The following is a 132,873-nucleotide window of genomic DNA, read 5'->3' as shown; positions in this document are numbered from 1 at the left end:
AAAGAAAGAGTGTTAATTTTAACGAGGTTTTCTCACCTATTATAAAGATGTCATCAATCAGAACCGTGTTGAGTTTAGCTGCTACTCTTGATTTAGAGGTGGAGCAAATGAATGCGAAAATGCCTTTCTTTCATGGTGATTTAGAAGAAGAGGTCTACATGAAATAACCTAATAGTTTTCAAGTTAAAGGTAAAGAAAAGATCATGTGTGTAGATTGAAAAAAAAATTATATAGGTTGAAGCAAGTTCCAAGGAAGTGGTATTAGAAATTTGAGTATGGTATATGTAATCAAGGATACCAGAAGATTACTTCAGATCATTGTATCTTTTAGAAAATTTTCTAATGATGACTTCAGTATCTTGTTGTTATATGTTTATGATATGCTTATTATAGGAAAAAAATATTTCTAACATTGACATGTTAAAGAAACAGTTAGGCGAGTTATTTTTCATGAAAGACATGAGAAGCAGTTAAAGAAATTCTTGGCATTAAAATCGTGCATTCCAGAAAGGAGAAGAAATATTGGATGTCACAAGAACATTATATTGGTACTATTTGTGTGAGGCTTTGTTTTGGAGGAGCTACACCTACTCTAGAGGGGTACTTTAACTCTGATCTGGCTGGAGACATTGATTTCAGAAAGTCCACTTCTTGCTACATGATTAAATTTGCAAGGGAAGTTGTGGCTTGGCAGTCCATATAGCAAAAGTATGTAGCATTGTCTACTACAAAAGTAGAGTTCATTGTCATTACTGAAGCATACAAAGAGTTGCTATGGTAGAAAAAAATTGTTTAAGACAAATATGTGTTATTTATTGATAGTCAAAGCGGTATTCATCTTGGTAAGAATCTAACTTTTTATAATAGGTCCAAACACATTGATGTGAGGTATCACAGAATACATGATGTTTTAGATGTTAAGTTGTTGGAGTTAGCTAAAGTTCATGGAGATGATAATGGTTCATATATGATGACTAAAGTGTTACTAAGAGGAAAGTTTGAAGCTTGTTGTGATATCTCCGATTTGACGATTACCTTCACATAGTTGTGGGGGAAGATTTGTTGGGCTTGGGCTCCCTTCCTATGTGAAGAAAAGCCCAAATATATTAACTCATTTGTGTCTCACTTATTTTAAGTGGAGAGAGTCAATTTATGGTTGAGAGAGAGAGAGAAGAAGACACAAAGAACAACTTCAAGAGAGAGAGAGAGAGAGAGAAAGAAGACAAAAAAATCAATTTTGTTGTTGTTAACACTAGTTTGTGAATCACTTTGAGACTCTTTTGTACCTTTATTTGATTACAGTGGAGTTATTTTTTTTGTTTGGACGATCCGTGATTTTTTACTTTGACATTGATGATTTTTCACGTTAAAATATCAGTGTTCTCTAGTGTCTTTATTTTTTGTATTTGTTGTCAAATATTTGTTGTTGATTCTCATATGTTTTTATAATTTTGAGGAATTTTATATATATATTGCGTATTAGTTTATTATTGTGTGTTAATTTCACATAACTATATAAAATTAACAGTTTTAAATTCATAGTAATAGGCGCTTTTAAAGTAAAATAAGAGAGAGGGGGATTTGGAGGGGAGGAAAGATATTCCATTTTAATCATAATTATAATTATATATGCCCTTATTTATTTAGTTAAATATAAATTTAACTTATTAAAATGTTAAAAATTCTATTTTGAATAAATTTTATCTTTTTTTAATATTTCTAGTATTTTTATATCTTCCATTTTTTATATTTCTGATATTCCATTTTTTATATTTTAATGTTACTTTGTAATATCTATCAAAAAAAAAATGTTACTTTGTAATAATCGTAATGTTTTTCTTTTTAATAATTTTTGTTAGATTTTATTGCATTCGATAATTGATAATTTTTTTAAAACTATATATTATATATAACCGTTACGTTTGTATAAATCTTTCATGATGTTCTTTGATTGAATACTTATATTTCGTTAATGAATTTGTATTTGAATTATAAATGGTAAATATCGTAAAATTTATGGTAAAATTATAAGAATAAAAAATTTAATTATTTTTAAAATACCTCATCTCCCATGTGAACCAAATATATTTGTAAATAAAATTCCTCATCTCCTCTCCCCTCTCCTTGGTATTTTTGTAATTAGAATCTCTCTGGTGTCTTCCTCACACATCCCTTTTCTTTGATAAAATCTCTCTCCTCTCCTTCCTTCGATTGAACCAAACGGACCCAAATTGATAGATTAAATCCGATTCATTAATTAACACTTTGTATAATTGATGAATTTAGAAATTATTTAATCCATAGATTGGATTCATAATTGTTTAATCCATCCAATTTTTACCCCTACATAAAATAAAACTATATATATTCCGTGCAACTGAAAAATTCGTAATCAATCAATCTTAATCATATTATGAGCATACAACTCATATTGTATGAACGGGTAGCGTGTGTTCATATCAATTATATGGTCTAGAATGATCAGCCAAATGAACCATGCATCGATCAATCTAGAAAGAAACAAAAAACCACACATATATATGATCACAAGACACTGAAAATAAGCTGTGCTTATCCATTGCTGCCAACACCACTACGCTAAATCTAAACATCAAATCTTCCTAACTCCCACATTCAGTGGTTCCTGTTTCCTTTCACACATGTAACACAAATCTTCAATCATTAACACTTTGAAGTTTGAACTTCAGCTAGCCATTTGCTCTTCTGTTGATCATTCACTTTACTCAAAAAGCATAGAAAAGGAAACCCCAATGCGGTGTTTTATTCTCACAATTTTGCTTTAGTTATCAACAAGATACATATCAAAGAAGGAGCAAGAGGAATTGATTCCTAAATCATACACACAATAATACAATAATATAAAATAATTTACAGATAAAGAGTCCCTTTTCAAGTGGAAAACAAACTATCAACTATTTATTACAATCAAATTTACTTTAACTTTTCTTAACAATCTTTTTAGTCCAAAGAATCACTTAATGTTACCGACGATTAATCTCATAATCTAGAACCAGACCAATCACATGTTACATGAATTATGCAAACAGAATCTCTGAATTCAAATGTTCCAAATTTGTTCCATGCTTAATGAGATGCTACAAAACTAGAATATGGCCCATATTTGGACCATATTTCTTACAAGATTCGTCTATACCATTCAATTGTGCCAAACTAGACCAAACCATAGTTCTCCAGTACATAACTGACACAACAGCTTTCATAGTAAAATTCAACCACAGAATAACTTTGAACAATTTCAACTTGATATAATTCAGTTTATAAATAAATACTTCATTTGATGAGTACTTAATATATGTTCTATAACAAAAAACAAATTAACTCATTTTTTAGTATATTTTGTTTTCAGTTGTGGAATAAAAGTATTAATACTTTTAACCTTTTTCTTTTCTTTTTTTTCACATTTCAATCACTTTCATCTTTATGATCTTATTTCTTTTATTCCTAGACTGTATAAGCTTCACTTTTTCAAAACAAAATCCACTATAAATACCTTCAATTCTCTTCCTAAATGATATGTACCAATAACAACATCTCTTAGCTTACTCGGTGTTAAAACTATCTTTTCATCAAAAATGCCTGGAAACACAACAAAAACTAGCCTAACTCACCATCAATCTTTCGACATCGAATGTTCCATAGATGACGTAGTTTCTCAACCAGATAGTGCCTCTAAATGCTACGATGATGATGGTCGTCTCAAACGAACTGGTATTAGATTCATTCGAGCTAGTTTCACTTTTACATAATCAATGTATTTGTTTTTATGTGACATGATGAGTTGAAATGATGTATATGCAGGAAGTGTTTGGACTGCAAGTTCACATATAATAACAGCTGTGATAGGCTCTGGAGTGTTGTCTTTAGCTTGGGCCGTAGCTCAGCTAGGTTGGATTGCTGGTCCTGCTGTTATGATACTATTCTCTTTGGTTACTGTCTATACTTCTTCGTTTCTCGCTGATTGCTATCGCGCTGGTGACCTCAACTCCGGCAAGAGAAACTATACTTACATGGACGCGGTTCGGTCCATTCTGGGTGGAGTAAACGTTACGTTTTGTGGGATTTTTCAGTACCTGAATCTATTTGGAATTGTAATAGGATACACCATTGCTGCTTCTATTAGCATGACGTGAGTTCAAATTTAGATCTTCATGATTTTTATTATTTTATCTTTTCTGGTGTGAACTATAATTTTGAGCATCAACTTTTAACAGCGCAATCAAAAGGTCGAACTGTTTCCATCAATCCGATGATAAAAATCCATGTCACATGTCAAGCAACAACTTCATGATCATTTTCGGAGTAATGGAAATTTTCCTATCTCAAATTCCAGATTTTGATCAAATATGGTGGCTCTCATCGGTTGCTGCTGTCATGTCTTTTACATATTCCATAATTGGTCTTGCTCTTGGAATTGTCAAAGTTGCAGGTAATATATTAGATGAGATCCTTTGTTTCATAGTATATGATTTTCCTTCTTGTTATATAGATTGATAACAGTATATGTTGATTCATGAACAGAAAATGGTACTATCATGGGTAGCCTCACAGGAATCAGCATTGGAGTTGTTTCAGAAACTGAAAAGATATGGAAGACTTCTCAAGCTCTTGGTGACATAGCTTTTGCATATTCATACGCTGTGGTTCTCATCGAAATTCAGGTACAATTTAAGAAATGAATTAGAACAAGAAAGTTCAACCTGTTAAACCTTGAATTGGCCTTTATGGCGGTTCAGTTGTTCGGTTATTTTGACAGTTCTATTGCGGTTTAAGAAGATTTAACCATGACTTATATCAATCTAATATTCTTAATGCAGGACACATTGAAATCTCCACCATCCGAGGCAAAATCAATGAAGAAAGCAACAAAGATAAGTATTGCAGTGACCACAACATTTTACATGCTTTGTGGCTGCATGGGATATGCTGCGTTTGGAGATGCAGCACCGGGGAATCTTCTAACTGGTTTTGGTTTCTACAATCCCTTTTGGCTAGTAGACATAGCAAATGCAGCTATAGTAGTTCATCTAGTTGGAGCATACCAAGTTTTTTCCCAACCAATCTTTGCTTTTGTGGAGAAATCCGCAACACAAAGATGGTCCAACATTAACAAAGAATTCAGAATTGCAATTCCTGGTCTTCCATCTTACAACTTGAACTTATTTAGATTGGTTTGGAGGACAATGTTTGTTATCTTAACTACGGTCATATCAATGTTGCTTCCATTTTTCAATGACATGGTTGGAGTTATAGGTGCATTGGGATTTTGGCCTCTAACTGTTTATTTTCCTGTGGAGATGTATATCTCACAGAAGAAAATACCAAAATGGAGTAACAGATGGATTTGCTTACAAATATTTAGTGTGGCTTGCCTAGTAATATCAGTTGTTGCTGCTGTTGGATCAATCGCTGGTGTCTTGAATGATCTAAAGAAATACAAACCATTTCAATCAAACTATTAAGCTTCAATTTCGTGAGGTGTATGTAAGAAACTACTGCATTGGCAGTGATGTATTGAATATGATGCCTATGGTTTTGGTTTGTGTATGATGCCTATTGAATATGATGCCTATCTTTTTACTCAATTGAATTGTTATGATCCATTATCTTGTTCAATCATTTATTTGAACGAATGGAGTACCAATTTACTATATATGCAGTCCTAGTTCGTTATGTAGAGAATAACTTCGGTCAGAGTTACACGAACTAGCCTCCCTAATGTTGTTATTTTTTTAACTATCTCCCTAGTGTTCTTAAATACTGGATAATACATTTTTTTTATTTAACAAAACAAATAAATACTCCAGTTCAGTTCCAACTCAATTATGTAAACAAGTCAAATAAAAACGATAAATTTTTTAATCTATAAAATTGACAATTTGATTTTAATCCTTTACAGAGAGGAAGACATTCTGTTATATAATTTTGTAAATATTTTTTTAGGGGCTAAACTTTAATAATTAAAAGTAGGGTTAATATTTATTTTCACCCCTGTCATATGGGGTTGGTTTGAAAAACCCCCTCTGCCAAAAAAAAAAAAAGAAATAAAAGAATTCCCCTAACATTTGAAGATTTTCTCGTTTTAAACCTGGTAAAATATTTGTTTTTAAAATCAACCTTGCCATTTGAAGATTCGTTCATTTTGAACCCTATAATCTTGTAGATTATGCCATTTTAAACCCTCTGGAATATGACGGGCAAGGTTGGTTTTATAAAAAAAAAATTTACAGGGTTCAAAATGATAGAGTCCTTCAAGTGGCAAGGTTGGTTTCAAAAATAAAAATTTTAGAAAGTTTAAAACGAGAGAATCTTCAAATGTTAGGAAAATTCTTGCAACTTTTTTTTTGGCAGAGGTTTTTCGAACCTCCATATGGCAGAGATGAAAATAAGTATTAACCCTTAAAAGTATATTTAATCCAAAAAGGCCTGAAGATAACATGTTAAACTTAAAATATAGTTCACCACTAAATTTGTCTTACTTTTTTTTAGAGGTTTTGACCTCTAATTATAATAGATTTTAACCAACAGATTTGACCTTCCTCTGGCTTATACTAGATTTAGTAACAAATAGTAACAATTACAAATTCCATTAGTGGCAGAAAAAATTTACAATCAAAGTTAAAGATTATTTTTTAAATTCTTTTGTATTATGATAGTGATATATGTATATTATCAGTGTTAAATATCCCAAAATAGTGCACCACTCAATGACAAACAATTTTTGTACAGGCACCATACCAAAATAGTGGAACAAAAACCACTGAATATTTTAGCAGTATTGTCAATCACGGATCTAGGAAAAGGAGGTTAGCTAAAACTCAAAAATGCTATAGTGCACCACAATTTTAAGCAGTATTTGACAACAATTGGTAGTATATATCAATAACAGTTTGTTCAAATCCCTCTATTTGACAGCACTAACTTTAATAATTAAAATACAGAAACTTGAGAACAAATATTCATGTATAATTCTCAGTTTTTGATGTAAATCCACAAGATGGTATATATTCAGGACATCGTGCTATATATCACGAGTACAAGAGATGGGCATCCCAGTACCACATCATGGCGGGCCCTCTCTTGAACCAAAATTAAGAGAATAAAAAGAAAAGGGATCGCTTGTCGGCTTGTGAGCCCTCTCACTAGACAAGGATAATGAATAATAAAATTGATAGCACAAAAAGATATTTTACATCAACAAAACATGCTACATTCATAAAACATGTATAGAAACACAACAGCCCCTGGGAAGAACATCAATGACAACCAAGAAAACCAGGCAGAGAAGCAATATGTTGCCAACAACGCATCATAACTTCAATCAAAACAATTATGCAATTTTGGGAGGCAGCAGAAATAGGGTTGTGGTCTCCTCTGAACAGAACTTCCAACGAATTAATTACCTTGAAGTATATAAATTCATCGACAATTAGAAGAGCTCCTCAGAATTGAATTTGTTCCACGCTTCCTGTTATGAATTATCAAGCTTTCAGAAAATAATGAAAGGAGAGTATTGGCAATATATTATATTATACTAGAGTCTCAACAAAAATTCACCCGGGAAATTACATTAAATATTTTAGCTGGTTGGTTTAGTCCTTTAGTGCACAAACTGATTTGTGTGATTAACAAGAACTACAATCTTATTTTTCAACCAGCATTACTCAATTAAACCATGTCCCGTGAAAATTAAATCCAGATACTCCATCTTAGAATATGTTTGGTTTTGATTTAATTTTCTAGACCTCAATTTCTCTTTTCATGTCTTCAAAGTTAAAGTATAAAAACAGTGAAAACAAATTTTCATTGTTTCCTAAGCAAAGCTTTGAGAAAAAGGAATTAAAGCGCCAAACAAGGCTGCATTATTGTAATTTTTATAATTAAAAATGAAAAGAGAAAATGTTTTCTAAAACCAAACAAGTGGGAAGATTCTAAGCTGTAAGAAAAAGATGGATGAAGATAAAGAAACATGTGAATCCTAACAAATAGAGTGTAAATGCCCCTAATTTTAAGAATCAAAGTGAAACCAAGCAACAAATAAACTGATAATCTGCAAAGGCAGCAGCACATCATAGTAAACCCCACCCAACCCAACTACTAATTTGGGATAAAACTGTACAGTAAACAAAATAGTTAATGAAAACCCTGCCTTGACAAGTAGAGAATTTGGCCATCAAATACTATATAGAAAGAAACAACATAGAATAATAATGGTAGCATAATCTAGATTCAGAAACCCATTGATTCCCACTACCATAAGAAAATTATAAATTTCTTAATTAAGCAGATAAGATGGACAGAAATACCTTGAGTAGGTCAAACACCTTCTCCGCAATATATTTCTGCTGAAGAGTGGCACCTTTCTGCTGCACTTTATCAGGATGAATGCACAAAGTAGCTTTCCTATAAGCTTTTTTAACAGCAGCGGCTGTAATCAAATCAGTTAAACCAACCGGCTGCCAACCACATTCAGGCCACAGCACCTGATCATCATTCATGAAGGAAACAAATTAATATAATTGACATATTCTCCAATCAAAAAAATAGTTCACACAAATTCTGTAACAATAACAGTAACACCTATATTACACAAAACTAAGGAGCTGATGTGGCTCAATCAAACACCAATGCATGAACCTTTCAGAGTGCATAAAGACGACTATCTGCATGGTCCATGAAGATTACTGTCCACCAGTGTTATCAAATTGCGGCCCCATGGCAGCTATGGCGGATTTTTCCGCTATAACTATGCCGCAAAGCGGTCGGTATCGCGGGATTTTGGCTCTCCGCCATGGACCTCCATCCGCCATCGACAACACCACTGTCCACCACTGGACCACTTGTAATATGTTTCGGATATATTTCTATTTGATCCAAAGGTTAAGATCTGTCTGGTAGCATGGATGTTGAGAATTTATGTTAATTGTGCCTTTGGTCCTTTTGTTTCCCCTAAAACCTTCATCCTAAGGATTGAAACCCTGAACAGAGAGTGTGTCAAAAGGTCGCCAGTGGTGGAGCATGAGGAACCAATTGAAGCATGCAAAAAGGGAACCTTGACCGGGGGCAGCTAGATCTTCCTCAGGCAACATGAAGGTCCCGACATTGGTTCCAGGTACAACAGAGATTCTGACACCGGTTCCAGGTACAACAGAGATTCTGACACCTCCAAAACCAATGTGGGTGTGAGCACACCAGCTAGGGCCCACCAAAAGAATCCCCTCAATACTACTGTCTTCAATTCCCATTCAACAATGAAAAGTGAAAACTCTCCGGATGAAAATTCTCAATTCGGCAATCCAAACAAAAAATGGAAATCTTTCTAGCAATTACTAATTATTCTTTTACTTTTTTCTTTTCCGGCTGGCAAATGACAAAAAACTCCAGGATGATGGGACTTCCATTATCGCTTTTCTACCTCTCACAGGTTGGCATGATGAGGGAAAAGGAGATATGATAGATTCACCCTTCACACACCAATTCAATTTAGGGAGTGCACCTCGTTGTCTACTTGCAGTATTTAACTCTTAAATACCATACCAAGCAAATGTAAGTATATTATATAAGGACCGAACAGAATTTCCTATATTGAGAAACCTATTCAAGGCATTAAACTCGGTTGTCCATCAGTGGACCATATGTTTTATGGCCCACAATAGAATCCACGGTATTAAAATTGGGGAAACAAGTTGCTTTGGCTCTCGCCTTCCCCTGAAGTGACTGTGACTGAATTATATCATAAGGATGTGGTCTTCTGCTAACTAACATCTGATCAGAAATTGCAGCAATGGATGATATCCTTAGAGTAGGATATAGAAATATTAGTTGCATCTTTACTAAACAGAGCGACTCAAAGTTCCAAATCTATACCAGTAGAGCAGTTTTAAAGTGAGCACAGCCACTCATTTCTAGCCCTAGAAGGTGAATTATTGATGGCCAGACAAGACACGTGAAAAAATATGTCCAATAATTCAAGAACACCAATGATTCATGCCTACATACTGCCATGCATGCACTATACAGATCTGGAATAGAAAACATTAAGATATTATTCAGTTCTCTTACTAAATACATACATATTGTAAGGTGGAGAGCAAAGCTCGTAAGTTCCCATCTTTTCCTGCAGACCACCGCTTAATTTCAAAATCCAGGGTTTCACCAATCCTCTGAAATCAATGCATAGATAAAATTAGATAAAAAGAACAAAACCATATTACAATAAAAACTGATTTTTTATTGGACGCTTCCCCAAAACAGTTTTTGGCTAGATCAAGGATGAATGAAGGGATAGGTACTGTAAATTTAGTTATTGCAGGTATACAAACAGAAACCCCTCACCCATAAATATAAAAGAAAAACAACACTACTTACACTTCTCTCAGCTTGCTCTCTTTGACTTTGCAAGTCCCGCTGATTCTTCTCAGCCAATGCTTTTGCCTGGTACACAATATCATGGTCATAACATAAAAAGTTGGTTCAAAAAATTGTATTTTTCACCCGTTCTTTATATCAACTATCAAGAAACATACCACACGCTCCTGAGACCTCTGGTGGCGTTCCAACCTAGCTCTTCGTCTTTCTTCAGTTTCCCCTTCAACTTCTTGAAACTCTCCAGATGACGGAGCAGCTTAAACCATAAAACAGAAGGAAAAACGAGCCACAGGTTAGTGATTGGAATTGAATTGAACTTAGGAAACTGTAGTACAATATAGTATTCCACTCCTACGCTCAGTTTTTCCTCCCAAGAATTGCTAACCTTCTCATGCCCTCCACAGTTACCTATTTCCCCAATATACTATCCATTTAAATATTTCTCCCCTCCACCTTAATAATGGGGGCCTATTATTAAGAGTAGGCCTAACAGTAAGCAACAATAAAAACATAGATGTTAGAAATGTATATATTTGTTGTGTGTTTATTTTCCTTTACTCTTTCTGTAATACTAACATTCAGCTCTCCGCTCTTTAGATTTTTCTTCTCCTTCTCTAATTTAGCATTGAGAGTCTTAATAAAAGCAAACCATTATTGCATCAATAAGTAACACATTGAAAATGCAAACCTACCTCCAAAAATTGATGTTAGATCATCAACAATATTAGTCGACGATGATGCTTTCTTCATATTTGAAGATACACTTGTAGATTTCCTTGTTGCATCGGACTGAAATTGGGTTTCAAATACCGACTCCTGAAAACACACAGCTTTAGAAACTTAACAACCAAGTTTTGAACAGAATCATAGAGCAAATGTGGTTGTCAACCTTCCTTTGATTTTAGTTTAATTTAAATAAAATAAATAATTTTAAATTTTTAAATAACGACATAATACTTGGTTGCCATTTTATCAAAATAAGTTTTGCTTTATTTTGAGTAGTAAAGGTACCTATAAGTATAACCACCCTCTAACTATAATTTCTAGCTTTTCAAGATTATTGTTCAAATGGGAAGACACCAAATGCCAAAGCCAAGTTAGGCCATTATATTTGAATATAGAACTACACATTTAAAGAAGAAAAAGAAAAGGAAAGAAGAGATCCTCACTGTAGAATTAGTCCTAGGAGGCCTTGGAGCACTGTTGGGTCTTGCACCCATACCAAAGAAGGATTCAAGATCATTTTCATTCTTCTGTTGGTTCATCCTTGCAGAAGCTGCAGCCCTCTCTCTGGCCTCGGCAGCAGCCCTTTCTGCAGCACGTTCAGCTTTAACTCGTGCTTCAGCTTCAGCCCTTGCAGCTGTAGCTCTTTCCCGTGCTTCTCTCTCCTTTGCCTCTGCAGCAGCCTTTTCAGCTCTTAACTTGGCTTCTGCAGCAGCCCTTTCACGGGCTTCAGCATGTGCCCTTTGCACAGCAGCTCTTTCAGCACGCTCTCGAGCTTCAGCATTAGCTTTCCCAACAGCAGCCCTCTCAGCTCTCTGGCGTGCTTCAGTGGCCGCTCTTTCACGAGCTTCTCTTGTAGCTCTTTCTACGGCCTGTCTAGCCTTATCTCTCTCCTCCCTTTCCTTCATTAATCTTCTTTGCTCCTTTTCCTCTCTCTCCTTTTGCTGCCGCTCACGTTCTAACCTTTCTTGTTTTTCTCTCTCCTCTAGTACAGCTCTGTCATCTTTTTCCGATTGCACAGTTTCTTTGCTTTTAGCAGCCTTTGTATACTCTCTCTCCCTGACTTCCTTCGCGTGCCTAAATTTAGCCTCAGCCTTATCCATTGCTTCCTTCATGGCTGCAGCAGCCGTGTTCCTCTCCCACTCATCGTCAGGAAGACCATTTCCACTCTCAACATCATTACTATGACTACTGCCCATGGCAAAATCATCAAGTTCATCAAACTGAGATGTTGGTGATACTGCTGCAGCAGCTGGAGCAGACTTAGGACCATGGGAGGATCGGGTGGAACCCGGGAAAGAAGAAAATTCATCAGCCTTCTTTCTAGTATTAGTAGAAGCCGGGGACCCTGTTCCTGACTTGCGAATATGCACTGGTCGTGGAGGAGGAGGTCTTGAAGGTGGCGGAGCAGCGGTTGGTTGCGTAAAAAGAGGAATCTCTGACACTGTCAGCCACACGTCCTCATAAGATTCCAAGTTTTCTTCATACTTTGGAGACATGTTATTTGGAGGGGAAGTAGACCTTTGGCCAGCTGGTTTATTAGAATCAGATGAAAATGTAGGCATGTAAAATGGGGGCTGCAGAAAATCCGGATCACTTTCAACGGGAGTGTCTTTTGGTGAGTGCCTATCCGGACTCGTCTCAGACAACTTATCAGTAGGCTCTTTATCTCTAGTCCAACTTGTGTTTGTGTTCAACCCTTGAGAACTGTTAGTCTTACTGCTATTTTTCTCAGATGAGAATGCTGGAACAGATCTTCCGAGCCCATCAAAAGGGTCAATATCTTCATATACTCTTCCATTTGAAGTTGATGAACTACTATTTTTTGTGCTTCTAGAACTACTAAATTTACCAATTTCTTCCAAAGGGTCGGTATAGTTGCCAGTGGATGAATGCATTGGAGGTGAAGTTGATTCAAATACTTTGAAAGGGTCTTCTGTTGCAGTGGATGTCGTTTTAGATACGCTTGCAGTTGGTTCCGAGGACAAACCAATATCAGGAGCATGCCTGTTATTAACAACATGTAAAAATGATTATGACACATCAAACAATGACGAAATTAACAATACTTGTGAATCGCTCATCAAAGATAACACGGAAAGTATCAAGATATTTATTTGATTCATCTACGGGTGAGTGAGTGTGTACTATAGCGGGAAAATAGTGTTGTTGTTTAATCATGTGGGGTTGGGCTTGGATTCCTCCTCTCTGTATTCATATTCTCCTGTTTCCTGACTACCCAAATGAATAATGAGGCATCCCCAAACGTAAGAGTTTAAATCTCTAGCTCTTAATGGATGAAGCATCCATAACCACAAGACAAAAAATATATTTATTTCTTCACGGTAACCCTTATATACATCAGGAACCAATACAAATGAAGATTCATCATAGAAAGGGAAACACACAAGAAATGAAAGATAGACAAATGATAGTAGATGACAGAATAAATATGAAGCAATAAAACATGGCAGGAGGGGGTCCTTTCTGAAAGCATTTGGTTAGGGGGAAAGTCCAAGTCCCAATACCTGAATTGCCATACAGGTTTTCATTCAATAAACATTATTTGTCTTTATATTCATAGTAACTAGAACCTACTCCTTGAACTTTGTTCAATTGTCAACACTACAGAAATATATAACCAAAGTTAATAAACCTTATCTTTCAACTCTGCTATGGCCACTTAAAAATCTAACGTTAGATTATCTCAGGCTGATATCACACGAACAATAACTTATAGCTTATGATTGTAATTACAAAACGCAAGGATATCCAAATGTGTTTCAAAGACTCAATCAATGCAAGATTTATAGACATATTCCAAACCAACAAAACACCACCACCTCCAAGTCAGCCCTATAGACATATTCCATAATAGCTCCATTAATATCCAAAAAAAGTAAGATCAATTTTAGACAAGCAAAATTGACAATGGTATATTGGGGGAAAATGCATATACTAGAAAGATGCTGCGACTACCGAGTAATGGCATTATATCAAAAGAATTTCAGTTACCAAAACAACACAACAGAGTGTTATATATACCTGTCACTAGACGGTGGTCTACTTCTTCCAAATCCAGGTAGTAAATCATCAAAATCAGAACCACCTTTATCATCTTTCTCCGAACCCTTCCTACCGGAACCCTTTGATTCCTTACCAAATCCACCGAGAAGGTCATCAAATGCACCATCACTTTCCGATTTCGGTGACGCAAAAACATTATCAAAAGTAACCTTCCCCGTGCTCTTCAACCCAGGCACACCGTCAAAAACATCATCATCGTACACCGGTTTATCATAAACCGGCGGCGGAGAAGAATTCCCCGACTTAGATGCGAAATCACCGCCGGATCCCGTAAACATGGAGTCCAAATCGAACGGTGCATCGGCTCCACGAGGCTTGGATCCGGTAGAGGCGAACAGATCGTCGAAACTGCCGGCGTCGCGCGTGTGACGGGCGGTTGAGGATCCGAATCTGGAATCGGATGCACGAGCGGATCGCGATCCGAAATCGAAGTTGAGAGAAGTTGAATTGGGATTGTTGGAAGATCCTTTAGATGAAGGAGCCATTGGAGCGGATTTACCTTGCGGTTTGAGACCGAAATCGGGAGCCAAAAGGCCATCGAAATCGTTCATGGTAAGGGATTTTGCGATGAAATCGGAGAATTGAAATGAAAAATTGAAATGAAATGAAGAAGGTGGAGGAGGAGGGATCAGGTGTGTGAGAGTAGATAGAGCATTCGGTGAGGGTGAGGTGATGATAGAAGGAAATGGAATCTGTTCAGGTTAGGCCTTTGATTCCCCTCCTTCCTTTCTTTTTGTCTTCTTGGAGAATTTGCTAAATCAAACTTGTTCAAATTCTTTCTCTTTTTATTTTATTTTTTTAATTAAAACAGTTGTTCAAATTCTTCTATTTGGCAATATTCAATCATATGAAGATATTCATTGCAACATCATTATTAGATGTTTGATAAGCCAACTTGCAAGGGCAAAATTTTACCCTTTCTTTCCTTTGGCTTTTTCCTTCCCCTTTCCCTTTTGCTTTTTCTTCTAGTAGTAGATTCATTTCTAGTTTTTTTTACTAGAGATTTATTTTTTTGTTAATTATATTCTCTAGTTTTTTAACTTGTTAATAATAGAATATAATTACTATTTTTTATTAAAAAAATAGGAGATTTAAAATTTTACTTTAATCATACTTATTAAATTTTTGTAAATTTTTATAAATTTAACTTTTACAATAAACACATTTAAAATATTATTTATGAAAAATTATGATGCATCACAAATAGGGGTGGGAAAAGACTGGGCCAATCTAGGTTTTGCTAAGCCTGAGTCTGGCCTGTTAAAATACTTTAAGCCTAAGTCTGATCTGTAGCCTATCATAGGCTTACCTTTAGATCCAAGCCTAGCTTTTTTGAAGGTCTGATTGGCCTGAAAACCTACTTAAAAGCCTATTTCATTTAAACATTTGTAAATAAGTAATTTAATTAGTTTTTAAATAGACTAACAAATTAAAATATCAATGAGACTAAATATTTATTTGCATTGACCTATTCGAGTATACCTAGTAGCATACGTTTTGTGATACTATTTGTTTGAGAGAACTTATGAAAACAAGATATCACATTGTTCATAAGATTTTTTTAGCTTATTCCCATAATTGCTTGAAGATAACTAAGCTTTATTTTTATTTTTATGTTTTAATTAAAAGTACACAATTTAATATAATTTTTTTATATTTATTTAAATAGGCCGGCCTGATATGTTTAAAAAGTTTTTTATATGGTTTGTGGCTTAGTTTTTTTAACTAAATAGACTTATAAAAAAGCCTAGGCTTTTTTTAGTAAAAAAAAAAAATTGGCTTGTCCTTAACCTGTGTAAGTTAGGCCGTAGGCTCCTGTTAGTCGGCCTGGCCTATTCCCACTCCTAATAACAACTAATCTCTTAACGTTATTATCATTTTTAGGTTTTTTTAAGATTAATTTTGGATCAAAACTTATGTAATTATTATTCACTTTGCTAATATAATATTATAGATAAAATATTTTCACAATATTTATATATGAAGTATCGGTTTATGGGTGGCAATTGAGGCAATTATATTGAATTACATTTTTTTAAAACAAAAATTTAAATATTTAATGTAATTGATATTATTAATTTTATTAATATTTATTATTTTATATCAGTTTTATGAAGTTTACTCATTAATTAATTTATTAGTTTACTACAAATTTGTCAATTTTATGAATGTATTTTAGATTTATTTGTGTATTATTAAATGTTATAAAAGAATAATTAGATTTAAAAACATTTTATTTTGTTATTGTTACTTTTAAAGGTCTCATTGTTACAATATTCTTACTTTTTGTGAGAATTTTTTTCCTTAAATTTAGTTTTGTTTATCTTTCTACTTCTTAAGTTTCCTCTTCTTCATCAGTGCACCTTCCATTTTCTTCATTACTAAAGTTAATAGATTAATAAAAGATTCAAATGCAAGTCATCACAAGTACTTTACCATTTCTTTAATGGTCTCTTGTCTAGGAATTATAGTTTTTTTCCAAAGTTCGGATCCAAATAGTATAAAATCTGGTCTTTGACAAAGACAACCATCAGAAACCAATTACTAACACAATCTTCAATTAGTAGATAAATCTAACAAAATTAAAGTATGTTAGGGTAAAAATGTCAAATGGTTTCACAATATAATTAAGATAAATTCAATACATTATTATACCAAACTCATATATGTTCTAGATTCATAAAATGGGAAATCCAGTTATTTGCATAATCACTAATTAGGTCTTCAATTGTTGTACCATAATTTATGTATCTCTGTCAAACATATAAAAATAATTATTTAGAAAAAACTAGTTTTCTCACCACAAAAAAACATATACATGTTAAATTACAGTAAGTAACAAATACTTACCACAAACAGGAAGTAACTATATAGATGGCAATGCAACTTTCCTCTCAATCAAAATTGTTTTAAGAGAATCGGTGAAAACACAAAGGGCGCAAAAATCCTGAAACAAATCATCAAGCTTTTCCCCAAGAGTAACACCAAGTGGTCTGCTTAAAATCGCCAAACCAAATACAAAAGCTCTGAAAACATAATGTGTTCCAATAGAATTGGTGATGAAACTAAAATCATGACACCAACTAAAATAAGATATATGTAGAGTTCAATGATTTAGGTTTCACTTACAATAATTCAATTGAAACAAAGATAAACTATAACGATCCAATTTATCTCTTCTTTATTCTTGATTGATCTTGTCTGCAACAAGCTCCTCAGCCACACTACTACAAAATATACCTTTGGTAACATCATATTACTACAACCATTTTGTCAACCATAGTAATATCTCATTTCTACGCGCTTGATTTTTTTTAAATTTAATTATAAGACTTTTCATCACGGTTTATAATAACAACAGTGGTGATAGATTAAGGATTACAAACTTTGAATCCCAACATCAACATTTTTCCATTTTTTTTCTATAAAAAGTGTGTCCCTTAACTTATATTCGCATCTAAAAAGTGAAAAACAATTAATTGCAATTGTTTTTATCAACCGTTATTATATGTGTCGTATTTCATTACGGTTGGTATTTGCAACTGTGGTGAAATTCGTTCTTGCAAAATTAAAATATAAGATGTTTTATTTATTTCCTTCATACACATGCCCTAGCGAACCAAACGACAGCGATAGTAGAATCTTCATCTTCTCCATTTAAGATGGTACATCTTCATTCATTTGGAGCGTCCAATCTTCACCCTCTTTATTCATTTATTGGGACAAAAATTATTTCTTAGTCTATTCCTCCTTTTTGAAGTACGGTATATTACTTCCTTAAAGATTCTGAATGACCCTATCAAATATTGAACATGCTGGTGGTTGACATCCTCATATGTCTACTCGCCTAGATTGGTGGACCAATTTCTTTACAAAGTCTTGGTATCTAGTGACTAAGAGTCGTGGCAGACTCATATACCAGTATACTACCTTAACGTAGCGTCCCTGAAGGTGCTGGAGAGGAGCTTGTATTTTTGGGAATAGAAGGTTTCAATGATCGCTATTTGCGTGTTAATGGAGGCAACATGCTCATGGTGATCACTTTTTTCATCGAAATTTGCTAGTGAAGGTGGCTTGAAACTCTCAGGTATTGGGCTCCTCTAAATATCGTCAGAGAGAGGTAGGAGGTCAAAAACTTCTGTCTCCATAATGGGATCAGCCTCTTGTTGGCGCTGCTGGAGGTTAAGGACGCTGTCTTCTAGAGTCTGATTATGGAAACGCAGATCCTCCATAGCAGCGCGCATCTCCGTTATGGAGTCATGGATGCCACTGGAGCTGCTTCCGATTGAAGTCGTTGTTATATATTACCATATTGGAAGGGGTTGAAGAGGTGAGCAGTAAGTTGATCGTTAGATAAGAAGGTGGCGCATGTTAGTTTTACCGGGCCCCACGATGGACCCCAACTATACTTGCTATAATAGTACAATGAGGTTAGCCCTATATTCGTATAGCTTTATGTGGTATTTTAAGGGATATCTTACTATTTTTAGGGCTATCTTACGGGAGATGATGAGCTCTATGTATGGCGTCCACGGAGTCTGGGCTTTTAGAACCAAGGATGGATTTGCCCTAACTCCACGACTAGAAAACATGGCCTAGAGGAGATTCAGGTTTTTTAGAATCCATGGAAAGCAGTTATCCTTCCTACACTGAGCTTTAAACGATTGCTATTGGGACACATCATATCCCATGTTTACTGAGTAAATGGACAATGGAAGTTAGCTCATGCGGCCCAAGCCAAAATGGACAGTCTTTCATCTAAACTCGAGCAGCCTCGTTCCCGTATCTCCCTCCTTGTCCAAAGTTGAGGCAATAGGCTTGCATCTCACATTCCTCGACCTTGATTCTTAGTATCCAGTGAAATTATCCCAGTATAAATTATATTATAAACATGTGAAATTTCCAATAAGGCCTTATATTCAATAACGAAGAGAGTATAATAAAGCTAATAAGCATGTGTTATTATCTAACACGGATGCATTGCTTTTTATTTCCGAGAGGGTTCTTTGGGTCATGAAATATTTTGGGTAAATTTGTGTTCAACCAGTACATAGAAAAATGAAAGGTGTTGATAGTTGATAATGTAATCGAGGACTAATGAATAAGTGTTGTAATGAATTGATGAAGAAAGTTTGTTGATACGATGTCATTAGCATAATTGCTGGTACACTTTGGTAAACATGAGATTAAGTGTGTCAGATGAATGGTTTTGTTAAAGTAAAAGATGGAGCAAAATGGAGTTCCATTGAAGATATGACATGGTGACCATCTATGTACAATAACTACTAGTAATATATTGCATGCCCAAAATATTACAAGTCATAGATCACATAAGAAACAATCATAAAAAAGAATACATGCACTGTTATTATGCACATAATCTTCCTTGTGTCTGTTGGTCTCCTACATCATTGTTGGGCTGCCATCAAATGAGACATCATTTTCAGGGACACTGGCATCAAACTTTTCTCCTTTATCAGAAATAGTGCCTTGTGATCCTAAGGCCTGCCAAATCATTTCAAGTTGTGTCACTACATCAACTTATTGATGTTAACAAGAGTTTATACTGTTGAAAAGCTGTTTTTGTGTAAGAATTAATTAATCAAAGATCAAATATCTGCCAAGCCACCAACCATAAGCTCAGAGATAATGTCAAATGACCTTGCCAACTTAACACACATTATCACAACCTTCCATAAGTTACATTATCAAATATTTTTAAATGAAGTACATTTAGTACAATATTATGAACACAAGAAACTTACAGTTTCATTTGGAACAACTGCATATCTCTCCGATAAAGAGGCAAATGCTTTCCCTGCTAAAGGAAAAATGAAACATCCCGATTCATGTAAAACTCAATTCTAAATTAAACTGCCATATAGTATAAATCGGCAATGGATAAAGAAAAGGAACACAAAAAGAACAAATGAGCTTGATCTGAGCACCTGATGATGTATACTTTGACGATTCTATACGCTTTCCATTACATCCATCAGCGCTGAAGGCATCAATAATAATCGGAACGTTCCTGTAAATCAAAGGAGATAACATTCATATTCAAGCCTTGTAATGAATTGTAACAATTATGGTTTCTTGCACATGAAGTTACCGGTCTATGGTGTCACCGTGCCCAAGTTGTCCATTTGTACCTCTTCCCCAAGAATATACATTTGCGAGATTAGTGACAGCAACGGTGTGTCTCCATCCACATGAGATCTGAACTACTTTCTACTAAGCCAAACAAAATTTTGCAGAGATAAAAAAATAGTGGACATGATAAAAGGGTAGAAGGTTCTAGAAGTTTAAAGTACCTGAGCACGAGGAAAGTTAACTAGCATGGGAGAGCAGCAATCAAAATTGTTACCAATTCCAATCTGTCCAAACTAAAATGGAAAAGAGAAACCAGTTCAAATTTACCAAATACATTGCTAAAATTGTTTCAAGTGCATTATTCAAACACATGCAAAAAATTATCATGGAAATAGAAGAAACTATTAACCTTATTCCATCCCCATCCGAAAAGTTGTCCGCTAGATGTGAGTGCCATACTATGCCTCCATCCACCTGATACCTGAAAAAATGCACATAAAGTTTGGTTTCTTATGCTTTCACAATACCAATTCACATCAAATTTGAAGCTCAGACTATAAAGTATAAATAGTTAGAAAGACGAGATATCTAAATGAGACTAATTGTTTCCAACTCTGCATAAATATAAAGGACCACCTGAGAAATGAACTTATCACTCAATGCTTGAACCTTACGAGGCACAAGATGGTCTTCGAAATCTCCGTGTCCAAGCTGACCGTATTTACTCCATCCGTGCGTGTATAATTCACCAGAAGATGAAACTGATATTGTATGCCTCCAGCCACAAGAAACCATGCCTATCTTGACACCCTGCAAAATTGGCATTTATGATAACAAAAGTCCACAATTCTGCCAGGCCATCCCACTCCGTTAGGACTACATTAACAGTCCATGTCCCATTAACTCTTTTTTTCTTAAATTATAATAAACAGTATAAGTTTGAGGACATACAACAATGTTGACTTTCTCAGGGATCAAGCGATCGTTTTTGTCTCCTAGTCCTAAGTTTCCATATCGTCCCCAGCCCCATCCATACAAATCTCCGTCTTCAGTAATTGCCACACTATGTTCAGCACCAGCAGCAACCATTTTGATACGTATTCCCTATAACAAACGAAAAATTCATGTGTCCTAGTTAGAATTCACAGAATAATGGTCATAAACTCATAATAGATAACCAAGATTCAACTCTGAAAAAAGCACCTCAAATGCTAGAACTTTTTGTGGCACAAGAGAGTCCTCTGTAGTACCAAGTCCAAGTTCACCGTTTTGGTTACGCCCCCAACTTTAACCATCACAGAAGAAAAATACAATGAATGACTAAAGCGAGACAATGGCAGACAAGCAAATAAAAGACAGTCCCCACACATAAAAGACAAAATATGTGTAACAACGAACTACAAACCTCAACACCTTGCTTTCCATAGTAACTGCCAAACAATGACAGTCCCCACATGCAATTTGCTTTATCTTTAGACCCTGTAAAGCTCCAATGGGATGAGGTATGAACAAGTCACTATGATCACCATGACCTAATCTTCCAAAATCACCCCTGCAAAAGTATCATATGGAAACTAAGATATCACTCATAAATGCATAGTAGACTCTATGTAGGTTAGTCGCACTTCTAACTGTGACAAAACAAACAGAAACCCTAGCCTGCCTTGCACGCCTTGAGAGACGGCCCTGGCTGTGGTACCATTTTAAAAACAACTTCCAAATGATATTCTAACTATGAAAAAAAATACACTAGCCAAATATAGTTAAGATGAAGGCCAGACCATCCCCAACTATATACATTCTTGCTGGAATCGGAACGCGCCACTGTATAATCAGCTCCACAAGTAACAGATACAATGTCTTGACCATCGAAGGCACTCAGTTTTGTGGGTAAGAGTCGGTCATCAGTATCACCATGGCCTAACTGTCCGTCCTCCCCTCGCCCCCAAGAGCAAACAACATTTCCAGCTATTAAAGAAATCAAAATTCACACAAACATAAAAACCACAACATTAAAGACATTAAAGAGATTAAAGGATCAATGTTTCCACTACCAACTTTTCATTTGACTAAAATAATGAACTGAAAAATCAGTGCTTACAGAGAAGTGCCACAGTGTGGCTGGCACCAGCAGAAATGAGAAGAACATGAGAAGGTGAATCGTTGACTTCACTGATCATCATCACTTCATCCTCCATGATCACCAAATTTTTTGTGTGGGAGAAGTTGACAGATAAACGTGTTTCTTATATTATAGAATAGGAAAGTGGAACAACAATAATTATACAAACAGACAAACTTTATTTGTTTTAGTTCACAAAAGTCTAAAATGGCATACGAGTAGGTGAAATTCAATTACATCATTTCAGAAAACGTTATTCAAAAAACAAAACCCTGCTTTTCGTACCATACTATCATAAATGTGTGACTTTTAAATCAAGATTATTTTTATACAAAATGCAACATAATACTTAACTTAATTTAAAGAATTAGTAGATGAAATGTTAAATGTGTAAGGTTATAAATGAAGTGATTATTGAGTAGGTGTGAAGTTGGTTAGAGAGTAATGAAGGATCCTTGTAAAACATAGTACATGTATACTAAAATGAAATGAATGCTATGAGGACAAAATAAGTGATGGATATTTGAGAATGAAAGAGAATGACAAAGATTTATTAGAGATTGTTGCTGGTGGATCTACGGTAGCCGGTAGGTGATGTACACTTATATCATTATTCTGGACAAGGACTATCGAACTAGGCAGGTTGATAAATGGACGCACATTTTGGCAGTGATTATTAATAAGGTTAGAAACTGATGAGTCTTCTCTTTTGGGATAATTTGAAAAGAAAGAGAGATTGAGGAGCAATATAGAGATATCAAAATAAGGCTTATACTTAATGAATTGAGTTGTGAAAAATTGATGGGGATTTCTTATCCCACCTCTAGGGTTTTTAGGCACTATATGCGCTTCTAAAAATATTTCTCTGTTTTTGGAGATGTATCTTCGGACGCAGATTTTTTACTCAACGTCAAAATTTTCCGGAACTACATTTATGGAATATGTCTTTTGCGTATTTACGGAAGAAAACCAAAAGTAAAATACCAAAAAATCAACATTGCAACGATAAAATCAACATTCATAAAATAAAATCGGTATTACATTGATGATTTCAACAGAAAATTAAATATTATATTTCAATAACCCGGTGGACGCTTGCACATCTCTAGGATTTGCTCGACCGTTCTTCGTACTATCACTACCAACTCGAGCGGGATTTTCTCTTCGAAACCGAAATACGTTTGTCACATCGCCAAAACATCATCTCGGTTCTTAAGCTCAAAGTTGCTGTAAACGACGTTCCTTTTGTTGTCAACTGAAAGTGAACGATACTCGAGCTTCACTACCTTTCGTCTGTCTCCGTAAGGTAAGCGATAGTGGATTTCGTCAATGATATCGTCGAGCGAGGTGTACTCGGTGAGTTTGAACTCCTGCCCTAGTGTTTTGCCATCAGAGTAGGAGACACTTGCGACATACCAACGGATGTTGATATCATATAATTGAGACATTTTTGTTTATGTGAAAGACAACATAAGAAACCCCAAATTTTGGTAATGATGAGTGCCATTCCCATCCGAAAAGATGTGAGTGCCATACTATGCAACGTTCATTTTTTCATAGAAAAGACCATATTCTAGGAAGTAATGATGAAGGATATTTGTGTACATTACCTTAAATTACAGTTTCTTTTGCTCCTTTTTATATTAAAAAACAAGGAAATATTGTTTTGAAGTAGAATACTTGGTTGAGTGCGGAAGGAGGTTTTGGTAGGGTTTAAAGAAGAAATGGCGGTATGATCATGAGTGAAGCATACAAGAAAGGTGGTGTTTTATTAAACTTTTGACTTGAAAAATCTAGAAATATACTTCGAAATAGTCACTGAGTTGATAAATAAACAAAATCATTATAGGGGTGAGTCTAGAGATACACTTCCAGACTAGTTTTTCGGAAAATGGGTGTGTATCTCATTTGTAAAGTGTTTTGGTGTCTTATTGAATTGTGAAATAGACAATATCATTGTAGGGGTGAGTTCGTAAATGCATTTATGGACTAAATTTTGGGAAAATGGGGGTGTGTTCCACTTAGAACGTATTCTGGTGTGGAATGAGTGCGTCCGAAGATGTATTTCCAAAATTAAGGAAGGATATTTTTGAGTTTCATTATGGTGGTTGTTGAATGCAGTATAGGGCAAGCAACAAAAAAAGATTTGGAAATATTGATCCGGGAATTATCGTCCTCAGAGATGGAGAGATGCCATTCAACAGTTTCTACGGTTTCGAGCTTGGGTTTGAATGAGCAAAAAGTAAACAAAGATATAGACAGGAAAAGAATAAACACATTCTTAGAAGAGAAATAACTTATCAGGAATGTAAATATATTCACTCTTCACAAACATACACTTACCAACCCGTTATACTCAACCTACGATACTCATCTATGTCATCACGTATCTCTCACATAAGCGTCCATCTCTGGAGCACAAACGAGATCATCTCACAACTAAGGTTATCTCTAACGCGAAGTCGCAAGAACATCCGTATTCTCGCGTCGGCGATCTCTCGCGCGCCGCTCAAACACGAAAGCATTACGTACAGATACAAACGGTGAGTGCTAGCTCTAAATCTATCTCTAGAGTTCAGAACCAACAGATAATCATCCTAGATAAGGATTCAAGAAGTTTATCTCTAAAGCACCCCAAATCCCCAGCATAGAGCAAAAATCCAAGATAACATCAACACAGATTTGTAAAGCAAGTTAAATATAACATTATAATCGGTAAATATACATAAGATTCAAGTAAATATACAAACAAACCCAACCAAAGAGAAATACACAAAGAAGAAGAGAAATGAACCAAAGATCTCCCGGTTTGTCAGCTCCGTTCGACGCTCAATCCACCCCCGATCATCCTTATGCAACCTCCGAAGTTGTTTTCTAAGCTAATTCTACTCTAAGAATGAAGTTGATGGTGTTGGGACTCAAAAATACCCAACCCATGACCTAAAAATGTGATTTTGGCCCCTTTTAACGAGCTGTTGTCTTAGCAGGTCCGCTTAGCGGACCCCCTCCGCTCAGCGGACTTAAAATTGCTTCCAGACACTGATTTGCTCCGCTGGAGCTCCGCTCAGCGGACCCCCTCCGCTTAGCGGAGTCTGCTAAAAATCAGATTTTGTTTTCGCCATAACTCGAGAACCGTAACTCCGAATTGCGCCCGGTTCGAAGCGTTGGAAAGCTTATTCAATGCTCTATCCAATAATGAATGAGTGGAAACCAAAATGATGATTTTGGTCATCCTTATTTTGAGTCTTTGGAAGTCCGCTTGACGGTGGCTAAGCGGGCTTTCACCAAAATTGCGAAATCGAAGCCGTGCCTTTGACACTTTATTCCTCAAAGCTCCAATAAGCATGAATACCTATAAAAACAAAGGAAAAACTATCAAATGGTATAAAAGTATATGAAAATACAACTATTCACAAAGTATACGTATTTATATACAAAACGGGAAATTATTCAAACGGTATTAACAAAAGTATCGATAAGTGCCACTATTTACATACACAAAATAAGTACATTTTGGCACTTATCAGTGGTTCTTCACCACCTAAGGGTGGAAGAGCAACCCCCAAAGGTTTGAGGAAGCCAAAGTTTTTTTTGGTTTTATGGAGGGAATTGGGCCGCCCACAAAATGGCCCAGTATGTTACTATTAAGCCTAATTAAATCATGGGAATTTTACTCTATATCTCGACAATTATTTCTCCACCCTACAATTTTTATGTTTTGACCAATATATCCTTGTATAAATAATTTATTTTTCAAACATAAATTTTTTTCCTCATTCCAATTTGAAGTTATTGCATACTTGAAATCTTACTCTGAAGTTCTTCGATCCACAAAACAGAATCGAAAGTCTTATTTCCAAGTTCTGTAAATCAAAAAACAAAATGAAAAGTTTTACTTTGAAGTTCTCTGAACCACAAAAGATATCTGAAAGTCTTACTTTCAAGTTCTGTGAACCACAAAACACATATGAAAGTCTTACTTTCAAGTTTTTCGGTGCCCAAATTATCTCTCATAAGTCTTTTGATTTTGAGTAAGTTATATGGTCTTGATTTTATAGTCATCAAATGTCTTGGGTGATAGTCCTCTCAACTTGTTTGTTTTGCAAAAATAATATACCTACATATATATGATATTATTTGAGTTTCCTTTATTCATTTATTATTGATAGAATTAAAAATATTTCAATTAAAATTAATGTATTTAATTCTTTATCAATAACATAATTTTAATATGTGTTTAACCCTTTTAAATGTGTGTGAGATTTGTCCAAAAATTTATAAAGGTGTTTTGAAGGCAAAGAAAAAAAAAATTGTTTAAAGCATTTATCCAGTGGCGAAGCCAGAAAAATTATGAAGCCTGGGCAAAAATTTAAAAATTGCAAATTTACATGAGCTGAAACATAACTAATAGAATTCCGTAAAGTGAGAATTAAAAAACATAGGCAAACAAATTTAACATACAATACAAGTAAGAGTAATTACAAATTCGGAGAGAAGTAATAAGGAGAAAAGTAGCCGCTTATCTTCCCTTGAAGCCTTAAAAACTTGACATAATCCACAATTTCATCTAACATGACAACTATATCTGTCTGAACATAATATAAATTCCCCGTAATATTAGAAAGAATGGAATAATTCAGCATCATTACATTCTTTAAAAAAAACTTAGAGCAATCGTGTAACATAACAACTCTGCTGTCACACATATCATACAAAACATACCACCCTTTGATATCTTGTAGATTTATTTCATATAAATCAAGCACTATTAAAATTTCACAAGTTTATGATTTAGAGCAAAATTTACACGATTTTCACAAACTTTATTAGCACTTGGAACCAGATCTTGTAAATCCCTAATTCTTTATGCTATTCACTCTCTACCTTACTGTAATCAAACAGATTTATTCACTCCCTACCTTACTCTAATTTCTTGTAACGAAAAATTTGTTCTTAAGTTTATGAATTTGAATCATTATCGGGAGAGGTATATGAATTTGAATCACCACCATAACAATCATAAAGCTAAAATCAAACTTCAAATTCTCACAAACCTAATAATATTGAGACTAAAATGAACTTCAAATTCAAACTAACCTCATAACAAAGAAACTAAAATCAACTTCAAATTATCACTATCCATAACTGAAACAAAAGAAGATATATTTTTATATTTCTAGAATAATAATTAAAAGAGAATAAATGAAATTTAATATAAACTAAATTAATTAAGCAAAAAAAAACATAAATTCAAATAATTAAATTAATTAAAATAACCAAATTGATTAAAATGAGTTAACTAAAATTTGAACTAAATAAATTAGAAGTGTAATAAAAAATAGGGTTAATTAACTTTTTCGTCCCTTTAAATATTTCAAATTTCATTTTTAGTCCCTCCAAAAATTTTCTTCAAGAAATCGTCCCTTCAAAATTTTTCTTCTAAACTATTGGTCCCTAACGTCAAATTTCGTAGCTAATCGGTGGCTAAAGTCGTAGCTAATCTCTAGCAAATTTGACGTTAGGGACCAATAGTTTAGACGAAAAATTTTGAAGGGACGATTTCTTAAAGGAAAATTTTGGAGGGACTAAAAACGAAATCTGCAATATTTAGAGGGACCAAAAAGTTCATTAACCCTAAAAAATACATAGGATCATATAAAAAAAAACTAAAACCTAAAATTTCTCTAAACCTTAAAAAAAGAGTTAATTTAAAAGAAAATAAAATAAAAACATAATTCCAAAAAGGAAGAACCAACGAGATGCTTCCTAACCCACCCCACTTTACCATTCATCCATTTTCTTTTCCCATATTTTTTTAACATTGCCATACAAAAGAATGACATTTTGACTTTTTCAAAGCCTTTTATTAAGAGCCAATGTGTGCTTGACGTGTGGCAGTTATTATGATAATAATAAAGAAAAACAAAACCCACACATATTCTAGTACAGAAAGAACATATACTGTAGTAGAGTAAAAACCCTTTTCCAAAAACCCTTTTCCCCTTTGAATTTAACAAGTTTCTTCTCTCCCTTCCCTCTTCTTCACTGTAAATAAAATCAAACAACTTGTTGTTAATCTCTCTTACTCAAATCAACTGCATCACAAACAAATAGTGAACCAAGAAAAATTAACAAAAGACAAATTAAAATGAGATGTTATCGGTGCTGAGGAGATGCTGTTTGTAGGCGGCGGTAGTTTCTTTGGGATGGCAGAAAGCGATTCCGGCGGCTTAGATCGGAGGTTGTGGAGAATGATAGATGTATTGGGAAGAAAGAACCTGGGCAGCTGCCCGACCTCGCTGGGCGCTGGCTTCGCCCATGCATTTATCTGAATTGCAGACACATGTAGGATAAATGCCATGCGAATGTTGAACATGTACTCAAAGATGGTTGAAACAAAGAAAAAAACAATTTTTTTAAAATACTTATTTGAGTTTTCTGAAATTTACTTTATTTTTTGCCATACATTATACGAATGCGATTCAAATGTCTGACAAAATGTTGGAGACAGTTACACGCTAAAAATAATTAGAGAGTTGTTATTTTGACATTAAAAAAACAAACATCGTATGTTACACTATTTAAACTACAACATTATTACGTATTTGCTTTCATTTTTTAATATCAAAATCTCCCATGGCATACCAATTTCACTCCACCATAGACATCACTCCTATCACACCTTCATTCTCATCTTTTCCATGGGAGATTTGTACACCTTATTATTCCAACACTCATGTTGCATCATTATCACCAAATTTGTATTTAAATAATGGGTATTCACCACCTACACCTTCTAACTCATATCTATCTCATCCCATGTTTACTCAAACTACTACAATAATTATTACAAACAAGTACTCATTTCCACAACAGCACCATCACACACACACCCTAACTCCACCAACATTAACACCCATACCTTTCAATAACAAGTATATGACCATCACACATCTTTCTACCACAAAAAAAATATTCACTCCTGTTAATGATTCTTACCCGACTTCTTCTCCGATGACATTCCTGATGTCAACAACACCTTCGACAGAATCTTCGACAATACTTCAGGTAACATCTCCGACAAAAACATCACGCCTGTAAAAACTCCTATATCTCAACGTCTTTGCTCCACCTTTGATCTACTTGGATTTTTCACTGTCATTTTTGATCCTGGTGGAGACTTGCTCAGATCACTCACTCCATCGTGCACCACCTCCTCCAATCCACCTTACACCAGTCCTTCAAAATCGGAAGTTACAGACCTGTTATTAATTGTTGCGGTTTCAAGTTTATGACTTAGTGGCATATTGAATAAAGAAGATAGTAATAGTGAGAAATTCATACCATAAGCCATTTCTTTAAGAAAAGGACAAAATTTCTATTCAACCAATATTATCTCTCTCCTATGATGTGTTGTTTCTCTTTCTCATAACGTGTGTGGTTGGTTTCCCATGATTTGTGGGGTTCATAGTTAGTATATATTGGTGACAATTGTCTTCCAGTTCAAAAATAAAAAGTTTGCTAGGGAAAAAAAGTTCAAGTTTACTACGTAAAAGTGTGGGCTTAGGCTGAAGATTCAAATTGGACTTTAAACAAATGTTCACTTAACAATTTTTTTGCATGAGATAAATGGGCCGCTACACATCCGCCAAATCCACAAACCTCCATACTTACATTTAAACCTTGAGTACAAGGTTAAGTGAATCCGGCGGCGATGATAGAGAGTAAAATTATGGTTAAACAAATAAGTTAGAGATTAAATTAAGTTAGAATATTAATTTAATAAGTCTTTTAATTTAAGTGTTATTGGTCTCCTTTTGTATTTTGACTTTTAGTTTTATTATCCATTATGACTATTATATATGTAGTCTCTATGAGACATTGAAGAATATCAAAGAAATTAATAAAGTTTATTTTTATTAGTTTAGTTTATCTTTTCTTTAGGGTAGAATTTTAAAACTTTCTTTGAGCATTTTCAATGGTGCTACCAACTTTTGGGTTCCCTGTCGGACCTATTAAAACACATCATCTTAAAATAACTCATCTCATTTTCACTTCAATAATACAACTTTAAAGAACTCATCTTAAGTCCCACATTTTAACCTCTTATATTAATATTTTATTCTTATTGATATTATAATTTAAGTAACATTGGTTAAAAAAACAAATAAATATATTATATTTCTATTGCTTCCGTACGTTGCTTCAACTGGGTCAAAGTTGCATCACAATGCAACGACATCGCCATATTGGCAAACTCCAATAAAAAATTCTCACTTTTTAATTCTCCAGTTGACGAACCATATAAAAAACCAATCACTGAAGTTATTCTTAAGATTTTGATAGTATACTCTTTTAGAATCTATCACCTTATGTCAAAAAAAAGTAAAATATAACTATTAAATATGATAAAAGAACAAAACCATATAAAATTACGGTGTAGGTGTTAACATTTAGACACACTACAAGAAAAATGCCCTTTGGTGACGGTCATTTTTGAATGTTTTACCCACAGACAACAAAAACCGTCACTAGTTCTTATTTTAATAGTTTTATTTATTCAACTTTATTTATCTTTATTATTATTATTATTATTATTTTAAACTCAGATCTCTCTCTTTTGACAAAATTCGAAAAACCTTCTCCAAATGCGCCACTCGTCTCTCTCTTTCTCGTGCCGACAAAACGCTAAGAACTTTCACATAAGCGCTTTTCCAAACGCGCTTTTTTCTCAAATCGATTCTCACGGAAGTTCTCCAACGTTGCTTTTTCCCCAAATCGTTCAATCGCTCGAACCCTAAAATCGTTCAATCGCTCGAACCCTAAAATTGTTCAATCGCTAAACCTCAAAATCCTTCAAATCGCGTAAACCTCAAAATTGCTCGTCCTTATTTCAATCTCAACTCTTTTAGCTTCAACCTAAATCACTTGAATTGTATCAATTGCTCAAACCTTAACAATCAGATCTGAATCGTTTCAACATCAAAATCAATCATTTGAATTGCTCAATCATCAAATCTTTTATGTGAGCTCTGTTTATCATATCATGCTATAGGAGTTGTAGTTCAAATAATTCAATTTGATGTTTTTCATGCCTTTAAGGTCGAAGACATCGCCATTATATGCGCCTCGCCGTCACCGACACAAATCAGGTACTATAAACTTTTAAAACTAGTTTAAATGTATTTTTGAATGTTTATCTGACTATTGATTTCATCTAAAATTTGTTGTTTTTGTCACTAATTTATACTTGTTATTGAATTTGAGTTCATGGTTATGCGTTAGTTTTGTCATGCCGAGGAAGACCGTTGTTATTTTTCTAGTTGTGTATTCATTTATTGTTGGTAATTACTTGCATTCACCAATTTCGGTTTCCAATTGCATGTGTATTTACTTGCATTCACCACCTTCTTGTGGCAACTATCTGAAGCTGAGATGCTGTGTGAGATGAGAGGGTCTTACTACGCACAATGCTTCCAGCTCTACGATCTCATTTGCAATTACATTGTTAATTCTATATATTGGTTGTGCACCATATAGTTTATTTCACCACAATATTTATTCATGTAATCTAATGTCGTATGTATCAAACAACAAGCTTATTATATTCCAAATTTTACTGGAATTGATGGCGTGGGATTGGGACTTGTTCCGCATCATCGCCAACTCGGAAGGTTTCTCTTCATTTCACCTTTTTTAGACCTACTAGCATTTCACATTAACTCATATATGTAATAATGAAATATTAATTTTGTTATTTTTTGTTCATTCAAGGATATTTGATTTGTGGTGCTTGCATATTCCATTTGCCGATCGAACACCATTTACAGGTTATTTTTGCTTCTACTACTCATCTTCAACTCTCTTACCATATACATTATGTTTCTTTTTCAGTACTGTATTCCATCATTATTTATTTTCATGTTGCAGACCTTGTGAAATTAGTTGAGACAACAGTTAGGTTAGAGTATCAGCTTTCACCAAATAGGCCCATATATCTCGTTGGAGAATCTCTAGGAGGCTGCCTTGTACTGGCTGTTGCCGCTCGTAACCCTCATATTGATCTTGTACTAATTTTGGCAAATCCAGGTAACTTTTTAGCTTTTACTCAAGCTCTCAATCACTACTGCATGATGACTGTCATGTAAGATGCTGCACGGGTTACTCTGCTCAAACTAGAATTTATGTACCATTACTATATTTGCACTATCTTAAGAAGTTCTTTAAAAACACAAATCGAATCGCATTTCTCCCAGGGAATCAAATCAAAGAAGAAAATGAACTTGAACACAAGCAGTGAGGTTGAAACTCGTACCAAGCTTGACGAACTCTGTAACTTCGACAAAAAAGGCCTCTTTGATCTCGATCATCCTCTTGTTAACCGCATCGCCGAAAGCTTCGTCAAAGCCACCGGAATCGGAGTCGTTCAAGCCGTTTCTCGCGATGCTTATTTCTCAGCCATTGACGGTTTCTTAACACTTCCTCATCTTAATTCATTTCATAATTTTTATTATATTGATCATACATAACTTGCATGCAAGCTTGCTTCATTGTTATTATTGTAATGTGTTGTTTTTAGGTACCAGAACCGATAACAATGGCGTTAAAGCTTCTTCGGATGGATCAGCCGCTGGAAAACGCCGTTTGCTGGGACTTAGAGGTATACATCCATCATCCATGCCACACTCATTTGTTAGGGTTTATGTCAGTTATGAAAATATTAACATAACTTTTTGGTTTTGGTTTTGTGTATTTAGGAGAGACCAGTAACAAATCTCTTGAGGCTATGGTGAGTTGGTTACACTTCTCCCTCTAAATTAAGCATGTTAGCTTTATATAGTGGTGAACAAACAACTGAACTTGACACGTTTGATATAATGCCACAATTAAGATGAGTCTTATATCATATTAATTGAGTGGTGTTTTCTGTTAATTGTGTTATTAATTGAGTGGTGAGTTGGTTTGCTGAGTGCGAATTGCAGTCGGTCTTAACTACAATTTTTTCTTTAACATAAAAGCGGTGAATGACACCTATCAACACTGTTATGTTGCAGTCCTTTTTGTGGATCCTTATAAATGAACACTTCATGCATCAATGCATGATTTTAATGGATGTGGCGGAACAATTTCGCTCGGGTATATGTTACTTCTGTCCATTTTAATGTGCTGCTGTTTCGATCTTGTCAATTACATGGTCCCTTCTTGTGCTGCTGTTTCGAATTAGGATTGCTCGGGTATATGTTACTTCTGTCCGAAATAATTTATGCATATTAGCAATTTCTGTTTCGAATTAATTTAGTGTGTACCAGTTCTTTATGTTCTTGCATATGCCTCTGTTTCAGGAAAATCTTGGTCGCATTCGTAAGACTCTCGCTGACTTCACCAGCTTGAATCACTGAGTAGTTAACATACTACTTCTGTCGGGTGGACTCCATCAATGCTTTCGAGCCTGATGGTTACAAATCCTCTTGATTATGTTGAACCTTTGGGAAAAGCTTGTGCTTTTGGGTTTACACTAAATAAAGCTGGTGCTTCTGGTGGACCGTTTCCTGTGGGTTTACACTAAATTAAGCTGGCGCTTCTGGTGCTTATGTTGAATCCTCTTGAATATTTTACTTGGTCATTGATTAGATTCATACAAAATAGTGGTCTTTCTAGTTATACTTATTCAAACAGAAAATAAGAAAATGTAGTTAAAATTCTTTGTTACTATATTGAAATATTTGAATTTAATTGAAATTGATATAATAGTTTAATTTTAATATTAAGTTAATTTGTCATATTTAAATTGAAATAATAGAAAATGTATTGTAAAAATTTTTACCGAGTAATTGAATTTTAATATTATATTCTTCAATTATAAAAAAAATTAATTTATAATTTTATTATATTTTGGTAAACTAAAAAATATTATTTAACAGAGTTCTAGTGACACCTATTAAAACAAAGGCTGTAGGTAAAAATAGAAATATTTATAACACTAACTTATGATATAGTGACATTCAGGTAAACATTTGCCCGTAGCTAAAAGCTATCGTGACACTTGTTATACCGTAGCACTACACCCCCTTATAATTGATGCTAAGGGTGGGCGTCACTTAATGTCTGCAAGACTTTTACCTACGGATTATTGACTTTTAGTGACACTTTTTGAGTGTCACAAGAAGTCAATTTTCTTGTAGTGACATTTGATGTATGAGTAGCATTTCTGATATAATTATAATGGTCTTATGAAATATGAAAAGCTTTACTCCACCGGGGTCGTCCATAACCTCTATCAATTTTTATTTCAGTCTGGAATAATTTGGTTACATTACAAATCTATTTGTATGAATTGAGATTTTTGTTTGAAAAGAAACAGAAGACTCAATTTTTGTGTATCATATTATCACGTTCTCCAAATGAAACGCAAACGCGTTATAGTCAAATGACAATGACTAGTAAAGAGCCCAGACAGAGTCTCTTTCGTTCTATCTGAATTCAAGTCTCCTCTCATTTCACGCGGCATAAGGACTCACAAGTCCACTTGTATTATGTGTATCAATTTTTTTATCTACAGTTTAACATATTCAATGCAATAATTTGAGTTTCATCATAAATTATTCTCTTTTTGATTTTCAGGTCTCACGTTTACATTAGACCACCCATTCGTCTCTACCATTTGGGCGACGTTAACAATATTCCTAAACTATAGGATGGAACAATTCAACTCTTTCATATTAAGGATAAGTTTTTTCTTAATATGATAATATTGATATAAATACCTTTTTTTAATGAAGTCATGGCTTACTATTTTACTAATAAAGTATTGATAGGAGACTTATCTTACTTATATTAATTAAGTGATTTGACTTGGATGATTATCGAGTTGTAATTAAAGACAAACCGTTTGAACAAAGTTTTGTTAAAATTTGATTGAAACAATCTTTGAACAACTTTTACTTACACTCCAATCTAACTCTAGATTATTCGGGTCATCTTCTGCTATGAATCAAAGAAACAAAGACTAAAAATAACGTAACATCTATAAAAAGGCCATACTAACACGCATGATAAGTGATAAGGGTATTTAGTTGAGAAGAAAAAAAAAAGTTTTGTATTAAAAGTATCGAATTAGAAACTTCTAAATTTCCAACACACCAATTTCCAACACAATATTACTTTCATCGTCCTTTTTATAAACATTTTTTATATTATCAAAAAGTGTTCATTAGTAAGGAAAACTCAAACACTTTATCGACAAGTAAAAAAAAACAATTTTCATACTTATTAAAAATAATATTTAAAAATATTTAATTTTTTAATTTAATATAAAAGGAGTAACACAACTATTAATATATTTTTAATTAAATTTCATCTACCATCTTATCCTACCCAGATATTTGACCACGTCCATGAGGTAAAAGCTTCAAGCCTAAGGAAACTCCTATTAATATAATAAACTTCAAGGGGATCAGGGGGACTCTGAAGTCATACACACTTAATATGACCCACGACTACTCAGAGAGCATTTTTCTCTTAGTAGCACTAACATCGTCAATCCAACCGTCCGCCGGCCACCAGTAAGGTTTCTCACCTTCCGTGAGTTGGTCCTTTAAACAGCCTGAAAAACGATCGTACATGGCTACTTGCCGCCATGGATGTCAAACTCGCTGGTAGTCTCGTAAACTCGTACAAGTTTACGAGTCTATGAAGGAAAAACGAGTAGACTCACGCATAAAATCTTTTTTTGATAGACTCGAGTATACTCAAGTAGACTCGCACAAACTCGTATAGACTTGCGAGTCTATGGCGAGTTTACGAGTTTATATGATTTTCTAAATTTTAAAATAAAAAAAAACTCAAAAAAGGCCAAAGTTCCCCACTTTTTTTTATAAAAAAACCCTTATTTTATTTCTTGTAGGAGAATTAGAAATGTCTCTCTCCTAGTATCTTCTTTTATAAATGCTTATTTCTCTTTTCATCAACGACGTGGTCGAGTCTGGCAGTCTCTTATTGTATTTGCATTTGTTATCGTAAATCAATCTTCTGTGTTGTAAGTGTTCTCTTGTATGTTTCACTTGGATGCTTCTCTTGTATGTTATCTTGTGTAAAGTTGATGTGCCATTTTGTTTCAATCAAGTCCACTGATCGCCAATATCCATGTATCAATTTAGAAGATTTATGGCAGAAAAAGTTTGTGTCTGTTTTAAGATAATGCACTGCTTTCATGAAAATTTGCTACAACTTTTATTAAACAATTAATTTTTAATAATTATTATAAAGATTCCGCATACAAGTGTTGAAAGGAAAGCTAGGGTGAGTGGACGACATTGATGATATAGACATAAAATCAACTCAGTTCAAAATCTATTTTGACATAAAGATATAACACATTGAGCAGAGGCATGGTTTTAAATTATGTTTTTGATTTTAAATTATGCTTGTGATCATGGATGTTGTTGTTGTTGCAGATGTTGTGATTGTAGTCATTACAGTTGTTGTAATACGCTTGCAGCCATTGCAGCGTGAATTTTGATTGAGAAGATTTTAAAGTATACCGCGAATATTAAGAGACTTCCTATTTCTTCAACATTGAGCATTGTAATTTAAGTCTTTCACTCCATACTTTACTATATTTCTTGTTTTATTATCAAGTTTTATTGTTAAGAAGTTTGTTATGGAGTATGAAATTTAAATTTTGATGTTAATTGGTATACTATTATATATACTTGTGTCATATATAAAGCATTTCAAGGTTTATAAATATATGTGTGTCATATATATGTCACTTACATATTTTTAAAGGCATTTTTAATTTTCCATAGACTCGTACTAGTTTACGAGTCGAGTCTGTGAGTCGAGTTTGTAGACCCTTTACGAGTTCTAGTAGACTCGCAAGTTTAACAACCTTGCTTGCTGCTATGAGTTAACTCTCACTCTCAAACGTGTAATATACCTACTATGGCCTCTGAGTCTCCCTGCCCTTGCAAGGGGAACACACACACACACACACACACCTGTACTTTTTTAATAATATAGTGACACCCACCATGGGGTTCGATAAAACTAGTCTGAGCGACACCATTTTCTAACAACCATCACCTTCCAATCCCTTTCATATCCTCAACTCCAACATCTAACCATTATCTGACATGGTAGACAGATGAGCTCTATCCCATACTCTTGAGGGTATCGACGGTACAAACGATGTTGATGCCATGGCGGAGATGCGAGCCACCATGGACGAATTATGATGCCATAGTTGGACGTTGGAAGACGACGTCTAAAACATTAGACAACGCCAACAGGAGGTCAATCCCCTGAAAGAGGTGGAACCGCTGAATCCTCAGCCACTCTCGGAAAAAATAAGGAAGGGCCTGTTACCGAAGGTTTAAAACCTCCATCATTGGCCAAGTTTGATGGACGCATTGATCTCTACGAAGTTGTTGCCTCCATCAACACGCAGATGGCCATCATAGGAAGACCACACTCCATAAAATATTAGCTGTTTTCAGGCACATTTTGGGAGGCCGCCCTCAAATGGTACATGGGCCTTCCTCATACCTATATCAACAGCTATCAAGAGTTGGTAATAAATCTGGTACACCAGTTCATTTCCAGTCGCCACAAGAATATGTCCATCACATGTCTGTTTAACATCCGCCAAGGTCCGTCAAAATTGTTGAGGGAATACCTCGCCCGATTTAGTGAAGCCACCATCAAAGTCATCCCTCAAAAGAAAGAAATTTTGTGGGAGCATTCCAAAATGGACTTAAGGTGGAACACTTTAATGAATCCCTCACCCAAAAGCTAGCGTTCACGCTCGCCGAAGTAGTCGCTAGAGCATAATGCTACATCAATAATGAGGAAAGCAGTGCTGAAAAAAGGCTATTGATGCCAAAGAGCATGTCCCTGGTACTGAGAACTCTCATTCCTCAAGGAAAAACAGCTACACCTCAGCCGGGAAAGACAAATCCCTGTTCAAAAGGGCTGGAAAAGCGACATAGAGTTTTACGCTTTTGAATACCCGGCGATGATCTGGCACGAGGTGCTCCACCTACATAAGATCCCGACGCCGCCTGCCCCCAGTTCCGAGGTAATGGGATCTCAACTAGAAAAGTGGTGGAAGTTCCATAAGGTTATAGGACATCATACCGATGACTGCTTCAAGTTAAAGAAAGAAATAGAAAAGGTAATACAGGAGGGCCACCTCAAGAAAAACGTGAAGGGTGGCCTTTCCAACTAGGCAAAACAATGTAACCTGCGTGAGCAAGAAGATTCTAGAAGCACGGGGCCGAGCAAAGCCAAAGAAGCATCCTAGGGAGAAGGCGAGCAAGCGGTGCGTCATACCCTTTACACCATATCCAGAGGATTTGCTAGGGGCGGAGAGACCAATTCCACCTGCAAAAGATACATCTATCAGGTCTTGAGTATAGACAACCTTTGTGAGATCACAAGTACGAAGGAATTATAAGATGTGTTCGACGTCCATCCTTATAACAACGATCCCATGGTCATCACTGTCAAATGCGAAGAATGGGAGATCAAAAGGTTCATTGGTTGGATTCTCAAGAGAACAAGTGCCAGTGAAAGGCTATCTCACCTTGAGGATCACGTTCGGAGAGCATGACCATGCAAAGGAAATAAAGGTTAAATACTAATTCATTAACGTGCTCTTTGTATAATATGATTATTGAGCGACCAACCTTTAATCGGGTGGAAGACTCTTTTTCTACCTTGTATTTATGGATGAAATTCCAGCTCCTTGTATTCAAGTTAAGCAAAATGGGCCTTATAGGCTTAAGGGAGAAAAAGGTCAACCTTGGGATAACGCGACTCGACGAAGCTAGAAAGAGTAGGGAAGCATCCCATCCATCCTCACAATACGATAAAACCTGAAAGCAATAAGAAATCCCTTCTTCTTTGGATCTATTTATGAAATCATCTTGTTTCCGTTATTTATTCATGTAGTTGCTTTATCTTTTGTTATTTACTTAGTTGAATTTTTCCATTGGCAAGTATTATGACTCTGCCAATTGTAAGGACATGTTATTAATGTGGATGCACTTTTTCCCTCTACACCCCCTAGGGGCGAGGGTTTTTAATGAGGCATTTCACCCTTATTTTATCTATGTTTATTTCGTTATGCCATATCTATGTAGGAAATCCAAGTCCATGAGGGACAAACAATTATATTTGCTGGATCCCATAAGGGTTGATCCTTGTGCCCATAGGAGAAATTATATTTGATGGATCCCTCAAGGCTGGATCCTTTCTGCCTATAAAGGAAATTATATTTGTTGGATCCCCCAAGGGTGGATCCTTGCCGCCCATAGGGCAATTATATTACGACAATACCTTAATGATGTGCAACAACTAGATATCTTTTCTTTCCTATTTTAAACTTATAAACGATTATATTTTGAATATCTAATCGATTGGCATTAGATGTTAATCAATTGGAAGGTCTTAAAAAGAATTAATTTCAAATTCCTTTTTTAATCAACCTTTAGCCTATAAATAGTTTAGATGTCTCCAACTTCGTCTTCACATAGGCAAGTTTCACCTGCTGCTTCCCTGGAAGCCCCACCAATCCATGTTGATGCACCTTCCACTGATGTTGTTGTTCCTGATGTCATGCTTGAGGTTTTTGGAGGAGGCCCCTATAACATGTCACTGCTGCATATGTATGTAAGCCATGCTGCTAGGCACGTGTGGGACGAAGAGGTAAAATTTATTTGTATTTATTCTTTGAAAACACATGTGTTATCATATTTGAAACATATGTCTATCATACTAGATGATCTGTCATCCCTACTATATCTTTCAATCAGGGGAAGTGGAGGCCGATGGTGATGATGCACAAGTTTTGCATCATTGAGCATGTGCATTGAGGCCGTACGTCATGTATTTTGTTAACACATCCATATTTTTGGACAAAAGTTCTTATTATGTCGATGTGATTTACCTTAGGTACATCATTGACTTCGAGCGAATTCATGAGTACAACTGAGGGTGGCTTGTTTGGTTTATCGATATTGGAAGTTAGCTGAAAATCATCTTTGGAAGACCAAACAGATGACATCAAGATGCACACTATTGACAGTAATATATTTACACCTTTTATGTTACAAACATTTCATAACACCCGTGTTACACCATTACTAATATTTCACTTGTACCATTTTCAAATATGGATCCTCTAGCATTTTCCACGCATCTTCGACTGGTCATATGTTGATGTCTACTCTAAGCATCAACCACATGCTTGTGCATTTCCCCCACTTAAAGAGAATCAGGAGACCGATCCGTTCATAGTGTTTCTTGACTATACTACAACCGATGATATACACTTCCAGCCGTACGACGATCACCGTCAAATGCATCCCTTGGATGATGTAGCCTTTTACTCTAAATGGTTGGCTTGTGAGTCATGCCCGATGTATCCACATCTGCCTAAGAAAGTCATGCGCTAATTCGAGTTTCTACAGGGTGTTCCAAGAGACCCCTTCGTGTCTGCTCCTCCTGCTTCGGTCCTTAGAGATATTAACACAATGTTTGATGATTTCTATAATCATCTAGTACCATAGGAAACACGAAGTGTGCCAGCTCTCCATTTATTGAGTAATGCATTTGGCTACATCCAATGGTATTTTAGAGTGTCACATCCTTACATGACACCAGATGCTCACAGACATCTATCTAGGCCAGCTAATCAGGAGATATTAGAGGAGGAACATGCTAGGGCAAATCATGTTGTTGATGCTTTATCCGCATGTCATCGTATTATAGATATTGTGTGAACATGTATATATATAGAGAGAGGAGAGACCTTGTAGAAGGCACTCTTGAGAATGCCAATGTAGATGCCATTCTACCGGATGCACATAAGACATTGCAGTACATGAGGCAGAGAAGGAACATAGGAGGTCAGATATACCCAATAGTATTTGATAGTATTTGTATTATTGATTCTAGATAATATTATGATTTGTAATTTTTCATTTTGATAGTATTATGGATTATGAGTTGATTCTAATATATGATATTTTAATCTTATTGTTTAAGTGTACGGTTGAAAATAATTTCTTATGATACTATACTTATTATGAATGGCCTATTATATTAATGTATTTCTTAAAAATGTCAAACCTTCCTACTTAAGGGTTGTTTCAGAAGTATTTTCTCGTAAATTTTACAAAGATACATCTCTGATTTAATTTATGGCAAAAGTAAGTGTCTAATTCACTTACAAAGACACGTAACGTATATGAGATTAAGGGTGTAAGTAGATTAGAAAAAACCAGTTAAACCGACAATTCAAACCAAACCAAACCGAAATAAAACTGAATGTTTTTAGTTCGGCTCTAAAACCAAACAGAACCAATGAAAATCGATGTGGTTTGATTCGGTTCTTAGTTTTAGTTTTTAGGAACCGTCAAACCGATGAACCGAACCAATGGAAATAATTACGCTCTAAATATTTTATTTCACTCATTATTAAGCTCAAATTTTGTATCGGTCCTACAATTCTCCATCTTTGTTTACACTTCCTTCCTATCAACAAAACACTCATCTAGAACCAAACTAAAAAACTTAGAAAATAGAAACCATAAGTCACAAAAACTTGCTTTCACTGAACTTCTACTCTCGCTATCTGCCACAACTATTGCTCTCTACCGTTATTATGGTCGTATTCTTTGAATTCAAGTTCTTTTCCTTAATTTTATATTTTTTTTACCTTTTATTATTTCTTCTACTTCAACAAAATTCTTTCTAGTCTGGTTACAAAATAGTTTTGATGTGTGTTTGAAGTGTGAAACATGTTAATTGATGTGTGTTTTGTTGTGTTCTATTTGTTAAGATTTTAAATCTCTTTCTAACCCTCTAATGTCAAGTGTCAACTTTTATATATAATCGTGAACTTATTTCATGATGCAATGGAAAATCATGTCATTGTTTCACATGGATCAAGAGAAACTTGTAATTTGTTTTAAAAAATAGAGCATGAAATAAGTTACATAAAAAATATTATTTTAAAAATTAATAGCATAAAATACATCGAAAATCATGATTATGGAAAATACACTGATGAGTAAAATGTTTGGAAAAACAACTTTGTAAACCGATCAACCGAACTAAACCAAACCGAACCAAACCGGTTAGGTTGATTCGGTTCCATTTTTTGAAAAAGGTTTAAAAAAAATCAAACCAAACTAATGGAAATTTCATCGGTTCAGACTTTTTTTTACCAAAAATCGATCCAAACTGATCCGATTACACCCTTATATGATATGCGTGAAAAACAAACTTTTAAATTTGTGGAAAACAATTTTAAATTTTAATAAAGTGAACCACTAAGGATAAGATGAACCACCTCTTTACATAATCAAGATTAGCCCATCATTTTCATTTCAGGGGTAATGTATAATTATTTCTACTCTGGATATATACGACGGCGCCGTCTGCGGTACGCTACCTCCATAGGTCTCTTATGTGAGAGACCTTTTTTTTCTTTTTTTTTTGGTTTTAAATCAACCACACCCATTGGATATGGGATACACCATTGTTATCCTAAATCTCTCCACACCCAATAAATCACTTATTAATAATCTCTCCACACCAATAAATCATTTATTAATATTTATTATAATTATTAATTTTTGTTTCATCTTCCCCAGTTTCGTTCTCAATTTCTCTTTAACAATCTTCTCAATTTCTCAAAATACTCTTCCCGATTCTTCATTCCTTCCCGATTCTTTCCAATTTCTCATTTTCTATTTTTCTATTTTTAGCTTCTTATTTATGGTTCTTTTTAGCTTTTGATTTCTTTTCAATTCATTTTTCGAAGCTCGATTCGAACATTGATGGTGGTGATGTTGATGGGTATGAAAATTGGTGCTAAAACGGGACTCACTGTTTGGAGAACTTGGGCTTTCAAAGATGGTCACTTTGATGAACAAGTTTTTCAGATATTATTGTTTCACGGAACTGCCGCGTCGGACCACCACTCCCAATTTGAAGGGCATTGTTCAGAACTTGTTTCAACATTGTGGGTATGACGAGCCTTGCCCCGTAAACGATGAGGACGCGGTTAAACAATTGAGTAGTTTGCTCAACAAAATTGTGAAAATTTGTCCAGTAACGTTGGTTCTTGATAATGTTTGCCTAGGCATAAAATCCTTTGTTGAGACGTTATAGGCTCGGGTTTCATTTTGTAAAATTTTGATAACTTCTAGAGTCATGTTCCCACGGTTTGAAACATTGTCCTTAAAGCCACTTAGCAGTGATGATGCAGTTTCTCTTTTCTGTCACTTTGCACTACCGAATGATAAAGAATATGCCCACATGTCATTCTATTGCTTATTCTAATCCTGGTTTGCTTAAATAGCTGCAAAACTATTTGGAAGATGTTAGAAATATCGGAGAGATCGAATGGAATCGAGGCTAGAATCGTGAACGAAATCACTTTCCTTATAAGTATTTCAAGCACACTCTCGATTGTCTTAGAGTTGAAATGACCTGAATACCCAGGATAATTCAGCCTTACTCGAGTCTGCACAAGACCGGTGAAGAAACTCGAATGCAAGGAAGCTGTCTGGAATAATATATTAGAGAATGATTTTTTTTTTATTTTGGATTCATAAATGTGTATTTATAGGCCATGCATGTGTTGTTTCATAAGTTTGCAACTCTTGATGAAATAACACCTTTTCACCATATATTGCAATGGTTCATCTATAATGACACAAGGCACCCTTTCATGAAATGTTGTAAATTTGAATTCAAAAAACAAATTTATGCAACAACCAAAAATCTATTCCCATTTTTTGTCACATTAGAACACACTAAGGAAATTATTATTTTATAATTTCCAACAATCCCCCACTTGTTCTAATAATTACAAAATTAATAATTCCAGAAATGAGATATAAAGAGTGTTAATACAGTTAGGTATCTTTCGATTTAAAACTTAACCTTAGTGAGAACAACACAAAGTTTAATCGGAATATTAGGTAGCAAAGCTTTTAAACCATGAATCCATATGATTAGACCGGTGTTGCCTTACACACACTCTTTAAAGGTTCTTCCTCTGCATAACTCGCTTAGCACTTATTTATGGCCATGTGCTATCCTGTTTCATGAATTTTTCATGAGAGAAACTCCAACTCTCACTTTGAGACGGCACCATCTCGAAATTCACATAGGTGAAGATCATATTGTGTCCTTTTCCACGAGACACGTACCCTTGGTATTGAACTTCATTAAGAGTTTTAAAATAAAACTCAACCCTCGTTTTAAGGTCAATATTTATCACGAAATGTTCGACAATTATCCAAATCAGCGACTTGTTGTTACCCATTGAAAATCTTGAGGTTAATGTTCTGTTAACGTAAGATTGGGTTGCCGCCGCTGTCGGAACTCTTACTCAAGGAGTTTCAACCTCATACCTCTTGAGGTTGTTTTTACTAAGTCTCTGGCCAGTGGCTTAGTAAATGAATTTCCCAAATTATAGATCGATCGTATATATGCGAGTAAATGATTACATCTTTAATCAATTTTCTCACGAATGTCTAAGGCCTCAGTGCCCAGACTTCCATTTTACACTTATCTGAATTCTTTTGCTAAATTGCCTTGACTAACACATTGTGTTAACATCTTTGAAACACTGTGTTTAGCCAATGGAACTTCCGACAGAAGGTCCTTTAACTATTTAACTTCTTTGACCAGTGGAAGCGAGATCCACACACCATGGCTCCATGGTCAAAAGAGTGAGGCATCTTTCTTTCTTGCTCTTCCAAGAAATCTCACCCCCAACTAGTGTAAATATTCACTTGGTTGTAAATGTATGATCTCCAACACTTGATATCCAACTCATATTGGTATATCCTTCTAATATGGCAGAGAACCTACTATAATGGAGGTCAAGATTTGGTTTTTAAGAAATAATCAAAAGTTCTTGTGACCGAAAATCCTTGTGATGACCTTCCAATGCTCACTATTTGGATTACTAGTAAATCAATTCATTTACTAATTGCAAATATTGTGTCGGATATAGCACATTATACTAGAAGAACAATTTCACTTGTGTATTCTAATATGACCACAACTCTTCCGTCATTATTTTGACACTAAGATCAAATTGAATATTCACTTTTTGAAACGTGACAGTTTGAACTTATCAAGAACTTTCTCAACAAAGTGTATTGACAAAGTTCATAACCCCCACTATTTTCTCATTACTTTGATCCCCAAAAGAGTGTCAATTAGTCCAAGATCTTTCATCTTGAATGTGGAAGTTTTCTCAATATAGTGTATTTGACTATGTTTTAAACCCCCACTCTTTCGCTTTACTTTGATCGAAAAGAGTGTCCACTATTTCAAGATTTTCATCTTGGTTGTGGAAGTTAGAAACCTCTTTGTTTATAAGGTTTCATTCATCTCTTTGATAATGATCAACATGTAATCAACATAGAGACAAAGAATATCACAATATTCTTACACAACTTTGTGTACAAACACTTATCACAAGAATTAGATGAAGAAGCTTTTTAGATAATCATGCATGATGATGCAAGAAGGTTTTTAGATGAAGTGAGAGATAAAATTATGAGCAATTTAAATTAGTATGGTATAAATTGCAATGAGTACCTTAGTTATGTTCACTTCTCTCAAATTCTTCACTTGAATTTCTTTGCTAAAACTTCTTGATCAACTTCATCATTGATGTGCATGACACTTTTGATCCTTTTCTTCTTTGATAATCTTTGTCCTCATCAAAACTAGATATAAGATATTATTCACAATCTCCCCCTTTTTGATGATGACAAACTTTTTGAATTCTTGTTTTGATAAGAATTAAAAGTCTCCCCCTAAGTTGTGCGTTTCCCTTTTAATTTGTGAATCTTGCAATGATAGAATCAAACCTTTGGTGCCATTGTTTTGGTGCTTGTTTTAATCCATACAAAGATAAGATTCCACACCCTTTGTTCATTACCAAGAAGCACACAACCTTCTGATTTTTTCATGTAAATCTCCTCATCGAGATCTCCATTTAGGAATGTCGCTTTGACATCCTTTTTAGTAGCGCATATGTGTTGAAATAATTAACATGTTCCTTTTTTTTTTTTTTTAAAAACCCTTGTTTACTAATCAATCCTTGTAGATGTTTAATGTACCATCATTATGATACTTTCTTCTAAGCATCCATTTGCATCCAATGGATCTTGATCTTGTAAGTAGATTGACAAGTTTCAAGTATGGTTTGGCATTATTGAATCTATTTCATCTTAGATAAGAACATCATTCCAAGAGAAGTCTCTTGAAGTTACTTCTTCATTGTAAGTCCAAGGATCATCTTCCACTTGAAGAATAATCAGAATCTTACAAACAAAATTCTCACTATTTCATTCTTTTAGAAAAGAAAAATAAGTCGAGAATCTATTTTGTTATGTCCTAGATCCTTAGTCTTTCAGACTTCCTGCTTATTCTGAGTTCGAGTTATTTTCAACAATTAGTGACAAACCTTTGGTTTGTGTTTCAACAATTTGTGGAGAACTTTCCTCACGAAGTTTTTCATTAGTGAGAATCTCGAATTCCATATCCTCCGTGATAGGTTCTCAAAATTCCACATCTCGGGATTCAATTACATTAGAATCCAAATTCAAAAGTCTATATAAGTCATGATCCATTCTTGGATCATCTTTATGTCTCGTAGAAACCAAATCAAAACTCAATAACAGAAATCGTGATCCTTAATAAATTTGACTACATCTGTAATCAATCAATCCATATTCATAAAATTTTAAATTTTTGATTTCAATCTATCTTTCCACTAATTTACTTAACACCACATAATTTTCCCATTTTTTTTTCTTTTTCAAAATATCATACAGTACCAGTTTATATTAGCAATGCTTATAGTTCAAATCAAAACAATTTGATTCCAAATTTTCAAAAGCCATTTCCAAAAAGCTATTATTCTAAAACAAGATTTACTTTCAATTATATACTTTAATGATTAATTATCAAACAAAAGATATATATATTTTTTTTTTTACTTATTCATTATCTTTAAATAATCTCTCTCTATATATTTTCTGTGCAAGAAGCATTGCATTGCCGACTATAAGCCAAATGTTGCTTTTATATACTCTATATAACATATATATGATTCACGACATGCTTATTTTCGTGCAACATTGGCAGACAATAAATAAAAACGAAGTTTCAATTCAACTAACATTGTTTGAAAAAAGGATGGCACCGTTATACTGGTTGGAAAATGATGGTACTCTTAACAATGCACCTCTATAGTTAATAATATATTAGCAACAAAATTTATACATGACAATGTCTATCATATCATACTGCATTGAAGTGTGAAACACATACAGAATTTTAATTGAATTTTAACGCACTGTACTCTAACACAGTACAGAAAATTTCATATTTTCTTTATATGAATATGCAAACAATTCGATTTTCGTTTTTTTTTTTTTTTTAAACAAATGCAAAACAAAATGGATATGCCATATATGTAATTGATTATCTTTGAATAAAAAAAATTTGTTATCAATCTATCATTATTGAATAATCATAATATAAGTAACTATTACTCTGATATTAATTGTTAGAAAATTAATTCAAAGTCGATATTATGATTTTCATAATTCTGAAATTTCTATGAGAAATAACAAAACGTACCCGGATTTATAATAGCGATTCTTCTTGTATTAGAATATGTCCACGACACAACCGTTCATGCTTTGATGCTTGAAACGGAAGCCTCAATTTCTATTGCTTGATTTCCATTATGCAAAATACTTATAAGATTGTTAGAAATATCGGAGAGATCGAATGGAATCGATGCTAGAATCGTGAACGAAATCACTTTCCTTATAAGTATTTCAAGCACACTCTCGATTGTCTTAGAGTTGAAATGACCTGAATACCCAGGATAATTCAGCCTTACTCGAGTCTGCACAAGACCGGTGAAGAAACTCGAATGCAAGGAAGCTGTCTGGAATAATATATTAGAGAATGATTTTTTTTTATTTTGGATTCATAAATGTGTATTTATAGGCCATGCATGTGTTGTTTCATAAGTTTGCAACTCTTGATGAAATAACACCTTTTCACCATATATTGCAATGGTTCATCTATAATGACACAAGGCACCCTTTCATGAAATGTTGTAAATTTGAATTCAAAAAACAAATTTATGCAACAACCAAAAATCTATTCCCATTTTTTGTCACATTAGAACACACTAAGGAAATTATTATTTTATAATTTCCAACAGAAGATACATTAGAAAATAATCCCATCATCAAGGATTGCTTCATGGACCTTGGATTATTTTTTCAAGACAAAAATATACTTGTTTCTGCCCTCATTGACATGTGGACAGAACTGAATGAGCTAGACGACGACAACATAGATGGAATAAACTTTGTTCATCGACGGTTTGGTTGGAGATTTTGGGTTCGACCCACTTGGGCGTGGAGAAGATCATGAAAGCTTAAAGTGGTATGTGCAAGCAGAATTGGTTCATTCTCGCTTTTTATATGGACATTTCATTCTTAACTTGTTGGAAATTTGTGCAGTTACTTTGCGTCGCAGGAGTTAGTACTATACCAGTTTGGTGTGAAGTTGGCGCAGTAAAATACGATTTTGCGAACACAGGGACGCAAGTAGTTGTTCAACTACTTGTAGTTAGTACATATTAGACTCATTATGCTTAATCACTCGAGTAGTATTCTTACTATGCACTGCATGTTAAAGTTGAAGAAAGCGGATAAATTGATTATTTAAAAGGGACATGACTTTAGTCTTTATGTAGTCATGAGAAGATTCACAATAGTCTCACCTTGTGAATCAATCAATATTCAAATAATGAGTTCTTCCTAGTATCAATCAAAATAATGAGTTTCAAATAAGCACACACCATGCCATTCAAAGTGCTTCAAATCACAAACTTGGATTTTTTTTCTTTCATTCAATCGAATCTCAAAACAAATTCTTACAAAAGCTGAGATTTAGTATAACTAAAGACTATACACAGTATAAAATCATCTTATTTTCTCTTATTCCAAAACAATGAACTTTCGTGTGTCTTCTTTCCTGGTTCTTCAAGGCCTCCTTCTGAAAGCTCTTCATCAATTTCTTGCTTTAACTTTGATTCCATATAAGAAGTTAATTTAGCTTTCAAATCAAGCAGCAAACCAGAGACTGTTTCCAGTTTGGATTTTAGATCCTTTGCATACAACATTTGCCCATTGATCCTGATGAAGAATATGTACGACAGGTAGAAAACAATTGTCGGGGTTCTCATCGCTTCCAACCATACACGCTTAGGCCCGTCACCTTCAATAATGAAACAGACCTTCAAATGAGATACATAAGTCAGCATATAACTTTTTGTCAAATGTAAGATTACATTTATATTAGTATCTCTTAAGTGATGTCAAATAAGCTATTGGTAAAAATTATCGTAGAACAAGAAATATGTAAAATAGAAAAAGATATAACACTAAAGATTCAATACATATAGCACTAAATAAGGAAAAACTAAAGTTAAGATCACAAAAATGTTATTGTTTTTAAAACATTACGGACTCTACAGTTAAGGACTATAGTTATTGACAACAACAACATCTTTGAAAATCTTTTATATATCAGATGTGTGATTATTGAATCTGTTAGGGATTTCATAAAACGTTTACTGCAGAAACAGGTACCAAGATACATTGTAGGAGACTCCATATAACAGGTGCCAAAGAAACTTCCACAACATTTGCAATAGAAACATAAAGTTTGTTCCAGAACAAGTCTGAATTTGAAGGACATACAGACACTAAAATGCAAGATAGAGTAACCTTATAGATGTGAAAGAAGTTGGAATTAAACGCAATTCAGAAAGAGTGGGAAAAAAAGTTCTACGATATAGCCGGTCCTTGAAATACACATGAAGCGCTGATGACACTTACTGTTTACGACTTTCTTCTAAAGGTGCTTATCGTAACAGTTGTGTTGTCTCCCCTAAATTGTTTAACTGCAAAGAAACAATTTCATTCAAAATAAAGCATAAAACCAAACTTGGAAATCCAATTGCAGGGTATTTATCAATTGAAATTGTATCATACATTTCTTTTTTGAGATGCCATATATGCCTTGGGTAAGCTGAACAGATTGTCTTTTGTCTCCAAGCCAGTTTGGGATCTGCACAAAGATTTGGACAGAAGAAGAGAAATTGCCTAATACAAAAGAAATAAATATGGACCTCAACATTCTTCATTCCTAGAGTAAATATACTGAACCTGGTATAATCTCAACATTAGAAGTAGTTGTAGCTTCAGAAACTTTGTAGTTTCGAATGAGCGACAAATTGTCGATTCACGAGTATTCTATATTAATAACAATAGTAAAATAAGAATAATAAATAAAATGAGTATAAAAAACTGGAGTCAAGAGAGAATAACCTGAGTTATAATATTTGGAAGTATGAACAGGGGAAATCGAAGAACAGCAAACAGAGAAAGCAAACAGAGAAAGCAATGTGAAAGCTCTTGCAGATGTCAAATCCCCTCAAGCAAGGTGAACACTACATGGTAAATCACATACCCCAGATGAATCGGAGACTTAGATCAATTGTAGATAGAGTTTAGTAGAAGAGTGAAAAACCCTAATCGCAGTTGTAGGTGAACACAGAAGAGGAATTTCTGAACTTGATGGTCTTTTATGAACAAGGAATTGGAATCATTGAACTTGTAGGAAGCGGGAAATTTTCACAGAAGATGATCGGGGAGGGAAACAAAATGAATTGCGAGGGAACTGAAATTTCCCTAATTTGTTCTTGATGGAATTGTGTCACAGTATATGTTTTACAAAAATAAAAATTTGAAAAAAAAATTATAATAATAAAAGGAGATTTATTATTAAAAGTTGAGTACAAAAATTAATAATAAATGAGAATTTATTATTAAAAGTTAATTTAAAAAAATAATGAAAGGGGATACATGAAAACTAATTTTAATATATATTTATATATATATATATATATATATATATATATATATATATATATATATATATATATATATATATATATATATAATATACTTATAAAAATTAATTAAGTTATTTCTTCAACGTCATATTGTTATTGCTTTTTAATGGGTGATAATGATAAATTAAATTGTTAGAATAAATATGTCTTAAAAATCAATCATTAAAATTAGTAATTAAAATATAAATAGAGAGACAATGCAGTAATAAATGTGTCTTAAAAGTCAATCATATATATATATATATATATATATATATATATATATATATATATATATATATATATATATATATATATATATATATATATATATATATATATATATATATATATATATATATTTAATTTTAGAATAAATATTGCTTTTTAAGGAATGATTAAATTTCAGTCATAGTTTACACTGATAGTTAGTGTCAATTTAAACTTTTAATATCATTTTAATATCATTCTAATTTAATGGTTATAACTGACCACTTAATGATTTCATGATTATATTTAAAAATACTGTCTCTCAATTTTAGTAACAAATAATTTTTAATTTATCCAATCATAATTCCTTATCATAAAATAAAATATATTTTTCCCTATTTAAAAAACTCAAGTTATTACTTATTTTAAAAAATGTGATTTTGAAAAAATAAGGAAATACTATGCTAAATATTTCAATAAAAATCATGATACTTAATTAAAAAAACCAATTTACTCTCAATTTTAAAAAAAAAAATCATTACTTTTTATTTAAATAAAATTCTATTCTTAAGAGCATTTTATTTTTTTCAAAAAAAAAAACTATATTTTATTTACTTTTTCTTAGTAATATTTGTTTCAAATACGTAATTTTTAATATTTTACAAATACATAATTTTAAAAGATAGATGACCATCTGCAATGCATCTCTGACATGTTTCACACATAGTCTACCATCATCAGTTTGACTACCTAACATGGTTCACACAGAGTTGGTCATCTTTAGTGCATCTTAACATGGTTCACACTTAGTCGACCATCATCAATTGACTACCTTACATGGTTCACACATAGTTGACCATCTTCAATAAATCCCTAACATGTTTCACACATAGTCAACCATCGTCAGTTGACTACCTGATATGGTTCACACATAGTTGACCATCATCAGTGCATCTCTGACATTGTTCACACATAGTCGGACATCATCAGTTGACTTACTAACATGGTTCACACATAGTTGAACATCATCAGTGCATCCCTGACATGGTTCACACATAGTCGAATATCATTAGTGCATCCCTGACATGATTCATACATAGTTGAACAACGTTAGTTGATTGTCTGACATTGTTCACACATAGTTAACCATCATCTGTTGAATCTCTTCCATGATCGAACATTATCAATTGAATCTCTGACATGGTAAACACATAGCTAATCGTCATCATTTCATCTATAACACGCTTCGCACATAGTTTACCGTCATCAGTTAACTCCCTGACATGGTTAACACATAGTTGATTGTCATCAGATCATCTGTAACACGCTTCCCACATAGTTGATCATCACTAGTTGACTCTTTGACATGGTTCACACATAGTTGGACATCATCAGTTCATCTGTAACACGCTTCACACATAGTTTACCATCATCAGTTGAATCCCTGACATGGTTGACACATAGTTCGACATCATTAGTTGAATCCCTGACATGGTTCACACATAGTTCGACATTATCAGTTGAATCTCTGACATGTTTCACATATAGTTCGACATCATCAGTTGAATCCCTGACATGGTTCACACATAGTTCGACATCATCAGTTGAATCCCTAACATGTTTCAGATATAGTTCGACATCATCAGTTGAATCTCTGACATGGTTCACACATAGTTCGACATCATCAGTTGACTCCCTGACATGTTTCACACATAGTTCCACATCATCAGTTGAATCTCTGACATGGTAGACACATAGTTCGACATCATCAGTTGAATCCCTGACATGGTAGACACATAGTTCGACATCATCAGTTGAATTCCTGACATGGTTCACACATAGTTCGACATCATCAGTTGACTCCCTGACATGTTTCAAACATAGTTCGTCATCATCAGTTGAATCCCTGACATGTTTCACACATAGTTCGACATCATCAGTTGAATCCCTGACATGTTTCACACATTGTTTACATCATCAGTTGAATTCCTGACATGTTCCACACATAGTTCGACATCATCAGTTGAATCCCTGACATGGATCACAAATAGTTCGACATCATCAGTTGAATCCCTGACATGTTTCACACATAGTTCGACATCATCAGTTGTATCCCTGACATGGTTCACACATAGTTCGACATCATCAATTGAATCTCTGACATAGTAGACACATAGTTCGACATCATTAGTTGAATCCTTGATATGGTTCACACATAGTTTGACATCATCAGTTAAATCCCGGACATGGTTCACACATAGTTCGACATCATCAGTTGACTCTCGGACATGTTTCTCACATAGTTCGACATCATAAGTTGAATCCCTGACATGGTTCACACATAGTTCGACATCATCAGTTTAATCCCTGACATAGTTCACACATGGTTTACCATCATCAATTGAATTCCTGACATATTCCACACATAGTTCGACGTCATCAGTTGAATCCCTGACATGGATCACACATAGTTCAACATCATCAGTTGAATCCCTGACATGGATCACACATAGTTCGACATAATCAGTTGAATCCCTGACATAGTAGACACATAGTTCGACATCATCAGTTGAATCCCTGACATGGTAGACACATAGTTCGACATCATCAGTTGAATCCCTTACATGGTTCACACATAGTTCGACATCATCAGTTGTATCTCTGACATGTTTCACACATAGTTCGACATCATCAGTTGAATCCCTGACATGGTTCACACATAGTTCGACATCATCAGTTGAATCCCTAACATGTTTTAGATATAGTTCGACATTATCAGTTGAATCCCTGACTTGGTTCACACATAGTTTGACATCATCAGTCGAATCCCTGACATGTTTCACACATTGTTCTACATCATCAGTTGAATCCCTAACATGGTTAACACATAGTTCGACATCATCAGTTGAATCCCTAACATGGTTCACACATGGTTTACCATCATCAGTTGAATTCCAGACATGTTCAACACATAGTTCGACATCATCAGCTGAATCCCTGACATGGATCACACATAGTTCGACATCATCAGTTGAATCCCTGACATGTTTCACACATAGTTCGACATCATCAGTTGAATCCCTGACATGTTCCACACATAGTTCGACATCATCATTTGAATCCCTGACATAGTAGACACATAGCTCGACATCATCAATTGAATCCCTGACATGGATCACACATAGTTCGACATCATCAGTTGACTCCCTGACATGTTTCACACATAGTTCTACATCACAAGTTGAATTCCTGACATGGTTCACACATAGTTCGACATCATCAGTTGAATCCCTGACATGGTTCACACATAGTTCGACATCATCAGTTGACTCCCTGGCATGTTTCACACATAGTTCGACATCACCAGTTGAATTCCTGACATGGTTCACAGATAGTTCGACATCATCAGTTGAATCCCTGACATGGTTCACGCATAGTTCGACATCATCAGTTGACTCCCTGGCATGTTTCACACATAGTTCGAAATCATCAGTTGAATCTCTGACATGGTAGATACATAGTTCGACATCATCAGTTGAATCCCTGACATGGTGGACACATAGTTCGACATCATCAGTTGAATCCCTGACATGGTTCACACATAGTTCGACATCATCAGTTGACTCCTTGACATGTTTCAAACATAGTTCGACATCATCAGTTGAATCCCTGACATGTTCCACACATAGTTCGACATCATCAGTTGAATCCCTGACATGTTTCACACATTGTTTACATCATCAGTTGAATTCCTGACATGTTCCACACATAGTTCGACATCATCAGTTGAATCCCTGACATGGATCACAAATAATTCGACATCATCAGTTGAATCCCTGACATGGATAACATAGTTCAACATCATCAGTTGAATCCCTGACATGGATCACACATAGTTCGACATAATCAGTTGAATCCCTGACATAGTAGAAACATAGTTCGACATCATCAGTTGAATCCCTGACATGGTAGACACATAGTTCGACATCATCAGTTGAATCCCTTACATGGTTCACACATAGTTCGACATCATCAGTTGAATCTCTGACATGTTTCACACATAGTTCGACATCATCAGTTGAATCCCTGACATGGTTCATACATAGTTCGACATCATCAGTTGATCCCTAACATGTTTTAGATATAGTTCGACATCATCAGTTGAATCCCTGACTTGGTTCACACATAGTTCGACATCATCAGTCGAATCCCTGACACGTTTCACACATTGTTCTACATCATCAGTTGAATCCCTAACATGGTTAACACATAGTTCGACATCATCAGTTGAATCCCTGACATGGTTCACACATGGTTTACCATCATCAGTTGAATCCCTGACATGGTTCACACATAGTTCGACATCATCAGTTGACTCCCTGGCATGTTTCACACATAGTTCGACATCATCAGTTGAATCTCTGACATGGTAGACACATAGTTCGACATCATCAGTTGAATCCCTGGCATGGTGGACACATAGTTCGACATCACCAGTTGAATCCCATACATGGTTCACACATAGTTCGACATCATCAGTTGACTCCCTGACATGTTTCAAACATAGTTCGACATCATCAGTTGAATCCCTGACATGTTCCACACATAGTTCGACATCATCAGTTGAGTCCCTGACATGTTTCACACATTGTTTACATCATCAGTTTAATTCCTGACATGTTCCACACATAGTTCGACATCATCAGTTGAATCCCTGACATGGATCACAAATAGTTCGACATCATCAGTTGAATCCCTGACATGTTTCACACATAGTTCGACATCATCAGTTGTATCCATGACATATTTCACACATAGTTTGACATCATCAATTGAATCTCTGACATAGTAGACACATAGTTCGACATCATCAGTTGAATCCTTGACATGGTTCACACATAGTTTGACATCATCAGTTAAATCCCTAACATGGTTCACACATAGTTCGACATCATCAGTTGACTCCCTGACATGTTTCTCACATAGTTCGACATCATCAGTTGAATCCCTGACATGGTTCACACATAGTTCGACATCATCAGTTGAATCCCTGACATAGTTCACACATGGTTTACCATCATCAGTTGACTCTCTGATATTGTTCATACATAGTTTACCATCATCAGTTCATCTGTAACATGGTTCACACATAGTTCACCATCATCAGTTGATTCCCTGAGATGGTCAACACATAGTTCACCATCATCAGTCGACTCCTCGACATGGTTAACACATAATTTACCATTATCAGTTCATCTGTAACATGGTTGACCATCTTCAGTTGACTCCCTGACATGGTTCACACATAGTTTACCATCATTATTTCATCTATAACATGGTTCACACACAGTTGACAATCATCAGTTGACTCCCTCGCATGGTTCACATATAGTTTACCATCACTAATTCATTTATAACATGGTTCATACATAGTTTACCATTATCAGTTGACTCCCTTACATGGTTGACACATAGTTGACCATCATAAGTTCATCTGTAACATGCTTCACACATAGTTGACCATTATCTGTTGACTCCCTGACATGGTTCACACATTGTTTACCATCATTAGTTCATGTGTAACAATGCTTCACACATAGTTGACCATCATCAGTTGACTCTCTGACATGGTTCAAACATAGTTTATCATCATTAGTTCATCTGTAACATGGATCACACATAGTTGACCATCATCTGTTGACTCCCTGACATGGTTCTCACATAGTTTACCATCATCAGTTCATCTGTAACATGGTCACACATAGTTGACCATCATTAGTTGATTCCCTGAGATGATCAACACATAGTTTACCATCATCAGTCGACTCCTCGACGTGGTTAACACGTAATTTACCATGATCAGATCATCTTGAATATGGTTGACCATCATCAGTTGACTCCCTGACATGGTTCACATATAGTTTACCATCATTAGTTCATCTGTAACATGGTTCACACACAGTTGACCATCATCAGTTGACTCCCTGGCATGGTTCACACATAGTTTACCATCATCAGTTCGTCTGTAACATGCTTCACACATAGTTGACCATCATCAGTTAACTCCTTGAAATGGTTCACACATAGTTTACCATCACCAGCTCATCTGTAACATGATTCACACATAGTTGACCGTCACCGGCTGACTCTTTGACATGGTTCACACATAGTTTACCATCATTGGTTCATTTGTAACATGGATCACACATAGTTGACCATCATTAGTTGACTCTCTGACATGGTTCACACATAGTTGACCATCATCAGCTCATCTGTAACATGGTTAACACATAGTTGACCATCATCGGTTGACTCATTGACATGGTTCACACATAGTTTACCATCATCAGTTCATCTGTAACATGCTTCACACATAGTTGATCATCATCAGCTGACTCTCTGACATGGTTCACATATTGTTTACCATCATCAATTCATTGGTAACATGCTTCACACATTGTTGACCATCATCAGTTGACACCCTGACATGGTAAAACATAGTTGACCATCATCATTTCATCTGTAACATGGTTCACACATATTTAACCATCACCAGTTGACTCCTTTACATGGTTAACACATAGCTGACCATCATCGGTTCATCTGTTACATGCTTCACACATCGTTGACCATCATCAGTTGACTCCGTGACATGGTTCACACATAGTTCATCATCATCAGTTCATCTGTAACATGGTTAACACATAGTTGACAATCATGTGTTGACTCCATGACATGGTTCACACATAGTTGACTATCATCAGTGTATCCAGAAGTGGTTCACAGATAGTCGGACATCGTCAATCGATTGTCTGACATGGTTCACACATAATTTAAAATAATAGTTTTTTTATCAATAATGATTTAAATTTCTATTTAAATTTAATATTTTCTTTTAATTGATATAATTTTTTTTTTGTAAATTGTCGAATTAAAATACATTATAACATAAGCAAATTAATGAATGGTGAAAATTGTGAAACATGTATCTATGTGATTTAATTAAAAAATTATTTATATAAATAAAAAATTTGTTTATATAACAAAGCTATCAAATTAATTAATATGAAAATTTATTGTAATGCAAACAAATTAACTAAACCATTTTTTAAAATAATTTAACGTAAAATTTATTCTAATATATAATAAATCCTTTATGCTTGAAAATTGTTTATATAACAAAGCTGCCAAATGCATTATAATAAAAATTCTACTCTAATGGAAATATATATTGTTTTTATGCTTTTAATAAATTCAATCATTTTAAAAAAGCTGTCATTTCAGTCTAAAGTACAAATTAAAAAACAAATAGTCAAATAGTATAAGGAGTGTTATTGTGTGTGAGAGTGTATTTTACTACTATGCAATCTGAAGCAATCCAACGGTACCCCAATTCAATTCAATGACAGAAAATCATTTGAAACCAAAAAAAAAAAAAATTGAAGTCTCTCACGGTGAGAGACCTAAACAGGTCTCTCACCCTAGCCTGAGCCATATACGACGGCCATACTTGTTTTAAAATGATACAAAATATGATTTGTGATAGATTGATATTTGTAATAAAAAAACCAGTGGATAAAATTAATCTAAAAAATAAAAAGAACGCGTATAAATGGCCCATGCTACTAATTGAAAGACCAAAGAAAATTCAATTCAAGTTGTTTGTTCAAACTTCAAAACTTACTCACTCTTCCTCTCCACAAAGACAAGTCTCCCATTAAACAAACCAAATTAAAACTGTTTTTCCCTTTCCATGGCTGCAAACGAACCTTCACCGTAAGTTCTCACTCATCCATTTCCACTCACTAATTCATTTTCAAACCAAATATCAAAGAAAATTCAAAACCAGGAAAGTTCCAACCAATTTCCTGCCTAACATGATTTTTTTTCTGTATCAGGTTTGAGAGCAGTGAGATGCTGGCTACGTTCTTGATTTCGACGCCTCTCTTGCCGGAGTCATGGAGGCTATGTAGTCAGGCTAACGCCTCCGCCGCTAACGTCTGCAGTTTTGTGGTGGAGCGCGTTGGCACCGTCGTGTATGTAGCTTTCTCTGGTGTTCAAATGGCCGGCGGATCGGATCCGAGTTGGAGAACGTTGGCTCCGTTGGACAGGATCGGTGGTGTGCCGTTGTTTTCGTCTCGTCGGAATAAGGAAGCGGAGGAGCCGGTGATGGTTCACGCCGGGATGCTCAATATCTTTTCCTCACTTTTCAAGTCAATCCAAAAACAGGTCTGTTTCTTCATCATCTCTTTCAAACAATTAACTATAAATTTAAATATCATTAAATATAGTTTTTTGAGATTTTTTTTTTCACTCATCTCTTTTTTAGATTTTTTTAGATGTTTAAATATAAATAATAAAAATAATTATTAACTATAAGTTTAATAATAGTCCACTGTCTATGTAAAGAATTATTACACATTCGTTCGATCATAATATTTTAAAGTGACAAATCATATAAGTATTTTAAAATTTACAGTCTAATTTAATTGATTGAGAGTGTAAATATAGTGTACCATCCGTTTTCTCATTAACTATATTCAACATTCACATATAAATTTAAAAATTATGATTGATAACATTTAAATTTGTATTTAACTGTGTTTAATAAATTATGACATTTTATTATATTTAAATCATTTCTTTTTATTAGTAAAAATTACTCATCTCTTTTTTAATTGTTTCTTTGTTTTTTATATATAATAATACAATAATTTTTGTTGTTGTCGTTGATGTTAATATTTATGTTTTTTTCTATTATATCTTCAATTATTTTATAATAAAAAAACTAAAAATATTATTAGCAAATCAATAATTAAATATTAAAAATTATAACAATTAATAAAATGGAGATCACCTGGTTCCTAAGTGTATATCTCCTACATGGGTTTTACGTCGGTTTGAATTGTTAAAAATTTGTGACATTATTTAATAGGTTTTTTTTTATAGAACGTTATTTAATAGATTTAATCCGAACAATTTATGCTGTTTTTTTATAAATTTATTTGAATTTAATTTTGTAAATTCTGTAAGATAATTAATAAAAATAATTTATAACATATATAAAAATTAGTTTAATTTATTTTAATTTTTACTATTAAATAATTTATATGATTTTATTTATGAATGCTTATTTAATAAACACTTGTAGGTTCTTATTCGAATAGAATCTAAATGAGTTATAAGGGCTGAGGCGGATATAAGGGAAATAGTAATTCTCCATATAATAAATTGATTATGAGTTGAGAGTTGAGGTGGAGATAGAGGAAATAGTAGCAACCTTGTTTGAAAAGTTGTTGGGATATTCTATTATGCTTGAGTGATGTTGCTAGTGGGGCGTGCTACTTTGGTACGATATAAATAAAAGTAGCAATAAACAAATCATCATCAAAGTTATAAATTCATATTATTAGTAAAATTGAGAAAAAGAAAAAGGTTGAAAGTGACATTGTTAATAACTCCATCATCCATCCAGTTCATTTTCAACCGTATTTATCGGTGTTAGTGCATATATGAAAAAATGTTGGAAAGGGAAGAAAGGAAATATTTAGATAACTTATCGGCATAATAACGAGTGTATTTAAATTATATATAAATTAAATATATTAATTATTTAATAAATTTAAAAAATAATTTTATTTTATTTTAATAAAAATCGAAGACAGTATGTTTTTGCAAAATCTTTGGAATATCGGCAAACTTCATCATGACCACAAGTCCATTAGCTTTACTAAAATCCAATGCTTGGATTTGTCTCTTTGTTTGTTTTTTTATTGAGTATCAAATTAAAACTCTATTAGAAAATATAAAGATATTTTCACATCTTGTACGTATATGAAAAAGTGAGGGATAAGAAAGAAAAAGAAAGAGATGTAAGGAAAATAATAGTATAGTGTGAACATGAACATGGACCCAATAAAATCCATCATTTTCTCATAGACACAACGCAAGTGGTAACAATTAATTAACCACCTTGATTAGTGCACAAAACATGCTGTTAGACACACTGAAAGGGTCATACATTTCAATATGAAAATGATTAACTAGTACTAGATGATACTATATCAGAAATAAAGATGGGAGTGAGTGGGATTAATTTTTTATTTAGAAAGAAAAATTATATTTGAACTCCAAAATAATTAGTGATGACCATTGACCAGCACTAGTTGACTTGTGAAATGAAACATGAAACTATAATTTTAAATATTGATTTGGAGGGTATTATCATCCAATTGTGTGTGTGAAAGTAGATGACAATAAAGAAAGATTCCAAGTTTTTGCCTCACCTGATGGGATTTGAAAATGACATTCTTAACAATATGTGTAATTTAAATTTGAAGACCTTATAAAAAAATATAATCAAACATGGTATAGTTCTTATCACATCACATCACATCACATCAAAGATAACGTTCACACCAGCTTAAGACAAAGATAGAGATAGTAATAATGCTTATTCAATGATTCAGGAACATGAATACAAAACTCAATCTTGACGCACAAGACACACCAATAATGGATCCCACAAAAATGGACAAAAAAATAATAATAATTGACTAGGTCAATTTGTGAACTAAACCTGAGACATGAACACTGAAAGTCATTTGAAAGGACCTAACTTTAAGTTAGAAATTGGATTTCATGCAGCTCGACCACGCGTTCGGGTGTTAGTAAAAATACTTTGATTCGATCAAGTCTTATAGTCCGACAAAATATAAATTTTTATTTCATAATATAAAATATTAAGTTTGAATTTGAATTGTTCTTAATTGAATGGTAAGTGATGTCACAAATGTTTCTTAGAATGTTATTTGCAACTAAGTAATGAAAATTAATATAACCATTTTTTCAGGTGTTGGGAATATTGGCAAACACAGACACAAAATCAATTGTCATCACCGGTCATTCCATTGGAGGAGCTACAGCATCTCTATGCACTCTTTGGCTTCTTTCGTATCTCCAATCCATCTCTTCATCATTACCAGTAATGTGCATCACTTTCGGGTCGCCATTACTTGGTAACAAATCATTTTCTCAAGCCATTTCCAAATGGGGTGGAAATTTCTGTCATGTAGTATCCAAACATGACATAATGCCAAGATTGCTATTTGCACCAATTGCACCTCTCACTCCTCAGCTAAATTTCCTGCTTCAGTTTTGGCACCTTTCCATGACTTCACCAGAATTTGGAAAACTTGCAGTTCAAGTTTCTGACCAAGAGAAATCTGAGTTGTTCACTGCTGTATTGGGTCATTTAGAAACTGCAACACAAAATGAAGAAGCTTCTGAGTCAATTTTGTTCTATCCTTTTGGAAACTACTTTTTTGTATCAGATGAAGGAGCTTTGTGTGTCGATAGTCCTGTTACAATTATAAAGATGATGCATTTGTTGCTTTCAACTAGTTCTCCATCTTGTAGCATTGAGGATCATCTTAATTATGGAGAATATGTTAATGGATTGTCTTCGCAAATGTTGAATCAGAATAACTCTATGCTGATGAACATTCCTAACTCAAGCTATGAGGCAGGGCTGGAATTGGCCATCCAATCTTCTGGTATAGCAAACCAGGTATATACCCTCCTCCAGTCACTATTATAAGCAAAAATTTACTTTTAGATTCACTGAATAACTGATGTATCTGATCTATACATAAGTCAGATATATCGGCTACTCAGCGAAATTAAAAAGTGAATTTTTTCTTATAATAATTATTAGAGTAACTACTTCTTATGTCACGCGTATCAATAGTCGTAATTTGTCGCTGAACAAATTACTATGATGTAACCAACAGGAATCTGCTGCCATCGCTGCCAAAGAATGTCTAAGATTAGCAAGGAGAATGGGTCCATCACCGGTTCTGAATGCTGCAAGGCTAGCACTATCCTTAGCCAAGGTTGTACCTTACAGAGCCGAAATAGAATGGTACAAAGCATGGTGTGATAAACAAGATGATGAAATGGGTTATTATGACACATTCAAAACCAGAGATTCTTCCAAAAGAGAGATGAAAATCAACATGAACCGTCACAAACTCGCTAGATTTTGGGACAATGTGATTGACATGTTGGAAAGAAATGAACTTCCTCATGACTTTGACGAAAGAGCCAAATGGGTCAATGCTTCCCAATTCTATAAACTATTGGTTGAACCACTTGATATAGCTGAATATTATAGGAAAAGAGAGCATAGAGAAGAGGGCCATTACATAGAACATGGTAGAGAGAGAAGGTATGAGATTTTTGATAAGTGGTGGAAGAATAGAAACGTTACTAGTGGTGAAGAAAATAAAGAGAGAAGCAAATTTGCAAGTTCGACACAGGATTCGTGTTTTTGGGCTAAAGTTGAAGAAGCAAGGGATTGGTTGAATGGTATGAGAAGTGAAAGAGATAATAACAAGTTGGCTATTTTGTGGGAAAAAATTGAAAATTTTGAGAAATATGCCATTGGACTTATTGAAAATAAGGAAGTGTCTAGTGATGTTTTGGCTAAAAATTCAAGTTATAGTTTATGGGTTGGAGAATTGAAAGAACTGAAACAACTGAATGCAAATGTGCAGAGGTTTCCTCAACAGTTTGCACGTTTTATGGATGGAGAAGTGGTTCCTTAGTACTTAAGTTCGAATCAATAAGCTTATCTTGCTGAGCATTGTATGTATAAAAAATTGCTCCTTATGCTAAATAACTCCTTTTAGTAATGAGTTATGTCTTCTTTTTATGGTGTGTAGATGAAGTGGTAATAACCACCAAAACGTTATGAGTTATGCTTTTATTCGCAATAATATTGCAAGAAATCTTCAACTAATATAACATCTATCTACTTAAAATGCAGCCATTTTTCATAGGCAGAACATTATCACAATCATATTTTGATTGAAACCGATTCAATTGTTACAGAAAATAGCTTACTGCTATTTATAGGGTAGTGTAGCTAACTCAGTCAGTTATGGTGGATTCATCATAGAGTTTGTTGTAAATGCATTTGATACAATTTTAAACGAAAAATCTATTTTGCTAACACAAGGAAAGCTTTTACTATTGTAACTAATACATCTAGTGTTTTTACTCTTCAAATTCAGAAGGATTTCTCTATGGGAGAGCAGTCTTGTCAAAAAAATTGAGTTTGTCAAGTTAAAATCTGAAAAACGAAAGAGGTACACTAAATAGATCATCCTATTGATATGTACTTGGTGTAAATTGAATTGTTGACCACCCTGTCTCTTAAGAAAAAGATATCCTGCTCCATATGATTTGTTTTGGTAGGTAATACAGGATTGTGTGACAGAGCCATTTTGTTCAAGATGCCACAAAACAGGATAGGAGTGGTAATAGCTACTTTCAGCCCAATTATAAGAGATTGTAGCCAAAGAACCTATATTGATGTATTGGCTAATGATAAGTATCAAATTTATCTAAAATACAATAGCATTTATTAACTTGATTCACAAGTAATTAATGGAAAAACACTCAATTTATCAATAAAACAAGATAAAAAATTTGTATGAACTTTTTAACTGTGTGTTCACAAAGTACAGGTAAAGTAAAATAAGAAATCACAAAACATTAATGCTCATAGTAGTGTAAACTGGATTTTGGATACAGGAGCTACACATCATATATGTCATTGTTTAGAATGGTTTAAACATGACAAGATTAGTCCTATAATGGTTAATCTGCCTAATGGAAATTATATAGCTGCATCTATGTGTGGAAATGTGAAACTATCTAATGAGTTAATCATTGCAGGTATGAAGGGATTCATTCTTTTAGATACTGTCAATCATGAAATCATAATATCTAGGAATGTCAAATTCTTTGACATGGAATTTCCTTACCATGATAAATCCAATAATGTGGAAGAAGTAGGAGAAGATGTAGAGGAAAATTCTCATGTTGCATGATCACACATTACCATGCATTAGTTAGTTAGGTGGTATAACTAACTTGTTAAGTAGTTAGATGGTGTAACTAACTTCACCTATGAGATGTAACTATATAAACTCTCTTGTAACTACTTTTTCAGGTAAGAATGCACACCACTGTTTCTTCATCTTCATTCTATGCGAAACTTTCACTCCAACTATGGTGTTTTCGTCTCCTTTCATGGAGGATTAGTTTACTTTGACTGCTGTAAGAAGAAAGCTTCCATCTCTCTTTCTCTCTTTTTTGTAGCTCTAGCTCTTTGAACCTAAAATATGTGTTCTTGTTATCCATAGTCTTAAACTAGTCGAGTGGGATCAAAATAGGGAGGCTCTTCGTACAGGGATTCAGTATTTAGAATGCCTTCCGCAAGAGTTGTATTCATATCTAACGGACAAGAATTGGTATCTTCTTTAGGCTCTTCTGGAATATTTTTAATTTATCAGCCATTTCTGTGGTTTGAGTTGTACCAAACCTTCTTTTCATCTCTTCTTCATATGCGTCTGCACTTTCTATAGCAAAATTTTGTCCTCCACCCTTGTTTCTCTCCAGCCAATTATATATCCAAAATTGCGTAACAGTCCATTGATAAAAAAACTTCATTGGTCATGAAGCTAGTGATATTCTCTTTTCTTAAAGAGACAAATTTCTTGAGAAAATTAAAACCAAATTCTTCCATGTCAAATAATTTTAGATGGGGGCAATGAGTGAGGTTGGTTGCTAATAAACAAAGGATGATGTTGATTGCTAATGAAAAATTAAGTTACAAGACTATTTAAACTACTAAGAAATACTAGCATGACCAAGTATCATCAACCTTAAGAGTTAATACAAGTAATTTCTCTCCTTAAGGATCTAGCTATCATTATATCTATCATGGAATTGACCTACGTATCATCCTCAGATTTTTACATATATACGATGGAGATAATGTGAAGGTCTCTTTCTCGGGTCATAATAAAATATGAAAAATAAAAAGATCATGTATAAATGGTCCATATGTAGTAAGTATGTGCATAACTCAAAGTCTAATTCAATTCAAGTTGTGTTGTTCACACTTGGAAGCTTACTCATTCTTCCTCTCCACAAAGACAACACTCCAATTAATGGCTGCAAACGAACCTTCACAGTAAGTACTCACTCATTCATTTCCAAACAAAACATCGTAGAAGCAATTTCCCAACTAAGGTTGTTGAAATTCATGTCGTTTTTTTCTGTATCAGGTTTGAGAGTAGCGAGATGCTGGCTACGTTCTTGATTTCCACGCCTCTCTTGCCGGAGTCATGGAGGCTATGCAGTCAGGCTAACACCTCCGCCGCTAACCTCGGCAGTTTTGTGGTGGAGCGTGTTGGCGCCGTCGTGTATGTAGCTTTCTCCGGCGTTCAAATGATCGGAGGATCAGATCCGAGTTGGAGAACGTTGGTGCCGTTGGATAGCATCGGTGGCGTGCCGCTGTTTTCGTCCCGTCGGAATAAGGAAGTGAAGAAGGCGGTGATGGTTCACGCCGAGATGCTGAATATCTTTTCCTCCCTTTTCAACTCAATCCAAAATCAGGTTTGTTTTCTCCTTTCAAATCATTTAGTTGTATTAATCTTTTTTATGAACTCTATTTATATTTAATTTTTTGGACAGTTATGATTCTCTTTATCTTTGTATATTTATGATTTTAGTTCTTTAATTTTAAAAAAATTTGTTTAGTTTTCAAATTTTAAATTTTTCATGATTTCAGTCTCTTAATCATGTTAGATCTTAATTATGATAACATGCCAACTTTATTAATAAAATAAAAATGCTTCTTTGAATTTTTCGCAAGCATGCAAATTATATCTTCTTTAAATTATGAAAATAGATATTACTAATTGAGCTATCTTTCTCACCTCTTATTTAAATTATTTTAATACAGTATTATTTATGTCATTAAACTATTTTGAAAATGAATTAAAAATTAAAAATAATATTCAAATATATACATCAAATTAAGATTTTTAGAAATTGAAATTAGTCTCTTGAACATCATTCTCTCTTGATTCCGGTCTCTACAATAATGGAGGCGTGTTTATTAGTTTTTAGTAAAAAAAAGGCAAAATATCCTTTTTAGTCCCTTATGTTAACATCTGAGTTCATTATGGTCCCTTAACTTCAAAAAGTGTCATATTGGTCTCTTAACTCTTCAAAAGGTGTCATTTTAGTCCTTTTTGTCATATTAGCGACGGAAATAGCGACCAATTTTTGAGTTTTTCCGTCGCTAATGTGACAAAAAGGACTAAAATGACACCTTTTGAAGAGTTAAGGGACCAATGTGACACTTTTTGAAGTTAAGGGACCAAAATGAACCCCGAGGCTAACATAAGGGACCAAAAAGGATATTTTGCCTAAAAAAAAACCCAACAAATTGAGAAATGCAAACAAAAGTCAATAGTCAATTGTATTAGTAACAATTTTAAAATAAATCACAACACATTAATAAGCATGATTATCCCACAGTTCCTCTTTTCGTTTTTAAATGTTTTTTTTTTTTTTAAATTTTTACATGTATCAAGACAATTAATAATCTATGTTACACTTATTTTATTCTCAAGTTGATTCTTAATCACCCAACATTTTGTCATGTACAACATCATCGCAGTCTAATAAAAATTTTCCTTCAACATTTTGTATCAAACAACATCGCAGGTTTTACCGCAGTCCGATAAAATTTGCCTAACATTTTGTATTTCGGATCTTAGATATTAAATTGTGTGACTTTAGAGATGATATGATTTCAAACTTTCACCTCTAGATTAAAAACGCTTCTTTTTGGTTGAATTTACATTCTATATACTTCATCTTACTTCTACTTAAGCAAAAACCATGTGTGTCTAAAACTCGTCTTCAACCTCTCTATTAAAATCTCATTGGACCCTCTAAGTATGACTATATTATCTACAAAAAAAAAACGTGTATTTAGGTGCTAGCTCTTGGATCTGTTCTATGAGTACATCCAAGATTAAGATAAAAAGGTAAGGGTTTATGGTTAAACCTTGATGCAAACTTATTATAATGGAGAAATCATTTGTCTATCAACCATGTGTTTGCACACTAGTCGGTACCCTATGAAATTCAGAGTCGGACACGAACACGCAGCACGGACACAAACACATAACACGACACGGACACGAGGACTCCGCCAATGTCGAAAACCTAGGACACAGACACGACTATATATATTATATATTAATTTATTAATGCAATGCAACTTATGAGCACAATTTATAAAGAATTTAAAATGGAAAACAAAATTTATGTTTATTTAAACTTAGTAAATTCAATTAAAAAAATACATAAATCCATCAAAATAAAATGATACAAATCATATCATAGTCAGTCCACATTGAGAAAATCAACCTCTAAGTCTGACTCATCGAAAGACAAGTCAGCAACTTCAAGAAATTCAGTGTCAATCTAATGATCCAAACTCATCTCCAACGAATTATATAATTATAAAATTATAAAATTTAGAAACATCTAGAAAAATAACAAACTCCAACAACCAAAAATTATAAAATTTAGAAACATCTAGAAAAATAAAAAAAAATTACAGATGAAAAACTTTTAGAGACAGAAGCAGAAGCAGTGAAATATAAAAAAAATAAGGAATCTTAATTGTGTTGGTTTTATTAGAGATGTCAAATGGGTCGATCCAGCCCACTTCGGCCCGGTAGGCCAAAATGTTTAAATGACCTGGCCCGATCCGATTGTTTGATAGGGTACGGAAAATGAGTCTGACCCGTTTTTTAAAGGCCTGTGCAGTCCGATGGGCCAACATGTCCCGTATTTCAATATTACAATTTTAATTTTATAAAAAAGATGTAATGGATAAAAGCTACATAATAACATAAGTAGAAAGTCAACTTTTATATATATATATATATATATAGAGGGCATATCATATGAGAATGCCATATTTATATGAGAATGTGAGAATGAATCTGAACCGTTGGATTTTAAAATAAATGGTGGAGATTATGAGTGAATCTTTTTTTTCTCTCTCCTGCATCTTGAAATAAATGAAGTAGGAGAGAGAAAAAAAAGATTCACTCATAATCTCCACCATTTATTTTAAAATCCAACGGTTCAGATTCATTCTCACATTTTCATATAAATATGGCATTCTCATATGATATGCCCTATATATATATATATATATATATATATATATATATATATATATATATATATATATATATATATATATATATATATATATATATATATATCCATGTAAAAGTACAAAGTAACTTAATATTATCACTAATACTTGTCAAATTTTCTCTTCATCTCACAACCATTTCCTTGAAAATATATTTTTATACTCTTTAACTATTTGTTATCACTTGAAAATACATTTATGCAATCATATCTTATCTCAATCTTTTTTTCCTAAAATTTACCAATTTTTTAATGGGCCAGCCCGAAGCCCGCTTGGCCCGGCTCATGAAATACATAGGCCCGATGGACTGCACCAAAAAGATAGGGTCGTGTTTTTTTAAGGTATTTTGCGGCCCGGTCCGCGTTAAATTATTGGGCTTATGGTCAGGTCCATTTTGACAGCTCTAGTTTTTATAGGGGGGGTGGAAAATAAAAGGTAAAAAACTTTTTCTTAAAAAAATCTGATATATATTTTTTTGTTGAGCCGTGTCATTTATTTGAAATAAGGTGTCGTTTTCGTGTCCGCTGTGTTTCAAAAGAAATGTTAGCCTGCTGAAGAAAGTGATGAGGGTTTAATAATGACAACCTAATCATTTGTTTGAACTAAATATTCATGTTAAAATCTTAGAAGGTCTTTTATTTTTTCTTTTAATTGTTTCCTAGAATGTAATTCATAACTTGCTATTAAAAATTAATGTTACCATTTAAGGTGTTGGGAATATTGGAAAAAACAGACACAAAATCAATTGTGATCACTGGCCATTCCATAGGAGGAGCTACAGCATCTCTATGCACTCTTTGGCTTCTTTCATACCTCCAATCCGTCTCTTCATCATTACCAGTAATGTGCATCACTTTCGGTTCGCCATTACTTGGTAACAAATCTATTTACCAAGCCATTTCCAAAGAAAGATGGGGTGGAAATTTCTGTCATGTAGTATCAAAACATGACATAATGCCAAGATTGCTATTTGCACCTATTACAACACCCCTCACTCCTCGGCTAAACTGCTTGCTCCAGTTATGGCACTTCTCAATGGCTTCACCAGAATTTCAAAAACTTGCTGTTCAAGTTTCTGACCAAGCGAAATCTGAGTTGTTCACTGCTGTATTGGATTACTTGGAAGCTGCAACACAAAATAAAGAATCTTCAGGGTCAATTTTGTTTCATCCTTTTGGAAACTACTTATTTGTTTCAGATGAAGGAGCTTTGTGTGTGCATAATCCAAACACAATTGTAAAGATGATGCATTTGTTGCTTTCAACTAGTTCTCCATCTTGCAGTATTGAGGATCATCTTAAGTATGGAGAATATGTTAACAGACTGTCTTTGCAAATGTTGAATCAGAATAACTCTATGCTGACGAACATTCCTAACTCAAGCTATGAGGCAGGGCTTGAATTGGCCATCCAATCATCCGGTTTAGCAAACCAGGTAATTATTACTGTCTACTGGCCTAAACGTTGTCTACTAGTTGATTATGCTAAAAGCGATTATTTAAGTTGTTTAACCAAACAATTTTTCACTAAACGAATTACTATGATGTAACTAACAGGAATCTGCTGTCATACCTGCAAAAGAATGTCTAAGATCAGCAAGGAGAATGGATCCATCACCAGCTCTGATTGCTGCAAGGCTAAGAATATCCTTAGCCGTGCTTATACCTATAAGAGCCCAAATAGACTGGTACAAAACATGGTGTGATGCACAAGATGATGAAATGGGCACCAGAGGCACTTCCAAAAGAGAAATGAGAGTCGACAGAAACCGTATCAAACTTGCTAGATTTTGGGACAATGTGATTTACATGTTAGAAAAAGATGAGCTACCTCGTGATTTTGTAATTAAAGCCTTTCGGATTTGTTCTCAAGGGTTATGATTGTGTATAAACTTTTTTATATGCTTCGCAATTATACTAACTTCCTAATATAGTAACCATACAAAAATGCTGGCTTGTGCAAATAATTTTATTTAAGTTCATAGATCATTCTAACTGTAACTTCCTTGCAAAATGATTAGATATTCATAAGAAAAAACATGCGCAAATTTTGATATCTAATGAGCTAGCTAACACGACATTTTTAGCTGGTAAACACATTTAAGTAGGACTTCATCAAATAAGAAAAGTTGTCAATGGGAGGCAAAGAAGGTATCATTTTTCCTTTCTTCAAAAGTTCTTGCAAGTTAAGTCTTCGCAGCATCAAAACATCTCTTGACTCCTTCCAAACAAAGGCGAGATCTCCATTTTGAAATACAAAGAGTGAACCAGGCTTTGATCCTGGATATTTGAAACCATAACCACTAGCAATACCTTCTCCCATAAAAGCGTGTTCGATATTATTCATCGATAATGAGTTCCGGTCAGTTTTCCAAGGAAAGGGATCAGATGAAGGCTCATTGATATTCACTGTGAACATTGCAGATCCATTAGGATGCATGGCGTAGCAAGTTCCTTCCAATATTTTTGTTCCGATGAGAAATTGTTGTCCCTTCGACTCTGAATAAGAGAGCAAAAGAAAGAATAGAGGCTTTCTAGACTTATCTTGAGAAGATTTTTCATGAGGCCAACCAAACGTTCCTCCCCATAAACCAGCATACACTTGGTCTACTCTAGGAACTTGCAAAGGCATCTTGTAAAGTGCAAACCAATTCTTGTTCATATTCGGCCAGCCTCGAAAAGAAGACAAGTTTGCAGTTAATGCCTTTAACGTTAGCCTTAGTGTGTCCCGTGATTTGAGAAAGTCTTGAAGCTTATCACGCTTTGTCTCATGGCTTGAACTAACCATCATGTGATCGTTTCTTGTTCCTGCGGTCGTGTTGTGTTGCTGATCATTACTGATTACGCTGCCACCGATTGTTGTAGAACTTCGATCTTCTCTTGTTCCTGCATTTGTGTTTTGTTGTTTATCAACATTTCCAACCGTTGAACTAGAACTTTGAGTGTCTCTGGTTTCTGCGATTGTGTCATGTTGTTGATCAATATTAAAAACACAGCCATCAATTGAACTAGATCTTCCAAAGATATGTTTAAAGCCTCCCCAAAAGTAACCGCCTAAACTTTTTCTCTTGATGCATTGTGTGTGACCATTCTCATTGCTTGGAGGAAAAGATAAAGCCTTGGAATAATCAAGACTCTTTCTTACCTCATTAACCTCAAATAGCATCGAACCGACTTCCTCCTCTCGAGAATTTTCCTTATTTTCAATCTGAATACAACCAAGCTTATACATTTGAGTCATTTGAATAAGAAATTCTCTTCTTTCCTTCAAGAGCACCAAATCTTTCTGAAAATTGACATAATCATCTCTTGATCTAGGAAACAATGGATCATTTGCATAATTAGGAACCTCTAATCTAACTTGGCTAGTACTAGTAGTGACCTCAAGCAACTTTTTTCTATCCCTAAAACCCAACTTGCTAAAAGGAACTAATGCCTCATTATTATCATGTTTCAAAGATTCAACCTCAAGCAGCAATAAATTGCAAAATCTATTAACACACTTAACAGAACCATGATAAACACAATCTATTCCCTTTTCTTCCCTTCCATGAAGAAAAAACATATTCGAACCATCGAAATCACAAACAATTTCAAACACAGGTGACCAAAGGATAACACCATCTTGAATACTCCCTGATGAAACAATCTCCTGAGGAATTATTCGACACGCGACAACAGAAACAAAACCCGGCATTACATAAACAAGGTTACCAAGCTCAGGGTTCTGTTGAACCCATATACCAATCAACGGTTTAACACTCGAAAGAAAACGACAAAGTGATTTGTAAGATGAAACACACTCTCTCCACTCAACAAGGTCTTTGTGTGACACAATACCTATAATGTCACATTGAGTAAGCCAAACTTTTTCAGAATTTGCAAGAGCATAGAGACTCTTGCAACATAAACTGAGATTGAAAACTTCTCTAGGAATCAAGAACCTAGAAACTGTGGCAAACACATCATCTGGTAGAGAAAGAAGCAAACTTGAATCATGGGGAGAAGGATCAGATTCAGGTAACAACATAATGAATCCAATCCAACCCAACAAAATTTAATGATAAAAAAATAAACTTTTGAGTGGTAGTGTCTTTGTTTACTCAAAAAATACCGACATACCTATCAGAATTGAATTGGGTCATTTAATGTATGATATTGCGGACTTTTCAGGATTGAAAATTTTGTACTGACGCGTTTTGTTGGGGAAAATGAAACTCAGAAAGTTGAGTGTAAACTGTAAAGATGGAGAAATGAAGTGGAGATGAGTCAAGTCAAGTGAAGTCAGTGTCCCAAATTATAAGTTTGCATGATTGAAGGTAAAAGATTCATGTCGATCTGTGTTACTTTGACTGTTTCCAGTGCCTACAAGACAATGTTCCAAATGGGACAGAACATGTTGCGTGGAAATTTTGAGTTTTGCATTTATGGTACTCTTTTTCCGCATTGTAAGAAGAAAGCAACAAATGCAAAGTACACATCAATAAATTAAGTGTAGAAATATTATTTTTTATAGAATATTCAATTTGTTGAAAATATAGATAAAATAAAACTAACACAATATTTCTACTGGGTCAAAAAAAAAAAAATTCTTTAACCTACTACTCTTAATTATTCTTGTACTTTAAGATGCAATTTAACAAAATTTAAATAAAATTAGGAAAAAGAATATAGAAGAGAAAAAAAAAGTATTATAAATATGATAATATCTAGATAATTTTGTTTAGTTTTTCTTTAACAGTCCAATTCCCAGAAAAGAGACTCTAATAATTTAAAGTTAAACCAAAAGACAGATAAAATCTTGATTAATTCCAATTTAATAATAATAGCTGATTCAAAATTAAATTCTTCGACATTCATTTACCAAAACAATTTGTGACATTCATTTACCAAAACAATTTGGTTAATTCCAATTTAATAGTTTCAGTTTAATACTAATAACTAAAAAGTACTCGTAGTTAACTAAATCAGTAAATAAAACTCAACTATTATTAATTCGACATAAATGCAATTATTTTAAGTGCTTGAATATTGAAATTGGCTCCATACATGTAATGTGGATGTACTCGTAGTGCTTAATGCATTCGTTTTCATTATCCAAATAGGAATCGCAGTTGATTCCCATAATAAAAACTCCAGATCAAAAAATATTTAGTTTCCTTGGTTATGCGCAGTAACATCTCCAGATGCACAGTGCTTTTGTTTCAATTTACAAAATCTTCAACCAGTAAGTTGACATAACCACTTTCTACTATAAATGATGAAACATTTCTATCAACCTTGTTGCCACCTCCAGTAAATGACAATATTGATAATGCATAAGTTATACATTCACCACCCTTTCAAATTCATCTGTAATATCATCCAAATCAACTACGTTTGTTTGTTCCATCTTCAGCTTAGTAAGAGCTCGATTCAACTCTGTAATCCTTTTCCGTAGTTTTTCTCCTTTGTCAGGTAATTTAGAAACCATTGCCTGCATAGGTTTAAATGGAGATACTAAAATTAGTTCATTCCATTTCAGTTACAGTATAAGCCTATAAGAAATGCATCAGAACCATTCTGTCCATAATGAAAATATTAGCATAAAAAAGAATATTTGAAAAGTTCATGCACGTGCGCATCAACTTTTCTAATGCAAATTTTGGTATTTAATTCCAGACATAGTAGTTTTGCTAGTTGGTTCTTGAAATGAGCATATTTTTTAAATAATTGGTCTGTGCTTTATCAAATAATAACCTTGTCTGCCAAAATAATTCTAGAAGTGGAATTACTGTATAAGTGATAATATCTATAGAACAGTGTTCAGAAGAGAGAAAAAAGCATACCGTATTAGAGAGCATTTGGGAGAGTCGAACAATTCTATCCTTGATTTCTAACTCAGTCAATTTACCAACACTACTTGGAGAAATGTCTTTTTTGTGTAAATTAACATCTTTGGGATTAAAAGCAAACTCAGCTCTGGTGTAAAACAAAATTGGAAAAAACCAAATCAAAACCAAAAACACCCTTTAGCTTCTAAAAATTTATATGCAATATAGGATCATTACCCGTCAACAATTTGCTCACGTGAAGATGATGATGATGTTCCAAAATATTTAGTATTATGAATCCTGCACCATAGTATCTATTCAGTTTTAGGTCTGATAAAACAATTTGATAACAGAAACACAGTAATTGCAAACACTCAAACAATAATCGACAGGCCTCCAATTGAGGTCTGCTGCTAAAGGTAACAGAATGGAAATGAATGTGTCATAAGAGATTGGAGATATGAGTGATGGCATCATTAACAGGGTTATGAATAGAAGTGAAAGTAAATAGAGGGAAGTGGAATGAGGCGATCATTTGAGTAAAATTATGGGAGTACCGTTTCTGTATTTTGTGAATACATCAGATTTTCTAGTCATGTTTCGTTCCCGTCATAATAACATTTCAAATTTCGGCATATTTTTTCTTCATAGACATATTTGAAAAAATAATACTTAGGTTGAGCTTTTACATAATTTAAATGCAATAGTTCAGGTTTCAGTTAGACATGAAATTCCATATGAAGATGTAAGCGCAATAAATTTGGTAAAAAACAAAAACAACAAAAAGGAAATCAAAGAACACATTAACTACAACTAATTGCCACTATTTATTAGGTATTTACCATGTTCATGAAGGATTACCTTGTTACTTCATTCTCAGGAGCATCTTGAACTGGCTCTGACTTGGAAAATAGTAAACTGTGATGACTAATTCCAGCAATGCCCTGACGTTTCAAAAACTCTATGTGTGCATGGAAAGAGGCATCCCTACAAAAAAAAATACTCTTATAAGATAAAAATTAAAAGATCGAGCATAATGAGTTAATCATCTTTGTAAAATTTCAAATTTCAATTGAGAGTAGATATGAAGAGCAACAAGTAAAAGCAGTATTAAATGAGCAAAGTCACAAATAATGTAAAGTAACAATTGATTCATGTCACGGTTAGTCAAAAAAGACAAGTGCCAAATTTTCAATCAAAAGACAAAGCAGATATTTCAAAGTCAAGGATTTATTACACTATATGTCTACAATCATGTTTCTCATCCAATTGCCGTTGGGTAACAGACACATCAAATCCTTCTTTTGGAAGGCTGAAAAGCTCCCTAAGATCCTGCAAGCAGTGAATGGAAGATGCAGATTAGTATAACAAATCAGAACTTATTGCAAATGTATATCTGAACAACAAATACAACTTCTCAACAAACTTGTACCTGCTGGCTAAAGTACCGAGTTTGTTCTTTCTGTTCAGAAACTGTTTTGAATAATCCTCCTTTATACACCTAAACATCATGAAAAGTAATTGCCAAAAAAGACAATTGTTTTTCAAAACTACATTAGATACTTCATTTTAAATCCAATACACTGATTTTTACAAAACATTTGAAACAGATAAAATTACCTGCTTCCTGTAGATCTTTTCTTCAACAGTTCCGCATGTCATCAGTCTATACACAATAACATCTTTCTTTTGACCAATACGATATGCCCGGTCAACACTTTGATTATCAGTACTGTTGAAAACAAAAAATAATGTCACTTTACATGCAACACAGTCGAATTACTATCTAATGGAACTATGGAAGTAATGCTATTGTAAGTTCAAAAACAGCAACAAATTAGATTTGTGTAATCAAGTGTAAAAAAAACTTCTAGATTGATGCACAGTACAATTTCAATCAGATTCAGAACTGACAATAGACAAAAATGATCAATCTTATAATGAAATATTATTAGTAGGAACTTTTATCAAGCTGCGCGTATGGCAAAACTTTAGCACACAAGCCACTAATAGCAATTAACAAATTTTTCTGAAAATATGGGCAGAAAGAAACAAAAAAACAAAACACAGTATTTCAGTCAGTTCACTCTAAAGGAAAAAATGACAATTTATTGACTAGAAAAATGCTAACAAGTACTCTTAGGGTATTTTTTAAGGAATCAAAAGATGTAACTTTTGTACAGAAAGTGAGGCATTTATTACTTCGTCAAGTGTTTAATTTATATTTCCAAAACAAAATTTTCTTTTCTAGGTTCCTTAAACAACTCCCCGTAGGGCACTTGTTACTACAAAAGATGCAAGACCATAAATCCAATTTCATAAAGGATAAAGGATTATATAAATAACTATTACATATCCTTTATGCAAATCAGTTAAAAACAATATTCTCAACGACAATGGGAAAGACAGTAAAAGTTCTTTTTTTTTCAATTAAGAAACAATCAACCACTCTGGATCGTTAATGCCATTCAAATAGTGGTAGTCCGTAGTCATTGACAAAATAGAGGGAATAAGAGGTTGGCTTGTTAGTTGTGGTGAGAGAGTGTAGTGATAAAGAGGTCCAAAGTTCCATTCTCACCCTAGCACTTTTTATAATAATACCCCTTTGCTATATTTATGATAAAAGTAGATTTAAGTTAAAGCCAAGGTGAGGGAATACTTCAGATGTACCTTGGGTTCCAAGCAGGATCAACAACAATCACACGATCTGCTCTTGTAAGCGTAAGTCCTAAACCGCCAACCTGAGATGTCAACAGAAATATTGGGGCTCCAACACCATCTTGGAAATCCTGAAATCAAGTTAAAAGTTAGACAAGGAAAAGTAGCCCTTCGAGGATTTAAAAGGGTTATTAAATATGCAAAAACTTACATCAACAACTTTTATTCTGTCACTGGATTTTGTTGTGCCATCAATTCGTAAATAGTCATAACCTTTGGATGTTATGCATTCCTATAATAAATTAACAGAAATCTTTGAAACAACTCTCATAGTAAAACACAGTAAAAATGGTGCAAGGAATCATAAGGAAAACATCCAGCACTATCTAGCAGACTAGCATAAGACCAAAATTTGTTAAAAGTTTAGGGAATCACAACTACAATAATTCACCAGCATACAAGAAATGGCTGAGAAAATGATTGAATGGTTTACAGAGTGCAGACAAAATCAATTTAATAAAGTTTATGGAATCACTATCTATGCACATACAAGTCCTACTACAAAAACTCACCAACATACAAGAAACAGTGGAGCAAATGATTGAGTGGTCAACAGCGTGCAAACAAAATACTTGTAAATGTAAAATATATATAACTAAAAGATATTATGTTTGAACTGACCTGGATAAGATTAAGCATCTTGCGAGTCTGAGAAAAAATAAGCACCCTATGGCCTTCAGGGATCAAATTATCCTACAGAAGATGATACTGACTATAATTATATGCAAATAGGTAAAACTACGAGCATATATTGCATCCACATGACATCAGCACTTACCAATAATGACATGATGAAAGATATTTTGCATGATACATCATGCTCATCTTTAAATTTATCTGTTTCGGCAACATCTGCTATATGCATCGCCAATTTCTCAGCAACACTAACCTCATCTGGCTTAAGCATTGAGTCCAACCCTTCCAATACATCCTCAGCTGCCCGTTTTGTCAATAGAAGTGGATGATCACATATTTTCTTCAAAATCTGACCCATTTAAAGTTTTTTAAAATAAAATTCAGAAAAGTGAGTCATGGCCAAACAAGATTGCATATATAAATGTAAAGTACAAGAGCACAGCCAAGAAAGAAAGAGAACAATGCAAATATCATAATAAAAATTACCGTAAGGGCAGCCAGCGGTGAACCATCGAATGCTGAGAGAACAATCTCACTCTTCAAAAATGCTTCATAAAGATGCCGCTACGCCAAATAGAAATAAGTCCGTAAAACAAGTGTTATCTCAAAGATAAAATGAAAAACAATAAAAATTGCAATATCTAACCTGAATATTGGACAATCGAAGCCACACAATGATTTCTTGTTTCTGAGAAAGTTTTGCTGTTGTTTTTTCAGTATCTTGATTGAAAACCTCACTCTTCAAACGTCTCAAAAAGTAAGGCTGAATATGCTCCCTTAGCTCCTATTAGGAAAAAAGGAGTGGCAATGCTTAAGTCAACGTAAAATTTCATAATAATTGATTGATGGTCAGAATATTACAAAAAACTAGAATTTATCTGATTCATCGAAGTTGTTAGAAGATATGAAAAATTGAAGATATCTTATAATATCTTATAATATTATCATAGAAAACCACATCGGACCTGTTTCTTATCTAACAGTATCTTAGTCTATTCTTTGATTATTTTTTAGAATTAATTTTATGATTTGATTCCCTATTAAATCAAGATGTGGAGTCATTTTTTAGTGTAAAATGTAAAGGGTTAATGGTTCATATTATGTGTATTATAAGATTGCAAATCATGTTAAACCATAATCTTAACTCGATGTCATACTTTTCTTCTTTCTATAAAACCCTAAATCTTCAATGGCATTCAAAATGTTCAGTCAAGGAATTGCTTATACTCTCTTGCAGTAGAAATATAGCTAAAAGAGCATACTCAAATAAGGGAAGATGATAATTCCATGCCATCTTTACGAATTGCATACAGAATATTATAAATGGAGCAACCAGCACATAAGAGGTGGCATTAGGTTCACATCCACTATTTATCAGGTATCTCTCTATCTTTCTTGTTTTTTTATAGCATTTAATCCTTTTGGAGTCTCTCTTTTGAGATATGCTCTCTTGTATATAAATATGAACAATCTCATTGTATGTTCAGTACCAATTTCATACTCAAAGGTTTTCTATGAAGATTTATAGTCTAGGATTAATATATTATATAAACGGAAAATTTGTTCTTATAAACATATTATATAAACCAAAATTTGTTCTCAAAAATTATAACTAATGTAAGAGCATCATTTGCTTTCCAATAGGTCATACCATCCTCAGACGAGTTATTTAGAGAAACACCTACAAAATCCAACCCCTCTCAACCTTGAGTGTACTCTTATGCCATCTAAAGCCATAGTCCAGGTAATATAAATTAGGTTTTGAAACAAATGATTACCTTTGCTATAGATGAACCAGTACGCTTCTCTCTGTCAGAGGCATTTTTATCATTTCCACGAAGTATAGGTGTTTCATATTTATCTTTGAACCTGAGAAATTATAATTTCTAAATCATGAAATGAGAAACTTGGCTAAAAATATATTGCATGAAAATGACAATTACCATTTCTTGTCACCAAGCAACTCAGGGCAGCAGAAATTGAACAATGCCCACAGCTCCTGTTATAGTAATTAAACAAGGTTGAATAAGCTAAACAAAGCATATACACTAATGCAATAAAGTGCACAGCTCAGTGATTATAAAACAAGACAATTTTAATCAAAATACCTTGAGATTATTTTGCAATGGTGTGCCACTAATGATAATGCGATGAGCACTGGGTATCTCAAGCAAACTTTTAGCTCTCTGAGTGTTCGGGTTCTTTATAAGGTGCCCCTAAATTTAAAGAACATTTTGAACCAAATAAAAAGTTACCATATTTTATTAAGAACATTTTGAACCAAATAAAAAATTACTATTATTAATATATTAAACATAAGCATTTCTATTTAATGTCAGACAATTTAAATTTCAGCACATTGCAACACAGATTGTATTTTAATTGACATACTTTATCAGTTTCTGTTATCTATTATAAGCATAGAAGTTGTAATTTGTAAATAAAGAAATATAGATAAATATGCAAGATAAAACTTCAGGCCACAGTGTGTTATTCAAATGGTAAGATTCAGTCTGTCTCACAAATGCTAACAATCTTTAAAGTACTTAAAGTGGAGAAAAATAATCAAAGTTTTCCCACATATAATATTTCTCCCGAGAGATATTCAACCAACTCTACACACTTCAAATTTTTATAAAGTTATCTATTTCTTATTTAATCTGAGAACAAGTTACAAAAATTGAGGAAGCGATGAACATACTGTATATAGATAAACCAAGATAAGATAAATTTAGATAAACAACCCGATTTTTACCTCATCAAGTATCATGTAGTCCCACGTAGGTTCATCTTCATTATCCTCGTTGTTCAAATACCTATGCCCCTGTAAGGACTTGGTATTGTTGCGGACGATATCATATGTGGTGAGAAGAACACCTCTGTTCTAAAGGGAGACAAGAGAAAATGTTGTTTAAGATTGATAAAAACAAAGCAATCTGAAACTCGCATATACCTACAATTCTTCAGCACTAAAATAAATGTCCACCAGGGAACCAATTTTAATAAATGTTCACTAAAATAGAACTGATGCTGCAGCATAAAATAGGTTCCTTCTAAATCTCAAGCTTGATTTTACATTGAAATACAAAATGTGGGATATTTATTTATCTTGCTTGCTACCAGGCATGAGTGTGTACTTAATTCCTAGATACATTCAATTAAAAGGGAAAAAGAAGAAAGATCAAGCACCTGAAGTATGTACTGAAGTTCATATTCTCTGGCTTTTGCACAAGTTCCAAAATATCTGCAGAATATCACAAATTGGATATTGTTGTTTTAAAAGAAGAAAAGTCTAAATTTAGCATTTTAAGATTAAACTATTGTGATGAATAAAGTCAGGCATCCGCACTCTTTTGTTTTCTCAGATAGACCAACAACCGTCAACTCTTTGATCCAATGTGGCAATAGTGTTTTGGGGGCCACAACCAACACCCTTCTAATTAAACGGGAATGAAACAGCCCAGCTATAAAGCCACAAATCTGCAAGAAAAAACCAGCATTGGTAAATCACAAACTAACTATTGCAGACTACAAGCTGTAAATATCTTACTTCTCATTTCATTTTCTTACCTGCATAGTTTTTCCCAAACCCATGTCATCTCCCAAAATTCCACCTTTACCCCGAACATGCAATGACCAGAGCCACTTCAATCCTTCCCGCTGATGTGGATACAACATCTTTGCAATCTTAGGCTGCAACTTATATGTCGACCTTGGGTCATTCAATGTAATAGAACCATCATTCTCAGGCTCAAGGTCCAACACCTGAACCGAATCATCTGACTCATACTCAACATCATTAATATCATTCTTAGTATTCTTTGATGAGAAATCACGGGGCTCCTGTTTAAGAGAAAATGAAGATCCAGCACTCGCAAATTCAAAACCCTTATCTTCAAGAATTTTTTTCCCTCCGACAAAACGCTCAGCAGGCTTGGGCTTCTTTTCAACTGATAGTGCATCAAACTTGGAGCTAAGCTCATACAAAATATCCCTAATATCACTCTTACCCCTACTCTCCTCAATCTCAATCACATTTTTTCGCACCGGAATAGGCGAATCAAAGTCCACAAGATCATCGAACTTAGAATCATCAACTGCCACATTTTTGCTAGCAACTGTATCCGCAACCTTGCAAAGACGGCGTCGCCCTTGCACCTTAACCTTAGTCTTCTTTTCCTCCTCTATAAATATTCCATTACCAATTAATGAGATGATCATGAGGTCAATCAATTCAAGTGAAGCAGAGAAAAAAACACTAACCAAGAGAAGAACTGACGAAGCTATGTGGAACCTTGTTAAGAAGGGGAGCTTTTTCAACATTAACTGGTTGGCTATTCTCTAAAGAATTTGGACCTAATAATCATTAAGCATTTATAACCGAGTAATGAAATGAAATGATTAGATGAAAATTTAAACAATAATAAACAGAATGAGAGGATATAACCAATAATATTAAAGCAACTATCATGAGGTCAATCAATTCAAGTAAAGCAAAGAAAACACTTACTAAGAGAATAATCATCCAAATCCTGTGGAACCTTCTTGGGAAGAAGAGCTCTTTCTACCTTAACCGGTTGGCTATTCTCCAAATATTTTTGACCTAATAATCGTTAAATATATACAACTCAGTAATGAAATGAAATGAGATGGTTCGCTGAATATTTAAACAATAGTAATGTTGAAGATGTAAACAATAATATTAAAGAGGCGGTCATGAGGTCAATCAATTCAAGTGAAGCATAGAAGAAAACACTTACTAGGAGTATGACCATCCAAACTCTGTGGAACCACCTTTGGAAGAAGAGTTTCTTCTACATTAACTGGTTGGCATTTCTCCGGATGATTTTGACCTAATAACATATTAACTAATGTAACCGAAGATTTAAATGAATTGCAATGAGATATATTCTATAAATGATTAATGTGATGATCATGAAATTGATTCAAGTAAAGTCGAAAAGAAAACACTTGCTGAGAGAAAAATTATTCAAACCTTGTGGAACCTCCTTTTGAAGAAGAGCTTCTTCTACATTAACTGATTGGCATTTCTCCGTGTAATTTTGACCTAATAACATATTAACTTAAGTAAATGAGGATTTAAATGAATTGCAAATGAAGATCTATTCCATGATCACGAAACAGATCCAAGTTAAGCAGAGAGAAGAAAACACTTACCAAGAGAACAATCATTGAAAAACTGCGGAACCTTGTTAGGAATAGGAGCTTCCTTTAGATCATTAGCTTGTTGGTGATTCTCCGAATAATTTTGACCTAATAATATAGTAACTTATTTAACCGAGGGTTGAAATGAAATACAATGAAGATATATTCGAAAAATGATCAATAGGATAATATCGAGATCAATCAATTCAAGTGATGTAGAGATGAAAACACTTACTAAGAGTACAATCATCAAAAAACTGCGGAAACTCGTTAGGTAGATGAGCTTCTTCTACATAAACAGGTTGATTATTCTCCGGAGAATTTTGATCTGATAATCGATTAAAATAAGCAACTCAGAAATGAAATGAAATGAAAAGAAATGCGATTAAGATATAAATAACAACCATGAGATAATAGAATAGAAGGGAAGTGGTACCGATTGGAGAATCGAAGTCAGTGATAGCAGAAAACTGCGGAATAGTATCATCGTCATGATACATGAGGCTTCGAGGTTGAATCGGAGTATCGTATTCATCTGGATAAAAACAAAAACAAAAACAAAAAGTAGCGTGAGATTGAAACGATGAGAGTGAAAAAGCGATAAAGGAGGAGAATAGTAGTGATATTACCATTGTTGAGAGGTTTGGGAGGAGCCGAGAAATCCTGAAGGAAGCGATAGTGACTATCGTTGAGACTCTGAGGTTTTCTGACGCTCTTGTTCGCCATTGAAGTGTGTGTGGAAATGAAATGGTGTTTTTCAACGGTTCATTACACGGTGAGGAGGGTCCTATATGGCTGCGACTTCAGAGGGAGAATTTATATTCCCGCTTTGTTCGCTAAATTTGAATTTTGCATTCAAGTTTTGGGAGTGAAATGGATCATGTTATCGGGTCTGCTTCTGTCCAAGGTTGGGCTCAAAAATATCAAATATACACGGTTCAATTTCACTTCTAGGGTTGTTTAGTTTGATTTGAGAATTTGAAAAAAGTAATAGTATTGTTTTTTTTAAAGCGAGTTTTTTTTAAGGACGTAATAATTACACTCGAAGAGTTACACCATGAGTTACACTCGCTTGTAATTTTATTTCGAATAAATATTTTTTAAAATCAACCGTTGAATAGAAACATAATATCATATAGATTATACTTATAAAGTTTGAGATTAATCTATAATGATTTATTATACCATCAAGATATCCAAAAATTAACATTAAAATAAATGTTCATATAACATTAATTTTGGGGGATAACTTCTCTACTCATCACAAAAAGTTGGGTAGTGTACATTCCACCAATCATATTCTAACATTTAATTTCATCCTATTTAATTTATCATTAAATAGCATACTTTTTGGTTGTTTTCAATGCATTTTACTCTAAGGGTAACTCTCCCCAACTTTTTATGATGAGTAGATAAGAATTCACCTTAATTTTGATGTAACTCAATGACATAGTAAATCATTATAGATTATTCTCAAACTTTATAGGCATGATCTATATGATATTATGTTTCAATCTAACGGTTGATTTTAAAAAATATTTATTCGAAATGAAGTTATTGAGCGAGTGTAACTCGTGGTGTAACTCTTCCGGTGTAACTTTATCCCTCCTATATATGTATATATATTGACTTAGTCAAAAGTGGAATGAACATGTATGTTAGCAAACTAACGCGCAAGTCAATTCAAGGTTCAAGATGAGTATAGTGAAAAGTGGAAATCAGACATTGTACTTTGTTCTTAGCATGTTTTTTGATTTTACACCTTGGATTAAATGGAGTGGATTTGAGATGGATTGGACCTTAGTCATTTGGATCTTTACCTAAAACAGTTGCCCCCAAGGCTTTGTCGGCGGCTATTGAAGGAGCCGGGGGAAGCCTTAAATAATGTTGGTTGACCTTCAAGACGTAGTCCAATGTGAAATGATACTGAAATGTTTGGAATCAGTTGAAAAAATAGTGGGGAACATGTGCATTAAATACGGTCTCATCATTGAAACGCAGTGTCACCCTTTTCTGGCACGTGGAGTGACGTGACCAGTTAGGGTATGGCATAATTTATAGAGTACTTGAGTGCGCTCAAGTTGGCGTGTATCCATGAGTGGAAATCAAGTTGGTGTGTATCCATGAGTGGAAATCTAGTTGTTGATCATGTGACTTCTTTCTATAGTTAGTTTGATCATTTCAGCTACTGTTGTTTATAAATAGGGTGAATTGCGTATTTAGAAATTTTTGCAACCTTTAGCATTCAAACTTACGGTTACTTAAGAAATGTCATCATTTTCACTTCTTTGAGAGTATGGTTGGGAGTGATTTCAGTGTTTTGCTTTAAACTTTTGCCTTTCTACATCTTTTACTACTTAATCAATCTTACACAACCAGGTACCATCCTAACTCAAACTTTTATCTTCAGCATTTCATGTTGTCTAATCAGGATGGGTGGGACTACGGTTCTCCTAGGGAGCGATTTTGTACATCCCCTGATCCTGATCCCCATTTTCTTTATGGCGATCACCTATAGCTAGAAATCATAAACATAATTGACGATTTCGACTCATAAAGGGTATCTGGGGATTTCTTAGAGGAAAAATTATCATCATCTGGTTCATTAGATGCCCTTCTATCAAATGTTGGCAAAGGAATGAACCGTGTCGAGGTCCTTATGCTCCCGTGTCTTAATAGAAGTGGAAGTCTCTTGCTAATTTGCTTTAACAAGTGTAATATGCTTGATTATAGTGAAAAATATCTCAGAGGACAAGGGGACTGAACTACTCTAAATTTATGGGAAGAAACGTGACCACTCTGTGTGTGATTTTACTTATTGCTTATGCATTTTATCTCATTTTGCTGCTATCAACTCTAAGTTCAGATTATGAACTTGTTCAGTTTATGAAACCATTTTAAGAAGCGAAAAAGAATTCACTATACAAATTCAAGTCCTCTCCTTCTTGTGTACTTTTCTCACCTTCAGTTTGTATCAGAGTCTGGTTTGTACTAAACACTTGAGAAATTCCCAAGTATCTTTGGCCACAATACAAGTGATTGTGGAGTCTAGAACAAAACTTATCAATTCCATTGATTATGGTATTCACAACTTTAAGGTTATAGAGACCCACTTCAAACTCTTCTCTTCTGTCTTCTTAACACCAGGATTCTTCCAACCTAACAAACTTTAAAATTATAGTGGCCATTGATTTCCAGAATGCTATTACTCTAGGATTCTTTTAATGCTATCACTTTAAAAGATAAATAGTACCAGAAAAATATATCCCTGAAGCTCACCCAATAAACAAACAGGGTGTCTGCTCTGATGCCAATTAAAATTTATGGTACAAGAAACACATGCTAACATTAATGTCTTAACAACATATGATGTCAAGACATATGTTACGACATCTGGAAATAGACCAATCACATCATACTGAAATTGATATTGAAATAAAATTGCATAATGATAAACAACACAGAGAATTGTTGACCCAGTTCGGTGTAACAATATCTAATATGGGGACTACCAAGCCAGGAAGGAAATACACGATTAATAGTATCAATTCAAAGCTAAACAATCCCAATTTACAACAGTTAGACGCTGGAGGGGGTGAATAGATCCCTCTAAAAAATTATTCGCTTTTAAAAAATTGTTTTCAAAGATGGCTTGCGGAAGCGCTCCGAGATCGACTTGCATTTGTTCTGAACCGCTATTGGTAGAATCGGATATGCTGCTAAACCTTTAATAAATGTGAGAATTACTAAAGATGAGGAGTAGCTTGAATCAATTGGTTTTAAAATATGTTCGTTTGAACAATTAAACACTGAAGAACCTACTTCCAATGAAATATATTTGATAAATTGACTTGGTCAATTTATCGAAAACTTGTTGTGCAAATGTTGTTATGCACAAACAATTTCATAAACAGTTGGCGTGCAATTTGTTAGCAAGTTGATGTGATCTAAGTGTGGTTGATTGTGAAATCCAATTGCAATTAACAATTGCAATTCTCTATACAAAAAGAGTTTATATCACAGTTTAACACTTAGAATTATTATCGAGTTAACAATTGTATACCAATATCAATAGCAAGTAATAGAGAAATAAGGAGAGAGGAACACTAAAATTTGTTTAGGCAGTTCTCCGTTCGTCCTCGCTACGACTATGTCTGCCCCCAATTCCAAACGAGAATTGAGATAGTTTTTATTGCTTTGCAAATTGTTATTACAAGAGAAGTTAAAGAAATAAACACACAAACTCAATTTTGATGTCGATTCTTTATCTTCTCACCCCTTGATATTAAGAAAGATCAAGTCGCCCAACAATCTCGAATCAATCCTCCTGTTACCCTTACTCCATTAACCGAACTCACGTTCTTCAAGACTTTCACTCGGCTGAATTGCAATCGCAAATTGTTGTCACCCAAGAATTTTGACTATTGTTACTCCCTTGACTGAAACCACTGTTCTTCAAGGCTTTCACTCGCCTAAATCGAATCCAAAGCTTATTGTCAAACACCCCCAAATCAATCTGATCTTGGAGGACAAAACCTCGAATGGTTTTATTCAATGAAACCCTAAAACTCTTCACCCAGAACAAATCCCTAACCTTGGACGTTATCACTCTCAATCTATGGTCACTCAAGAAAAAATGATTATGTGTATTTGATGAATGAACAAGAGAAAGAATGAAGATGAGAAGTGTAACGCCCCATACTGCTTTCGGGATGATCGACTGATCCCACAACCAACACGGGTCTTTTCAGCATGATTTGTCCTCATTCACACGCTTTCCGGAAAACTTCCTAGAAGATCACCCATCCCAGAATTGCTCCAAGTCAAGCACGCTTAACTATGTAGTTCTTATGGAATGGACTACCGAAAAGAAGATGCATCTTGTTGTCATAGATAGTACCCATCAATCCTTATAAGCTTTCCTTCAACCATGTAGTCCCATACCTGGACGACCTCAGGTTCTCTCTCATTCTGATGTGGCGACCACTCATTGTTGTATTCGACCTCGAGTGTTACATGCGGTGCAACCAGCCCTCGCCTTCTTCGGCATCGGGTGTTACAAGAAGCAATTTTGTCTCTTTCAGGTTTCAAAGCTATGTGGAAATAGATGCATGAATGTATTTATATGTGTGTGTGAATTAGGGCTTAAATTGGAAAATTCGTGCACAAAAATGCTCAGAATTGAGCGACGCGCCGACCTCCAAGACTGTATGCGTCGACCTATGCAACACAGTGAGGTCTGGTGTTGGTTTAACATAGCATGTGTCGACCTCTACATTGCATGCGTCGAACTATAACTCATGTGCGTCAACCTCTGGACTTATATGCATCGACCTACACAAGGTAGTGAGGTTTGGTGTTAGTTTAACACATCATGTTTCAACCTCTACATTGCATGCGTCAACATGCGGCTCCTATGTGTCGACCTCTGGATCGATGCATGTGTGGCAGAATGTTTCAGATATTTTTCCACTCAATGGAGGTCGACCTCCAAGAGCTATGCATCAACATATGGTATGCATACTCACCCAAAACCGTGTTTTTGACTTGTGAAATTGATCCACATGCATATGAACAAGTTTAGAATGATTACGAAAACATTTTCATGCAATAGTGCACCTTAGGCTAAGAGGATATCGTCCAATACATTCTACTTCTAAATACCTAGTTTTGACATCACTCAAAATCTACTTATTGAGATATCCACTCACAGGCACAACAACTTCTTACTTAATCACTATCCAGTGCAATTCTACTTAGAAATCAACATCTAGATATGAGAAATCACCATCTCAATTTCTTAATCACCTCAGTGATATATAACAATCTCAATCTCAGTGATTGTATCAAGAACAACCCAATTTAGAAGGTTACACTTCAAAATACAAAATACTTAGTTTTACGTAAAAGCTTCAACCAAGAACAATACTCAACTCAGTACTTAAAAGCTTTAAGAGTGAGAACAATAACTTGACAAACAGTCTATGTAACACCCGAGACCGAAGAAGTCGAGGGGTGGTTGCACCGCATGGAACACCTGAGGCCAAAGTGGGCAATGGTGGTCGACACATCGGAATGAGAGGGATTCTGAGGCTGTGCAGGTATGTGACTGCATGGTTGAAGGAAAGCTTATAAGGATTGATGGGTACTACCTATACCAACAAGATGCATCTTCTTTTCGGGAGCCCGTTCCGTAAGAACTCCACAGTTAAGCGTGCTTGACTTGGAGTAGTATTGGGATGGGTGACCTTCTGGGAAGTTTCCCGGAAAGCGTGCAAGTGAGGTCAAAGCATGCTGAAAAGAGCCATGTTGGTTTGTGGGGTCAGTCGATCATCCCGAAAGCAATCTGGGGCGTTACAAATGGTATCAGAGCCAGACCTCTCCCAGTACGATGTGGTTCGAGGACGAACCATGCGGAAGCTGGTGGGCATGTAACACCCGAGACCGAAGAAGTCGAGGGGTGGTTGCACCGCATGGAACACCTGAGGCCAAAGTGGGCAATGGTGGTCGACACATCGGAATGAGAGGGATTCTGAGGCTGTGCAGGTATGTGACTGCATGGTTGAAGGAAAGCTTATAAGGATTGATGGGTACTACCTATACTAACAAGATGCATCTTCTTTTCGGGAGCCCGTTCCGTAAGAACTCCACAGTTAAGCGTGCTTGACTTGGAGTAGTATTGGGATGGGTGACCTTCTGGGAAGTTTCCCGGAAAGCGTGCGAGTGAGGTCAAAGCATGCTGAAAAGACCCGTGTTGGTTTGTGGGGTCAGTCGATCATCCCGAAAGCAGTCTGGGGCGTTACAGTCTACCACACGGTATCAAAAGATACATGGGTGACTTAAAACACAAGAGACTCTCAAAACCTAAGACTTCTAATTCTTCCCCTAATTTTTACAATTGTGAAAGACTTCGTTACATTAGGTTCAGGGTTCTCTTTAAATAGTCTTCAGTAGTCCATGGACTTCGAAATCTTTACTTTATCCACAAGTTAATAGCTGCAACAAATCTGCATATAAATCTTTTTTAATCTTGGAACAAATCTTCAAGTTTCCTAAATTGTTCCAATCATTCAATTTTAAAAACTTTAATTCTATTGGAGATTTAATTCACTTGTTCTAGATTAAATCTTCTTGACATTCGTAAATCATTTAGATACATCCAAAAGAGATATCACAATGTCAAGATTTAAACCAGCATGTACTAATGTTCTGGTACAGAATGTCACGACATCTGATTTTTAATGTAAACTCATACTCAACTGTATTAGAAGATTATGATGTTATGACATCTTACTTAACATCTTTCAAATACCATGTTTTAGCAAAATTCTGCCAATCTTAAAATCATGGATCTAACACACAACATATTCAAACTAGATGCTAAGTCTCGCAAATTCTTTTATCTAGATAACAAAGATGGGGTCAAAGGGCACATACTCTATGACCTCCAGCCTAGATTATTTTTGTTTATATAGATACCTCTTTTTTTTTTTAAGATATCAATTGATAACTTTTTTCCAAGCTTAATATTTACAAAACTGTGGAAGATATAATGGTATGTTAGTAGTATATATATGATAATCCAATTGCAACGTTGTTAGGTGTAACTTGTTGAAGTTAGTTAGTGTTTTTGTAACTAATTAACATCTTGTTATTTAGTAGTTGTTTATACAAATATATCAACACAATATGAATAAGATCATCACATTTTGCACCACTCAATTACTCTACTTTCTCTATATTCATTAATGTGTTGTGCAAGTACAATAGAAATAGGAGTTTCAACAAGTTGGTATGAGTAGATATTTGTTTTTGATATTGTGAGAGTGAAAATAATAAGTGAATGCAGTAGATCCTTGTAAAAAATTTCTCACCCAATTTTCAAATTTTGATGGCAAGGATTAGAAGAGACATGTGGAGACAGGACCATTGTTTGGCTTTCAAGATGTGTTGGATCCCATCAACAATGACTATCCAACAATATTGGTTAAGGGTACAAGTGATGTTGAAAAGAATGCATTCAAAGAGAATAAGAGGAAAATAATAATATTGTTGATGGAACAAACTCAATACAAGCCTAGGATGTATTGATAAAGAATTATATTGAAGGTGTGATTTTTAGTTAAAAGTTTAATCTTAACAAATATCTAATCGTCTTTAATTACTCATCAATTATAATTTAACAGTTGCTAGTGTACAAAAATCACATTTAAATTGTCTCTTCTTTTTAATTTAACATGTATTCATTTGTTGGGAGATATTTGCAAGCATTATGGCATGCTTTGTGAGAAACAAATACTCAATGTTAGAAATGCATTGAAAGGAGTAATTTTATCATACAATATTTAATTACATTACATTTGATGAAAAATGTCTTACCTATTTCAAATGCTAATTTGTTAGAAAAATCATATAAATATGATATCTATGAACTTGTTTAACATCTTAAAAAACAATTACTCTACAAACTTTGACATATGTGAATGAAAGTCTTTATTGCCAGAAAGATGAAAATATAAATAAATATGTACTAAAGGGTGTAAATATAAACAAATAATTACATATTAAAATGAAAAAAAATAATTAAAAAATTAGAAGCCAATGAGAGTTGAATCATTTATACAATCCCATATGAAATGTCTTCTAAAGTTGATAAAGAAGAGGAGTTTGTTTCATAGAACAACAAGGCCTATTATGTCATTGAGTTGCATGTATCCTTCAATAAGGCCTATACATTCTTGAGGTGCAAATGCATGGTGAGAATTTGTGAATAGTTCAAGCATTTTGAGGCAGACCCTTCACCAAATTAAGATGAACAATATGTATCAGACAGGACACCACAAAAGATGCGAACAACAACAAGAACAAGAACAAGCAAAATTCCATACAAATCATGTCATGTCACGAGCTCATAGATTTTGCCAATGCCATTTCACTTTCATTTGATGCAATAGAAGACGCCCTATTCAACTCACCACCACCACTACCACCTTTTGTTGATTGCGCTGCAACCTCAACATCTGCATTCCTAGGTTGATTTGAACCACCCCAGCTTCCTCCTCCTCCACCGCCGCCCATCATCCCAACTCTACATCCTAAACACCTTGAGAAAATTCTATATAAACATGTGAAAAACCAAAAAGCCCATGGTAGACAAACCAATCCGACACCGACTACGGGTACCCATGATGAAGTTTCAGATTCAGGAAGGTACATGTATGCAACAAGGCATACACCTCCTGCTATTAAAGAAATGAACAAAAAACATGCTATAAGCCATATGAATTTGCGACCAGAACTTGGATCAGGCACAGGCATTTGTTTGTGTCACACAACATAAGTTTTCTAGATACTTAGAATAATGATTACATATATGAAGCTTAGAACAAGATTAATTTGTCTTTTTCATCATCCATTTTATGAATTAGAGGGGTTAATGATATTGGTTTGGCATATGGTGAACAAGGTTCCAAATTGAGGTGAATTTTTGTTTTGTTTTCTTTGATTTTTTTCTGGTGTTGTTGCAATAATGAAGCCTGAAAATGGGATTTTTTTTCAAATGTTTGATAATTTGAAAAGGGCTAATCTTAGGACAAATATACGCCTATAAAGAAAAAGAAAGGGAAGAGTTTTCCATTTATGGCTATCAAGTTGGGGTTTGAGTTGATTGATCTGTTAATAAATGTTCTACTAATGAATGATTTTATCAAATCAAAAGATATAAATTCACACCAGAAAGGGCTAATTTTAGGACTAAATCATACACTTTTAGCCAATAATGAATTTGAAAAACAACTATACTTTGATTTTTTCATTGACCAAAATTTACTAATAAAAAACTACAAAGACCAAAACCTTAATACATGTTAGGCATAAATTATCAAAATTTAAATCCAAGAGAGTGGAAATTTCTATGAGGTCCATACCTAATGACAAATGACAATGGCTAAAATCTAAATATTACAAAATAATAATAATAATAATAATAAAATCTAGATAAATAAAAAAATATAAGCTCGTATCTTTAAAATTTACATACCATCAATTAAAAGAATATTGAGTAATTCTTTCTTTTAACTTTAATAAAATATTAATGTTTCTAAATAATTATATTCCTCAAATTTCACATTTCTTTAATTTTAATCAGTTAAACAAAATGGCAAATGAAGTAAACAAATCACTACAAACAGTTCCTTTTCCTCTCCATTCTGTCAATCTTATTCATCTTGATTTCGTAGCTTTTATATCACTGAGATTCATAGGCATAGATAAATATCAAAATCAATAGAATGGTCACAAAAATTTATCCAGATCTAGTTGTTTCAGTCAAAGAAATTTCAGGCTCCTCATCTTGGGTACTAGGTTGAATTGCATTTATCATTTTGTACATCCTCTGTCCTTGAGCTTTCCTCCTCTTGGCCTCGAGCTCAATGAGTAGAGCAGTGATATCGGCAGGGCTCACTCCACCTACTCTGCTTGCCTGACCAATGGTTTGAGGCCTAACCTAAAATCATTGAAAATTTTTGTCAAGTCTTTGAAAAGAGTTGTTTAAATAAGGCTATTTGTTGTACACAATAAAGAGATTGAATGGTTTAGTTAGTTGGGTAGATGTTCTTAATAACAATTTCATAATATAGATTAGGCTTACATTGTAGAATGTGTGTATTCAATAGATGTGGAAACAATCAACACTTTAACACTTCTTTTGAGGAATTCAATATTAACTAGATATTGAAGGTTTAATTAACATGATTTATTTTCATGATATATTATCACCCTTTTTTGGTCATTACTAAATTTGTACAGTGAACTTGTGGATCCAAAGGTTGCATTTCGGTTTTTACCATCCCTACTTGTAATGATCAAAATGTTTATTTTGATAAATATGCTACATACCTTGGAAAGTTTTTCACGAGCTTCCAGAGACAAATTTATCATTGCATAGTAATCCAAGTCTTCCGGAAGTGGCTTATGTTGTTGAGTAACCATCTATAGGTAAATCCAACACAACAACGCGATTTGACATTAAATACACCTTTGAAATTCTACAATGTGCAAACAACTTAACGATATAGGATAATAATATGGACAGAGTAATGAGCATTTACTCCCGTTGACATGTATAACAGACATACCTGTTGAAGTTGGCTTTGCTGACGCAAGATGAAACCTTCATACTTGATATCAATTTCAACACATTCCTTTTCGATTCTTGACAAATTATTGTCACCAAAACCATGCTTATCAAAAAGTCCATAATGAATGTGTGGTTTCTTAAGAAGACTTTCCAATGTTGAAGAGTGTTTCACAGGCTGATCAGACATATGGGTAACTTCAGCAGCCAAATCTCCTCCTGATGAGATAATTTAGGTGAGTAGCAATAAATGATACAAAACAAAATAAAATTTCTTTTGGTCCTACTAGATAAAAAGACATATGTTGCCAAGAGACCAGATAACAGTAATCACATATAAATTAGATTTCTACTTCACACTAGTAGAGGTGATCCGCCAGACTAAATATACCAGTAGTTTCCACTGCAATATTTAAATACCACATTTCCATGTTATATAAAAGTAATCCGTATTGGCAACTTGTAGCTAATGCCTTAAGGTTGTATTTCTGTAATGATTCTCTATTCTGCAGCAAGTTTTCTTATTCCATGTTCCTTTGTATTAACAATTCAGTAGCCTAGCTTAACTTTTGTATTGAATTGAGTTTGTGTGACATAAGCCAAGCCAATTGTAGATAATCTAGAAAGCTTCAAGTAGCTTGTCGGTTAGTTAGATTCTGTTACTGGCTCTCAGGCTCACCGCATTTCAACATTTCAACAATCTACTATTTACCACATTATTCTATTACCGGTACTACCATCTGTTAGCTACAGACTACAAGGAAAACAGAGGACCCACGGGAGGGTGGGAGGGGACTCTAGTGTCAGTTATTTAAAATTATTATAAAATACTGTAATTAACAAGAGTTATTTTTTGTTTAGATGTATCAGCGAAAGTAATTTCTTAAAACAACAGGATTTAACAAAAGAAAGGCCAACAATCATATTTGACTAAAAGAGGGCAAAGAGGCAACGGCTAGTTTTCCCCAAAGGATAAACTCCTTTTATTGCCTTTTAAAGAAACAGCTCTCAAAATTTGTTGCCACACAAGCTTGGTAAACAAACAAACCTGAAATCTTGATACTTTTCAATCGCTTCTTTTCCTCAGAAATTCGAACTTGCTTCTCCTGGTACAGTTTCCAACGCCTATCATCTATCAACCCAATTTCTCGACCCAAAGGAGTGAGACGGCTATCAGCATTATCAGATCTCAAGAGTAACCGATGCTCTGAGCGGCTAAATATCAAGAACATGTTTTTTGAGTTGTTATTGTCAAGAAATGAGAAATGGAATGAAAAAGCATATATGCATCTATAAGAAGAAATGTTGCAATTGAAGTTAGTGTACCTTGTTAACATCCGGTAAGGCTCTCGCAGGTCCTTGGTGACTAGATCATCAATTAATGTTCCTATGTAACTGCTCTCCCTCTCAAGAACAATGAGTGATTTACCATCTGCGTGTCTAGCAGCATTGATACCCGAGATAATGCCCTAGAGGATGAAAACCAGTAGATTGTAATGAAAAGGTTTACTAGATTAGCAGGAAGAAAACATAAATAATAAGAGCTTAATTATTTCCCCGTTATGCAACACACCAAAAGGGGAAAAAAAAAACAGATTTTTAACTTATATAGGCACAAATGAAAGTTGACAAATTACCTGCGCTGCGGCTTCTTCGTAGCCTGTAGTTCCATTTATCTGACCAGAGAAGAACAATCCTTGTATTTTCTTAGTCATAAGAGACCTAGAACATTGATGAGCAGGTAAATAATCATACTCCACAGCATATGCAGGCCTCAACATTGAACAGTTCTCAAGTCCAGGTAAAGTTCTCAGCAAAGGCAACTGTAGTCTCTCAGGCAAACCAGTAGAGAACCCCTGTACGATAGAAGAGTAAGAAGTTAGAACTAGAAGATAGGACATTCTCTCCTTATCAAGATAAAAAGGAGGTGAAATTTATAAGCCATGAATCCCCCTCCCACCACCCAAATTACATGGCAGAGAGAGGCATAGTTATTTTATGAACTTTGACCATTTTATAAACTGTGACCCTAAATTGACCTTTCATTGAGCTTCAAATATATATTTTTTGACTTAGCTTATTAAAATGTCTTTCTTCCATCAACTTGCTTCAATTCAACCAAATGACATCCTTTTTCCGTCAGGCTATATAATAAAACTCTATTTTTCACCTCTTTCTTTGTTGTCTCATAAAGTTGGTAATACTTAAAATATCTAACAGTTTATCAAGGTTAAACAAGGATATTACATAATTAGGATCTCGCTCATACTTCATAAGCAAGATGCTTCTACAGTCTAAGCTTCATGCATCATTTTGTCTTAAAACAGGTACATAAACTTGTTGCAATTATAACCACTTTTGTGACTGATTGCAATTTTTCTCACCATAACATTATACCCCAAGGGGACAAAATGAAAAATTATTAACAATTTTCATTTGGATTTCAGGCAAGAAAGAAAAAATATATATACAACTTACTTGCACATAGAGCTCAGGCACGTCTCGACCCTCTGGTTCAAGAAATACTTGATGAGATTCTTTATCTTTGAATCTTACAATCTAAAACGTGAACAATATTATCACAAAAGAAAAAACGTGAACAATATATAATAATGCACACTTTCAATAATCAATCACATGCTTCAGATCACACCTTTTCTAAAAGGTTCAGGCTGGACTGAGTATTCCTAATTCTATAAGGGGATTTTTGAGTAAATTGCTTAACTAAGAGTTTATCATACAATAGCTTTTCAACCTTTGTTTTTACTGTATGGATAGAATTTGGGATGCATGGAAGTTAAAGAGGGGGTAGACACATAAGTTGTCAACAATCTATCTTGAAGAACTTATTGAAACAAGCTAAAAAACACTTACGAACGTATCATAAGCAATTAAGCTCTTCTGAATACTTAAACACGTGTTTATGTCATGAAATTAAAGAGGGGGTATACACATAAGTTGTCAACAAGCTATCTTGAAGAACTTATTGAAACAAGCTAAAAAACACTTATGAACATATCATAAGCAATTAAACTCTTCTGAATACTTAAACACGTGTTTATGTCATGAGATGATCCCAAATAAACTCTTCCAAATGCTCCCTAAATTAAACCAAGTTAACTTTTCAAAATCTGATGTGTAAATATTGTTGAAACACACCTTATCTTCTATGGAAGGGCAGTATCTAGGTCCTTTGGCTTCAACCCATCCTCCATATGTGGGTGTTTCATGCAAATTATCTCTAATCATTTGGTGAGTAGTACTAGTAGTACGAGTTAGGTAGCAGGACATCTGTTCTCTTTCAATATGGACATCAGGATCGAAACTAAACCAGCTGACCTGCCAATTATGAAGATATACCGAGGAAACACTATCTCTAAGTTACAGGATAAAAGCTTTTACTAACAGACTAAATGCAGAAAAACATAATCATTCTCTGACTGGAGCAAAAGCAAAAATATATTCTATTTATCACATCATAATTCGTTGGGAGTGCAGAAACAAAAATGATTGCATAGAATTATCATACAAGGCAATGAGAAAATTGGCTTGTACATTTGATTGCTTAAAAAACATCTTGGAACTTGCACAATTGATAGATGGTGGACATAATTCTCCAGTCCAGGTGGCAAATTACTAAGGCATTTTAGTGGTAGCAAAGTTACTGAGAGACTGGCATAAATAGAAAACTGACAATGGCACATACAATGAGTGCAAACAAAACTACTTAAAACCAAAAATCATAAACTTGATTTGAATAGAATTAAATCTAATGAACCTACATATAAAATTAAATGGAAGAACCTCTTCATCTCCATGTTGAGGTTCTAATCCAGAGAAATCTACAGTTCGAATATCCACTCGGGCTGGAGTTCCGGTTTTCAGCCGATCAGTTTCAAAACCAAGTTGCTGTAAGTTCTCAGTTAATCCATGAGAAGCGGATTCGCCAGCTCTTCCTGCGGGCATAGAAGTTCTACCAACCCATATTTTACCACTCATAAAAGTTCCTGTAGTGAGAATAACAGAGGGAGCATAGAAGTTCATTCCAAAAAATGTGCTAACACCTTCCACATTGTCATTCTTTCCCAATAAGATATCAGTGACCATAGCCTCTCGAATAGAAAGGTTTGGAGTACTGCAGAAAACATAGTTAAAAAAAGATGAGTAGTAATGTACAAGAGAATATGCCTAAATCATGTGATAGAAGACTGCACACAGCCAATGAAGACCTAAAGAAGTCAGGGACTTATAGTTCAAACTGCTACTCTCACCATTCGGCTTGATGCTTCTTACCAACTTTCAAGTTATGAGGCAATATCTCTTATGTTAAAGTCAAAGATATTAAACCAATAATAAAACTAATCTTATAATTGGTGGGCTTGGACTTGTAGTACTTCAGTATTAGCAGCTGGCTTAATTATTAGTATTCATATAATATGAGTGTTAGGCTAGGGTATTGTAACACATCAAAATCTATTAATCATGTTTTTTTTACTACTATTAGTTTATCCCGGTCAAAAGTTTGGTTCAACTATCACCACTAAGTGACTATTATAGATCACACGCAAAAGATGTTGAGCACAGCAGAAAATAGATACCAGAGTCTACAAGTAAAGGGGAGGGGGGAAATTATGAACATGAACTTGCCTTTCTACTACATTTTTCATTAGCATGGCATATTCCCTTTTATCAGTCTGGGCACGTAAAGCACGAACTGCAGGACCTTTTGAGGAATTGAGTACACGCTTTTGTAAGTAACATCTGAACACAAACATAAACACATACATGAGCAACAGAAACCCCAAAAGCCACACTTCAAACTATATTATATCACAACTGTCGCTTAAAAACATGAATCAAGGTCGGACGGAATGGAAAGTAGCAATTATATTAAATGCAAAAGTAATATTCTCACTCGAATTAAAGACAATTTGGTTAGTTTGGCTTAGACGAGAATATACCGAGATGTTTTGCATATTTTTTCATCTTCAAATATAAAAGGAAACTCATTACGCCACTTTCCCCTTACCTTCAAATCTTCTTTTTTTATAAATTTTACCACAGCCTACAATGAATGAGGATAGATTATTTACCAATAATTTACTTGAAAGCAGAATTTTGAGCTATTGGGAAACTAGGCTCGTGTCCTAGATTTATACATAATATTATAGTAATACTGTTGTAGAGCTTTTTGTTTTCCTCAAAATGAATATTTGTCAAAAACATATAAATTATAATACTTCAAGGAAGACCTCTAGCAGAAAAGAAAAGTAAATAATGATCATATAAAAACTGCATCTAGACAATCTCAGGGAATCAAGATGCTAGAGAACGAAAAATAAATAAGCACTAGCGTTCCACGTTACCTATCAGCAATTTTCCCGATTTCACCACCAAGTGCATCCACTTCATGAACGAGCTGGGACTTTGCAGGCGCACCAACTGCTGGATTACAAGGCTGCACCAAAACTCAGTCTCATTAAGAAACTGTTTGTGACACATATCATGTGTTTAACCAATGGAAAACACAGATAGTTTTCTTTCAATAATCCAAAAATTTAATAAAATGAAATGAAAAAGCACACTCGACTTGTTATCTATTCAATTCTGCACCAACTCCGTATTTCAAATTACAAAAACTCCATGTAACAAAAGAAAAATGCATGCTGCAATATTGCTGAATGGAGTACTTTGATAAAATATTGAAATCAAAAATAAAACATTAGGTCAAACCTGCCACGCAATCCGGTCAATATTAAGAGTAAGAAGAAGAGTTCTTGCACCCAAACGTGCAGAAGCAAGAGCAGCTTCGCACCCAGCGTGTCCTCCTCCAACTACAATCACATCATATTTTTCGTCTGCTGTTCCAAATTCATAATCTGCACATAAAAAACACAAATAAGTAAACATTTTCAGTTTGGAAAAGGATTGATTTGACGCCAAAAACGCTCGAGAAACCAAATTCTGATACCGCGGGAGGAGGAACTGGCTGCGACGGTGGAAAATCGACGGGAGAAAGTGGAAACGGAGAAGGAGATTTTCCGGCGAGTTTTGCATCGGAATTTGACGATGCGAGGGTCTAAGAGAGTGAGAGAGGAAGTAGGATAGAGCGTGTTGCATAAACTTCGGCCAAAACGACAGAGATTAAGAGTAAACGACACCGTTGCCATGCTTGCATTTGGTTCTGGAGAAGAAGTAAAAACGCGAATTTCTGGTGTGCAGTGGCAGAACAGCGAAGGGGTTCAGTGCCGTTTATTAGTCATCCAATGTTGCCTCATCCGACAGTGTTCGACGTCATTCCTTGTTGCTCCATCCGTTTCAAAATATATTTATTATATGGAAAATTAGTTACACAAATATTGTTTACAATAAAATTTATAAAAATTGTAGGTTCTATACAAAATATGGGGACAATTGTCCATATCTATAAAAAATCACAAAAATTGACCGCTTTGGTTTAGGGATTTAGTTGTTAAGTCGCTGGTTAGGTTTGAAGGTTCAACCCATTTAAAAGTTTTTATAGGTTCGAGATCAGTGCAGTACTAAAATTTCAAGTTGGTTTATGTGTAAAATCACAGGTCGGTTCGTAAACTCGGCCCAGTTTAAAAGCTTGCTAAGGTTGGAGATAAGCACAGTAAAAAATCTCATAAGTTCGTGGTTTGTTTGTCAAAATCCTAGTTTGGTTCGTGAGTTCAGTCCTATTTAAAAGTTCTCATTGGTTCAAGATAAACCTGTGGAAAATCTTGGGTTAACTTGGGGACTAACTGCTTCAAGTTGCTATTTGGAAAAAAGACTAACGGCTTCAATTCATTATTTAAAAGGAATACTAACTGCTTGCCTCTGTTGTTCGTTGTTTGGCTGAAAGTTAGCCACAAACTTCATTTTTATTGTACAAGGGATTTTGAGAGTTCAACCTACTAAAATCTCTTAAGTTTATTGGATCCTCTTAAGATCAAATTTTAAAGACATGAATAAGTCTTCTTGATTGAACCTGTATAATTCGTGGTGTCTTATCTCTTCCCTTAACTTTTACATTCTGTATTTTATTCTTAATTTCCGCTACTAAATTCTAAAGTCTCTTAAAATGAATTTAAACTATGAAAATGACCCTAAAAGTTTTTCAATCCAATATTTTTCTAAAATTCATAATTCACTCATCTCTTGTGTGTAGTGTCACATGTCAAATATATTACACATAAAAGATATCTTGCCACAACAAAACCTTCTCCAAACAAACTTTGCGTCTAATATATGTTGTGCTCACAAACCATCTCTACCACATGATGTTCTTTTCGGAAATGATATAATGCATTTGTCGATAGTATCAATTTCAGTCACGGGAAGAGTTTCAGAATACAAAGTGGTTGGCATGAGGGATGTGGTATCTTCGTGTATTTAGTCTCCAAAACTTTTATTCTATGTCTATTATAGGGGGGAACTCTGGATGACCCCAATAGTTTCACATCCGCTGTGAAGTGACCATCTACAACCTTGCAGAGGCAATTCTTGGCGTTAGAGCTCATCTTTTTATCTTTCTCCTTAATATAAACTCATGACCCAAATTATCTTTATTCAGAGCTGCCCAACATACTATAAACTAACTTGACAATATCATACGTGTCTCTCCAAGTAGTTAAGCACTCCAAAATGTGATGTTGTAGCAAGCACTTTCGATTTCCATACCTACGATCTCGCATATTCAGAGGCTTGACCGTCTGTAAAGTGCAAAGTGAAGAGGTAACAACCAAACTTAAGCACCTACATATTTCGACTCATAAACCACCTTAAAAAGAGTTTCTTTCAATACCTGAGAGAAAGTCAAACAACACCTAAGAAATACACTCTTCACGATAAAGATCTGAGTTGTGAGTACTCTCTCTAACAATTCTGCTTCCAAAACACGCTCCTTATTTGCGTTGAAGTTGTTGGAGTATGTTGTAGGTGGTTTTATAATATCTACAATGTGACTTTCAATCTCTCATATTCTATGAGTAAGAGGGACCAAACCATCAAGATGACATGCTCGACTCAGGACAAGAATACTCATCCATTTTCCAAATATCCATTTGTTTATACTTTAGATATAAAAATAAACAAATTTTGTTTTTTTAGAAGTTAAATACTAAATATCAAATATTAAACAATTGGGAAGAGAAATGCACAAATGCCATACAGAGAAAAAAACAATGCAACTTTCACAGTAGTGCACAAAGAAGTCCAATCCTACATAATTTACAAGCAGTTGATAATTTGAAAGGGGTACCCTTTGTTGAAAAACATACATATAGTATTCTAAGACACCAAATTAAACAAAAATTTCAATTTATACTTGATCTCAAATAATTATTTCTGCTGATTAAAATGGTAAGGTGATGCTTCTTGGATCCGATTCTTCCTCTTCTGGAGAAACCTTTGAAGTGTTTTTTTCATGGAAAGTGAAGTTCCAGGGCTATACAAGTTACTGGTAAATACTGCTGGTGAAGATGGCTCTGATGATGATCCAGTTGGTGTCCTCACTTTATCCTCCATTTCTTTTTTTGCAAGCATTAAAATAGACCTGGCCTGCATCCAATTCATATTACCCCACTTAATTCCAAGTCTTGTAATACAACACGTGAATAATTCAATGGCTATAATAATATAACTGGTCTAGCTATGTGTCCAAACGATGATGATGCTATTATTTATTATGGTGACTTTGGAAAAGAAAGATAGAAAAAGAAAGCTAGTGAAAAAAACATGTACAAAATAATAAAAGTATGCAAGTGTGTGAGCTGTGTCCAATTTTTGAGGTCAACAAATGTGTATGGAATGCTCAGAGAAGGACCACCCCTTATTGAAAAAAAAAAAACTTTTATATCTTTCGTTAGTCTTGGATAGCATTAAAGTTTTTGTCATTTATTAGTACTAAGTTTATAGTTTTTAAAAAATAATAAAAGAAATAATTTTACTTGTGGGCAAAAGATAGATGAGCTATACATTTTTAGGTTTGAATAATATTAGGAAAATTTCAAGTTTCTCATTGATTAAAATATTATTAACTCTCATTTATTTTTCTTTTTAGTTTAAATAGTTAATATTATTATTGGTCAAATAATAACAATATTAAACTTTAAAACGGTTAGAATAATACAAGTGTGAGTAAGTGGTGAAATAGTCCCACATTAAATATGAATAAGGTGACTTGAGACAATATATAAGTGAGAGAACCCACTCACTTATGATCTTCAAGGTTTTAGTCCGTGAGAATGGTATAATTCAAGTTTCATTTTTTCTCCCTACCTAAGTAAGACAATCGTTAAGATCCGTCTAATGTCTTTCGCTTAATTTTTACTCTTATTTAATTTGTTAGTGGCCTTTTTTTTCTTTCTATTGTATCTCCTCTTTTGTAATATGGATCGAGTACTATTCTCCTATAATATAAGGTTTTGCCTAGGGGTGGCAAAACGGGCCCGGCCCGTTGGGCATGCCCGTTTTACCCGCACTTTAGTGCGGGGCGGGCCAAGGTTTTAGGCCCTCACCCTCTAATGTGACCGCTCCGCCCCGCCCCGTTTTCAACGCGGGCTTTTGCGGGCATGTGCATTTTCATAAATTTTTATGTTTTTAGGCTTAAAAGGTGCAATGCCCGCGGGCTTTGCCCGCCCCGCCCTCACTTTTTTGCGGGGCGGGGCTAGGTTTTAGGCCCGCATCTTCAACTATGCCCGCCCCGCCCCGCCCCGTTTATTTGCGGGCTTTTGCAGGGCGGGCTAAACGGGCGCGGGCATGCCCGTTTGCCACCCCTAGTTTTGCCTATAAAAAAAAATTAATAAATATCAACTAATTTCTTTTTTAAAAAAGAAGACAAGTAAAAAGGAAATGATGGAACAAATAATAAGATGAATTAATTATTTAGGCTTAATTGAAATTTTGGTCTCCCTATTATCTAATCTGGAATTTTAGTCCCTTTATTTTAGTTTTTTTTTGAAAATTTTGGTCCCCTTACAAATCCGAAGGCAATTTTTAATAAAATGAAACTCAAATTGATGACATATTCAACATAAATCTTAAATAAAATTAGTTTTTTTGAACCGTTCATTGTTGAACTGACACTAATACATCATCAATATGAGCGTTATTTCATTTAAAATTGCTTTCAAATTTGCAGGGGACCAAAATCCTCAAAAAAACTAAAATATAGGGACTAAAATTCCAAATTTTAAAATAGAGGGACCAAAATACAAAAAAAACGGATAATAGGAGACCAAAATTGCAATTAAACCAATTATTTAATATTGAGATTTGATTAGATTAATGGTCAAATTTAAACAAAATCGATGAGTTGTTTGTTTAAGATTTATTATTGTTAGTTAATACAAGTATGTTCTTTTTCATGTTGTATTAATACAAAGAAGTGAAAAAGGACATCGATTTAGGTGTAACTTGTTTATTTTTTCTGAAGAATAAAAAGAGAGTACTAGCAAAAACACACCTGAATCTCTGTTGCATCACGAACGAAAATCTTGCCATCGTAGACAATGGTCAAAGGCCTGTGCTGCTGCTGCTCTTCTGCTTCACCTTCCATTCTTCAACAACAAAATATAAAACAAATTAAAACCGTATGTACTAAGTATTATTTAAATCAGGATTAATTCATAAACTGAAACAAGAAAAAAAAAAATTGAAAAGATGGTTACGAGGTAGGAAGATCGGAATTAATGGAAGGTGGGACGAGGCGAAGTTCCAGGTTCAAATTCTTCTTCATGATCTTGGAGTTTCTGAGAGACAATAAGAAGTGAAGTGTTGTGGACAGAGAGAATGTGAGAAAGAAAGTGTTTGGTGGTAACACTGTAATGGTATGTATCTATAAGAGCAGTTGTAATAATAAAGCACAACAAAAATGAAAACATTGGCGGGTGCTGTTTTTGTTTTCTCTCCTTTTAATTTAAGCACATGTTTTACGTGATAGGGCTTGATGTGATTTATTAATGGCGTATTCCAAGATTAAAATAATCACATGCTACCCGTTTTAAAATGTCGTTATCCACTTTAATCGTGCTGCTTCAAAATACTAATACTAGTAGTAGTACATGTGATGTCTATGCTAGCTCAACAATGTTTTAAATAAATAAAATATGGATATGGATGAATGGAAGTTGTCAAAAGTTGACCTGAGTGACACTTCACAAAATTTAAGTTTAGTTTTGTATTTGTAGCAAGTACAATAGTATAATGTTTGTGTTATGGAGTATAACGAGGCTTTTTGGATTCTAATTGTGTAAAAAAGTGATTTCTCTTTCTCAACCAAGTAGTTAGGATATGTATAGGTTTCGCCCTTTGGTCAAGTAGTTTACTAAGGCTATGTTTGGATATCACAAAATGAACGGAGCGGAATGGAGTGGAGCGGAGTGGGATGGAGCGGAATGGAACAGAGCGGAACGAATGTATCATTCCATTGTTTGGAAATTTTAGGACGGAATAAGACAAATTGTTCATTCCGCCCAAATCGGAAGGGAAGGAATATGGTGGTAAGTGATGGAATGGAATGGAATCCATACCACTCCTTTCCGCTCCGCTCCATCCGTTTTTAAATTATCCAAACAACGGAATACCATTTTATTCCATTCCATTCCACTCCGCTCCATCCGATTCCATCAATCCAAACAAAGCCTTAAGGAAAGATTTCAATAGTTATGTGTTGAGTTAGATTCGGAGCATAGAAAGAATTTGTCGCCCGCGGTTGCATTATTGGACATGTGTTATAATTACTTCTCAAACATGTGTGTTGATGCATCTTAATGCCCTCAAGCTGAAGTGAGTGATCCATGCCCAAGGGGTATTGGCCCGGATCAGATGAGTTCATGTGCTCACCGCGTGATGAAACCCTTTCGCATTCAATTTTCTCTTATATTGCTCTTGGGTTTAGCATGTTATGGGTCATCCTTTTTGAGGCACTGATAAGTGCCAAAATGTACTTATTTTGTGTATGTAAATAATGGCACTTATCGATACTTTTGTTAATACCGTTTGAATAATTTCCCGTTTTGTGTATAAATACGTATACCTTGTGAATAGTTGTATTTTCATATACTTTTATACCATTTGATAGTTTTTCCTTTGTTTTTATAGGTATTCATGCTTATTGGAGCCTTGAGGAATAAAGTGTCAAAGGCACGACTTCGATTTCGCAGTTTTGGTGCAAGCCCGCTTAGCCACCGTCAAGCGGACTTCCAAATACTCAAAATAAGGATGATAAAAATCATCAATTTGGTTTCAATTCATTCATTATTGGATAGAGCATTGAATAAGCTTTCCAACGCTTTGAACCGGGCGCAATTCGGAGTTACGGTTCTCGAGTTATGGCAAAAACAAAATCTGGTTTTTAGCAGACTCCGCTAAGCGGACTCTGTTCCGCTAAGCGGACCTGCGGATTTTCAGACTTGTTAAAAGGGGCAAAAATCACATTTTTAGGTCATGGGTTGGGTATTTTTGAGTCCCAACACCATCAACTTCATTCTTAGAATAGAATTGGCTTAGAAAACAACTTCGGAGGTTGCATAAGGATGATCGGGGGTGGATTGAGCGTCGAACGGAGCTGATAAACCGGGAGATTTTCGGTTCATTTCTCTTCTTCTTTGTGTATTTCTCTTTGGTTGGGTTTTGTATATGATTTTACTTTGAACTCATGTATATTTGTTGATCATGACGTTATATAAAACTTGCTTTACAAATCTATGTTGATTGTTGTCTTAGATTTTTGCTCTATGCTCAGGATTTGGGTTGCTTTAGAGATAAACTTCTTGAATCCTTATCTAGGATGATTATCTGTTAGTTTCTGAACTCTAGAGATAGATTTAGATCTAACAATCACTGTGGGTATCCGTTCTTAATGCTTTCGTGTTTGAGTGGCGCGCGAGAGATCGCCGACGCGAGAATACGGATGTTCTCGTGACTTTGCGTTAGAGATAACCTTAGTTGTGAGATGATCTCGTTTGTGCTCCAGAGATGGACGCTTATGTGAGAGATACGTGATAACATAGATGAGTATCGTAGGTTGAGTATAACGGGTTGGTAAGTGTATGTTTGTGAAGAGTGAATATATTTACATTCCTGATAAGTTATTTCTCTTCTAAGAATGTGTTTATTCTTTTCCTATCTATATCTTTGTTTACTTTTTGCTCATTCAAACCCGAGCTCAAAACGATAGAAACTGTTGAATGGCATTCTCTCCATCTCTGAGGACGACAATTCCCGGATCAAAATCTTTCTTTTGTTGCTTGCCCTATACTGCATTCAACAAAATGGCGCCGTTGCCGGAGATGGTTATGATTGCATCGCAATAGTTTTCGTGGTTTTGAGCTTTGTATATATCGTATATATTGTATAGTTTCACTTGTATATATATTTACTTGTACATGTTTACTTGTTTATGTTCACCAAATAAGTTTACTTGTATATGTTATATATAAGTATACTTTTATTGGTGAATGTTGGTGAAACATGTTGATCTCGGATGAGCTCTTTAATAACAAATCTTCACTTTTCAATTTGTGAATCTAACATTCACCAATTTTCTCTTTTTGTATCATAATATTTGTTTGTGTTCCATACTTGTGCATATGTGTTGGTTTGTGTACATAATTGTATACTTGCATTTTCTTTTATGTTCGTTTAATCATTGTATATATTTGTACCCGTAACGTTTGTTGAGTGTTTGGTTAGGACACTTGCTTGTGGTTTGCACGGTAAGACGTTACCATGATATCGTGAGGAAGCTACTTTCCAAACACCAAAACAATAAAGGGGTCGAGCTAACGACGTAAAACAAGCGCTTGTTGGGAGGCACCCCAACGGTTGTAAAGTTTTGTTTATTTTTATGTTTAAGAGGAATTTAGGTGAAGTGGTGTGTGATTGGAACAGCTGGTGCAATTCTGATTTTTCTGAGTTCTGATGTGCCCGCTAAGCGAGCTCAGCTCCGCTAAGCGAGCATAGCAGAATTTTGTTTTTCTGCTCTGTACCAGTGGGGTTCCCATTCCACCTGGTTCACTCATTTTTCCCACTTTCACCAAGGTTAATTAGTAATATATATTAGTTTTATTTTTCTAATTCTTTTATTGGTTGTTTGTACTCAAATTTTGTTCGGTGATTCGAAGATTTTTGAGGTGATTTTCCAAAGCTTGAGTGTTTCAACTTGCGGATGTATGGTAGGATATTGTTTTTGAATTCGTATAATTCAAGGTACTCATTTATCGCTTTCTATAGCATGACATGTTTAGGAAACTTTTCATTTGTACAATTACCATACCATTCATTCTTTTGCCTTACTTGCTTGTTGATTGAATCACTTTAGTTCCCAAACCATAAATGTGAGGAAGCTTTCCATTGTTTACATATGCTGGAGGCCACAATCTTTGTTTTAACTGGATTTTATTATGCTTAATCTTTTGTTTATGTTGATTTTATGAAAGCATGAAAAGGATCAAGGCATTTTGTTTCATTTTGAGCACAACCACCATAACCAAATAGTCAATTCACCTTGTGAGTGTGTGATCATTTGTTAACCCTTTTGAGCCTTTTTGTCAATGTCCATGTTGTTTTTGCTAAATGCTTATCTTTGAGTGTTTAGTTCTCATTTTTGCATGGATGATTGATTCTTTTTTTTCTTGAACCCTCAACCATGATTTTTGGTATGAATTTTTACCTTGCCTAGAAAGTAGGGAGTATTCATATGATGGTGTGGTTGAATTTAAGTTGGGGCGAGAAATGGTTGCTACTTATTTGGTTGTTGCTATGAGGTTGAAAAGAAAGAAAAGAAAAAAAAAAGTGAAAAGGAAAGAAAGAAAAGAAAAGAGAATAAGTTTTGAAAAACAAAAAGAAAAGAGAAGTGAATAATTGTGCTAATAAGTATTGTGATTGGTTTGAGAAACTTGTGGTTAAGGAAGAAGTTTAATCGAGATTTTGTTGCTTAGGACTTTGGTGGATTGATCACTCCCTTAGGTTTAGGCAAGTTTTTGTTTCGATTAGCCTTAGGATATATCCCTTGTTTGTTAACCAAGCCACATTACAACCTTGAAAAGTCCTTGTGATTCTTGCTTTTATATCTTCAATGTGATTTTTGGATGAATTCATAATTTAATCTTTTGTTTGCAAGATTGTTGGATGAGTGTTAAAAGTCCTTCACCTTTGTGTGTTCTTCATCCATTGATGAATTTTTGCTAGGTGTGATTCATGATGTGAGCATGTATTGTGTTAGAATGTTTTGTATGCTTTTTGTGCTTAGGATTCGTTTCGTTTATATGTTGTCGTTGTAGGATAGTGGTAAGTATTTACTTTGTTTATACGTTTTTGTATTGAGCCATACATTTGTTTTTGGTTTTCAAAACTTGTTGATTCACAATTCTTTGGTTTATTACTTTTGATTCTTTGATTTATTTGACATTGTTTGAGGACAAACAAAGTTTCAAGTTGGGGAGAGTTTGATAAGTGCCAAAATGTACTTATTTTGTGTATGTAAATAATGGCACTTATCGATACTTTTGTTAATACCGTTTGAATAATTTCCCGTTTTGTGTATAAATACGTATACCTTGTGAATAGTTGTATTTTCATATACTTTTATACCATTTGATAGTTTTTCCTTTGTTTTTATAGGTATTCATGCTTATTGGAGCCTTGAGGAATAAAGTGTCAAAGGCACGACTTCGATTTCGCAGTTTTGGTGCAAGCCCGCTTAGCCACCGTCAAGCGGACTTCCAAATACTCAAAATAAGGATGATAAAAATCATCAATTTGGTTTCAATTCATTCATTATTGGATAGAGCATTGAATAAGCTTTCCAACGCTTTGAACCGGGCGCAATTCGGAGTTACGGTTCTCGAGTTATGGCAAAAACAAAATCTGGTTTTTAGCAGACTCCGCTAAGCGGACTCTGTTCCGCTAAGCGGACCTGCGGATTTTCAGACTTGTTAAAAGGGGCAAAAATCACATTTTTAGGTCATGGGTTGGGTATTTTTGAGTCCCAACACCATCAACTTCATTCTTAGAATAGAATTGGCTTAGAAAACAATTTCGGAGGTTGCATAAGGATGATCGGGGGTGGATTGAGCGTCGAACGGAGCTGATAAACCGGGAGATTTTCGGTTCATTTCTCTTCTTCTTTGTGTATTTCTCTTTGGTTGGGTTTTGTATATGATTTTACTTTGAACTCATGTATATTTGTTGATCATGACGTTATATAAAACTTGCTTTACAAATCTATGTTGATTGTTGTCTTAGATTTTTGCTCTATGCTCAGGATTTGGGTTGCTTTAGAGATAAACTTCTTGAATCCTTATCTAGGATGATTATCTGTTAGTTTCTGAACTCTAGAGATAGATTTAGATCTAACAATCACTGTGGGTATCCGTTCTTAATGCTTTCGTGTTTGAGTGGCGCGCGAGAGATCGCCGACGCGAGAATACGGATGTTCTCGTGACTTTGCGTTAGAGATAACCTTAGTTGTGAGATGATCTCGTTTGTGCTCCAGAGATGGACGCTTATGTGAGAGATACGTGATAACATAGATGAGTATCGTAGGTTGAGTATAACGGGTTGGTAAGTGTATGTTTGTGAAGAGTGAATATATTTACATTCCTGATAAGTTATTTCTCTTCTAAGAATGTGTTTATTCTTTTCCTATCTATATCTTTGTTTACTTTTTGCTCATTCAAACCCGAGCTCAAAACCATAGAAACTGTTGAATGGCATTCTCACCATCTCTGTGGACGATAAATCCCGGATCAATATTTCCAAATCTTTCTTTTGTTGCTTGCCCTATACTGCATTCAACAGGCACAAACAAGTTATCCCAATTCACAATATTTCAAGTATGAGGCATGGATTGTCGATATGATTAATATAAGACATACTGGTTCCCTGTCACTTAAGCACGCGATTTGGAAGGGTGATGTGGTTTAAGCGAAGTAGTTATAGTCTCTTACCAACGAGGCCCACATGAGAGAGTCCCTCAGGCTAAACTTAAGGGGCGAGTCCTTTAGACAAGATCTAGATGAGCGAGTCCCTTGAATAAGGCCTGAAGGGAGAGTGACAATTGATTCCTTCGAGCCATGTGATGCATTTAATGATATATAATGATGAAACTCCCCCAAGAAGGTTAAGCATTATAGGAGAGAAAAGAGGTCACTTTGTGAGAAACGTTGTTTTAAAACTAATTCCTATGGCTATTAGTAAACTATAGAAAAAAAATCAAGCATGTAGTTATAAAAAATATCCAATTTCTAGTTGATATTCCTAGGCCTAGGTGATAACTAATCAAGAATAATTTTATCAAATGTTACTTTTTAAAATTCCTGTCTTAATAGAATAAAATAAATTATATTAATAGAATAAAATATGTAAGTATCAGATATGCCTAAGAAGGGGGGGTGAATTAGGTACTTTATAAATTTTTCGGTTTTATGGTGTAAAGTGATTATTTTTCTGGTTTATGGTGATGTTACTAAAAATGTAAAGTGCAGAAAAATAAATGACACAAGGATATATCCTGGTTCCCCTCACAAACCGAGAGTACTCCAGTCCCCTTACGCAGTAAGAGATTTCAATATAGTTGGTATCTTGTACAAGCCTAACCAAACACCAAGAACAATCCTCTTGGATTTTTCACTAAGACCACTTATGAGAACAATCCTCTCAAAGTGTCTAACTTGTTTCCAACAATCCTGGATAACAAGAATACAACAAGTATTTGATTTTGTATAAGATTTTGAATAGTAGAACAATGTATCAATCACTTGATTGATCTTCCCTTTCAAGCAATTATCAATGATAGTATAGTGCTCAATGTTTATGATCAATGATATAAATTTTTCTGGACATGTATGGAACACTAATGCAGAAAAAATATCAATGTGAAAGTTTGAATATTAAAGAGCACTTGGTGTGAAATTTGAGAGAATAAATGTGTATAATTGCAAAGTGAAAGAGGTGAATATGATATCTGAAAGTGAGTGTATATATAATGCCTTAACACCCTTAGGAAAGGATAAGATTATGTGAAAAGATGCAATGTTTGAATGAAAAACAATCTGACTCGTATGCACTGAAAAAGAATGAAGAAATGCTACTGTTTCAGCCGTAACGGGTTACGAGAATGGCCGTAACCGGTTACGCTGTACCGTTATAAAAGGAAATTTTGAAAATGCGTTTTCGTAACCGGTTACACCAAGAACCGTAACCGGTTACGCTGGAAAGAAAAAGAAAACCAGTAGCAAAAGGAAGTCTGGCTGCGTGACCGTAACCGGTTACGTCAATAATCGTAACCGATTACACTAAAAGAAGATACAAAAAAAATGTTTCTTAAGACTTCTAAAATGTCAAGATTTTCTAGGGAGAGGACTTAATGACTTTATGCAATATTGTATGTATTTTGAGCACTATTTTATCAAGATAATAACATGTTTATACCTTAACTCCAAAAGTCTTTCAAAAGTTGTTTTAAGAAACTTGATGCTACATTAAGACTTGGATAGAATGCTCTTTGAATCTTTTTCTCATCCTTTCTTGATAGTTAGATATCCATGTTGTCTTCATCAAAACCATTTGATTGAGAAGCTTGTGTTTACATTCTCCCCCTTTTTGATGATGACAACCAAGCTTTGAATGTTGTTTTTGTTTGAACTTTGTTAAGTAATATGTAAGGCTCCCCCTATGTTGATGACTCCCCCTAAGTCCATGATTCTTTTGAAAATTTGGAGTGAGTCTATTTGTCATTTAACAAAGGCCTGCAAATTTTGAACAAACAACATACAACATACAAATCTCTTCTCCCCCTTTGTTATTATCAAAAAGGATGGGGAAAAAGAGAAGTGAAATTTATACAATAGTAAATCATACACATATAAAGAATTACCAAGACATAGATGATTACCATTAAAACGACGAAGCAATAGGTACTTTTAAACATTATAAGTAAACCAACGATTTTTGTCTAAAGAAGCAAAATACAACCAACATAGAGACCACATTAAACATAAAAGCATAGAAAGCTAAAGACTTAAACTAGGAACTAAGAAATAGCATAGATAAAGCAAATATAGATCAAATATTTTGGTCATCATCAAGCATCTCCTTATCTCCTTCATCATCACCTCTTCTTCTTCTTCATTATGGTTGGCATTGGAGATAGCGGCAAGAATTTCATCACGATGATTGTCAAGGCGTGTGTTGTAGCGAGCTTCCATTGCCACCATATAGTTGTAAAGGAACTCATTAGTGTAACCTTCGGGTGGAGGTGGAGTTGGGTTTGAAGGTGGAATTGGATTTGTAGATGGAATTGGGTTAGTAGGTGGAGGTGTGGCTTCATCAAGGTGTTTGTAAAGGCCATCACTATCTCGGAAAATTCCCATATTCTTGTCACAAATGGAGGATGTTATCATATGTTTCCTACCCATAGGTTTGACCGGTTCTCTCCCGATACGCATGTTGCAAGTTTCCAAAATCTTTGAAATGAGTCGAGCATATGGAAGGCCAGGTGTGAGTTTCCTTTGATAATCCATATGATAAAGAAAGACATATGCCCAATTTACCTTGAGAAGGTTTTGATTGCGAACATCAGTTGCATCTCAGTGTCACCAATTTGAGATTGATTGGAACTTTTTGGAACAAGAACGTATGCAAGAAAATAGTGAAGCATACGGTCACTAACAGAAAGTTGTTTGCTTGGTAGGATTATTCTTTGGAATGAACTGTACTGAGCACGTCGAGCATAAAATTCTTCCTGTGAGATACGAGCTATACTGAAAAAATAATCCATTTTGGCATAATTTTCAAAAGCCGGAGAACCTGGAGTAAAGCCCGGTAAAATTCTTTCACCAGTAGAAGGAACATTCATAATGGTTCCTAATTCTTCTAATGTCAGCCTAAGTGTAGTGTCATGAACCTTAGATGTCAAGACACAACCAGGTTCAATATTAAAATGAGCATAAAATTCTTTCACTGCGTCCGGGTAAAATGGACCGGAATCAGCTATAAGTTCAGCAAGTCCCTGATATTGAAGAAGTTCTGGAAAATTAAAACTTGGAGGTTTGAAGGTTGAGAGATTACCACATTTTGGTTCAATAAGAGGACGCTGTCGGAACTTTGCGAGCAACCTGCGTTGTTTCAGTGAGAGATCTTTAGGAGCTGGAGGTTCCTCAGAGATTTCAACAAATTTTTCCTTTCCTCTAGCTCTCTTAGATGATGCCATGGATGAAGCTTTGAAAAGTTAGGGTTTAAGGATGGTATTTTCGGATTTGGGTGTGTTGGTACCAAATAAGTGATTTTGGAGGAAGTGCTTATTTGGATTTTGTAATATATAGGAGATATATGATAGTGATTTTTAATGAGATTTTGTTGGTAAATGGAAGGATTTAAGTGGGTGGTCAAAGATAAGAATAAGTTAAAGAGAAGAACGAATGGAGGTACATGGATGCAATGAATCATTTGACCAAAATAAAAACAAAAGATATAGTATAAATAAAGCATAAAAAAATAAAAAAAAACCTGAACAGTGTAACTGGTTACGTATAGGGGCGTAACCGGTTACGCATACGAAACAGAGACAAACAGAAAAGCTGGAAGGCCAAAACACGAAACCGTAACCGGTTACGCCTATAACCGTAACCGGTTACACTGAGTGAAAAATAAACAAATATTTAAAGGAAGGTACATAAAAAAAATATTATTTAGATATATTTCTAATATTAACGAAATAATAAAAAAGTAACTATTTAAAGTAGAAGAAATGGATAGCATGCACCTTAAATGATGAACTTGATTTGTGGATGAGTTGTTTTTTAGTTTGTCATATATCATATTCATCCAAAATACCGAGTTCTCTTCAAATTTTGAAGAACGGTTCTTTGGCCAGCGGCTTTGTAAAAATATCTGCTAGTTGGTTATGTGTGTCAACAAAAGTTACTTCGACATCTCCTTGAAGAACATGGTCTCGGAGAAAATGATGTCGAATGTCTATGTGTTTGGTTCTTGAGTGCATGACCGGATTTTTTGTGATATTAATTGCACTTGTGTTATCGCATCGAAGAGGAATGCATCCGAGATCAAGTCCGTAGTCACGAAGTTGTTGCTTAAGCCAAAGAATTTGTGCACAACAACTATCCCGCTGCTATGTATTCCGCTTCGGCCGTGCTAAGAGCAACACATGCTTGCTTTTTACAAGCCTGTCATACCCCAATTTTTGACCCTAAGATCCTATATCATTCATATCTCAATCACTAATCAAGAGCTTCACTTGGAAGTTTTGTTTATGGTGTTGCACTCACCTCATCAATAAGAGGGACCATCAAGCACCAATGATTGTGTATCTTGTATGCATGTTATACTAACCCAAATACCAAAAATATTGCTTTGTTTCTTTGTAGGCTTTTGTTTTGTAGGTACCAAGTCAAGACATGCAATAAACAAGGCATTTTTCACATTTTTGACTGATGAAATCGATTTCCCTACTGGGTAAATCGATTTCCCTGCAGCAATCTTCATCAAAATCACATTCTGGACAGCATGAAATCGATTTCCCTCCTGGGTAAATCGATTTCCCTAATGTATTTTGCGCCAATTTCTCTTCTGGAACAGAGTGAAATCGATTTCACCCCTGGGGAAATCGATTTCCTTCAGGCAAAATTCAAAAAATATAAGGAGGGAAGCTTGACATCATTTTGGCACCTTTTTCTTTGATCATTTTACCAATTTTCCACCTCATCAAAATTAATCCCTTCATTAAACCCACTTAAACTTCATTTTACCATTTCTTACCATTTAAACACCACTTTAATCATCAATTAAACACAAGCTAATTACCAAACACAAAATGACCAAATTGCCACTACTCTTGCTCCAATTCTATAAATAGAGGCCTTGCCTCTCTCATTTCTCAAGCTTTGAGAGCCAACAAATCCCTTGCAATTTCTCTCCTCATCCCTACCAAATTCACCAAAGCTCTTTTTCTTTCATAAAGTTTGTGAGTCACATCTTGAACCTCACAAACTTTGAGCTAAGCCACCATCCATTTCACTCTTTTTTCTTCAATTGTTGAGAGATCAAGATTTGTGTTGTTGATTCTTGAAGTAGATCCAAGTTTGTGCAAGATTTGGTAAATTTTCTTCATCCTTTTTGTGTATCATGATGTAGATCCTTTGTGGTTTGTGTTCAATGCATCTTTGATGCTATATTGGTGCTATTTGTTGTTGATTTGATGGAAAATTCGTGCTCCAATTGATGTGTGATCATAAGGTGTTTGTATGTTTGTTCAAGTCAAGTTTTATGCCTCTAAATGCTGTTTTTGCTGGATTTTGCACTGAGGAAATCGATTTCCTTAAGGCTCAAATCGATTTCCTGCTGAACGTAACTTGTTTTTTTTGAAAACTGCACTATGGAAATCGATTTCCCCCTGCATGAAATCGATTTCCTGCTGGCAGAATGTGGTTTTTTGCCTTTTTTATGCTTGTTTTGGCTTCCTACTTCCTCCACTTCATTAATATCATTGGATCTAGGATGTTGATAGGTTTGAAATGACCTAATCCATAATATTAGATGAATGATATTAATGATAGTGTGAGTTGATTTTCTTTTATATTTTCATTCTTATTTTCATCTTATCTTTCTTTTGACCGATGAAAGTCTTGACATCTTGAGAATTCTATGGATTCTTGATAAAGACTAGGTCAATTTGTTTCTATTCTTATCTTTTTCATCTTGCTTTCTTTTGATCGATGAAAGTCTTGACATCGTGAGAATTCTATGAATTCTTGATAAAGACTAGATCAATTTGTGTTTATTCTTATCTTTTTCATCTTGTTTTCTTTGATCAATGAAAGTCTTAACATCTTGAGAATTCTATGGATTCTTGATGAAGACTAGATCAATTTGTTTTCATTCTTATGATTATCTTTTGTGAATTTTATTCTTCTTCCTCCATTTCATTAATATCATTGGATCTAGGATGTTGATAGGTTTGAAAGAACCAAATCCATAATATTAGATGAATGATATTAATGATAATGTGAGTTGATTATCTTTATGCATTTTATCTTCTCCTTCTCCTTTTTTTCTTTTGATCGATGAAAGTCTTAATACTTTGAGAACTCTTATGGATTCTTAGTAAAGACTAGATCGTTACCTATTTTCTTTTCGTGCGGTATTGCTTTCGGAAGGCGATCTACATATCGTTCTTCTCGCATGCATTAGCACATAAAGTTTTGACCGGCCTCGTTGTAGGGTGATTTCTACATAAATCACTTGGCGATCTGCTTAACATAGCGCAATATTTCGTGTCCCGAATAAAAAAAATCAAACATGGAAGAGAATTGTATGCGGTTGATTTAAGACTTGTGGAGGTTTTTATCGTGTAGTCGCTATGATTTTATCAAGCTTCTGATAAGCCCCATTGACTTTAAATCCGAGTACATCATTCACTCACCATAGATTTTCATACTAACTTTGATAACATACTTGGCAAGTTTCAAGATGGTTATCTTTAACATTTAACAACTAACTTTAATTTCCGCATCTTTACTATACCGCTCTTTATATTACCGCTCTTTATATTTCTCGCTTTATCGCTTTACTTTATCATTTCATCATATTTACTTTCCGTCATTTTTCTTTTGTCCACTTGGACCATACTCTATTTTTCTTGCTAAAACACTAATAAATAACCAAAAATCTAAAAAATACATAAGGCTCTCTTTGGACTATCGGTTACTATCCTTAGCAATTTGGAGATTCGGACTTATGGACCTAGTACCTCTGGACTCATTCTATTATTATCCTGTGATTGTTCTGTCTGTCTGGCATTGTTCTGTTGTATGTTTATGTGTGCAGGTATTTCCTTGAAAGCCCTTGATGGTTAATTCCAAGGCATTGAGATAAGGATTTTACCCGAAAACAGCCGTTACTCTGTCCGATTTTCATCAGAATTTTAATGTGCTTAATGCAAAGTGGTGCTAAGACAATAAGTTCATCTGGATCCCCAAGTGTTAATGTGTTGGTATTGATAAATCCAAAGGATGGGAAAACTACCTTGACTCTTAATGTCAAGTGTTGGCTTCTTAATTTGGTTAGACTGTTTCTTTCCTTAGCTTTTATTTTATGCACTAGGTTAGCCTCTTCATCTCCTCCCACTTCTTAAATTTTCAAAATCTTCTCCCTTTTTCCAAAACCTTCTTATGTTTGCAAACCTTTTCAAAACCTTTTCTCAAAAATATCTTTCGCCCTTAGTGGCTTTTCTTCAAAAGTTTAGACACCGTTAACTGTCGAAACGAGTGGTTATACCCCACGATTTTGAAATTGATTGATAATAACGAGATCTTTTCCGCGTGAGAGAGCTAGTGGCATACTCGTTGATTTTATCCGAGTTGGAGCCCTTCTTTCATTTGCGATGCAAAGAACTTGTTTGTTCTCATGCTCAAGATCAATGGCTGAGTATTTCTCTCTAACGACACCAAAGTGTTTATTCGTTTTAAAAAACGTTTTTTCCCAAAAGCGGAACTACATTAGCTCTGACTTCTCCATTGCACCGAGGAGGTATGTAGGCCCAAAGCTTAACGCTTTGCCGAGCTTATTTTGAAAATAAAACAAACCGTTTTTTTAGCACACACACAACACAGATTTTCAAAAAGGTTCCCGTGGAGTACCACGGATATGAGGGGTGCTTTAAACCTTCCCCTCATATAATCAACACCCGAACCTGAGTTCTCTTTCTTGTTTTAAAAAACAAAACTTTGGGTTTTACGTTCTTTTCCCTTTTCCTTTGAAAAAATAAAGCGCGGTGGCGATTTCAAAACGGAATATTGATTCGAGCCAATCCCATGGCTTCGATGTCAGATTTTCCCCGCTACAGAAAAATGGCGACTTCACTGGGGACCCAGTTTTAAGTGTGTTAAGCCTATTTTTGTTTATCTGTGTGTTTTTATCTGTATATATTGCTGTGTGCTTTGTTTGTTATTTTCTTCTTTTTTTTCTTTTGGTGCTCGATGGTTCCTCTGTGATGAGATAAAGTTCTAACCCGAACTTTGGTGAGTAACTTGAGATAGGAGGTGGTAGGACCAATAGTCGCATGTCAGGAGCAATCCTTACCATGAGCGTCATATGGTGGAACCCCAATCAGTGGAGGCCTCATGGAAGGTAGTAGAGGTTGTTACGAACCATCGTGATAACGCTATTACTTTCAATAGTGAGTGTCCGTAGAAGCTGAATGGCCTAGAACCTTTTTAACCAATCTAAGCCTTTTAGGATGTAGTGCAGAAACAAGATCAAGTACCAATTTGAGCTTGTTGTCATGCGATACTACGCTCAGACGAGGTCTTTTTAGGCATATTATTGGCGCCCATGAGCAATTGTGCGTGCCGGTAATATCCGATAGAAGATTGAAAACTCTGGGAACCTTTGTAGAACCCGATTGGCAGGTACAAACTTCCCTAGATCACTCCTTGTGGGATGGGTAGACCCATGGCTCCATGCTCGTGACGTCGAACCTTTGAACCTGGACTGTGTGATTTTGTGTGATTTGATGTGATCTTGTGTGCTCTTGATTGTGATTGGTGCATAAACCATGCATTCATGCATTCATAAAAATGACATTCACAAATGGTTTTCAAGGAACTTAGAGGCATTTTTTGTAAACATAACAGGTACTATGGATCAAAAGAGAAGCATCAAGAAGTACACTTTCAGAAATTCAAGTGCAAAGGAATTGAAAGAGCTAGCAACTTTGGTTCCTAATCTTGACAACTTCAAAAGCCGTTATGGGAAATTGATCTCTATCTTGAAGACTAAAGTGGAAAAAGGGATTCTTGAGACTCTTGTGCAGTTTTATGACCCGGTTTATCATTGTTTCACCTTTCCTGATTATCAGCTTATGCCTACTTTGGAGGAGTATTCTTATTGGATTGGTTTGCCCGTTACGGATGACATACCGTTTAGTGGTCTGGAGAAAGAGCCTGAGGTTGATGAGATAGCAGAGCTTCTTCATTTGAAGATATCAGATGTAAAAGCAAATATGACCAAAAAAGGAGGAATTTGGGGGTTGACTTCTAAGTTCTTGATTGGAAAAGCTTCTATGTTGGCTAGTAAAGGAAGTATGATTGCTTTTGAGACATTTTTGGCCTTGCTCATCTATGGTTTGATACTCTTTCCCAACATTGACCACTTTGTCGATGTTAATGCTATTCGGATTTTCATGATTGGGAATCCTGTGCCTACTTTGCTTGGGGATACTTACCATTCCATTCACCATAGGAATGATAAGAAAGGTGGACTTATCAATTGTTGTACTCCTTTGCTCTATAAGTGGTTTATTTCGCACTTACCTCAAGCTAAGAGTTTCTTGAACAATCCTGATGGTCTCTCATGGTCTCAGAAGATCATGCCTCTTACTAATGGGAATATCCATTGGTACAATCCTGCTTATGACATTGGTGAGATTATTGATAGTTGTGGAGAATTCCCTAATGTACCTCTTCTTGGTATACAAGGAGGAATTACCTACAACCCCATTCTTGCAAGGCGTCAATTTTGCTATCCTATGAAGGAGAGACCCGCTAGTATTCTTGTGTCAGGAATCTTCTATCTTAATCAAGATGGAAATTTGGATATGAGAAATCGGTTTGTGCGTGCTTGGCACCATGTTGATAGGAAGAGACATTTGGGAACGAAACAATGTGTTGCTCTCAAAGACTATACTGATTGGGTTCGAGCTAGAGCTCATACTTTTCAGATGCCTTATTTACTCGAGGAGCCTTCTCTACCCATTGCTCCACCATTGCCTCTCACTACTCCTGTTGAAAGTAGTGAAGAACATCTAGAGCTCGTGGCTAAGTTGAGAGCGGAAAGAGATGCTTTGGAGTTTGAAAACAAAGAGTTGAAGATACACTTGAAAGAAAAAGATGAAATGCTTGATATCCAAGATGGTTGGTTGATGGAAAAGGAAGATCAGATTCGTCATCAAGAAGAGTTGCTTCAACAACATGGTGAAAAGCGAAAGAGACCACAAGAAGATTCAGTTGCATGGAAAGAAGTTGCTGATAAGCTGATGGTCGAGAATGCTCATTTGAAGGCCTTTTATGAAGATGAATTGGAGAAGCTCCGTAGGAAGCTGCAAAGAGGAGTTGGATCTTCATCAGAAGTGTTCCCTTCTAGTTTTTAGCTTTTTCCTTTGTTTTGTAATTTTGGATCTTTGAATCCTTTTGTATGTTTTTTCCATGACTAATGAAAGAATATTGTTATGTTTTATGATGTTTTTTTTTATGTTTACAATTAATGTCTTAAAAGTTCCTTGAAAACCAAAAAATAAAAATCATTTGCATTGCATTTCATGCATCATTCTGCATTTTGGTCTTGCTTCCGAGAGTATTCTCGAGGTCTTATTCAGTGTTCTTCATACAGAATCAAGCTGTCTCACCGGTATAACACTCGAGCTAACTGCAAGAAGAAGATGGAAGGTCTTGAACAAGAGAATCGTGAATTACGTGAAGAGGTTGTTACTTTGAGATCTGGTGTGGATCGTCTCACTGCTCTGGTTGAGACATTGATGGCTGCTCAGAATCAGAATCAGAATCAAGTTCCTCCTTCCAATGCCCAAACTCAGGGTCAGACCACTGTGATTTCTGAAATTGCTGCTACAACCATTCCTGCTATTCCTGTTGGTGCTACTCAGCAACGAATGCCTAATGGATATCCCTGGGGCATGCCTGAAGGTTATTTGTCTGTTCCTGAGATGACTCGTCCGTTGACCCCTGTTATGGTCAACACCTCTCCTATTGTTCATACTGGTCCTTTTGTCCCAGAGCCCATTTATGATGCTGCTCCAAGTGAAATTCATGACAGAATGGATGGTTTCCAAGATCAGTTTGAAGAACTGCAGAAAGAGATGAAAGCCTTACGTGGGAAAGAACTGTTTGGAAAGAATGTGCACGATCTTTGCCTTGTTCCCAATGTGAAAGTACCTGCTAAGTTCAAACTGCCAGAATTTGAGAAATACAAAGGAAATTCCTGTCCTCAGGCACACCTGGTGATGTATATAAGGAAGATGTCCACTCACACTGATGATCAACGTTTGTTGATTCACTATTTCCAAGATAGTTTGACTGGAGCTGCTTCTAAGTGGTATATGGGCCTTGATAGCACCCATATCCGCACTTTCAATGACTTAGCTGAGGCGTTTGTGAAGCAATACAAGTATAATGTGGACATGGCTCCTGATAGGGATCAATTGCGAGCTATGATGCAAAAAGAGAAAGAATCCTTCAAGGAATATGCTCAGAGATGGCGTGAGGTTGCCGCCCAAGTAATTCCTCCTATGGAAGAAAAAGAGATGACTAAGATTTTTCTGAAGACTCTTGGTCCATTTTACTATGAGAAGATGATTGCAAGTGCTCCTGTAGATTTCACTGAAATGGTGGGTATGGGTGTCAGATTAGAAGAAGCTGTGCGAGAAGGTCGTTTGGTTCGAAATGACAATTCATCTGGTGGTGCGAAGAAGTACGGTTCTTCATTCCAGAAGAAGAAAGAGTCAGATGCCAATGCTGTTTCTCATGGGAGGAATAGTCGAGTCAGGAATCAATCTCAACAAGTGGCGTCAGTGACTCCTGTTGTGAATTCAGTGCCTGTAGCTCCTGTTAATCAACAACTAGCAAGGCGGAATCCGTATCCTCGAGTTAATGTTGATCCTATCCCTATGACATACACTGAACTGTATCCTGCTCTAATTCATAAGAAGCTGGTTCAACCAAGGTCACCACCTCCTGTGCCAGAGAAACTCCCTTGGTGGTACAAGGCTGATGCCACTTGTGCTTTTCATCAGAATGCTCCTGGGCATGATTTGGAAAATTGCTGGCCCCTGAAGAATGAAGTCCAAAGATTGGTCCGTTCTGGAATGCTTTCTTTCCGTGATATTGGTCCAAATGTGAAGAACAATCCGTTGCCAACTCATGAAGCGGCTGCTGTGAATATGGTATATGGTTGCCCTGGGAAGTATAAGATTTATCGTGTGGAACACATCAGAGGATCATTGGTGGAGATGCATGCCACTCTGTGTGAATATAGTCATTATGAACATAATCATGCTGCTTGTAGGATTTGTTCAGTCAATCCTCGAGGATGTTACATTGTGAGAAGAGACTTGCAAGAGATGATAGATCAAAGGCTCATTGAGATTCTGAGGGATAGAGATGAAGATGATGTCAATGTGATTGAACCATATTTTGAAATCCCAGAATGTGTAGAGATTGGTTATTATGGCAAAGCTGCTGTGGAACCTCTTGTGATATGTTTGCCTGGATCTGTACCTTATAGTTCTGATAAAGCTGTACCTTACAGATACAATGCCACCATGCTGGAAGCTGGAAAAGAAGTCGAGATTAAGTCTCTGTCTTCTGTTGAGAATATAGCAGATGTTAGTAGAGTGACTAGAAGCGGACGAGTTTTTACTCAGCCCCAAACAGTTGTGGATGTCCAGAGGAATTCTACTCAAGTGCCTGTGAACAATAATGATGCGACAAAGGTGAATGCTGGGTCATCTTTAGGGAAGGATATGGATGAGATTTTGAAGCTTATCAAGATGAGTGATTATAAAATTGTGGATCAGTTGCATCGCACTCCGTACAAGATCTCTATAATGGAGTTGTTGGCGAATTCTCCTGCTCATAGGGATTCTTTGATGAAGATACTTGATCAAGCCTTTGTGGATCATGATGTGACGCTGGATCAGTTTAATGGGGTTGTGAGTAATATCACTGCATGTAACAATTTGAGCTTCAGTGATGAAGATTTGCCTGAGGAAGGAAGAAATCATAATTTGGCTTTGCACATCTCTGTCAGTTGCAAAGAGGACTCAATGTCCAATGTGTTGATTGATACTGGATCATCTCTGAATGTCATGCCAAAATCCACTCTTGCTAAGCTATCTTATGGTGGCACACCAATGAGATTTAGCAATGTGATCGTCAAGGCTTTTGATGGATCGAAGAAATCAGTGGTCGGAGAGGTTGATTTGCCTATTAGTATTGGACCATTTGTCTTCAAGATTACTTTTCAAGTGATGGACATTTTCCCTGCGTACAGTTGCTTATTGGGACGCCCATGGATCCATGATGCTGGGGCAGTTACTTCAACTCTTCACCAAAAGTTGAAATTTGTGAAAGATGGAAAGATGGTCGTTGTGAATGGAGAACAAGCTTTGCTGATTAGTCATCTCTCTTCGTTCCGTACCATAGAAGCTGATGAAGTGGTCATTGGAACTGCATTCCAAGCCCTGTCTGTTAATGATGAATTCAAAAAGGATGAAGCTTCCATTTCCTCCTTCAAAGATGCTCAACTGGTGGTTCAGAATGGACATTCAGGAGTCTGGGGACAAGTGGTGAGTCTACAAGAAAACAGGAATAGAGCTGGTCTAGGATTTTCTGCCTCAGACAAGTCTGTGATGAAGCCTGAGTCTGCTTTTCGTCCTTATCAAGAGATGTTTCATAGTGCTGGGTTTCTACACCCAACTCTTCCAGAGGTGGATGCTATTGTTGGAGACGAACCAGAGCCAGAAGTGCCAAACTTCGTGACCCATGGAAAGATGATTAAGAATTGGATCACCATTGACATTCCTGAGTGTACTCATGTCTCAAAGTAATTTGCTTTTATGTTTTTCAAAATCCTTTCATTCTGCCCAAGATGAAAGTGAAGTTGTTGGGGCTGTTTTCTGTTTGTTTTAAACATTAAAATCATCAATAAAAGTCATTTTGTTTCTGCATATAAATGCTTTTTATCTTTTTGCTTTTTCTGGAAAGTGGTAACACAAAAAACCTTAAAAATATTTTCATTTTCCATAATCTGCACGATTACATGTTGCATATATCTTTCATTTCCTGAGATAATAATCATTTGTGCAGATTAAGCAATAAAACCGTTGAAAGTAATGACCCTGCGCCCTCTCCTAACTTCGAGTGTCCTGTGTATGAGGCGGAAGAAGAGAGTGATGAATGTATTCCTGATGAGATTTCCCGACTGCTTGAGCACGAGGAAGACACTATTCAGCCGTATAAAGAGCCGTTAGAAGTCATCAACTTGGGTTCTGAAGAAGATAAAAAGGAAGTCAAGATTGGGGCACTGCTTGATCAAGATGTTAAGAAGAGGATGGTAGAGCTTCTTAAAGAGTATGTTGACATTTTTGCGTGGTCCTACCAAGATATGCCTGGATTGGACACAGATATTGTGGAGCATCGTTTGCCGTTAAAACCAGAATGTCCTCCTGTCAAGCAAAAGTTAAGAAGGAGTCATCCTGATATGGCAGAAAAGATCAAGAATGAGGTCTTGAAACAGATTGATGCAGGTTTCCTTGTTACTTCTGTATATCCTCAATGGATTGCCAATATTGTGCCTGTTCCAAAGAAAGATGGAAAAGTTCGCATGTGCGTGGATTATAGAGATTTGAACAAAGCCAGTCCGAAAGATGATTTTCCTCTACCTCACATTGATATGTTGGTAGATAGCACTGCAAAGTTTGAAGTTTTCTCCTTTATGGATGGTTTTTCAGGATATAACCAGATTAAGATGGCACCTGAAGACATGGAAAAGACAACCTTTATCACACCATGGGGGACATTCTGTTACAAAGTGATGCCTTTTGGGTTGAAAAATGCTGGTGCGACATATCAGAGGGCCATGACTACTCTTTTCCATGATATGATGCACAAAGAAATTGAGGTTTATGTGGATGACATGATTGCCAAGTCCCAGTCATAGGAGGGGCACATGGAAGATCTTTTAAAGTTGTTTCAGCGTTTGAGAAAGTATCGTCTCCGCTTAAATCCAAACAAATGCACTTTTGGTGTCCGTTCTGGAAAGTTATTGGGTTTTGTTGTCAGTCAGAGAGGAATTGAAGTAGATCCTGATAAAGTCAAAGCAATTCGGGAGATGCCAGCACCAAAGACTGAAAAACAAGTGAGAGGTTTCCTCGGACGTCTGAATTATATCTCCAGGTTCATTTCCAATATGACTGCTACCTGTGAGCCGATCTTCAAGCTTTTAAAGAAAAATCAGGGATGTGTTTGGAATGAAGATTGTCAGAAAGCTTTTGACAACATCAAAGAATATCTGCTTGAACCTCCCATTTTGCTCCCTCCAGTTGAGGGAAGACCTCTGATTATGTACCTCACAGTGCTTGAAAACTCAATGGGATGTGTGTTGGGTCAGCATGACGAGTCTGGTCGAAAAGAGTATGCAATATACTACCTTAGCAAAAAGTTTACCGAGTGCGAAACAAGATACTCGCTGCTTGAGAAAACTTGCTGTGCTTTGGTGTGGGCTGCTCGCCGACTGAGACAGTATATGTTGAACCACACCACCCTATTGATCTCCAAAATGGATCCAATTAAGTATGTATTTGAGAAACCTGCATTAACTGGAAGGATTGCTCGCTGGCAAATGTTGCTATCAGAATATGATATTGAATATCGAGCTCAGAAAGCTGTGAAAGGAAGTGTGTTGGCAGAGTACCTCGCTCACCAACCAATTGATGATCATCGATCTATCAGAATGGACTTCCCAGATGAAGATATAATGTATTTGAGATCTCAAGATTGGGATGAACCATTGCCAGAAGAAGGGCCGGACCCTGAATCCAAATGGGGTTTAATTTTTGATGGAGCTTCTAATGTTCATGGCCATGGAATTGGCGCCATTATCATCACTCCACATGGATCGCATGTTCCTTTCACTGCAAGGATATGTTTTGATTGTACAAATAATATTGCTGAGTATGAAGCTTGCATCATGGGACTTGAAGAGGCCATTAATCTGAGAATTAAGATTCTTGATGTTTATGGAGATTCTGCACTTGTGATTAATCAGATTAAAGGAGAATGGGAAACTCGTCATCCTGGTTTAATTCCTTACAAAGATTATGCCAGAAGGTTATTGACATTCTTCAACAAAGTTGAATTCCACCACATCCCACGAGATGAGAATCAGATGGCCGATGCTTTAGCCACATTGTCTTCCATGTACAAAGTGAATTTCCATAATGAGGAACCTCAGATTGCAATCAGGCGTCTTGATAGACCTGCTCATGTATTTGTAGTTGAGGAAGCAACAGATGAAAAGCCTTGGTATTTCGATATTAAGCACTTCCTTCAGACTCAAGAGTACCCACTTGGGGCATCAAATAAAGACAAGAAAACTTTGAGGAGATTGGCTGGCAGTTTCTTCATCAATGCTGATGCTTTGTATAAAAGAAATTATGACATGGTTTTGCTCAGATGCGTGGATAGACACGAAGCAGACATGTTGATGCATGAAATTCATGAAGGTTCTTTTGGTACCCATGCCAATGGACATTCGATGGCTAAAAAGATGCTTAGAGCAGGTTACTATTGGTTGACAATGGAATCTGACTGCTACAAGTTTGTAAAGAAGTGTCACAAGTGTCAAGTGTATGCTGACAAGATTCATGTGCCTCCGACACTTCTCAATGTTATTTCTTCCCCATGGCCTTTCTCTATGTGGGGTATTGATATGATTGGCATGATTGAACCCAAGGCTTCGAATGGACATCGATTCATCCTGGTAGCAATCGATTACTTCACCAAGTGGGTAGAAGCTGCTTCATATGCTAATGTGACAAAGCAAGTTGTGGTCAGATTTATCAAAAACAACATCATTTGTAGATATGGTGTACCGAGCAAGATCATTACTGATAATGGCTCGAATCTGAACAATAGCATGATGAGAGAACTGTGTGAAGGCTTCAAGATTGAACATCACAGCTCTTCGCCTTACAGGCCCAAGATGAATGGAGCTGTTGAAGCAGCAAATAAGAACATTAAGAAAATTGTGCAAAAGATGGTTGTCACGTATAAGGACTGGCATGAGATGCTCCCATTTGCTTTGCATGGGTACCGTACATCTGTTCGTACTTCAACAGGGGCAACTCCCTTTTCTTTGGTTTATGGTATGGAAGCAGTGCTCCCTATTGAGGTTGAGATTCCATCATTGAGAGTTTTAATGGAAACCAAGTTATCTGAGGCTGAATGGTGTCAGAGTAGGTTTGATCAATTGAATTTGATAGAAGAAAAGAGAATGACGGCCTTATGCCATGGTCAGTTATATCAGAAAAGAATGAAGAAAGCATTTGATAAGAAGGTTCGACCTCGTGTATTCAGAGAAGGCGACCTCGTGCTCAAAAGGATCTTGTCTTTCACCTCTGATTCAAGGGGCAAGTGGACTCCTAATTTTGAAGGACCATATGTTGTTAAGAAAGCCTTCTCTGGCGGTGCATTAATTCTTGCAACTATGGATGGAGAGGAGCTCCCACGTCCCGTGAATGCTGATGTAGTCAAGAAATACTTCGCCTAAATAATAAAAGAACAGCTCGCTAAGTTGAAAACCCGAAAGGGCGGCTTAGGCAAAAAAGAGCGTCTCGGTGGATTGAAAACCCGAAAGGGCGGTCCAGGCAAAAATTAGAGACATAAACAGAATAAAATACCCGGTGGATTGAAAACCCGAAAGGGCGGTCCAGGCAAAAGTTAGGGATTCATGGCAAGTAACTACATCAGACAAGACTTGATCATCAACAGTCATCTGTTTATCATGAAGAAGTTCAACACTTTTCAACGGAAGCCTTTGCTCAGGAATTCCCAGTTGAGAGAGAGGATGGGGTCATTACATTTCAATGTACCTTTTCCACAAAATTACCACTTTCCAAACTTTGTGATAATCCATGGGGTCTTGCCTTTTGCAGGCTACCATTCCATTGAAAAAAGTTTGAGCCTTTACCTTTTCATTTGGCAATCTTATTTCTTTCATATCTCTCAAAATGTCATTTATTGTTGATAGTAATCTTTGAAACAAAGAGAAAATTGATTTCAACAAAATCCTTTTGAAAATTATAAAAGAATTTTTACTTTGGTTCATGAGTGCATTACAAGGAATGGATATGTTGATGTATTCATATGCAGAAGAACGTATTACACTCAATATACCTTTGGCCTGGTTCGAGTTTGGTTTAGAACTCAACTACGGTGTTCTCTCAGCTTCAATGTTCCCTAGTGTTGGGTAGCATATATTTTTGAAGCCATCAAAAGATTGATAGCAGTTTCTGCTCTGGTGTTCAGCTTGGGACATGCTTGATTATGTCATCTTGGTACACCATCTCTTTTATATCATCAGTGGTACGGTGGTATACCTTCTTCATACCTTCAGTGGAACGTGGGTATGTGTTATCGTTAGTGGTACGACGATACATCTCTTTCTACCTCCAGTGGGACGTTGGTAGTTCACCTTCAGTGGAACGTTGGTGTATTTTGTTATCTTCATCGTCAGTGGTACGTCGATGTACATCTCTTTCTACCTCCAGTGGGACGTTGGTAGTTCACCTTCAGTGGAACGTTGGTGTATTTTATTATCTTCATCGTTAGTGGTACGACGATACATCTCTTTCTACCTCCAGTGGGACGTTGGTAGTTCACCTTCAGTGGAACGTTGGTGTATTTTGTTATCTTCATCGTCAGTGGTACGTCGATGTATATCTCTTTCTACCTCCAGTGGGACGTTGGTAGTTCACCTTCAGTGGAACGTTGGTGTATTTTGTTATCTTCATCGTCAGTGGTACGTCGATGTATATCTCTTTCTACCTCCAGTGGGACGTTGGTAGTTCACCTTCAGTGGAACGTTGGTGTATTTTATTATCTTCATCGTTAGTGGTACGGCGATATATCTCTTTCATGCCTTCAGTGGAACGTTGGTATGTGTTATCGTCAGTGGTACGGCGGTACATCTCTTTCATCGTCAGTGGTACGTCGATGAATCATTTCCTTCTTATCATCAGTGGTACGGTGGTATATGTCTCTTTCATGCCTTCATTGGAACGTTGGTATGTGTTATCGTCAGTGGTACGGCGGTACATCTCTTCATCAGTGGTACGGTGGTATATGTCTCTTTCATGCCTTCATTGGAACGTTGGTATGTGTTATCGTCAGTGGTACGGCGGTACATCTCTTTCATCGTCAGTGGTACGTCGATGAATCATTTCCTTCTTATCATCAGTGGTACGGTGGTATATGTCTCTTTCATGCCTTCATTGGAACGTTGGTATGTGTTATCGTCAGTGGTACGGCGGTACATCTCTTCATCAGTGGTACGGTGGTATATGTCTCTTTCATGCCTTCATTGGAACGTTGGTATGTGTTATCGTCAGTGGTACGGCGGTACATCTCTTCATCAGTGGTACGATGATCTGATTTCTGTTAACAGATGATGGATATTCAGATGCATACTTTCTCATCCCCAGTGAAAGAGGATGACCCCTTTTCTCATCCCCAGTGAAAGAGGATGCTATAACATCTCTGACGCGAAGTGTTTTTCCCCAGAGAAATTTCTTTTCCCACTAAAATTCCGTCTCCAACAAAGTCTTGCTTTCCCCAGAGGAGTTCCTACTTACAGGACATTTGTTTCCCCAGCGGAGTTATATCAAGATATTTGTTTTCCCCAGTGGATCACCTGATACTCCCCAGTGTTATCATTATCATCACATGCATTCATTAACATTGCATTGCATCTTAGGATCAAAAATCGTGTTTTTTATATTTAAGTCTCTTCGATTTTTGTCAAAACGAAGATTTCCAATCATCGTATTTCCAAATCGAAGAAACTTAAATAGGGGCATCTGTCATACCCCAATTTTTGACCCTAAGATCCTATATCATTCATATCTCAATCACTAATCAAGAGCTTCACTTGGAAGTTTTGTTTATGGTGTTGCACTCACCTCATCAATAAGAGGGACCATCAAGCACCAATGATTGTGTATCTTGTATGCATGTTATACTAACCCAAATACCAAAAATATTGCTTTGTTTCTTTGTAGGCTTTTGTTTTGTAGGTACCAAGTCAAGACATGCAATAAACAAGGCATTTTTCACATTTTTGACTGATGAAATCGATTTCCCTACTGGGTAAATCGATTTCCCTGCAGCAATCTTCATCAAAATCACATTCTGGACAGCATGAAATCGATTTCCCTCCTGGGTAAATCGATTTCCCTAATGTATTTTGCGCCAATTTCTCTTCTGGAACAGAGTGAAATCGATTTCACCCCTGGGGAAATCGATTTCCTTCAGGCAAAATTCAAAAAATATAAGGAGGGAAGCTTGACATCATTTTGGCACCTTTTTCTTTGATCATTTTACCAATTTTCCACCTCATCAAAATTAATCCCTTCATTAAACCCACTTAAACTTCATTTTACCATTTCTTACCATTTAAACACCACTTTAATCATCAATTAAACACAAGCTAATTACCAAACACAAAATGACCAAATTGCCACTACTCTTGCTCCAATTCTATAAATAGAGGCCTTGCCTCTCTCATTTCTCAAGCTTTGAGAGCCAACAAATCCCTTGCAATTTCTCTCCTCATCCCTACCAAATTCACCAAAGCTCTTTTTCTTTCATAAAGTTTGTGAGTCACATCTTGAACCTCACAAACTTTGAGCTAAGCCACCATCCATTTCACTCTTTTTTCTTCAATTGTTGAGAGATCAAGATTTGTGTTGTTGATTCTTGAAGTAGATCCAAGTTTGTGCAAGATTTGGTAAATTTTCTTCATCCTTTTTGTGT

General features: G+C 35.0%; 10 protein-coding genes and 1 long non-coding RNA gene across 13 annotated transcripts; 4 read left to right on the top strand and 7 right to left on the bottom strand.

The window, feature by feature from the left end:
- Nucleotides 1-3,535: 3,535 nt before the first annotated feature.
- On the top strand, nt 3,536-5,802 carry LOC131602901 (amino acid permease 4-like). Its single transcript, XM_058875121.1, has 5 exons — nt 3,536-3,750; nt 3,841-4,168; nt 4,254-4,468; nt 4,561-4,700; nt 4,857-5,802. The coding sequence occupies exons 1-5, from the start codon at nt 3,615-3,617 to the stop codon at nt 5,499-5,501; spliced, it is 1,464 nt and encodes a 487-aa protein (XP_058731104.1). The 5' UTR covers nt 3,536-3,614; the 3' UTR covers nt 5,502-5,802.
- Nucleotides 5,803-6,928: 1,126 nt separating this feature from the next.
- LOC131602900 (auxilin-related protein 2-like) lies at nt 6,929-15,044 on the bottom strand. Its single transcript, XM_058875120.1, has 8 exons — nt 14,176-15,044; nt 11,577-13,137; nt 11,100-11,223; nt 10,566-10,663; nt 10,408-10,473; nt 10,113-10,202; nt 8,346-8,522; nt 6,929-7,507 (listed from the first exon to the last, which is right to left on the bottom strand). The coding sequence occupies exons 1-8, from the start codon at nt 14,766-14,768 to the stop codon at nt 7,469-7,471; spliced, it is 2,748 nt and encodes a 915-aa protein (XP_058731103.1). The 5' UTR covers nt 14,769-15,044; the 3' UTR covers nt 6,929-7,468.
- A 4,398-nt stretch (nt 15,045-19,442) lies between these two features.
- On the bottom strand, nt 19,443-22,662 carry LOC131607638 (ultraviolet-B receptor UVR8-like). 3 transcript variants are annotated; one of them, XM_058879614.1, is made up of 12 exons: nt 22,412-22,662; nt 22,092-22,278; nt 21,716-21,862; nt 21,514-21,595; nt 21,262-21,414; nt 20,947-21,120; nt 20,720-20,791; nt 20,532-20,603; nt 20,330-20,436; nt 20,166-20,248; nt 19,983-20,038; nt 19,443-19,722 (listed from the first exon to the last, which is right to left on the bottom strand). In XM_058879614.1, exons 1-12 carry the CDS (start codon nt 22,506-22,508, stop codon nt 19,621-19,623), a joined length of 1,332 nt encoding a protein of 443 aa, XP_058735597.1. In that variant the 5' UTR covers nt 22,509-22,662; the 3' UTR covers nt 19,443-19,620. The 3 variants fall into 3 exon arrangements, with proteins under 3 accessions (XP_058735597.1, XP_058735595.1, XP_058735596.1); XM_058879612.1 differs by having other exon boundaries at nt 20,330-20,448; nt 22,412-22,656; XM_058879613.1 differs by having other exon boundaries at nt 19,983-20,035; nt 20,330-20,448; nt 22,412-22,652.
- Nucleotides 22,663-32,635: 9,973 nt separating this feature from the next.
- Nucleotides 32,636-33,263, top strand: LOC131607637 (outer envelope pore protein 16-2, chloroplastic-like). The gene is made up of 3 exons (XM_058879611.1): nt 32,636-32,899; nt 33,012-33,092; nt 33,190-33,263. The coding sequence occupies exons 1-3, from the start codon at nt 32,710-32,712 to the stop codon at nt 33,246-33,248; spliced, it is 330 nt and encodes a 109-aa protein (XP_058735594.1). The 5' UTR covers nt 32,636-32,709; the 3' UTR covers nt 33,249-33,263.
- Nucleotides 33,264-49,323: 16,060 nt separating this feature from the next.
- LOC131607636 (uncharacterized) lies at nt 49,324-51,286 on the bottom strand. The gene is made up of 4 exons (XR_009285370.1): nt 50,899-51,286; nt 50,563-50,823; nt 50,407-50,471; nt 49,324-49,802 (listed from the first exon to the last, which is right to left on the bottom strand). It is a non-coding gene; the product is annotated as an uncharacterized LOC131607636 (long non-coding RNA).
- Nucleotides 51,287-59,296: 8,010 nt separating this feature from the next.
- LOC131602898 (lipase-like PAD4) lies at nt 59,297-64,389 on the top strand. The gene is made up of 4 exons (XM_058875118.1): nt 59,297-59,450; nt 59,573-59,903; nt 62,527-63,243; nt 63,467-64,389. The coding sequence occupies exons 1-4, from the start codon at nt 59,428-59,430 to the stop codon at nt 64,280-64,282; spliced, it is 1,887 nt and encodes a 628-aa protein (XP_058731101.1). The 5' UTR covers nt 59,297-59,427; the 3' UTR covers nt 64,283-64,389.
- A 1,786-nt stretch (nt 64,390-66,175) lies between these two features.
- Nucleotides 66,176-71,690, top strand: LOC131602899 (lipase-like PAD4). The gene is made up of 4 exons (XM_058875119.1): nt 66,176-66,720; nt 66,815-67,145; nt 70,489-71,214; nt 71,336-71,690. Exons 1-4 carry the CDS (start codon nt 66,602-66,604, stop codon nt 71,657-71,659), a joined length of 1,500 nt encoding a protein of 499 aa, XP_058731102.1. The 5' UTR covers nt 66,176-66,601; the 3' UTR covers nt 71,660-71,690.
- Nucleotides 71,691-71,733: 43 nt separating this feature from the next.
- LOC131602897 (F-box protein At5g39450-like) lies at nt 71,734-74,214 on the bottom strand. The gene has a single exon (XM_058875117.1). It carries the CDS (start codon nt 73,806-73,808, stop codon nt 71,862-71,864), a length of 1,947 nt encoding a protein of 648 aa, XP_058731100.1. The 5' UTR covers nt 73,809-74,214; the 3' UTR covers nt 71,734-71,861.
- A 386-nt stretch (nt 74,215-74,600) lies between these two features.
- Nucleotides 74,601-85,032, bottom strand: LOC131602896 (protein CHROMATIN REMODELING 24-like). The gene is made up of 28 exons (XM_058875116.1): nt 84,741-85,032; nt 84,548-84,646; nt 84,347-84,439; nt 84,124-84,219; nt 83,942-84,013; nt 83,706-83,798; nt 83,456-83,548; nt 83,209-83,301; nt 82,516-83,129; nt 82,295-82,425; nt 82,135-82,189; nt 81,701-81,829; nt 81,054-81,161; nt 80,889-80,944; nt 80,724-80,814; nt 79,592-79,729; nt 79,432-79,509; nt 79,088-79,294; nt 78,931-79,002; nt 78,461-78,541; nt 78,262-78,380; nt 77,212-77,323; nt 77,024-77,092; nt 76,829-76,923; nt 76,453-76,578; nt 75,829-75,891; nt 75,607-75,739; nt 74,601-75,254 (listed from the first exon to the last, which is right to left on the bottom strand). Exons 1-28 carry the CDS (start codon nt 84,835-84,837, stop codon nt 75,102-75,104), a joined length of 3,366 nt encoding a protein of 1,121 aa, XP_058731099.1. The 5' UTR covers nt 84,838-85,032; the 3' UTR covers nt 74,601-75,101.
- A 9,135-nt stretch (nt 85,033-94,167) lies between these two features.
- LOC131602895 (uncharacterized) lies at nt 94,168-101,570 on the bottom strand. The gene is made up of 13 exons (XM_058875115.1): nt 101,217-101,570; nt 100,979-101,124; nt 100,612-100,703; nt 99,893-100,006; nt 99,050-99,380; nt 98,405-98,584; nt 97,724-97,804; nt 96,883-97,101; nt 96,572-96,714; nt 96,294-96,460; nt 95,247-95,464; nt 95,008-95,100; nt 94,168-94,615 (listed from the first exon to the last, which is right to left on the bottom strand). The coding sequence occupies exons 1-13, from the start codon at nt 101,413-101,415 to the stop codon at nt 94,415-94,417; spliced, it is 2,184 nt and encodes a 727-aa protein (XP_058731098.1). The 5' UTR covers nt 101,416-101,570; the 3' UTR covers nt 94,168-94,414.
- Nucleotides 101,571-103,415: 1,845 nt separating this feature from the next.
- Nucleotides 103,416-106,098, bottom strand: LOC131607635 (protein TIFY 5A-like). The gene is made up of 3 exons (XM_058879610.1): nt 105,919-106,098; nt 105,714-105,807; nt 103,416-103,807 (listed from the first exon to the last, which is right to left on the bottom strand). The coding sequence occupies exons 1-3, from the start codon at nt 105,984-105,986 to the stop codon at nt 103,589-103,591; spliced, it is 381 nt and encodes a 126-aa protein (XP_058735593.1). The 5' UTR covers nt 105,987-106,098; the 3' UTR covers nt 103,416-103,588.
- Nucleotides 106,099-132,873: the final 26,775 nt, after the last annotated feature.

Source organism: Vicia villosa, linkage group LG5 (genome assembly GCF_029867415.1).
Source record: "Vicia villosa cultivar HV-30 ecotype Madison, WI linkage group LG5, Vvil1.0, whole genome shotgun sequence".
Lineage (NCBI taxonomy): Eukaryota > Viridiplantae > Streptophyta > Magnoliopsida > Fabales > Fabaceae > Vicia > Vicia villosa.
Note: the sequence above shows the minus strand (reverse complement) of the source record. Positions and strands in the feature narration are given on the sequence as shown.

What these genes read in the sequence shown, in the direction of transcription:
- LOC131602900 (XM_058875120.1), bottom strand. Translation starts at nt 14,768, where the DNA reads ATGAACGATTTCGATGGCCTTTTGGCTCCCGATTTCGGTCTCAAACCG. An exon ending in CTCCTAGGACTAATTCTACA is followed by an intron (nt 11,224 to 11,576) that starts GTGAGGATCTCT and finishes GTGTGTTTTCAG; the next exon opens with GAGTCGGTATTTGAAACCCA. An exon ending in TGCTCTCCACCTTACAATAT is followed by an intron (nt 8,523 to 10,112) that starts GTATGTATTTAG and finishes AATGATGATCAG; the next exon opens with GTGCTGTGGCCTGAATGTGG.
- LOC131602897 (XM_058875117.1), bottom strand. Translation starts at nt 73,808, where the DNA reads ATGTTGTTACCTGAATCTGATCCTTCTCCCCATGATTCAAGTTTGCTT.
- LOC131602895 (XM_058875115.1), bottom strand. Translation starts at nt 101,415, where the DNA reads ATGGCAACGGTGTCGTTTACTCTTAATCTCTGTCGTTTTGGCCGAAGT. An exon ending in CTCAACATGGAGATGAAGAG is followed by an intron (nt 98,585 to 99,049) that starts GTTCTTCCATTT and finishes CATAATTGGCAG; the next exon opens with GTCAGCTGGTTTAGTTTCGA. An exon ending in CCTTACCGGATGTTAACAAG is followed by an intron (nt 96,461 to 96,571) that starts GTACACTAACTT and finishes CTTGATATTTAG; the next exon opens with CCGCTCAGAGCATCGGTTAC.
- LOC131602896 (XM_058875116.1), bottom strand. Translation starts at nt 84,837, where the DNA reads ATGGCGAACAAGAGCGTCAGAAAACCTCAGAGTCTCAACGATAGTCAC. An exon ending in CTCGGTACTTTAGCCAGCAG is followed by an intron (nt 76,924 to 77,023) that starts GTACAAGTTTGT and finishes CACTGCTTGCAG; the next exon opens with GATCTTAGGGAGCTTTTCAG. An exon ending in CCCAAATGCTCTCTAATACG is followed by an intron (nt 75,255 to 75,606) that starts GTATGCTTTTTT and finishes AAACCTATGCAG; the next exon opens with GCAATGGTTTCTAAATTACC.
- LOC131602899 (XM_058875119.1), top strand. Translation starts at nt 66,602, where the DNA reads ATGTGCATAACTCAAAGTCTAATTCAATTCAAGTTGTGTTGTTCACAC. An exon ending in GCTGCAAACGAACCTTCACA is followed by an intron (nt 66,721 to 66,814) that starts GTAAGTACTCAC and finishes TTTCTGTATCAG; the next exon opens with GTTTGAGAGTAGCGAGATGC. An exon ending in TCAACTCAATCCAAAATCAG is followed by an intron (nt 67,146 to 70,488) that starts GTTTGTTTTCTC and finishes TTACCATTTAAG; the next exon opens with GTGTTGGGAATATTGGAAAA.
- LOC131607637 (XM_058879611.1), top strand. Translation starts at nt 32,710, where the DNA reads ATGAACTTGAACACAAGCAGTGAGGTTGAAACTCGTACCAAGCTTGAC. An exon ending in TTATTTCTCAGCCATTGACG is followed by an intron (nt 32,900 to 33,011) that starts GTTTCTTAACAC and finishes TGTTGTTTTTAG; the next exon opens with GTACCAGAACCGATAACAAT. An exon ending in CCGTTTGCTGGGACTTAGAG is followed by an intron (nt 33,093 to 33,189) that starts GTATACATCCAT and finishes TTGTGTATTTAG; the next exon opens with GAGAGACCAGTAACAAATCT.
- LOC131602901 (XM_058875121.1), top strand. Translation starts at nt 3,615, where the DNA reads ATGCCTGGAAACACAACAAAAACTAGCCTAACTCACCATCAATCTTTC. An exon ending in GCTGCTTCTATTAGCATGAC is followed by an intron (nt 4,169 to 4,253) that starts GTGAGTTCAAAT and finishes AACTTTTAACAG; the next exon opens with CGCAATCAAAAGGTCGAACT. An exon ending in TGGTTCTCATCGAAATTCAG is followed by an intron (nt 4,701 to 4,856) that starts GTACAATTTAAG and finishes TTCTTAATGCAG; the next exon opens with GACACATTGAAATCTCCACC.
- LOC131602898 (XM_058875118.1), top strand. Translation starts at nt 59,428, where the DNA reads ATGGCTGCAAACGAACCTTCACC. An exon ending in GCTGCAAACGAACCTTCACC is followed by an intron (nt 59,451 to 59,572) that starts GTAAGTTCTCAC and finishes TTTCTGTATCAG; the next exon opens with GTTTGAGAGCAGTGAGATGC. An exon ending in TCAAGTCAATCCAAAAACAG is followed by an intron (nt 59,904 to 62,526) that starts GTCTGTTTCTTC and finishes CCATTTTTTCAG; the next exon opens with GTGTTGGGAATATTGGCAAA.
- LOC131607638 (XM_058879612.1), bottom strand. Translation starts at nt 22,508, where the DNA reads ATGGAGGATGAAGTGATGATGATCAGTGAAGTCAACGATTCACCTTCT. An exon ending in AATGTATATAGTTGGGGATG is followed by an intron (nt 21,863 to 22,091) that starts GTCTGGCCTTCA and finishes ATACTTTTGCAG; the next exon opens with GGGTGATTTTGGAAGATTAG. An exon ending in CACGGTGACACCATAGACCG is followed by an intron (nt 20,249 to 20,329) that starts GTAACTTCATGT and finishes TTTGATTTACAG; the next exon opens with GAACGTTCCGATTATTATTG.
- LOC131607635 (XM_058879610.1), bottom strand. Translation starts at nt 105,986, where the DNA reads ATGAAGAAGAATTTGAACCTGGAACTTCGCCTCGTCCCACCTTCCATT. An exon ending in AATTCCGATCTTCCTACCTC is followed by an intron (nt 105,808 to 105,918) that starts GTAACCATCTTT and finishes TTGTTGTTGAAG; the next exon opens with AATGGAAGGTGAAGCAGAAG. An exon ending in GTGATGCAACAGAGATTCAG is followed by an intron (nt 103,808 to 105,713) that starts GTGTGTTTTTGC and finishes AATTGGATGCAG; the next exon opens with GCCAGGTCTATTTTAATGCT.